The sequence below is a fragment of the Leptodactylus fuscus genome, chromosome 3 (assembly GCF_031893055.1).
Source record: "Leptodactylus fuscus isolate aLepFus1 chromosome 3, aLepFus1.hap2, whole genome shotgun sequence".
NCBI lineage: Eukaryota > Metazoa > Chordata > Amphibia > Anura > Leptodactylidae > Leptodactylus > Leptodactylus fuscus.
In genome coordinates, this window is record NC_134267.1 from 234,282,064 (window position 1) to 234,426,242 (window position 144,179).

At 43.8% G+C, this 144,179-nt stretch overlaps 1 protein-coding gene across 1 annotated transcript; it reads left to right on the forward strand.

Annotated features, from left to right (window-relative positions):
- The first annotated feature begins 14,786 nt into the window (after positions 1-14,786).
- EPHX2 (epoxide hydrolase 2) lies at positions 14,787-85,759 on the forward strand. Its single transcript, XM_075269324.1, has 19 exons — positions 14,787-14,940; positions 30,568-30,652; positions 33,335-33,494; positions 33,593-33,783; positions 37,383-37,505; positions 37,658-37,732; positions 45,511-45,606; positions 48,383-48,461; positions 48,753-48,787; positions 53,287-53,313; positions 59,053-59,138; positions 59,694-59,805; positions 60,119-60,193; positions 63,844-63,889; positions 66,420-66,522; positions 66,820-66,889; positions 70,667-70,747; positions 71,333-71,391; positions 85,297-85,759. Exons 1-19 carry the CDS (start codon positions 14,837-14,839, stop codon positions 85,370-85,372), a joined length of 1,683 nt encoding a protein of 560 aa, XP_075125425.1. The 5' UTR covers positions 14,787-14,836; the 3' UTR covers positions 85,373-85,759.
- The last annotated feature ends 58,420 nt before the right edge of the window (positions 85,760-144,179 follow it).

A 144,179-nucleotide genomic window follows, 5' to 3' on the forward strand; every position in this document is an offset into this window, starting at 1 on the left:
GGGGGGGGTCCCAGAAAGTCCAGAATTTATAGGGTTGTCTAGGGTATTGTACCAGGCAAGAAAATTGATTGCTTACCATTGGTTGGACCCAAGCCCTCCTTCTCTAGTGGAATTGATATCCAGAGTCAAAAATACTATTAGGCTGGAGAGGGAAATATATATACAGTGAAAAGCCCAAGCTAAATTTCAAAAAATTTGGGGGGCATAGTTGGACACACCTGGTCTTCCCTCCCCATATCTGATTAAGGATAGATCTCTCATTTCTACTCTACCTGCTTCTTGATCCCTAGAGTGCTATTCTTTGCTATGAATCGAAGGATGTTTGGGAGTTTTAGTGGGGGGTCCCCCTATACATGTCGGGTAATGTCTCCATATTTACCTTGTATTGATGTTACGTTGATGTTGTTTTGCCGTTTGTTCGTTTTTATGTAAAGAAATATTGGTTAATAAAATGTATCTGATTCAAAATACCACTGGGGGTGTGAAAATTAAATCTGCTTCATTTTCCTCCACCATATCTGGCTGTGGTCTAGCCGCAATGCAGGTCATCAACATTCTGTTACGACTTTGCATTGCTGATTGGGCCCCCGATGAATAGGCCTACTCACCATGGAGTCTTGAGCCTCGGAATCCACAAGATCAAGAAGGACGCTGATTTTTACAGCATCCAGTTGCGATCTCTGCCTCCCATTCAAAACAATAGGAGGAAAATTTGGGGCAGAATGTTCTCCTGAAGAAGATTGGCTGTCTTTCTTTGCAGACTTGACTTAGTTCAGACACACTTAGAGGTTTACCCGCATGTACTTGTGCTGTTTTGACCAAGTGTAAAGTTCACAAAATCTTCCCAGACAATGTTTTTCGAGATTCATTTTTCCTTCGGGTTCTAGTATGAATGGAAGTAATACAAGAATACATCAACCATATAAACGTTGTGGCCTCCGACGCACTTACATTCACAGCCATCTAAATTCCTTCTATTCCAAGGCTACGGCTGGCAGTACATATAGATAGCTGTCGGATGAGCGCTTGTCTCTTCTAATCTCTACGTTTCGCCCCCATACACACGTTGCTTACATGGGATGTCCTGAAAGGCGCTGCCAGACTCCTTTGGTGATGACTTATCTCCCTTAATAACAAAGGATCAGGCATGCCGAAATCCAACAGTCTAACCCTTATCTAAAGCCTCCATACACTTTAGATGGTCATCCAAACCGAGTGGCATGTTCTGGTGACATTATTCTGGGTTCACATCTGCCTTGGACATTCAGAAAACGGAAATGAAATAAGTCCCACGAGTCTGACTTTTTTGTCCGGTGATTTCGGTTAAAAATAATGGACATCCAACGGACCCCATAATAGTCATTGGGGTCCCTCAGGCTCCATTTATGACCATTATTTTTGCTGTCCAGTTTTCTTTTGGTCTTCCAATGGACTGGAAGAAGAAAACCCAACGCAGATCTGAATTTAGCCTTATGTATGTAGATAGTGTGAGAAGGTGACAGACAGAATGCTGGAATTATGGTATATTCCCCAGATTTCTGACATATGTGTAGTCCAGGGCGGGTCTGGAGTAGGCCTCAACCGAGGTGTGAGATGAACTTGCTGCTTATAGAGAAGCTGGCACTGCTCACCCAGGCTTTGGTCGACCAGAGGACGGCAGGAGAGTATACTGGTGCAAGAGAGATCTAGAGGCTACAGACCGCTTCTTGAGCTGCTGTACAGCAAAATCAAATCTAGATCACTGAACCAATCACACAGATGGACAAGAAGATCTAGTTTCAAGACACGGCCTCCTCATATAGTGGCCAAAAAACAATCCTTTATTGAAAGGTTAAACCAAGAACACAGTGAGCACATAACCATCTCACAGTGTATGGAGTCTGCTGAGATGGTATTGTGCTCTTTGTGGATGATTCATGTGACTGGTAGTAAGCCAAACACACAGCTAGTACTTATTTGTTTAGCTCGGATGAGCAGGATTTTGTTTCACACTGTTTTGGCCTGAGGTTAAGGCTCAGTTTGTTCCTGACGTGAAGGTTTGTTTATTTTGCTGTTTGCTGTTTTTGTGGCCCAATCTCTGACTGGTTGGGTCCGCGCCCTTGTTGCTACTCAACTACTTTCCCCATAACAGATATGATTCAGATTCAACCACATTTGGATACACTGGAGCAAATTTACTATTGAAAATGCACCAGAATTCTGCCAAAGTTTGTACCAAAAAACTGGCCTACCTGCCTTATACCGCATTGTTTTAACACTTTTTGTTTCTTGCTTGACAAGAGGAAACACAGCCCCACATCGGTAGCACACTTGGTCGTGTGCATGGGGCATAACAGACAGTATTAGTAAATCCACCCCATTGTCTTTATGTAGAACTCAGTTAACTCTCTATATTATAAAAATGAATTTGTGTCTGTCTGTCTGTTCTTTATGCGCGACCAAACGACTGGACCGATCTTCACCAAATTTGGCATACGGATACCTCAGGTGTCCGGGAAGGTTTAAGATGAGGCCTCAACTTGCTCGGACGTACCGTTCCGGAGATACAGTATTCCCAAAACAATGATCCCCCTTAGTAAATACAAACCTGCAAGTCTTTCACTCATATTCCAACTGCCATACACAGGGTGACTGCATATGCACAATCCAACACTGATATCCAAGCTGAGATACACGCATCAGAGGATTAGATACGTAGGTCGGCACACAGTATCACACTCCAGAGGATTAGATCCACGCATCTGCACACAGTTCCACACGCCAGAGTATTAGATACGTGCATCTGCACACAGTACCACACATTTGAGGATTAGATACGCGTGTCTGCACACAGTTCCACATGCCGGAGGATTAAATATGCGCAGCTGCTCACATTACCACACGCCAAATGATTAGATATGGCGTCTGCACACAGTACCACACGCCTGAGGATTAGATACGCGTGTCTGCACACAATATCACACGCTGGAGGATTAGATATGTGCATCTGCACACAAAACCACACGCTGGAGGATTAGATATGCACCACTGCACACAGTACCACATGCCAGAGGATCAGATACGCGCGTTTGCACACAGCACCACACATTAGAGTTTTACTCCAGGTTTCCATAGCAACCCAGCCATTTTTCTTCACTGCTGTATGTCAGCTTTAAAGGGGCAGAGTGCTGTGGATGACACTGTTACACAAGGTCACATACACACAGCTTTACTCTAGGTATCCATATCCATAGGTTTTTCACCGATATCTAAAATGAGATACACATGATCACATGACACTTATGGGGACACACACACACAAACAAAATACACCAGTGCAAAACTGGACAATTCTTATGGAGCCACTACACAAACAAGAAATTGAAATATACCCGTGCGAAGCCGGGTCCTCCTGCTAGTACTTTTATATAGTACAGTATACGGCTTTCAGGTTTGGAGAGGTAAGCAGGCGCACTATTTTGCAGTAATAATAAGCAGCTGTCCGACCCCTCACCACTCCGCACTACCACTAATAATAAAAACAAGAGCATAATATGAAACCTGTGTGTACAAGGAGCAGATGTGAAGAGTATTGACCGCTTACAGCTAACCTCCTGTTTACTCGCTCCTACCATCGGCTCATGATTGCGGCTTTCATCTTTCTAGAGAAAACAAACCACTTGAAGGTAATTCAGAGCAGAGACTGGTGGGTGACTCACGGAGCGCAGCGGCCATCAGTCTCTTCCATAGTGCACCTACAATGATGTAAATAAAGTGCAATAATGAAACCATCAACACTAGGAACGTGTTTAACCCCTTCACAACCCATGATCAGACACTTTGCAGCGATTCTGAGCAAATTGTGGTTTAACAGCCCCAACTCTCATATGTTGGGCTACCATAAATAGTGTTTTGTGTTTTCTTTCAATATTTTTAGGACTTTTTTTTATGAAATATGTCTGGTGTCACTACTGAGTACATGCTGCACACTGGGCGCGATGTCAACTAGAACGGTGTGTCATTTCGTTACAGAAATAATGCAAGAATATATTTCTTCCTCTGCGTATTTCGCAGCGGTTTCTTGCTACACATCCACAATCTATGATCTTAATCTCAAGGAGATTTCTACATTGACAGACAAGACAGGCCATCAATATATGATCAGTAGGGTTCGACACTCAGGATTCCAAGGATCAGCTGTTTGAAGAGACCAGGACGTTCAGGTGAACAATGCAGAATCTTCACCGAAACCAAGAACAGCGCCATACATTGTATAGTGGCTGTACTTGGTATTGCAGCTCAGCCTCAGTCACTTGAATGAGAACGAAGCGCTATCGTTCTTGTGATCGAAATGGGACTGAGCTGCTACCTTGTGATGGAAGAGCACACTGTTTTCTGCAGAGAGAAAACGTCACATTGCTCATGACCACTGCTGCCTATCCAAACAGCTGATCCGCGAGGATTTTGGGTATCGGACCCCACTGATTGGATGTTGATGACCTACCCTAAGGATAAAGCTAACTGTCGGCAAGCCATCCCCTGTCCAGTTTCCCCGGCATTTAGGACAGAAACCCCTGGGCAGACAGTGGAGGTGGTGTGAACGCCCCCTAAGGGTACGTTTACCCAGAGGAATTATTTTTTGTTAATTTACAAAAAATATTTTTTAAATAATATTTAAAAAAACTATTAACACTTCTCTTTCCAAAAAGATTCTTACTGTGCAGACTATTTCCCCCCATGTCTGCCTAAAACTTTTGCACAGCCCTATCAGTGTAATCTGACCAGTCACAGTTTGTCTCGCTCTTGTACTTTGGAACTGGGATTACAAATTGCTGAGTTGCTGCCCATGAATGTCACTGACAGCACTGGGTGAAAGGTGGTTGTCAGGGCTGCCGGAGACGATTTTACCCTGTGATCCACATATCAGCTTACAATGTTCCCTTGATCACTAAAATGAGCAGAAAAGTGCACTATATTCACACTCTGCTGACTTGGTGCAGTTTTGTGCACATAGCTTTATCACTGGAAAAACCTGTCCTGTCCATTCATATTTCTGCTTCCCCTCACGTTACACCTTTCATCCCACCCCACCGCTGCTTGTGCTCCGTCTGTCCTCCTCCTCCCGGGATATTCTGCCGCCCAGATTGCGCTTTTGCAGTTTAAATCTCGTGAATGTGCAGTTCCACTCCGTTCAGAGCGGTTCGGCACATGTCCAAGCGCCATTTTGGTGTAGTTTGTTGCTCAGTATACTCAGTTCTCCAGCAAACTACACCAAAATGGCCGAGGCTTTAGGCTGAGTAAGCACCTGTTTGACACAGGGAACAAAATCAAACCGTGAGGATCACTGGCACACAGCCGCTCTTTACGTTACGTAGCAAAGCGTCATACTACATCTGAGCGTGCCGCCATGTTCTCATCTATAACTATATTCCCATTGAGGTGACCATCACCTGACCCAGCCCTTCCCATAAGGGCTTGTATCGGACTCCAAACACTGTCCAGTTTATGGGTTTACATAATGTATGCACCATTGGATGACACGCACTAAGCTCAGCTAACGTCAACAATCCCATGTTCGATCACTGCTCCAAACAAGAGGGCATGAACCTCCATTCTGATCAGTGAGATCCCAGTGTTCAAACCCCCACCATTCAGACATTTATTAACCCTTTTGAGGCTAAGGCCCCACGGGACGACCCGCAGTAACACATCGCGGTTGTTCCCGCAGCGCTTTAAACTAAAAAGTTCACAGAGTTTTCCTCCGCAGACTTTCTGTTACTATTATATCTATGGGGAAGCCGACGGCGTTTCCGTATCCATAATTGACATGCTGTGATTTCCCAAACCGCGACAGTTTTGGAAATCGCAGCGTGTTGACACTGTGGTTTTTATCACAGGGTGAGCATGGGATTTGCATGAATCCCATCCACTTTGCAGTTACTGTATAATGCTGCGATTTTACCGCTGCGGGGAAATTGCAACGTTTCTGGCCCGTGGGGCGCAAGCCTAAAAGGCAGTCCAGGGTTATGAGTATTGGATATTTAGTGAAGACAAGTTCATCCAAAGTCTCTGCAGACCCCAGAATATAATAGGTAGTGGTCCATCATGTTTTGGGCCTCCTTGCAGTGTCGGCACTCTCTCTTGGTTTTCTCGGTGAAGTCAGGCCACCACTGAGATCTGTGATTGGGTCACAGTAGTCGCATCAGTCATCTCGACACTCTGCGAACCCGAAACTGAACAAATCTTCGAAGTTTTTCCCATCGCTAATGTATAGCGGTGACATTCACTTCAAAATGAGGACTTTGGTGCCTTCTGCTAATGGCTCCATCCGTTGTATACCGCCTGACCAACTCGATCCGTTGCATACCGCCTGACCAGCTCCATCCGTTGTATACCGCCTGACCACCTCCATCCGTTGTATACCGCCTGACCAGCGCCATCCGTTGTATACCGCCTGACCAGCTCTATCCGTTGTATACCGCCTGACCAGCTCCATCCGTTGTATACCGCCTGACCAGCTCCATCCGTTGTATACCGCCTGACCAGCTCCATCCGTTGTATACCGCCTGACCAGCTCCATGTGTTGGGTCATCGGTGTGGGGTCTTAGTTTCAAATCCATATTTCCTAATGGACAAGGCTTGCCTTCATGAAACAACCCTTTAGTTGTGGATTTTGACGTCTGGGATCATGAATTTAGGGGTCTGATTCAATTTAGGATTCTGACGTCTAAACTCAGCAGTATGGAGTCTGAGGAAATGTGTGGGGGGTGTTGTCGTCCAGATGGCAGATTCCCCGAAATATGAAATGGTATTATCATCAGGTGTATCTACCCTGACCATCACGTCTGTTCTATAGATGCGGCGCCCTATTTTACAAAAGTTCAGTCCTGAATTGGTCAGAAACTAATGAAATGCCTGATATTTCTCTACTCGAAAGGCAATAAAGTCAATGGCATTTGTGTAATAAAGGACAGTAAATGCTATGTGGTCAAGGGCTGGTGAGAACATGGCCCGGCATACGACAACCTGAACGCTGCCCCCATACATCAGCCTATCACGTATGTAAGGGAGTAATGAGATGCGGTATGTATGTCCGCTGCCTCCAGTGATAAGACCAGCATTATACTCTGCTGTGGACTCGCCGCTCACGACTCTGGTTTACGGATTATTTCTCATTACACTTCATTTATATTCATCCCCACAACGCAGACCGAATAAGAAGTATGAAATATATCATGCAGAATGATAACGGTAAAATACCTACAATCCAGAACGGATGGGATCTGACAGGTGGCTGAGTATACAATATTCTGGACTATCAGACAGTATAAAATGCGCAACGGTAACGTGGCTTTTGGTTATGTATGCACAAGGTATTCCGAGATATTCATGATCCATCCTTTGATATAGGGTTTGAATATGAGAACAGCGAGGGTCTGACCCCCCTATCCATCAACTGAGGCCATGTGATGTCCATTAAAAACACATCTGTCACACGGCAGATTTTCAACTGTCATGTGAATATAACCTCAGAGTTGGGTTGAGCCGATCTTGAGATTTCAGGATTGATTTTAAAATCTGATTTCCGATCATTTTCCAGCCGATCCCGATCGTGAAATTTGTTTGATCGCCGATCGGAATCCGATCCGATGCCTAGTCAATGCTTCTCTATGGGAAAAGTCACTTTTAGGGTTGAGCTGATCTTGAGCTTTCAAAATCCGATTTCCAATCATTTTCCAGCCGATCCTGAAATTTGCTCGATCAGGATTCGATCTTTTCCGATCGCTCAACCCTACCTCTGTGATGTTCCTGCTCTGGTGGACCCTGTGTGTTACTGGTTACATGTACAGCGCCCGTAGGCTACTGTCCTCTTAGATTTTGGGAGATTTCAGAACCTCCGATTCACCATACTGTAAGGCTTGACATACAACTATTCCAAAATATCCAGGAGACGCCCGAAGGGGCTGAAAAATTTGCTGGTGTCCTGGCCACCCACCTGGACACCACTGCAAATGTCATTCAATGGAAACCATCGTCTAGATGTTGTCTGTGGGGACCAGAGGGGACAAAATTTGTGTCTGTTCCTCACTAAATTTGGGGTAAATCCCCACATTACATAAGTTTCACACTGCAAAGACTGAAATCTGCAGATCTGACGCGCTAAAGATATTGGTCATTGTGTGAGGAAGACGTCATCTCATTCATTCTGCAGGAAAATGTATTCCAGCACTTGAGGTATACAGAATCTATAGTATCTATAGTATGGTATATACAGAATATATATTTCTTGTATACGGTATCTATAGTATGGTATATACAGTATATATATTTCTTGTATACGGTATCTATAGTATGGTATATACAGTATATATATATATGTAGTTCTTGTATACAGTATGTATAGTATGGTATATATATATATATATATATATATATATATATATATGTAGTTCTTGTATACAGTATCTATAGTATGGTATATATAGTATGGTATATACAGTATATATATATATAGTTCTTGTATACAGTATCTATAGTATGGTATATATATATATTTCTTGTATACGGTATCTATAGTATGGTATATACAGTATATATATATATATATATATATATATATATGTAGTTCTTGTATACAGTATGTATAGTATGGTGTATATATATATATATATATATATATATATATATATATATATATATATATGTAGTTCTTGTATACAGTATCTATAGTATGGTATATATAGTATGGTATATACAGTATATATATATATATATATATATATATATATATATATATATATATACAGTCCTATGAAAAAGTTTGGGCACCCCTATTAATCTTAATCATTTTTAGTTCTAAATATTTTGGTGTTTGCAACAGCCATTTCAGTTTGATATATCTAATATCTGATGGACACAGTAATATTTCAGGACTGAAATGAGGTTTATTGTACTAACAGAAAATGTGCAATATGCATTAAACCAAAATTTGACCGGTGCAAAAGTATGGGCACCTCAACAGAAAAGTGACATTAATATTTAGTAGATCCTCCTTTTGCAAAGATAACAGCCTCTAGTCGCTTCCTGTAGCTTTTAATCAGTTCCTGGATCCTGGATGAAGGTATTTTGGACCATTTCTTTCTACAAAACAATTCAAGTTCAGTTAAGTTAGATGGTCGCCGAACATGGACAGCCCGCTCTCAAATGATCTGAAAACAAAGATTGTTCAACATAGTTGTTCAGGGGAAGGATACAAAACGTTGTCTCAGAGATTTAACCTGTCAGTTTCCACTGTGAGGAACATAGTAAGGAAATGGAAGACCACAGGGACAGTTCTTGTTAAGCCCAGAAGTGGCAGGCCAAGAAAAATATCAGAAAGGCAGAGAAGAAGAATGGTGAGAACAGTCAAGGACAATCCACAGACCACCTCCAAAGAGCTGCAGCATCATCTTGCTGCAGATGGTGTCACTGTGCATCAGTCAGCAATACAGCGCACTTTGCACAAGGAGAAGCTGTATGGGAGAGTGATGAGAAAGAAGCCGTTTCTGCACGCACGCCACAAATAGAGTTGCCTGAGGTATGAAAAAGCACATTTGGACAAGTCAGCTTCATTTTGGAAACAAAAATTGAGTTGTTTGGTTATAAAAAAAGGCGTTATGCATGGCGTCCAAAAAGAAACAGCATTCCAAGAAAAAAACATGCTACCCACTGTAAAATTTGGTGGAGGTTCCATCATGCTTTGGGGCTGTGTGGCCAATGCCGGCATCGGGAATCTTGTTAAAGTTGAGGGTCGCATGGATTCCACTCAGTATCAGCAGATTCTTGAGAATAATGTTCAAGAATCAGTGACGAAGTTGAAGTTACGCCGGGGATGGATATTTCAGCAAGACGATGATCCAAAACACCGCTCCAAATCAACTCAGGCATTCATGCAGAGGAACAATTACAATGTTCTGGAATGGCCATCCCAGTCCCCAGACCTGAATATCATTGAACATCTGTGGGATGATTTGAAGCGGGCTGTCCATGCTCGGCGACCATCTAACTTAACTGATCTTGAATTGTTTGTCCAAAATACCTTTATCCAGGATCCAGGAACTGATTAAAATCTACAGGAAGCGACTAGAGGCTGTTATCTTTGCAAAAGGAGGATCTACTAAATATTAATGTCACTTTTCTGTTGAGGTGCCCATACTTTTGCACCGGTCAAATTTTGGTTTAATGCATATTGCACATTTTCTGTTAGTACAATAAACCTCATTTCAATCCTGAAATATTACTGTGTCCATCAGTTATTAGATATATCAAACTGAAATGGCTGCTGCAAACACCAAAATATTTAGAACTAAAAATGATTAAGATTAATAGGGGTGCCCAAACTTTTTCATAGGACTGTATATATATATATATATATATATATATATATATAGTTCTTGTATACAGTATCTATAGTATGGTATATATATATAGTTCTTGTATACAGTATCTATAGAATGGTATATATAGTATGGTATATACAGTATATATATATATATATATATATATATATATATATATAATTCTTGTATACAGTATCTATAGTGTGGTATATACATATATATTATGATATATATGTGTAGCTCTTGTATATAGTATCTATAGTATGGTATATATAGAATATATATTTCTTGCATACAGTATCTATAGTATGGTATATATATATGAATAGTTCTTGTATACAGTATGTATAGTATGGTATATATATAGTTCTTGTATACCGTATCTATACTATGGTATATATATAGTTCTTGTATACAGTATCTATAGTATGGTATATATATAGTTCTTGTATACAGTATGTATAGTATGGTGTATATATAGTTCTTGTATACAGTATCTATAGTAAGGTATATATATATATATATATATATATATATATATATATATAGTTCTTGTATACAGTATAGTATGGTATATATAGTTCTTGTATACAGTATAGTATGGTATATATAGTTCTTGTATACAGTATAGTATGGTGTATATATAGTTCTTGTATACAGTATAGTATGGTATATATATAGTTCTTGTATACAGTATAGTATGGTATATATAGTTCTTGTATACAGTATAGTATGGTATATATAGTTCTTGTATACAGTATAGTATGGTATATATATAGTTCTTGTATACAGTATAGTATGATATATATAGTTCTTGTATACAGTATAGTATGGTATATATAGTTCTTGTATAGAGTATAGTATGGTATATATAGTTCTTGTATACAGTATAGTATGGTATATATATAGTTCTTGTATACAGTATGTATAGTATGGCGTATATATAGTTCTTGTATACAGTATAGTATGGTATATATAGTTCTTGTATACAGTATAGTATGGTGTATATATAGTTCTTGTATACAGTATAGTATGGTATATATATAGTTCTTGCATACAGTATAGCATGGTGTATATATAGTTATTGTATACAGTATAGTATGGTGTATATATAGTTCTTGTATACAGTATAGTATGGTATATATATAGTTCTTGCATACAGTATAGTATGGTATATATATAGTTCTTGTATACAGTATAGTATGGTGTATATATAGTTCTTGTATACAGTATAGTATGGTATATATATAGTTCTTGCATACAGTATGTATAGTATGGTATATATATAGTTCTTGCATACAGTATAGTATGGTATATATAGTTCTTGTATACAGTATAGTATGGTATATATATAGTTCTTGCATACAGTATAGTATGGTGTATATATAGTTCTTGTATACAGTATAGTATGGTATATATATAGTTCTTGCATACAGTATGTATAGTATGGTGTATATATAGTTCTTGTATACAGTATAGTATGGTGTATATATAGTTCTTGTATACTGTATAGTATGGTGTATATATAGTTCTTGTATACAGTATAGTATGGTATATATAGTTCTTGTATACAGTATAGTATGGTATATATATAGTTCTTGTATACAGTATAGTATGGTATATATATAGTTCTTGTATACAGTATAGTATGGTATATATAGTTCTTGTATACAGTATAGTATGGTATATATATATAGTTCTTGTATACAGTATAGTATGGTATATATATAGTTCTTGTATACAGTATAGTATGGTATATATATAGTTCTTGTATACAGTATAGTATGGTATATATAGTTCTTGTATACAGTATAGTATGGTGTATATATAGTTCTTGTATACAGTATAGTATGGTATATATATAGTTCTTGTATACAGTATAGTATGGTATATATATATAGTTCTTGTATACAGTATAGTATGGTATATATAGTTCTTGTATACAGTATAGTATGGTATATATAGTTCTTGTATACAGTATAGTATGGTGTATATATAGTTCTTGTATACAGTATAGTATGGTATATATATAGTTCTTGCATACAGTAAGTATAGTATGGTGTATATATAGTTCTTGTATACAGTATAGTATGGTATATATAGTTCTTGTATACAGTATAGTATGGTATATATATAGTTCTTGTATACAGTATAGTATGGTATATATATAGTTCTTGTATACAGTATAGTATGGTATATATATAGTTCTTGTATACAGTATAGTATGGTATATATAGTTCTTGTATACAGTATGTATAGTATGGTGTATATATAGTTCTTGTATACAGTATAGTATGGTATATATAGTTCTTGTACACAGTATAGTATGGTATATATATAGTTCTTGCATACAGTATAGTATGGTGTATATATAGTTCTTGTATACAGTATAGTATGGTATATATAGTTCTTGTATACAGTATAGTATGGTATATATAGTTCTTGTATACAGTATAGTATGGTATATATAGTTCTTGTATACAGTATAGTATGGTATATATATAGTTCTTGCATACAGTATGTATAGTATGGTATATATAGTTCTTGTATACAGTATAGTATGGTATATATAGTTCTTGTATACAGTATAGTATGGTATATATAGTTCTTGTATACAGTATAGTATGGTATATATAGTTCTTGTATACAGTATAGTATGGTATATATAGTTCTTGTATACAGTATAGTATGGTATATATAGTTCTTGTATACAGTATAGTATGGTGTATATATAGTTCTTGTATACAGTATAGTATGGTATATATATAGTTCTTGTATACAGTATAGTATGGTGTATATATAGTTCTTGTATACAGTATAGTATGGTGTATATATAGTTCTTGTATACAGTATAGTATGGTATATATATAGTTCTTGTATACAGTATAGTATGGTGTATATATAGTTCTTGTATACAGTATAGTATGGTATATATATAGTTCTTGTATACAGTATAGTATGGTATATATAGTTCTTGTATACAGTATAGTATGGTATATATATAGTTCTTGTATACAGTATAGTATGGTATATATATAGTTCTTGTATACAGTATAGTATGGTATATATATAGTTCTTGTATACAGTATAGTATGGTATATATATAGTTCTTGTATACAGTATAGTATGGTGTATATATAGTTCTTGTATACAGTATAGTATGGTATATATATAGTTCTTGCATACAGTATGTATAGTATGGTGTATATATAGTTCTTGTATACAGTATAGTATGGTGTATATATAGTTCTTGTATACAGTATAGTATGGTATATATATAGTTCTTGTATACAGTATAGTATGGTATATATATAGTTCTTGTATACAGTATAGTATGGTATATATATAGTTCTTGTATACAGTATAGTATGGTATATATATAGTTCTTGTATACAGTATAGTATGGTGTATATATAGTTCTTGTATACAGTATAGTATGGTATATATATAGTTCTTGCATATAGTATGTATAGTATGGTGTATATATAGTTCTTGTATACAGTATAGTATGGTGTATATATAGTTCTTGTATACAGTATAGTATGGTATATATATAGTTCTTGCATACAGTATGTATAGTATGGTGTATATATAGTTCTTGTATACAGTATAGTATGGTGTATATATAGTTCTTGTATACAGTATAGTATGGTATATATATAGTTCTTGTATACAGTATAGTATGGTATATATATAGTTCTTGTATACAGTATAGTATGGTATATATATAGTTCTTGTATACAGTATAGTATGGTGTATATATAGTTCTTGTATACAGTATAGTATGGTATATATATAGTTCTTGCATATAGTATGTATAGTATGGTGTATATATAGTTCTTGTATACAGTATAGTATGGTGTATATATAGTTCTTGTATACAGTATAGTATGGTATATATATAGTTCTTGCATACAGTATGTATAGTATGGTGTATATATAGTTCTTGTATACAGTATAGTATGGTGTATATATAGTTCTTGTATACAGTATAGTATGGTATATATATAGTTCTTGTATACAGTATAGTATGGTATATATATAGTTCTTGTATACAGTATAGTATGGTATATATATAGTTCTTGTATACAGTATAGTATGGTATATATATAGTTCTTGTATACAGTATAGTATGGTGTATATATAGTTCTTGTATACAGTATAGTATGGTATATATATAGTTCTTGCATATAGTATGTATAGTATGGTGTATATATAGTTCTTGTATACAGTATAGTATGGTGTATATATAGTTCTTGTATACAGTATAGTATGGTATATATATAGTTCTTGTATACAGTATGTATAGTATGGCACATATATATATAGCTCCTGTCAGCACACTGTGTAGGTCGGAGCCTGTGACTGTATGTAGACATATTACCCCTCCCCCATACGGGGCCGCGCCTCACCGGGGTAGAAGTGAGGGCAAATCACTGACAGCCCACAGTGCAGAGCCCCGGGCACAGGACACAGACATGGCCGCCAAGCGCTTCGTGCTCTTCGATCTGGGGGGAGTGCTGCTCACCCCCGGGCCGCAGGCGGCCTTCAGGAGGCTGGAGGAGAAGCTCGGCCTGCCCGGGTGAGTGACGGGGGCACCGGGGTCCGCGCCTGGCATACGGGGTCACGTGGTACAGCGCTGTCTGATAGGGGGCGACGTAACAGGGTGGTCATGTGACAAGTATAGGCGGGAAGGCTGTGGTGTCTGGTCATGTGACCACACTGACTGAGGGGTTAGGATTGGAAAGTGTGAGGGGCTGTGACTATGTGTAGTGTATGAGGGGAGGGGGATATATGACAGGCTGTGTATAGTATATGAGGGGAGGGGGGAGATGTGACAGGCTGTGTATAGTGTATGAGGGGAGGGGGAGATGTGACAGGCTGTGTATAGTGTATGAGGGGAGGGGGAGATGTGACAGGCTGTGTATAGTGTATGAGGGGAGGGGGAGATGGGACAGACAGTGTATAGTATATGAGGGGAGGGGGAGATGTGACAGGCGGTGTATAGTGTATGAGGGGAGGGGGAGATGTGACAGGCTGTGTATAGTGTATGAGGGGAGGGGGAGATGGGACAGACAGTGTATAGTATATGAGGGGAGGGGGAGATGTGACAGGCGGTGTATAGTATATGAGGGGAGGGGGAGATGTGACAGGCTGTGTATAGTGTATGAGGGGAGGGGGAGATGGGACAGACAGTGTATAGTATATGAGGGGAGGGGGAGATGTGACAGGCGGTGTATAGTATATGAGGGGAGGGGGAGATGTGACAGGCGGTGTATAGTATATGAGGGGAGGGGGAGATGTGACAGGCGGTGTATAGTATATGAGGGGAGGGGGGTTGTGACAGGCTGTGTATAGTGTATGAGGGGAGGGGGAGATGTGACAGGCGGTGTATAGTATATGAGGGGAGGGGGGTTGTGACAGGCTGTGTATAGTGTATGAGGGGAGGGGGAGATGTGACAGGCGGTGTATAGTATATGAGGGGAGGGGGAGATGTGACAGGCTGTGTATAGTGTATGAGGGGAGGGGGAGATGGGACAGACAGTGTATAGTATATGAGGGGAGGGGGAGATGTGACAGGCGGTGTGTAGTATATGAGGGGAGGGGGAGATGTGACAGGCGGTGTATAGTATATGAGGGGAGGGGGAGATGTGACAGGCTGTGTATAGTGTATGAGGGGAGGGGGAGATGGGACAGACAGTGTATAGTATATGAGGGGAGGGGGAGATGTGACAGGCGGTGTATAGTATATGAGGGGAGGGGGAGATGTGACAGGCGGTGTATAGTATATGAGGGGAGGGGGAGATGTGACAGGCGGTGTATAGTATATGAGGGGAGGGGGGTTGTGACAGGCTGTGTATAGTGTATGAGGGGAGGGGGGAGATGTGACAGGCGGTGTATAGTATATGAGGGGAGGGGGGTTGTGACAGGCTGTGTATAGTGTATGAGGGGAGGGGGAGATGTGACAGGCGGTGTATAGTATATGAGGGGAGGGGGGATGTGACAGGCGGTGTGTAGTATATGAGGGGAGGGGGGATGTGACAGGCGGTGTGTAGTATATGAGGGGAGGGGGAGATGTGACAGGCTGTGTATAGTGTATGAGGGGAGGGGGAGATGGGACAGACAGTGTATAGTATATGAGGGGAGGGGGAGATGTGACAGGCGGTGTATAGTATATGAGGGGAGGGGGAGATGTGACAGGCGGTGTATAGTATATGAGGGGAGGGGGGTTGTGACAGGCTGTGTATAGTGTATGAGGGGAGGGGGAGATGTGACAGGCGGTGTATAGTATATGAGGGGAGGGGGGTTGTGACAGGCTGTGTATAGTGTATGAGGGGAGGGGGAGATGTGACAGGCGGTGTATAGTGTATGAGGGGAGGGGGAGATGTGACAGGCGGTGTATAGTGTATGAGGGGAGGGGGAGATGTGACAGGCGGTGTATAGTATATGAGGGGAGGGGGGATGTGACAGGCGGTGTGTAGTATATGAGGGGAGGGGGAGATGTGACAGGCGGTGTATAGTGTATGAGGGGATGGGGAGATGTGACAGGCTGTGTATAGTATATGAGGGGAGGGGGAGATGTGACAGGCTGTGTATAGTATATGAGGGGAGGGGGGATGTGACAGTCGGTGTATAGTATATGAGGGGAGGGGGGATGTGACAGTCGGTGTATAGTATATGAGGGGAGGGGGGATGTGACAGGCGGTGTATAGTATATGAGGGGAGGGGGGATGTGACAGGCGGTGTATAGTATATGAGGGGAGGGGGGATGTGACAGGCGGTGTGTAGTATATGAGGGGAGGGGGAGATGTGACAGGCTGTGTATAGTATATGAGGGGAGGGGGGATGTGACAGGCGGTGTGTAGTATATGAGGGGAGGGGGGATGTGACAGGCTGTGTATAGTGTATGAGGGGAGGGGAGTTGTGACAGGCGGTGTATAGTATATGAGGGGAGGGGGGATGTGACAGGCGGTGTATATGGGGAGGGGGAGATGTGACAGTCGGTGTATAGTATATGAGGGGAGGGGGAGATGTGACAGGCGGTGTATAGTGTATGAGGGGAGGGGGAGATGTGACAGGCTGTGTATAGTATATGAGGGGAGGGGGGATGTGACAGGCGGTGTATAGTGTATGAGGGGAGGGGGAGATGTGACAGGCGGTGTATAGTATGTGAGGGGAGGGGGAGATGTGACAGGCGGTGTATAGTGTATGAGGGGAGGGGGGAGTTGTGACAGGCTGTGTATAGTATATGAGGGGAGGGGGGATGTGACAGGCGGTGTGTAGTATATGAGGGGAGGGGGAGATGTGACAGGCGGTGTATAGTGTATGAGGGGATGGGGAGATGTGACAGGTTGTGTATAGTATATGAGGGGAGGGGGAGATGTGACAGGCTGTGTATAGTATATGAGGGGAGGGGGGATGTGACAGTCGGTGTATAGTATATGAGGGGAGGGGGAGATGTGACAGGCGGTGTGTAGTATATGAGGGGAGGGGGGATGTGACAGGCGGTGTATAGTATATGAGGGGAGGGGGGATGTGACAGGCGGTGTATAGTATATGAGGGGAGGGGGGATGTGACAGGCGGTGTATAGTATATGAGGGGAGGGGGGATGTGACAGGCGGTGTGTAGTATATGAGGGGAGGGGGAGATGTGACAGGCGGTGTATAGTGTATGAGGGGATGGGGAGATGTGACAGGCTGTGTATAGTATATGAGAGGAGGGGGGATGTGACAGGCTGTGTATAGTGTATGAGGGGAGGGGAGGTGTGACAGGCGGTGTATAGTATATGAGGGGAGGGGGAGATGTGACAGGCGGTGTATAGTGTATGAGGGGAGGGGGAGATGTGACAGGCTGTGTATAGTATATGAGGGGAGGGGGGATGTGACAGGCGGTGTGTAGTATATGAGGGGAGGGGGGATGTGACAGGCTGTGTATAGTGTATGAGGGGAGGGGAGTTGTGACAGGCGGTGTATAGTATATGAGGGGAGGGGGGATGTGACAGGCGGTGTATAGTGTATATGGGGAGGGGGAGATGTGACAGTCGTTGTATAGTATATGAGGGGAGGGGGAGATGTGACAAGCGGTGTATAGTGTATGAGGGGAGGGGGAGATGTGACAGGCTGTGTATAGTATATGAGGGGAGGGGGGATGTGACAGGCGGTGTATATGGGGAGGGGGAGATGTGACAGTCGGTGTATAGTATATGAGGGGAGGGGGAGATGTGACAGGCGGTGTATAGTGTATGAGGGGAGGGGGAGATGTGACAGGCTGTGTATAGTATATGAGGGGAGGGGGGATGTGACAGGCGGTGTATAGTGTATGAGGGGAGGGGGAGATGTGACAGGCGGTGTATAGTATGTGAGGGGAGGGGGAGATGTGACAGGCGGTGTATAGTGTATGAGGGGAGGGGGAGTTGTGACAGGCTGTGTATAGTATATGAGGGGAGGGGGGATGTGACAGGCGGTGTGTAGTATATGAGGGGAGGGGGAGATGTGACAGGCGGTGTATAGTGTATGAGGGGATGGGGAGATGTGACAGGTTGTGTATAGTATATGAGGGGAGGGGGAGATGTGACAGGCTGTGTATAGTATATGAGGGGAGGGGGGATGTGACAGTCGGTGTATAGTATATGAGGGGAGGGGGGATGTGACAGGCGGTGTATAGTATATGAGGGGAGGGGGGATGTGACAGGCGGTGTATAGTATATGAGGGGAGGGGGGATGTGACAGGCGGTGTATAGTATATGAGGGGAGGGGGGATGTGACAGGCGGTGTGTAGTATATGAGGGGAGGGGGAGATGTGACAGGCGGTGTATAGTGTATGAGGGGATGGGGAGATGTGACAGGCTGTGTATAGTATATGAGGGGAGGGGGGATGTGACAGGCTGTGTATAGTGTATGAGGGGAGGGGAGGTGTGACAGGCGGTGTATAGTATATGAGGGGAGGGGGAGATGTGACAGGCGGTGTATAGTGTATGAGGGGAGGGGGAGATGTGACAGGCTGTGTATAGTATATGAGGGGAGGGGGGATGTGACAGGCGGTGTGTAGTATATGAGGGGAGGGGGGATGTGACAGGCTGTGTATAGTGTATGAGGGGAGGGGAGTTGTGACAGGCGGTGTATAGTGTATATGGGGAGGGGGAGATGTGACAGTCGTTGTATAGTATATGAGGGGAGGGGGAGATGTGACAAGCGGTGTATAGTGTATGAGGGGAGGGGGGATGTGACAGGCGGTGTATAGTGTATATGGGGAGGGGGAGATGTGACAGTCGTTGTATAGTATATGAGGGGAGGGGGAGATGTGACAAGCGGTGTATAGTGTATGAGGGGAGGGGGAGATGTGACAGGCTGTGTATAGTATATGAGGGGAGGGGGGATGTGACAGGCGGTGTATAGTATATGAGGGGAGGGGGAGATGTGACAGTCGGTGTATAGTATATGAGGGGAGGGGGAGATGTGACAGGCGGTGTATAGTGTATGAGGGGAGGGGGAGATGTGACAGTCGGTGTATAGTATATGAGGGGAGGGGGAGATGTGACAGTCGGTGTATAGTATATGAGGGGAGGGGGGGATGTGACAGGCGGTGTATAGTATATGAGGGGAGGGGGAATGTGACAGGCGGTGTATAGTATATGAGGGGAGGGGGAGATGTGACAGGCGGTGTATAGTGTATGAGGGGAGGGGGAGATGTGACAGTCGGTATATAGTATATGAGGGGAGGGGGAGATGTGACAGTCGGTGTATAGTATATGAGGGGAGGGGGGGATGTGACAGGCGGTGTATAGTATATGAGGTGAGGGGGGATGTGACAGGCGGTGTATAGTATATGAGGGGAGGGGGAGATGTGACAGGCTGTGTATAGTGTATGAGGGGAGGGGGGATGTGACAGGCAGTGTATAGTGTATATGGGGAGGGGGGGGTTGACAGGCAGTGTATAGTGTATATGGGGAGGGGGGGGTTGACAGGCAGTGTATAGTATATGAGGGGAGGGGGGATGTGACAGGCTGTGTATAGTGTATGAGGGGAGGGGGGATGTGACAGGCAGTGTATAGTATATGAGGGGAGGGGGAGATGTGACAGGCGGTGTATAGTATATGAGGGGAGGGGGGAGATGTGACAGGCGGTGTATAGTGTATGAGGGGAGGGGGAGATGTGACAGGCTGTGTATAGTATATGAGGGGAGGGGGGATGTGACAGGCGGTGTATAGTATATGAGAGGAGGGGGGATGTGACAGGCTGTGTATAGTGTATGAGGGGAGGGGGGATGTGACAGGCAGTGTATAGTATATGAGGGGAGGGGGGATGTGACAGACAGTATATAGTATATGAGGGGAGGGGGAGATGTGACAGGCGGTGTATAGTATATGAGGGGAGGGGGTATGTGACAGGCTGTGTATAGTGTATGAGGGGAGGGGGGATGTAACGGGCAGTGTATAATATATGAGGGGAGGGGGGATGTGACAGGCAGTGTATAGTGTATATGGGGAGGGGGGGATGTGACAGGCAGTGTATAGTATATGAGGGGAGGGGGGATGTGACACACTATACACAGCCTATGAGGGGAGGGGGGATGTGACAGGCAGTGTATAGTATATGAGGGGAGGGGGAGATATGACAGGCAGTGTATAGTATATGAGGGGAGGGGGGAGATGTGACAGGTGGTGTATAGCATATGAGGGGAGGGGGAGATGTGACAGGCGGTGTATAGTATATGAGGGAAGGGGGAGATGTGACAGGCGGTGTATAGTATATGAGGGGAGGAAGAGATGTGACAGGTGGTGTATAGTATATAAGGGGAGGGGGAGATGTGACAGGCAGTATAGTATATGAGGGGAGGGGGAGATATGACAGGCGGTGTATAGTATATGAGGGGAGGGGGGATGTGACAGGCTGTGTATAGTGTATGAGGGGAGGGGGGATGTGACAGGCAGTGTATAGTATATGAGGGGAGGGGGGATGTGACAGGCTGTGTATAGTGTATGAGGGGAGGGGGATGTGACAGGCAGTGTATAGTATATGAGGGGAGGGGGAGATGTGACAGGCGGTGTATAGTATATGAGGGGAGGGGGAGATGTGACAGGCGGTGTATAGTATATGAGGGGAGGAAGAGATGTGACAGGTGGTGTATAGTATATAAGGGGAGGGGGAGATGTGACAGGTGGTGTATAGTATATGAGGGGAGGGGGAGATATGACAGGCGGTGTATAGTATATGAGGGGAGGGGGGGATGTGACAGGCTGTGTATAGTATATGAGGGGAGGGGGGGATGTGACAGACAGTGTATAGTATATGAGGGGAGGGGGGGATGTGACAGGCTGTGTATAGTATATGAGGGGAGGGGGAGATGTGACAGGCTGTGTATAGTATATGAGGGGAGATGTGACAGGCAGTGTATAGTATATATGGGGAGGGGGAGATGTGACAGGCAGTGTATAGTATATGAGGGGAGGGGGAGATGTGACAGGCAGTGTATAGTATATGAGGGGAGATGTGACAGGCAGTGTATAGTATATATGGGGAGGGGGAGATGTGACAGGCAGTGTATAGTGTATATGGGGAGGGGGGGATGTGACAGGCAGTGTATAGTATATGAGGGGAGGGGGAGATGTGACAGGCAGTGTATAGTATATATGGGGAGGGGGGGATGTGACAGGCAGTATATAGTATATATGGGGAGGGGGGGATGTGACAGGCAGTATATAGTATATAAGGGGAGGGGGAGATGTGACAGACAGTGTATAGTATATGAGGGAAGGGGGAGATGTGACAGGCAGTATAGTATATAAGGGGAGGGGGAGATGTGACAGGCAGTGTATAGTATATGAGGGGAGGGGGAAATGTAACAGGCAGTGTATAGTATATATGGGGAGGGGGAGATGTGACAGGCAGTGTATAGTATATGAGGGGAGGGGGGATGTGACAGGCAGTGTATAGTATATGAGGGGAGGGGGAGATGTGACAGGCAGTGTATAGTATATATGGGGAGGGGGGGATGTGACAGGCAGTATATAGTATATATGGGGAGGGGGGATGTGACAGGCAGTATATAGTATATAAGGGGAGGGGGAGATGTGACAGGCTGTATATAGTATATGAGGGAAGGGGGAGATGTGACAGGCGATATATAGTATATGAGGGGAGGGGGGGATGTGACAGACAGTATATAGTATATGAGGGGAGGGGGGATGTGACAGGCAGTGTATAGTATATGAGGAGAGGGGGAGATGTGACAGGCAGTATATAGTATATGAGGGGAGGGGGGATGTGACAGGCAGTGTATAGTATATAAGGGGAGGAAGAGATGTGACAGGCGGTGTATAGTATATGAGGGGAGGGGGAGATGCATACCTCCCAACCGTCCCGATTTCCGCGGGACATTCACGATTCCGGTGACATGTCCCGCGGTCCCGGTTGAAGGGAGGTATGTCCTGATTTCAACTCAGATCTGCGTCCTCTGGACACATACGCGGCTGAAGCAAGGAGCTGTCACAGGTCAGCTCCTCGCTTCACCGCTGCCGCCCGCTACTGGCTTGTAGACGCGATGTGATGACGTCACATCAAGTCTACAACTGTGCACCAGTGAGAGAGAGAGAGGCGCGCAGAGTGCAGCGGGGGAACGAGGAGAAGGTAAGTGTAATGTGGAGGGGGAACGTGAAACTGGGGGCAGATGAAGGAGAGGACGGCATGACACTGGGGCAGAGATGTGGGGACATGAATCTGGGGGCAGAGATGGAGAGGACATGAATCTGGGGGCAGAGATGGGGGGACATGAATCTGGGGGCAGAGATGGAGGGACATGAATCTGGGGGCAGAGATGGAGAGGACATGATTCTGGGAGCAGAGATGGGGGAACATGAATCTGGGGGCAGAGATGGGGGGGACATGAATCTGGGGACAGAGATGTGGAGACATGAATCTGGGGGCAGAGATGGGGGACATGAATCTGGGGGCCGAGATGGAGAGGACATGATTCTGGGGGCAGAGATGGAGGGGACATGAATCTGGGGGCAGAGATGGAGGGGACATGAATCATCTGGGGGCAGAGATGGGGGGACATGAATCTGGGGGAAGAGATGGAGGGGACATGAATCTGGGGGCAGAGATGGAGGGGACATGAATCTGGGGGCAGAGATGGAGGAGACATGAATCTGGGGGCAGAGATGGGGGGACATGAATCTGGGGGCAGAGATGGAGGGGACATGAATCTGGGGGCAGAGATGGAGGGGACATGAATCTGGGGGCAGAGATGGAGGTGGGACATGAAACTGGGGGCAGATGAAGGGTGTATATGAAACTGGGGGAGAGATAAAGGGGGACATATAATTTACGGGTGACTGTAGGAGGATTATACCGTGTGGGGGGCACATGAAAAATTAAAGAGAATGGGCGGAGTCAACACAAAAGTGGGCGGGGCTAAATTTGCAGCACGCCGCACATTTTGTCCCTCTTTCAGTTCTTCGACAGTTGGGAGGTATGGAGATGTGACAGGCAGTATATAGTATATGAGGGGAGGGGGGATATGACAGGCGGGGTATAGTATATGAGGGGAGATGTGACAGGCGGTGTATAGTATATGAGGGGAGGGGGAGATGTGACAGGCAGTATATAGTATATGAGGGGAGGGGGGATGTGACAGGCGGGGTATAGTATATGAGGGGAGGGGGAGATGTGACAGGCAGTATATAGTATATGAGGGGAGGGGGGATGTGACAGGCGGGGTATAGTATATGAGGGGAGATGTGACAGGCGGTGTATAGTATATGAGGGGAGGGGGAGATGTGACAGGCAGTATATAGTATATGAGGGGAGGGGGGATGTGACAGGCGGTGTATAGTATATGAGGGGAGGGGGAGATGTGACAGGCAGTGTATAGTGTATGAGGGGAGGGGGGATGTGACAGGCAGTATATAGTATATGAGGGGAGGGGGGATGTGACAGGCGGTGTATAGTATATATGGGGAGGGGGAGATGTGACAGGCTGTGTATAGTATATATGGGGAGGGGGAGATGTGACAGGCAGTGTATAGTATTAGCTGTGGATATTCCATAAATGTCCTCTAGATGTGGCTCCCACTTCTCGTACCCCCTCAGCTTATCTCATACACAGGGTCCGCGATGTCTGTCCAAAGGCCACTGGAAATGGGAAGGCGTCTCCACAGCTCCTTATTGTTTTCTATGGACATTCCATAGGACTTATGTGGATTTGCCATAATTCTCTGAAACAGAAAAGCCCCTCTCATGATCTGAGTGTAATGGTCGAGGGAACGATAAAATACAAATAAGGCCGTGTTCATATTAGCACCGTGACTTTATTCTTAAATGGAGTCTGTCATTGCAACTGCTTTCCGTGCCAGGTTCACTAAAGGAATATTATAGTGTGGTGGGGCCATATCTTCTCCTGCAGTAAACTAAGCAGGTGCACCTTGGGGGAGCGGGAAAGACATCTGCATTAGGTCTGATAAAAAGGAGATCACTTCAGAATCAAAAGGATCTCACTATGGCCCATAATAAGTGGACAGTGTTCCCTCTCTGGGAGCTGCATATCACAGAGCTCATTTGTATATTGATATCTTGGCAGTGATGCACATACATAACCTATATACAATGCCTTGTGAAATTATTCGGCCCCCTTGAACTTTTCAACCTTTTGCCACATTTCAGGCTTCAAACGTAAAGATATCAAATTTATTTTTTTGGGGGAAGAATGAACAACAAGTGGGACACAATGGTGAAGTGGAACGAAATTTATTGGATATTTTAAACTTTTTAAAAAGATAAAAAACTGAAAAGTGGGGCTTGCAAAATTATTCGGCCCCTTTACTTTGCAGCAAACTCACTCTGTTCAGTTCAGATCTCTGAATGATCCAATGTTGTCCTAAATGACTGATGATGATAAATAGAATCCACCGGTGTAACCAAGTCTCCGTATAAATGCACCTGCTCTGTGATAGGCTCAGCGTTCTGTTTAAAGCGCAGAGAGCATCATGAAGACCAAGGAACACATCAAGCAGGTCCCAGATACTGTTGTGGAGAAGTTTAAAGGGGTATTCCCATCACGCTTGTTCACCAACCTGCAGGCTGTGTGCTCTCTTCACTTCCTGGTTTTCTCGGCACATTGGTGGGCAGGGTTTCACTTGCTCTTCTATGTTTGCAGTCAGTAATGAGGGATTGGTTGTAAGTGAATTACAGTATGAAGCTGATGTTGCAGAGCTGGATTTGAGTTAGTTTGTAATACATACAGAGGTACCGGACTCTTTATCTCAGCCCTTATCAGCCAAATTCAATTAAACTGACTGATAAGTGGAGGAGCAGGAGATAAAACAGCTCAGAAATCCCGGAGCTCTCACCTCCTCCCTCCCCTATCTAAGGAGCTCCGTTGCTTGTCTGTGGCAGACATACACAGCTCAGAGCTGCTCCCAGCACTCAGCCCCTGAGCAGATAAGCTCAGGGGGGACTGAGCAGATAAACTCAGAACTGGCCCCATGGTCATGGAAACACATGTAAACAATGAAGTGAATAAATTAATATAGCAGCCAAATAAAGCAGTTTTGATAAAGCAATGTATTTAGAAAAAGTCTTATATCCACATATACTAGCAGTATAGATAGGATCCTTGTGATGGGACAACCGCTTTAAAGCCGGATTTGGATACAAAAAGATTTCCCAAGATTTAAACATCCCAAGGAGCAGTGTGCAAGCAATCCTATTGAAATGGAAGGAGTATCAGACCACTGCAAATCTACCAAGACCCGGCCGTCCCTCTAAACAAGGAGAAGACTGATCAAAGATGCAGCCAAGAGGCCCAGGATCACTCTGGATGAACTGCAGGGATCTACAGCTGAGGTGGGAGACCTGTCCATAGGACAACAATCAGTCGTACACTGCACAAATCTGCCCTTTATGGAAGAGTGGCAAGAAGAAAGACATTTCTCAAAGATATCCATAAAAAGTCTGGTGTAAAGTTTTCCACAAGCCACCAGGGAGACACCAAACATGTGGAAGAAGGCGCTCTGGTCAGATGAAACCAAAATCCAACTTTTTGGCCACAATGCAAAACGATATATTTGGTGTAAAAGCATCACAGCTCATCCTCCTGAACACACCCTGATCCCCACTGTCCCACATGGTGGGGGCAGCATCATGGTTTGGGCTTTTCTTCAGCAGGGACAGGGAAGATGGTTAAAATTGATGGTAAGATGGATGGAGCCAAATACAGGACCATTCTGGAGGAAAACCTGTAGGAGTCTGCAAAAGACCTGAGACTGGGGCGGAGATTTATCTTCCAAGACAATGATCCAAAACATAAAGCAAAATCTACATTGGAATGGTTCACAAATAAACGTATCCAGGCGTTAGAATGGCCAAGTCACAGTCCAGACCTGAATCCAATCGAGAATCTGTGGAAAGAGCTGATGCTGCTGTTCACAAACGTCTCCATCCAACCTCACTGAGCTCCAGCTGTTCTGCAAGGAAGAATGGGCAAGAATTTCAGTCTCTCCATGTGCAAAACTGATAGAGACAAACGGCGAGCGACTTGTAGCTGTAATCGCAGAAAAAGGTGGCGCTACAAAGTATTAACATAAGGGGGCTGAATACTTTTGCAAGGCACTGTATCTGGGCTGACAGATTCCCCTTAACAGAGCCATGGCAGCCTTGACCTCTCGTCTACTGGATGAATCCTGAGCCATCCCATTGGCTTCCATCAAGTTACTTTTTTAATGGCAAGTACATGTTTGCAGTCTACGCTAATCTTATAGTCAAGAAGCAAAAGTAACACTGACAGAACGTAACCTAGTACCAATGTGAACAACGCCTGACTCTCCTTCTTTGCTGTGTTTACAGAGTGAAAGCCAATAGGCACTGAAATGGTTATGAATAATGTAAAAACATCACAAGATATCACCTGTGCAAATAAGGAAAAAATACACCGCTATCTTGTAAAGTCTAAAACAAACTCTCCTGAGATTCCTTATCAAACTGGTTTACACAAGGACTTCTATATATAGTATACAGCAAATTCTCAAGTGACTTGTATGGTCGGGCTCAGGGCATCTCTGGTTGCTCCAAATTACTGAGGGTCATCAAAACCAGCATGTCACCCCAGCCCTGCAGTTAGATAGGTTACTGGCACCAGAACCAGCATATCGCCCCAGCCCTGCAGATAAATAGGTTAGTGTCACCAGAACCAGCATATCACCCCAGCCCTGCAGATAAATAGGTTAGTGTCACCAGATCCAAAAATATCACCCCAGCCCTGCAGATAGATAGGTTACTGTCACCAGAACCAGTATATCACCCCAGCCCTGCAGATAGGTTAGTGTCACCAGAACCAGCATATCACCCCAGCCCTGCAGATAGATAGGTTACTGTCACCAGTACCAGTATATCACCCCAGCCCTGCAGATAGATAGGTTATTGTCACCAGACCCAGCATATCACTCCAGCCCTGCAGATAGATAGGTTACTGTCACCAGAAACCAGTATATCACCCCAGCCCTGCAGATAGATAGGTTATAGTCACCAGAACCAGCATATCACCCCAGCCCTGCAGATAAATAGGTTAGTGTCACCAGACCCAAAAATATCACCCCAACCCTGCAGATAGATAGGTTACTGTCACCAGAACCAGTATATCACCCCAGCCCTGCAGATAGGTTAGTGTCACCAGAACCAGCATATCACCCCAGCCCTGCAGATAGATAGGTTACTGTCACCAGTACCAGTATATCACCCCAGCCCTGCAGATAGATAGGTTACTGTCACCAGACCCCAGCATATCACCCCAGCCCTGCAGATAGATAGGTTAGTGTCACCAGACCCAGAATATCACCCCAGCCCTGCAGATAGATAGGTTACTGTCACCAGAACCAGTATATCACCCCAGCCCTGCAGATAGATAGGTTAGTGTCACCAGACCCAGAATATCACCCCAGCCCTGCAGATAGATAGGTTACTGTCACCAGAACCAGCATATCACCCCAGCCCTGCAGATAGATAGGTTAGTGTCACCAGAACCAGTATATCACCCCAGCCCTGCAGATAGATAGGTTAGTGTCACCAGAACCAGCATATCACCCCAGCCCTGCAGATAGATAGGTTACTGTCACCAGACCCAGTATATCACCCCAGTCCTGCAGATAGATAGGTTACTGTCACCAGAAACCAGTATATCACCCCAGCCCTGCAGATAGATAGGTTATAGTCACCAGAACCAGCATATCACCCCAGCCCTGCGGATAGATAGGTTAGTGTCACCAGAACCAGGATATCACCCCAGCCATGCAGATAGATAGGTTAGTGTCACCAGAACCAGCATATCACCCCAGTCCTGCAGATAGATAGGTTACTGTCACCAGAACCAGTATATCACCCCAGCCCTGCAGATAGGTTAGTGTCACCAGACCCAAAAATATCACCCCAACCCTGCAGATAGATAGGTTACTGTCACCAGAACCAGTATATCACCCCAGCCCTGCAGATAGGTTAGTGTCACCAGAACCAGCATATCACCCCAGCCCTGCAGATAGATAGGTTACTGTCACCAGTACCAGTATATCACCCCAGCCCTGCAGATAGATAGGTTACTGTCACCAGACCCCAGCATATCACCCCAGCCCTGCAGATAGATAGGTTAGTGTCACCAGACCCAGAATATCACCCCAGCCCTGCAGATAGATAGGTTACTGTCACCAGAACCAGTATATCACCCCAGCCCTGCAGATAGATAGGTTAGTGTCACCAGACCCAGAATATCACCCCAGCCATGCAGATAGATAGGTTACTGTCACCAGAACCAGCATATCACCCCAGCCCTGCAGATAGATAGGTTAGTGTCACCAGAACCAGTATATCACCCCAGCCCTGCAGATAGATAGGTTAGTGTCACCAGAACCAGCATATCACCCCAGCCCTGCAGATAGATAGGTTACTGTCACCAGACCCAGTATATCACCCCAGTCCTGCAGATAGATAGGTTACTGTCACCAGAAACCAGTATATCACCCCAGCCCTGCAGATAGATAGGTTATAGTCACCAGAACCAGCATATCACCCCAGCCCTGCGGATAGATAGGTTAGTGTCACCAGAACCAGGATATCACCCCAGCCCTGCAGATAGATAGGTTAGTGTCACCAGAACCAGCATATCACCCCAGTCCTGCAGATAGATAGGTTACTGTCACCAGAGACCAGTATATCACCCCAGCCCTGCAGATAGATAGGTTAGTGTCACCAGAACCAGCATATCACCCCAGTCCTGCAGATAGATAGGTTACTGTCACCAGAGACCAGTATATCACCCCAGCCCTGCAGATAGATAGGTTATAGTCACCAGAACCAGCATATCACCTTAGCCCTGCAGATAGATAGGTTAGTGTCACCAGAACCAGCATATCACCCCAGCCCTGCGGATAGATAGGTTAGTGTCACCAGAACCAGCATATCACCCCAGCCCTGCAGATAGATAGGTTAGTGTCACCAGAACCAGCATATCACCCCAGCCATGCAGATAGATAGGTTAGTGTCACCAGAACCAGTATATCACCCCAGCCCTGCAGATAGATAGGTTAGTGTCACCAGAACCAGTATATCACCCCAGCCCTGCAGATAGATAGGTTAGTGTCACCAGAACCAGCATATCACCCCAGCCCTGCAGATAGATAGGTTACTGTCACCAGACCCAGTATATCACCCCAGTCCTGCAGATAGATAGGTTACTGTCACCAGAAAACGCTTTTTCCTGATCCCTTTGAAGCTGTCTACCATGCTGTGTGCCACATTTATCAAGTGTCTTAGACGGTTTTCTGTCTTGACCGAAAAGGGGGAGTGACCTCCTAGGAAATGGGTGTGACCTCATGGGAAAGGGGCGTGACTTACAATAAATGTAGCGCTACCTTTTAAGACAACTAATAGGAAAGGTACAGTCAGACTAGATACTCTAAGAATACAACAGATTTCTCAAACAGCCTCAGACACTGTGATAAATCTGGTGCAGACACTGTGATAAATCTGGTGCAGACACTGTGATAAATCTGGTGCAGACACTGATAAATCTGGTGCAGACACTGTGATAAATCTGGTGCAGACACTGATAAATCTGGTGCAGACACTGTGATAAATCTGGTGTAGTTTAGCACTGACTAGTCTACATTTGCATTGCCTAGCTTTTAGACTGTATTAGTAAATCTGGGTCACTGTCTTTCACTTACAGGGGATTCCTTCTGAATGTGTTTGTGAAGAGTGGACCAGATGGAGCGTTTGCCCGGGCTGAGAGAGGACAGATACCATTCTCTCAGGTAAGGTGGTGGCCCTGGTGTTCTGGAAACCTAGCGTATAATATGTATGAGCTGTATAAACGACCCGATGTGTACTGATGATGGATTTGGCACACACAGTACACTTTTGGCAGTGCCATTGGCAAAGCCTGGCACCATCAGTCAAGGCCAGGGGAAATCATGGGGCAGGGTTTAGTAGTGAAAACCAGAGTGCTTGTTAATATTGGGACCATGGAGGATCAGTAGTTAGCACTGTGGTCCTGGGTTCGAATCCAGCCAAGAATAACCTATACGAGAAGTTTGTATGTTCTCCCTGTATCTGCGTAGGTTTCCTCCGGGTACTCCGATTTCCTCCCCCTCTCTAAAGTCATACTGATAGGGATTGTAGATTGTGGGACAGTGACGGACAATGTCAGTAATATATATACTTATACATCCTCCTATATAAACCAAAGCAAAAAGCCCCCAATCAGAGCGATTGCAAAGCCGCCCATACACATTACCAGCAATGTCAACGGGCGCCCCGCGGCGAACTATTGACATGGGACTCCCCCACCCCCCGGCCGACACCGAAGACCACGACCGACCAACACCTCCCATCTACATTCCTGCACGCATTATTATGCTTCATGGTGGCCCCTGCACACAGTATTATGTCCCATAGTGGCCCCTGCACACAGTATTATGTCCCATAGTGGCCCCTGCACACAGTATTATGCCCCACAGTGACTCCTGCAAACAGTATTATGCCCCATAGTGGCCCCTGCACACAGTATTATGTCCCATAGTGGCCCCTGCACACAGTATTATGTCCCATAGTGGCCCCTGCACACAGTATTATGCCCCATAGTGGCCCCTGCACACAGTATTATACCCCATAGTGGCCCCTGCACACAGTAATATGCCCCATAGTGGCCCCTACACACAGTATTATGTCCCATAGTGGCCCCTGCACACAGTATTATCCCCCATAGTGGCCCCTGCACACAGTATTATACCCCATAGTGGCTCCTGCACACAGTATTATCCCCCATAGTGGCCCCTGCACACAGTATTATGTCCCATAGTGTCCCCTGCACACAGTATTATGCCCCATAGTGGCCCCTGCACACAGTATTATGTCCCATAGTGGCCCCTGCCCACAGTATAATGTCCCATAGTGGCCCCTGCACACAGTATTATGCCCCATAGTGGCCCCTCCACACAGTATTATCCCCCATAGTGGCCCCTGTACACAGTATTATGTCCCATAGTGGCCCCTGCACACAGTATTATGCCCCATAGTGGCCCCTGCACACAGTATTATGCCCCATAGTGGCCCCTGCACACAGTATTATGTCCCATAGTGGCCCCTGCCCACAGTATAATGTCCCATAGTGGCCCCTGCCCACAGTATTATCCCCCATAGTGGCCCCTGCACACAGTATTATGTCCCATAGTGGTCCCTGCACACAGTATTATCCCCCATAGTGACCCCTGCACACAGTATTATGTCCCATAGTGGCCCCTGCACACAGTATTATGCCCCATAGTGGCCCCTGCACACAGTATTATGTCCCATAGTGGCCCCTGCACACAGTATTATGCCCCATAGTGGCCCCTGCACACAGTATTATGTCCAATAGTGGCCCCTGCTCACAGTATTATGTCCCATAGTGGCCCCTGCACACAGTATTATGTCCAATAGTGGCCCCTGCACACAGTATTATGCCCCATAGTGGCCCCTGCACACAGTATTATGCCCCATGGTGGACACCCATAAACAATTATTATACTCTGCAATCTTTTCAGACCCAGAATATAATAATCGGAGACCCAGAGGAGGATACATAAAAAACATAAAAATCACTGTTACTTATCTCTCCCTGCCTCTGCAGCACTCCCCGCAGACAGCGGCCATCTTCAATGACTTCCAGGACATCACGTGACCCGGGGGCCTGCGTCGCGATGCACAAGCACACAGGCCCCAGTCACGTGATGTCAGGGACTTCACTGAAGTAGACCTGAAGCCTGTCTGGAGCTTAGAGAGGTAAGTAACAGTATTTTTTATGTTCTCTTACCTCTCCCGGACCTCCGATCAGTATTATTATACTCAGGGGTCTATTAATAATATTTGTGGGTCCCGCGGTGTTACTTACCGATCCCAGCCCCTGCCAGGATCAGTAAGTAAATGGGGCCCATTACCGTCTGGAGTAACTGCAGCCGGCAATGGCCTATTAACAAAAAATAAACGCAGTGGTAGCGGCTGTCGCCGGGCCCCCTAATGTCAATGGGCCCTGTGGCAGCCTCTACCACTGCTACCCTGGTAGTTACACCTCTGGTGTGACATAATATGTCATCTTACTGAAGTCCAATCCACAGTCAGCTCGTGATCAATAGATAGTGACCATTGTAGACAAACCCAAAAATGTCACCTTACACATCATAGCAGAAGTTACTTGCAATGTACTTGAGCTTATTGTTGCAGCATTTCCTTAGGAGACTTATCTCTTACAGTCTTTCTAGTGTTAACAAGGCTCCCACCTATTGCGATACAGGACATAAGGTGTTAAGTAACTTTACAAATGTCAATGTCAAGCAGATCAAGAAGGAAAAAAATACCAACATCTGCTTTAAAATGTTCAAATTGTGTCGATATTGGACCCGCTAAGTTTAAGATTCTTGCTGCTATGTGTGACTTACTAAAGGTTCGGGCTCTGATAGTTTGTTACAGAAATGAACAAGGAATGTAAAGCGAGTGCTGAAGAATCCGGGGTCACCCTCCCCGAGATGTTCACTCTGGAGTCGGCCTTCCATAGCTTGTTTGAGGATGGAGAAGTCAACAAGCCAATCCTGAAAGCTGCGACAACTCTCAGAAACCATGGTAAGGTTAAGTCCATGGTCATGTGATGTACTTAAGAGGTAGCATGGAGAGAATAATCTAATATGTCCATTACTTGCATTGAATTCCCCTTCTTACAGGGTTCAAGACCTGCGTGCTAACCAACAACTGGGTGGATGACAGCCCGTTCCGACACCGCAACGCCGAGGTGTTCACTTTCTTGAAACAACATTTTGACTTGGTCATTGAATCCTGCCGCATTGGAATGAGGAAACCAGAGACCAGGATATATGAGTATGCCCTGAAGATGTTGAAAGCCGAACCTCAAGAGGTGAGATCTTAGAATATTATGCAGGAGGTTATAGGAAAGAGAAAAGTTGTAACTGCTTCTGGTTTGGTTATTATTTGTTATGCATATTTGTATAGCGCCATCATATTCTGCAACACATTTTAAGTATTCTAACATTGTTATGAGGTTTGTATATTCAAGGTTGTGATCCTGAATTACATCCTGTATTATACTCCAGAGCTGTGCTCACTATTCTGCTGGTACAGTCACTGTGTACATACATTACATTACTTATCCTGTACTGATCCTGAGTTACATCCTGGATTATACTCCAGAGCTGCACTCACTATTCTGCTGGTACAGTCACTGTGTACATACATTACATTACTTATCCTGTACTGATCCTGAGTTACATCCTGGATTATACTCCAGAGCTGCACTCACTATTCTGCTGGTACAGTCACTGTGTACATACATTACATTACTTATCCTGTATTATACCTCAGAGCTGCGCTCACTATTCTGCTGGTACAGTCACTATGTACATACATTACATTACTTATCCTGTATTATACTCCAGAGCTGCGCTCACTATTCTGCTGGTACAGTCACTGTGTACATACATTACATTACTTATCCTGTATTATACTCCAGAGCTGCGCTCACTATTCTGCTGGTACAGTCACTGTGTACATACATTACATTACTTATCCTGTATTATACTCCAGAGCTGCGCTCACTATTCTGCTGGTACAGTCACTGTGTACATACATTACATTACTTATCCTGTACTGATCCTGAGTTACATCCTGTATTATACTCCAGAGCTGCACTCACTATTCTGCTGGTACAGTCACTGTGTACATACATTACATTACTTATCCTGTATTATACCCCAGAGCTGTGCTCACTATTCTGCTGGTGCAGTCACTGTGTACATACATTACATTATTTATCCTGTATTATACTCCAGAGCTGCACTCACTATTCTGCTGGTGCAGTCACTGTGTACATACATTACATTACTTATCCTGTATTATACTCCAGAGCTGCGCTCACTATTCTGCTGGTGCAGTCACTGTGTACATACATTACATTACTTATCCTGTATTATACTCCAGAGCTGCACTCACTATTCTGCTGGTGCAGTCACTGTGTACATACATTACATTACTTATCTTGTTCTTGTCCTTCAGTTTGGAGTCTGACATGTAACTATTAGGGGGCGTTCACACTACCGTCGGTGTCCGACATGTAGTGTCCGCTCCTAGTGTCCGCTCAAAATCTGTCACGGACACTAGGAGCGGACACTAGATGTGTCCGTGACACCTGTCATTCACTTGAATGGGCATCGGGTGCGTTCTTTTGCACTCCGTGCCCGTCCTTCCCTGTCCGTAAGAGAAGATGTCCGACTTCTCAAGCGGACAGAAAAACCCTGCATGCAGAGTTCCTCTGTCCGCTTGAGAAGTCGGACATCTTCTCTTGCGGACAGGGAAGGACGGGCACGGAGTGCAAAAGAACGCACCCGATGCCCATTCAAGTGAATGACAGGTGTCACAGACACATCTAGTGTCCGCTCCTAGTGTCCGTGACAGATTTTGAGCATGACGGTAGTGTGAGCTAAGGTAGTGAGTCCCTAAGAGATGAGCGAACAGTAAAATATTCGATGTTCGTTATTTGTTTCGAATAGCCACTCAATATTTGATGATTCGAACGAATATCAAACCCCATTATAGTCTATGGGGAAAAATACTTTGTTTCAGGGGATCCCACCATTCGACTTAGGAGAGTCACCAAGTCCACTATCACACCCCAGGAAGTGATGCCGACACCCTGGAATGCAACATAGACAGCAGGGGGAGCATGTCTGGGGGCATCTAACAAGTCCAAGTCAATGTATTATGTCGGGATCCCTGTCAGCTTGCGATATGGACGAGCTGACTTTTTCCCATAGGAATGCATTGACCAGCGTTGATTGGCTATATGCCATACAGAGTACGGCATGCGACCAATCAACGCTGGGTCAGCCGGAGGCTCGTCTGTGAGGAGGCGGAGTCTAACATCGGACCAGAATGGAGACTGCTGTGGACCGCTCTTAGACTCCGCCTCCACCGGCAGAACCAGCGTTGATTGGCCGAATGCTATAGCATTCGGTCAATCAACGCTGGTCAATGCATTCCTATGCCGAGATGTAGCAGTGCTGACACTGCTACACCGGAGATTTAGCAGAGCTGAGTGTGCGCTGAACCCTGCTGCACACTCAGCTTTGCTGCATCGGACTGCTACATCAGACACTGCTACATTGGCCAGCACTGCTACATCGGGCCGTGCACTCAGCTGGGCTACTCCGGAGATGCAACCAAGCAGAGCGCACGCCCAGCACTGCTACATCGTAGATGAAGCAGAGCTGGCCGTGCGCTCAGCTTGGCTACTCTGGAGTAGCCGAGCACAACCAACGGCCAGCTCTGCTGCATCTCCGGAGTAGCCCAGCTGAGCGCACGGCCCGATGTAGCAGTGTCCGATATAGCAGTCCGATGCAGCAGAGCTAAGTGTGCAGCAGGGTTCAGCTGAACCTGCTGCACACTCAGCTTTGCTGCATCTGATGTAGTAGTGCTGAGTGTTCATTGAACCATGCTGCACACTCAGCTTTGCTGCATCTCTGTGTGTGCTGAGCTCTGCCGCTTCTCCATGTAGCAGTGCTGTGTGAACACTGCTACGTCTGAGATCGGACCACAATGGAAACTGCTGTGGATGGATCTTAGACTCCACCTCCTCCAGCAGAACCAGCGTTGATTGGCTGAATGCTGTAGTCTATATGGCATTCGGCCATACAACGCTGGTCAGTGCATTCCTATGGGAAAAAGTCAGCTCCCGCATATCACAAGCTGACAGGGATCCCGACCAGATAGAGCCCCAAAGAGCTTAGTGAGTGACATTCCCCCCTAAATAAAGGTAACCCCTAGCTAACCCTGCCTGTACATCTGTCCCTGTCTCACAGTCACAAACTTCACAGTCTCATATTAATTGAATGTTAAACTTACCATTCGTCTAAAGTGGAGGTCACCTGATTTCGGCCACAAATTCCTTTTTCCGATTTTTTTTTTTTTTTCGATGCCTCCGTTGTCGTAGTTCCTGTCCCACCTCCCCTGCGCAGTTATTGGTGCAAAAAAAGCACCAGGGAAGGTGTGAGGGGATACAAATTTTTACTGCGATTGCGGCCTTGTATTTGATTGGAATCGAATACCTTGAACGACTTGATATTTGATCGAATCTGTATTCAATCGAACAGTGTTCGATCAACTCTCACTGTTTATGTAAGAATTGGATGTGGATTTGTTCCACACACTTTGGCCTTACCTGTATACAGGATGTCACTACCTGTTATTCATCTTCTTGCCCATGTATTGCTTTTCCTTATTGATCTCTTCCTTTCTCCTACATGTCACACATACACAGTAATGTCACCGTCTGCCCCCTTACAGGCTGTATCTGCCCATAGCGGTCATGGTGATGGTCCCTGCACTGCTGACGTTGCTGATCCCAGCTCTTCCTTCCTCTCTTCTCACCACTTTATAACCTTCCATCCCTTCCCCTGGATTCTCTCATTACACTGACGTCTTACAGCACATTTTCTATTACAGACCATTTTCCTGGATGACATCGGTGCCAACCTGAAATCTGCTCGTGATTTGGGAATATCTACAGTGTTGGTCCGAGATACAGAAAAAGCTTTGAAGGAGCTGCAAGACTTGTCCGGAGTGAAGGTATCTTGTCTGATCATCCAGAATCTAGAAAAGAAGGGCTTTAGTTTTTTCTGCTGCCTGGACTGGGTGACAATTTGGGGAATAAAAAGGACAAAAAAACAAAACAAAAACAGAACAGAACAAAAATGAATGTTCAGCTTGTGTTATTACAGCTCCTAGACAATGAAGACATCCGGCCACCTGCAGCAGACCCTGACACCGTCCCTCATGGATACGTTACCATAAAGGTATGATATATGGCTATATAATGGGTGCAATAATATATAAGGACTCTAGAACTCACCTCCCGAGTCACTCCTTGGGAGCAAATCCAAAATGTTCCATCTTGTCATTACAGAGGTTTTCCTATAAATACTCTCCTTCACCTATGCACAAAACCAGGGATAAATGTCTTATCATTGAGGGCCTGACCGCTATGACCCCGCTGATGAGACCTGAGGCATATCTGTCAATGGAATAGTAGTACAATACAGTGGCGGAACTAGAAATGGCGGGTCCCCGTGATGAAATCTTGACATGTAACCCCCCCCATTCCCAACATCGAAGACACTGACCCCCCCCCGCATTCTATTACGCCCCACAGTGGCCCCTGCACATATTACTACGCCCCATAGCGGCCCCTGCACATACTATTACGCCCCATAGTGGCCCCTGCACATACTATTACGCCCCATAGCGGCCCCTGCACATACTATTACGCCCCATAGCGGCCCCTGCACATACTATTACGCCCCATAGCGGCCCCTGCACATACTATTACGCCCCATAGCGGCCCCTGCACATACTATTACGCCCCTTAGTGGCCCCTGCACACAGTATTATACCCCATAGTGGACCCTGCACACAGTATTATCCCCCATAGTGGCCCCTGCACATACTATTACGCCCCATAGTGGCCCCTGCACATACTATAACAGCCCTTAGTGGCCCCTGTACATACTATTGCGCCCCATAGTGGCCCCTGCACATACTATTACAGCCCTTAGTAGCCCCTGTACATACTATTGCGCCCCATAGTGGCCCCTGCACATACTATTATGCTCCATAGCAGCCCCTGAACATACTATTATGCCCCATAGTGGCCCCTGCACATACTATTATGCTCCATAGCAGCCCCTGAACATACTATTACAGCCCTTAGTAGCCCCTGTACATACTATTGCGCCCCATAGTGGCCCCTGCACATACTATTATGCCCCTTAGCGGCCCCTGCACATACTATTACGCTCCATAGCGACCCCTGCACATACTATTACGCCCCATAGCGACCCCTGCACATACTATTACGCCCCATAGCGACCCCTGCACATACTATTACGCCCCATAGCGGCCCCTGCACATACTATTATGCCCCTTAGTGGCCCCTGCACATACTATTACACCCCATAGGGGCCCTTACACACAGTATTTTGCCCCATACATTATACTGTGTGAGAACCAACATAAAACTCAGTCACTTACCTATCCCCGACTCCGCTGCACTCCTCGGTGGTGTCGGCCACCTTCAATGACGTCCGGGATGTCACATGACCTGGGATGCAGGTCCCGATCATGTGACGTCATGGACGTCACACAACTAGGATGAAACCTGCCCGGAGCGGTAAGTGACACTATTTTTTTATGTTCTCTTACCTCTCCTGGGCCTCCGATCATTATACTCGGGGATCTGAAAAGACCCCCGAGTATAATAATGATGTTTGTGGGGCCCGTGGTGTCACTTACCGATCTCTGCCCCTGCCAGGATCGTTAAGTAAATAAGACCCGTTACCAGCTAGAGTAACTCCAGTCAGTAATGGCCTATTAAGAAAAGAAAAAAACACAGCGGTAGCGGCTGTCGCCGGGGCCCTAATGTCCCAGGCCATGTGGCAGCTTCTACCCCTGCTATCCCGGTAGTTACGCCCCTGGTACAATATATGTGACCATTCTTTTGTATGGGACAGTTTATCCCATAAGTCTCCTGTGTTACTGGAGCAGGGGTCACTTATACACACTACAGTTAAATTCACACAGGAAACTTGGGGGCCCCATTCTCAAGATCATTAGGAGACCCAATGGTGTGACCACTGACCTGTCGTTTTATAGGAAAACTCCATTATTGTGCATTATTTGGCATCGTGCACATGGGGCACGGGACCGCGTCTTCTGGTCCTGATTCTGATGTGGGAAGAATCGGACCAAAATGCGCCTGTCGTGGCTTCCGACAGTCGCGGTTTCCCGCTCCGGAGTAGGCCCAAATAAATGGGCCTAGTCCGGAGGGTGCTGTCATGAGTCGGACGCTGGGGGCGCCTTCTTTTTTCCGTGTAGGCCCGGAACATACCATTCATGGAAAAAAGGAAGCTAGTGGTCTGCATGGACCTCTATTGTGAGGGGGCGGATTCGGCGTCAGAATCTGCCCCCTCTTGCCCCGTGTGAACGAGCCCTAACTCAACAACGCATCACCTAGAGTTATGATGCTATGGCGTTATTTATGAAACGTAAGCTCCATCTCTCAAGGTAAAAGGAAGACACTATTATGGGAATCCTATATGATATGACACTCACCCGGTGTGAACCCGCTGTGTTACCCAACCAGTTTGATATTGAGACACTCCTAAGGGCGTTGTCCCAGTATATTGTAATTTTTACCCTTTAATCACTATAAGAGGATCTTGACTTCAGCGTGGGGAGACCATGAGGTCGCTACCTGGTGGCCAAGGGCCAAGAGATATGACCAGGGGTCAGGCAGAGAACGGTATAGGCCAAGGTTTGGTATAGCGGTCAGGAACAGGCCAGGGTCAGGACCAAGAGGACAGGACCGTTTATAACTCAGTAGTAGAAATGAGCAAACTGGTTCGGAATGAGCCCCATTCCTCACAAATTTTGTCAAAGATACAACCCTGTAACTTCTGGGGTTCATCTCTCACAAATCGCTTGCTGAATTTTATTTTAACCGTGGCGACAATGGACACGCTTACGGAAAAAAAAAAAAAAAAGAGCATCCGTCACTGCCTCCCAATGGCAAGCAGGTTAGGGCAAGTCTGTAGGGAGGGTTTTAAGGCGGCCGTCCATGTACACAGCTGGACTCTTCTCTCCAGAGTAACAGCTGTAGGAGACACTGGAGATTCAGATGTGTCCCCCTTTATATTAGCCAGTCTTGGATCAGGGACTCTAATTTCTCATGAAACCAATTCAGTTCAACATTACAACACGGGATCAGAACCCTCGACCTGGTGAAATACTGTGTGTTTTTTTTTTTCTTCAATTTTTTATAAAGCTGGCCATCTCATGCCACAACTCGGGATATTTGTATCTAAATCATTGTATCATCTCCCTAGTGTGTAACTAAAGTAGGCGATATTTGGTCTCGATGTGGGAGCTGCGGGCAAAGTCTCTATGTAGCCCCTACCCTAAAGCCTCACAGGCCCAGGGCAAAAGCTCAGCTTGGGCTTCCCCGTGCAGCCACTCACAACTATCCCTACTTGACTATATTCTGCTGACCAATTGCCATTAATATATCCTTTCTGACAGTGGAAGGCTGTGGGTGATAAATCTTGTCTCCTATCTATCTATCTATCTATCTATCTATCTATCTATCTATCTATCATCTATCTCCTATCTATCTATCTATTTCCTATCTATCTATCTATCTATCTATCTATCTATCTATCTATCTATCTATCTATCTCCTATCTATCTATCTATCTATCTATCTATCTATCATCTATCTCCTATCTATCTATCTATCTATCTATCTATCTATCTATCTATCTATTTCCTATCTATCTATCTATCTCCTATCTATCTATCTATCTATCTATCTATCTATCTATCTATCTATCTCTCTATCTCCTATCTATCTATCTATTTCCTATCTATCTATCTATCTATCTATCTATCTATCTATCTATCTCCTATCTATCTATCTATCTATCTATCTATCTATCTATCTATCTATCTATCTCCTATCTATCTATCTATCATCTATCTATCTATCTATCTATCTATCTATCTATCTATCATCTATCTCCTATCTATCTATTTCCTATCTATCTATCTATCTATCTATCTATCTATCTATCTATCTCCTATCTATCTATCATCTATCTATCTATCTATCTATCTATCTATCTATCTATTATCTATCTATCTATATATCTATCTATCTATCATCTATCTATCTATCTATCTATCTATCTATCTATCTATCTCCTATCTATCTATCTATCTATCTATCTATCTATCTATCTATCTATCTCCTATCTATCTATCTATCTATCATCTATCTATCTATCTATCTATCTATCTATCTATTATCTATCTATCTATATATCTATCTATCTATCTATCATCTATCTATCTATCTATCTATCTATCTATCTATCTATCTCCTATCTATCTATCTATCTATCTATCTCCTATCTATCTATCTATCTATCTATCTATCTATCTATCTATCTATCTATCTCCTCTATCTATCTCATCTATCTATCTATCTATCTATCTATCTATCTATCTATCTATCTATCATCTCCACACCAGATATAACCTTGTACCGTACTCTATACAGATATCCTCTGCAGACCTTGCAGCCGGCGTATTCATACTTGTCCTTCACCTACACAGTCAGCCGTGTCCTGTGTCTGCCTCTTATTCCCGGTGTCATATCTGGCAGCGACGGCTATAATGCGGCACAATCTGTTTCCTGGATATTCTATTAATGAGGAGATATTATTAGTGTTATCAGAGGAGCGGAGCAGATTCCCAGCGGCAGCTCTTGTGTTCATCTCGTTGTGAGGTGACAGGCGGCATCTCTCACCATAGACCGCACGTATGGATTATGTCACAGCTCATTCTAGAAGTTAAAGGAAATGTTACTCTGATGATTCAGTTCTTGGGGATGATAAGAAGGAGCCGTTCTGTACTGTCTAATGTGAGACCACCACTATTGGCGTAACTAGGAATGGCGGGACCCCGTGGCGAACTTTTGACATCCCTTCCCCCCCGACCAAGTATTATGCAGTATTATGTCTTCAATGACGTTCGGACATCACATGATCCGGGACGCAGGCCCCAGTCATGTGACATCAGGGACGTCTCACAACTAGGCCCGAAGCCTGTCTGGAGCCCGGAGAGGTAAGTAACACTGTTTTATATGTTTCCTTACTTCTCTCGTACCTCCGATCATTATGCTGGGGGTCTGAAAAGACCCTCAAGTATAATAATAGTGTTTGTGTGGCCCGCGGCATCACTTACCGATCCCGACCCCTGCCAGGAACGGTAAGTAAATAGGGCCCGTTACCGGCTGCAGACGGTAACGGCCTATTAAGAAAAGAAAAAAACACAGCGGTAGCGGCTGTCGCGGGTCTCTAATGTCCCGGGCCCTGTGGCAGCCGCTACCCCGGTAGTTACTCCTCTACTTAATACAGCTCTGGTGGAGAAGAAGAATATTCGTATGTGACTGGAGCACTGTGTATGATCTATATCTATATATTTGTACATAGTATTTCCGGTCAGGCGGTATCTTTATACGAGGTGCTATTTATTTTTCGTGCGCAGTCTGCACCTCTATGGCTCCTCTATCACAATGCTTATTACTTCAGGATTGTTAGCGCAGCGTGACTTGTACCGAGAAGATAAGAGGAGACTCTTGTGTAGAACATCTTGTACCGGGGTAGCCGGCGTCTGCCATCCGCTACAGATAAATCCCCGTCACCGGTGCTGACACTGGCAGGAGCCTCGTACAGGGATCGCGCTACCGGTCTGCAATAGCCGAGAAGGATTGATAAGGTTTCCTGTTACATTTGTGACCAGACTGCATTAACCCATCGATTATCTCCTATTATTATTTACTGTAGAGCGCCTGCAGAGGCATTTTGTCGCAGCAATCCCGCGGCGGAAAATGAATAGGAATTTCTTATCGTTTTCTGCCGTGTGAACGTACCCTTAGGCCTCAAGAAGGCATGTGACATTATTATCAATGGGGTCTGAGGGGGTCCGATGATTTAGTGTTTCGCCTCTCCCTTGTTCAGAACCTCCGACGGACCGAAACAATGGAGATGCAACACTAGTGTATACCCAGTATCCCATAGTTGTATGACCAACGTCTTCCATATCACTGGTTAGTAACGTTCCTGTAATGCGGCCTATACAATGATATAACGGTCAGGTCATTCGCTTTGTTCTTCTTTTGATTCCCAGAACTTCCCTTTATCGTTATCGCTCATTTGTTGACTGTAAAAGATTATTCTTAGACTTTCTGTGAAGTGTGGACATTGCTGACCCTCGTGGGTTTCGGAGCTGTGTGACCTCTGACCCTATGTGTAATGCGCAGTATATTGGGGTTATATAGCCGTCTGTCCCTGTGATAAGTAATATACGGCCGCTTCAGATCACTGGTCAGAGCCGGAGAGAGAAGAGACCATTATCCTCTGGTCAGTGAGCAGCACATTGATCGGAAGCAGCTCATGGAAAGACCGGATAATTCTGTGCGTCCGAGGTCAGGGGAGCAATGACGTCGAAATAATACTGCGAGACAGTGTCCGTCATAAATCCCAGATATCTCGCTTTCTGCAACTGCCTAAAACACATCTAATCTATCTATCTATCTATCTATCTATCTATCTATCTATCTATCTATCTATCTATCTATCTATCTATCTATCTATCTCCTATCTATCTATCTATCTATCTATCTCATATCATCTATCTATCTATCTATCTATCTATCTATCTATCTATCTATCTATCTATCTATCTATCTATCTCATATCATCTATCTATCTCCTATCTATCTATCTATCTATCTATCTATCTATCTATCTATCTATCTATCTCCTATCTATCTATCTATCTATCTATCTATCTATCTATCTATCTATCTCCTTTCTATCTATCTATCTATCTATCTATCTATCTATCTATCTCCTATCTATCTATCTATCTATCTATCTATCTATCTCCTATCTATCTATCTATCTATCTATCTATCTATCTATCTATCTATCTATCTATCTATCTTACTATGTCCTATCTATCTATCTATCTATCTTACTATGTTCTATCTATCTATCTATCTATCTATCTATCTATCTCCTATCTATCTATCTATCTATCTATCTATCTATCTATCTATCTATCTCCTATCTATCTATCTATCTATCTATCTATCTCCTATCTATCTATCTATCTATCTATCTATCTATCTATCTATCTATCTATCTATCTCCTATCTATCTATCTATCTATCTATCTATCTCCTATCTATCTATTTATCTCCTATCTATCTATCTATCTATCTATCTATCTATCTATCTATCTATCTATCTCCTATCTATCTCCTATCTATCTATCTATCTATCTATCTATCTATCTATCTATCTATCTATCTATCTCCTATCTATCTATCTCCTATCTATCTATCTCCTATCTATCTATCTATCTATCTATCTATCTATCTATCTATCTATCTATCTATCTATCTATCTATCATGGTCACTCCTATTCTGCACACTGTACCTTCTTGCAGATCTGTCTTGTCCACACCAGTAGACTCTTCAGGATCACCCCCTCCCCCACTGCTTCACTAATATAACCCCTTACAATCTATGTATTAGTTCCTGTCGGATACAATGAGGTGAATTTACCAAACCGTTCCCCCTAATTTTCTGGCCAAAAGTGACACATTTTTGCTCAGGGCTGTTTGTACCCCTGTCTCCATTTCTGTCCTGCGCCCTCTTCTTATTTCTGGCTCACCTGCCATCAGACTTACAGTGTATGCCGGACGTAATATATTCCCTACAGTGTATCACTCCTTGGTGAGGTTTGGCTGAAGCCATGAAAAAGGATTGATCGATTCCTAAAATTGTTTCAACTTTCTTGACACCTCCGAGGCATCGTGGCATGAAGTGTGAAATGAAGGCGATATTTCTTTCATTCATTTAGCATCCATGAGCGCCCCCGGCAGAACTGACTCCACCACAATAAATAGCCACATGTCAGAGGTAACTCTTATATTTCCTTCTTCCAGCCCGGCGTGAAGCTGCATTATGTAGAGATGGGAAACGGGCCGGTCATCCTCCTGTGTCACGGCTTTCCAGAGAGCTGGTATTCATGGCGGTATCAGGTAAGCAACACTGGGCTCTACAGCTTATGTGTAAAGTTCCACAAGCCATGACATGTCTTAAAGGAATCCTATCATTAAAACTCAATTTTTTGTCCCTAACATGTAGGAATAGCCTTAAGAAAGGTTATTCTTCTCCTACCTTTAGATGTCTTCTCTGCGCCACCGTTCGGTAGAAATCCCAGTTTTCGTCGGTATGCAAATGAGTTCTCTTGCAGCACTGGGGGCGGTCTCTAGCACTCACACAGCTCTGGGGGTGTCCCCAATGCTGCGAGAGTACTCTCCAGCGCCGCCTTCATCTTCTTCAGGAACAGCCTCTCTGCGCATCTTCCAGCGCTGGCTTCAAACTTCTAGGCCTCGGGCAGCCAACTGCGCATGCCTGCCGGCCACAAGAAAACGACCGATTACAATACTACAGTCCTATGAAAAAGTTTGGGCACCCCTATTAATCTTAATCATTTTTAGTTCTAAATATTTTGGTGTTTGCAGCAGCCATTTCAGTTTGATATATCTAATATCTGATGGACACAGTAATATTTCAGGATTGAAATGAGGTTTATTGTACTAACAGAAAATGTGCAATATGCATTAAACCAAAATTTGACCGGTGCAAAAGTCTGGGCACCTCAACAGAAAAGTGACATTAATATTTAGTAGATCCTCCTTTTGCAAAGATAACAGCCTCTAGTCGCTTCCTGTAGCTTTTAATCAGTTCCTGGATCCTGGATGAAGGTATTTTGGACCATTTCTTTCTACAAAACAATTCAAGTTCAGTTAAGTTTGATGGTCGCCGAACATGGACAGCCCGCTCTCAAATGATCTGAAAACAAAGATTGTTCAACATAGTTGTTCAGGGGAAGGATACAAAACGTTGTCTCAGAGATTTAACCTGTCAGTTTCCACTGTGAGGAACATAGTAAGGAAATGGAAGACCACAGGGACAGTTCTTGTTAAGCCCAGAAGTGGCAGGCCAAGAAAAATATCAGAAAGGCAGAGAAGAAGAATGGTGAGAACAGTCAAGGACAATCCACAGACACCTCCAAAGAGCTGCAGCATCATCTTGCTGCAGATGGTGTCACTGTGCATCGGTCAACTATACAGCGCACTTTGCACAAGGAGAAGCTGTATGGGAGAGTGATGAGAAAGAAGCCGTTTCTGCACGTACGCCACAAATAGAGTTGCCTGAGGTATGAAAAAGCACATTTGGACAAGTCAGCTTCATTTTGGAAACAAAAATTGAGTTGTTTGGTTATAAAAAAAGGCATTATGCATGGCTTCCAAAAAGAAACAGCATTCCAAGAAAAACACATGCTACCCACTGTAAAATTTGGTGGAGGTTCCATCATGCTTTGGGGCTGTGTGGCCAATGCCGGCATCGGGAATCTTGTTAAAGTTGAGGATCGCATGGATTCCACTCAGTATCAGCAGATTCTTGAGAATAATGTTCAAGAATCAGTGACGAAGTTGAAGTTACGCCGGGGATGGATATTTCAGCAAGACAATGATCCAAAACACCGCTCCAAATCAACTCAGGCATTCATGCAGAGGAACAATTACAATGTTCTGGAATGGCCATCCCAGTCCCCAGACCTGAATATCATTGAACATCTGTGGGATGATTTGAAGCGGGCTGTCCATGCTCGGCGACCATCTAACTTAACTGAACTTGAATTGTTTGTCCAAAATACCTTTATCCAGGATCCAGGAACTGATTAAAAGCTACAGGAAGCGACTAGAGGCTGTTATCTTTGCAAAAGGAGGATCTACTAAATATTAATGTCACTTTTCTGTTGAGGTGCCCATACTTTTGCACCGGTCAAATTTTGGTTTAATGCATATTGCACATTTTCTGTTAGTACAATAAACCTCATTTCAATCCTGAAATATTACTGTGTCCATCAGATATTAGATATATCAAACTGAAATGGCTGCTGCAAACACCAAAATATTTAGAACTAAAAATGATTAAGATTAATAGGGGAGCCCAAACTTTTTCATAGGACTGTATGTAAGTGGCCATTTTCTTGTGGCCTCGGGCATGCGCTGTCGGCTTTGCCTTAGGCCCGAGGCCTAGAAGTTTGAAGCTCTCCAGTGACGCCTCTATCTTCTTCTGGAACCGCGTCTCCTTCCGGTGCTGGGGTCAAACTTCTATGCATCCGTAGTTGGCTCTACCATTGGGCCTCGGGCAGAGCCGACTGCACATCGGTGCGGCCATTCTCCTGTGGCCGCTTATCCCAGCTTACTGTGTAAGCGACCACAAGAAAATAGCCGCTTACACCAGGCGGGCATGCGCAATCGGCTCTGCCCGAGGCCCGACGCTGGAGAGTTTTCTCGCAGCATTGGGGATACCCCCAGTGCTGTTTGAGCACTGAGGACCGCCCCCAGTGCTGCGAGAGAACTCATTTGCATACCGACGAAAACCGGGATATCTACGGAACAGCGGCGCCGAGAAGACATCTAAAGGTAGGAGAATAGCCTTTAAAGAAATCCTTTTAAAGTGACATTACCAATGTTGCCCGGACAATTTTTTGCAAAATTCTAAAGATATTTTTTTTTACTAACCAGCTCCAGGGGTTATCCAGGGAACGGATAAAGATTAAAAATTTAAATTATTAATGCCTACGGAGTTTCTTTTGTAACAAACCTTGGCTGGTTCCAACTCTAAGTCACGTGGTCAACTAGACTGGAAGCCTTCCATATTCCCCCGATAACCCCTATGTATTATCTGACAATGTTACACAAACCGCTATAATGTGTCTTGTTTCCTTTTTACTTGTAGTTGCCGGCCTTGGCTGCTGCTGGCTACAAGGTGATAGCCCTGGACATGAAGGGTTATGGGGATTCCTCCTCTCCGCCTGGTATGTATACAATCCAAACATTCCTACAAGATGGAAACTTTCCCTTTTAAGGAGTAAAAAGTTATTTATTTTTATTAAACTCATTTTATTGGAAATTGTACAACATATTACGGAGTAAAATATTGTATCTCATTGGGACATCGAGGTGAAGGAATCAAGTATCTTCATGCAAATAATATTTATGTTGTAAAAAGTAATAGCCATAGGACTTCACCATGTATTGTTAATAATGAATATAGTCACAGCTCTTACAATTATATAATACAATAATGTCTGTAAATTTTATTCCAGAGATAGAAGAATATTCCCAACAAGCCCTCTGCCAGGTAGGACAACTCAAATAACCAGAGGCAAATGGTGTCAATGTGACCGCAGAACACCATAGCCTACACTTAGTGCGGACGATTCATCCAGCTCGTTGTGTTTTGTAAGATACTAAAAATAATCCTTATTTCGTACAATAGTCCTGCCATCATTTATATTAAATAATGGAGTACACATAAAGCTGCAGGAGTCGTCACCGGCCAGAAATATTATAACCCCATTTCACTGCAAGGGATTATAGAGATTCACTTGAGAGAATTAATAGAAGGAGTCAATAGACCTCAAGGGAGCAACTATTTATTCTTTATAGTTCTTATAGCACTTTTAGAATGTACCGTAGGAGAGAAAAATCGCTCCCATCTGCAATCACAATGGTTTCCACATTATATTCTCTTATAGTTTTCAATGCTTTTTCTCCTTAGTGAGATTAGAGCAGAAGCTGCCTAGGAAAACAACTACTCCTATGTACAAGAATATAACTACTATAATACAGCCCTATATGTATAAGAATATAACTACTATAATACTGCTCCTATGTACAAGAATATAACTACTATAATACAGCCCTATATGTATAAGAATATAACTACTATAATACTGCTCCTATGTACAAGAATATAACTACTATAATACAGCCCTATATGTATAAGAATATAACTACTATAATACTGCTCCTATGTACAAGAATATAACTACTATAATACTACTCCTATGTACAAGAATATAACTACTATAATACAGCCCTATATGTATAAGAATATAACTACTATAATACTGCTCCTATGTACAAGAATATAACTACTATAATACTACTGCTATGTACACGAATATAACTACTGTAATACTACTCCTATGTACAAGAATATAACTACTATAATACTACTCCTATGTACAAGAATATAACTACTATAATACTGCTCCTATGTACAAGAATATAACTACTATAATACTACTCCTATGTACAAGAATATAACTACTATAATACTACTCCTATGTACAAGAATATAACTACTATAATACTACCTCCTATGTACAAGAATATAACTACTATAATACTACCTCCTATGTACAAGAATATAACTGCTATAATACTACCTCCTATGTACAAGAATATAACTACTATAATACTACCTCCTATGTACAAGAATATAACTACTATAATACTACCTCCTATGTACAAGAATATAACTACTATAATACTACCTCCTATGTACAAGAATATAACTGCTATAATACTACCTCCTATGTACAAGAATATAACTACTATAATACTACCTCCTATGTACAAGAATATAACTGCTATAATACTGCTCCTATGTACAAGAATATAACTACTATAATACTACTCCTATGTACAAGAATATAACTGCTATAATACTACCTCCTATGTACAAGAATATAACTACTATAATGCTGCTCCTATGTATAAGAATATAACTACTATAATACTGCCCTATGTACAAGAATATAACTACTATAATACTACCCCCTATGTATAAGAATATAACTACTATAATACTGCCCCTATGTACAAAAATATAACTACTATAATACTACTCCTATGTACAAGAATATAACTACTATAATACTACTCCTATGTACAAGAATATAAATACTATAACACTGCTCCTATGTACAAGAATATAACTACTATAATACTGCTCCTATGTACAAGAATATAACTACTATAATACTACTCCTATATACAAGAATATAACTACTATAATACTACCTCCTATGTACAAGAATATAACTACTATAATACTACTCCTATGTACAAGAATATAACTACTATAATACTACCTCCTATGTACAAGAATATAACTACTATAATACTACTCCTATGTACAAGAATATAACTACTATAATACTACTCCTATGTACAAGAATATAACTACTATAATACTACCTCCTATGTACAAGAATATAACTACTATAATACTGCTCCCATGTACAAGAATATAACTACTATAATACTGCCCCCTATGTACAAGAATATAACTACTATAATACTGCTCCTTTGTACAAGAATATAACTACTATAATACTACCTCCTAAGTACAAGAATATAACTACTATAATACTGCTCCTATGTACAAGAATATAACTACTATAATACTGCTCCTATGTACAAGAATATAACTACTATAATACTGCTCCTATGTACAAGAATATAACTACTATAATACTGCTCCTATGTACAAGAATATAACTACTATAATACTGCCCCCTATGTACAAGAATATAACTACTATAATACTGCCCCCTATGTACAAGAATATAACTACTATAATACTGCTCCTATGTACAAGAATATAATTACTATAATACTGCACCTATGTACAAGAATATGTCTACTATAATACTGCCCCCTATGTACAAGAATATAACTACTATAATACTGCTCCTATGTACAAGAATATAATTACTATAATACTGCACCTATGTACAAGAATATAACTACTATAATACTGCCCCCTATGTACAAGAATATAACTACTATAATACTACTCCTATGTACAAGAATATAACTACTATAATACTACCTCCTATGTACAAGAATATAACTACTATAATGCTACCTCCTATGTACAAGAATATAACTACTATAATACTGCTCCTATGTACAAGAATATAACTACTATAATACTGCTCCTATGTACAAGAATATAACTACTATAATACTACCTCCTATGTACAAGAATATAACTACTATAATACTACCTCCTATGTACAAGAATATAACTACTATAATACTGCCCCTATGTACAAGAGTATAACTACTATAATACTACCTCCTATGTACAAGAATATAACTACTATAATACTACCTCCTATGTACAAGAATATAACTACTATACTACTGCCCCCTATGTACAAGAATATAACTACTATAATACTGCCCCCTATGTACAAGAATATAACTACTATAATACTACTCCTATGTACAAGAATATAACTACTATAATACTACCTCCTATGTACAAGAATATAACTACTATAATACTGCCTCCTATGTATAAGAATATAACTACTATAATACTACTCCTATGTACAAGAATATAACTACTATAATACTGCTCCTATGTACAAGAATATAACTACTATAATACTGCTCCTATGTACAAGAATATAACTACTATAATACTGCTCCTATGTACAAGAATATAACTACTATAATACTGCCCCCTATGTACAAGAATATAACTACTATAATACTGCCCCCTATGTACAAGAATATAACTACTATAATACTGCTCCTATGTACAAGAATATAATTACTATAATACTGCACCTATGTACAAGAATATATCTACTATAATACTGCCCCCTATGTACAAGAATATAACTACTATAATACTGCTCCTATGTACAAGAATATAATTACTATAATACTGCACCTATGTACAAGAATATAACTACTATAATACTGCCCCCTATGTACAAGAATATAACTACTATAATACTACTCCTATGTACAAGAATATAACTACTATAATACTACCTCCTATGTACAAGAATATAACTACTATAATGCTACCTCCTATGTACAAGAATATAACTACTATAATACTGCTCCTATGTACAAGAATATAACTACTATAATACTGCTCCTATGTACAAGAATATAACTACTATAATACTACCTCCTATGTACAAGAATATAACTACTATAATACTACCTCCTATGTACAAGAATATAACTACTATAATACTACTCCTATGTACAAGAATATAACTACTATAAAACTACCTCCTATGTACAAGAATATAACTACTATAATACTACCTCCTATGTACAAGAATATAACTACTATAATACTGCTCCTATGTACAAGAATATAACTACTATAATACTGCTCCTATGTACAAGAATATAACTACTATAATACTGCTCCTATGTACAAGAATATATAACTACTATAATACTACTCCTATGTACAAGAATATAACTACTATAATACTGCCCCTATGTACAAGAGTATAACTACTATAATACTACCTCCTATGTACAAAAATATAACTACTATAATACTACCTCCTATGTACAAGAATATAACTACTATACTACTGCCCCCTATGTACAAGAATATAACTACTATAATACTGCCCCCTATGTACAAGAATATAACTACTATAATACTACTCCTATGTACAAGAATATAACTACTATAATACTACCTCCTATGTACAAGAATATAACTACTATAATACTGCCTCCTATGTATAAGAATATAACTACTATAATACTACTCCTATGTACAAGAATATAACTACTATAATACTGCTCCTATGTACAAGAATATAACTACTATAATACTACCTCCTATGTACAAGAATATAACTACTATAATACGCAGAATAGAGATTATGGCACATATATGACACACATTGACCTTGCACCAAATGTCCCCCACAATACCATCTCTATGGGGATTATAATACCGCCATATATCCGGTATCCTCTCGCTCAGTCTTTCCTCCTCTCTGTGTCTTGCAGGACTTGGTTACGTTCCTGGATAAGTTGGTGAGTGATTTGTTATTGACGTTTCCCTTTATTCTTGTCGGTAGAAGAACTCTTTTATTGAGTGTAAGCGTCTTGATCTCCTCTTGTATCTCTCGCCTCCGTCTTCTCCGCACATTTTATACCTTTGCTTTATTGCTGTTGGTGTTTTATTACCTCTCTGTCTTTTTACTGTATATTGTAGCAGTGACCTTGTCCCTCCGCATGTCCATATATCAATCACTTTAGCGGGACGTCCGGGACCACAGACAGCTATAGAGCAGTAGATGGGCGCAGGTATTAGTATAGTGGGTGCTCGGTGTAGGGGGTTTGTCAGGGGTCTGCACTTTGGTCTCAGTGAGTTCAAAATCTTTTCCAGGGTCTAATCTGGGACAGTAAATTTGTAGATTTAGGGGTTTGATCTAATTTAATTTATTGCATAAAATTTGTAAAACCTTAGGCGACCTCTACTATTAGTGTTGGATCCTTCACCTGACCAGAGCCCCTCACAAGACAACCTTTAGGAAGTGATCTGAGCCCCCCTCCCATAAACAGTGTATACTACATCTCCTGCACGCTGTGCTCTGCTGAATGGGTTAATGGCAGGCCTATAGTGGCAGCGATGCCGCAGTCTGTGATGATCTGCAGAGGGGTTTGCAATGTTCTCAGGGCTCACGGAGGCTTCGCTGCTCTGTACAGATTTATTTTTCATCACTTCTATCATATGAAGCGGTAAATCCTTCCGTGTACTGCGCAAGAGACAGACGTCTGCCCCGTAAGACAGCGAGGATGTAGTGTGAGCTTACAAGACTGGCAGGACAGAACCGCAGGAGGTGGCGGCACATGACCAGGGCTCTCACATCTACGTTTTAGGATTCTGGGTGTCCTGGATGCTGCGCCACTTTGCCTTCTCCGTATAGACATGGGGTGAATGTAGAAAGTGTCCCCAATTCTGGTGCAGCCCCAGTGTAAACAATGAGTTCGGCTCTGCTACATCTGTGTGTAGTACAGTCCTATGAAAAAGTTTGGGCACCCCTATTAATCTTAATCATTTTTAGTTCTAAATATTTTGGTGTTTATAACAGCCATTTCAGTTTGATATATCTAATAACTGATGGACACAGTAATATTTCAGGATTGAAATGAGGTTTATTGTACTAACAGAAAATGCGCAATATGCATTAAACCAAAATTTGACCGGTGCAAAAGTATGGGCACCTCAACAGAAAAGTGACATTAATATTTAGTACATCCTCCTTTTGCAAAGATAACAGCCTCTAGTCGCTTCCTGTAGCTTTTAATCAGTTCCTGGATCCTGGATGAAGGTATTTTGGACAAACATTTCAAGTTCAGTTAAGTTAGATGGTCGCCGAGCATGGACAGCCCGCTTCAAATCATCTGTCACGGGATGGTTAGAGTCCGGCAATAGGCAATGTGTAATATATATTTCATGTGGAATGTATTCTCTAACCTGTTGTAAACATCAGTGTGTAGTTGGCTGATTGGGGTCTAGTGTGTTAGCACATTGTATGCAAATACCTCTAACTAGTGAGGACCAGTGAGGACAATGGGTGGAGATAATCTGATCAGTGTCTCCAAGAAGATGTTGGATGGTGCATTGTCCATAGTAGACAGGGAGTCTGCTCTCCTTGGTATAGGTGAGGGGGGAAGGATCTGTGACTCAGCCCTTCCCACCCACAGATATAGGTGTAACAGTTTTAGTATATAGTTGTAGTTGGAGTTAGTATGTGTTAGCCGGCCTGTGCACAGCTCTGCAGAGAGCCAGGATATAGTTACAGGACCAAGGAACCAAAGTTATCATTGGATTGTGACTTCTGTGGACTTATTGTTATTACGGTTGATGTGACCGCTGCCGGCTACTAACTTTGTGGATTACAATAAATTGCTGTTGTCTCCCGACCTCTTGCGTCCGTGTTGATTCAAAAGACCATCCGGAGGAAGACGTATACCTTTGCTCCGTGACAACTGGTTGGCAGCGGTGGGATCAACAGCGGACAGCGAGATGGACTACAGCAGCTCAGCGATTAATGGAGCCACAACCTCAGAATACAGGAACTGGACTATGGCAAGTCTACAAGTAAGGGCCCGGGAACTAAACCTGAGTTACCAGGGAAGAACGAAAGATCAACTGATCGAGGCACTGGAGGAGATGACCCTGCAAAGCGACCATGAGGAGGGCTGCCCCCAGGAGACTGGAGAGATACAGGAGTGGCAGGTACAGACCCAAAAGAGCAGATGGGTTGTTTTGTATGAGGAGGAATTGGCAGTGCTGGGGCTAGAAGCAACTGCAGAGCAAAGGAGTAGAGCGTTACAGAGGGCTCAGGAAACGGAGAAGGAGGAACAGAGAATGGCGCATGAAAAGGAAAGAATGGCGCATGAAATGCGAATGGCTGAGATAACTACGCGGAATTATAATCAAACGTCGACCCCCAGCCCAACAGTGAGAGAACCACCATATGTCTCCCATAAACACTTCAAGACCTTTGATGAAGCGGCTGGGGATGTTGATGGATATTTTCAGGACTTCGAACACCAGTGCCGCCTGATGGAAGTCCCAGAGAAGGATTGGGTCCGGTATCTGGTGGGGCATCTACGAGATGGGGCTGCGGAAGCTCTCAGAGCCATGGACCCTAGTGATCAGCGGGACTATGAGGCCATTAAAAGAGCGGTGCAGAAGTATTATGCAGTCACTCCAGAGTCCTACCGAGTTCAGTTCCGCTCTTTGTCTTACAATGGGGGAAGCTCCTTCCACATGTTCGCCCACAAGTTGAAGCAAGCATACAAGCGCTGGCTAGAAGGAGAGGAGGCTGTCACAGTCGATAAGATCCTCCAAGTCATACTTAAGGAACAGTTCTTTTCCCAGTGCCCCGCTGAGATCCGTGAGTGGGTGCTGGAACGGAACCCAGCCACAGTGGAGCAAGCTGCTTCCCTTGCAGATGAGTGCCTGACCATCAAGCCGCAGTGGAAGAGGTTGTTTGCAGAGGAGCGGAAAACTACCACAGTCCGCCAGACACCCTTCAGCCAGCCACCCACCTTTCGTGCCCGGCCTCAGGATTACAATTTCCCCTCTACCCTTGCCCCAGCCCATCGGCCTCCAGCTATGAACAACCCTGTCCCTAGACAACGACCTACTGGAAGAATGCTAGAGCGCAGATGTTTTGGTTGCGGGCGGCCTGGACATTTGCAAGCTAGTTGCCCTGTTAACATGGGGGCACGGGCCACCGTGGCATCTCGGCCTATTCACTACCTGGGAACCACCCCTAGGACAGAAAGTTTGGCCCCATGTCCAGATGACTCCATGAATGACCCATCTGTTCCACCTCCAGGGGTCTATGGGATTCAGCCTTCCGCCACACATCCCGCAAACCTTCAGAGGAAGCACTTGCAGGAGGTCCTACTGGATGGCCGAACAGTTGTTGGATTCCGGGACTCGGGAGCTTTCCTAACGGTAGCGGACCCCCGAGTTGTGCGACCCGAGGCCCTAGAGGAGGGCCCTGGCATTTCTATCAAGTTGGCAGGGGGTACTCAAAGACGTATTCCTAAAGCTACCGTGGAACTCGACTATGGTTATGGACCAAAACGATGCACAATTGGTGTGATGAGCGGGCTGCCGGCCGATGTTCTGTTAGGCAACGATGTTGGAAATCTACAGTGCCACTTTGTGGGAGCAGTGACCCGAAGCCAAGCTCAGGGAGAAGCCAACATGGATCGACCGGATTTTCTGCCAGATGCCAGCCCTTCAAACCTACAACTTTACCATTCAGTACCGCCGAGGGAACCAACACCAGAACGCAGATGGGTTATCCCGGCAGGAGGACATATGAGCTATAGAGACTGATGTGCATTCCCCAATTTACCTGTGTAGGCCAATTGTGTCATGCACATGTTTTGAGAGGGGGAGGGGTTGTCACGGGATGGTTAGAGTCCGGCAATAGGCAATGTGTAATATATATTTCATGTGGAATGTATTCTCTAACCTGTTGTAAACATCAGTGTGTAGTTGGCTGATTGGGGTCTAGTGTGTTAGCACATTGTATGCAAATACCTCTAACTAGTGAGGACCAGTGAGGACAATGGGTGGAGATAATCTGATCAGTGTCTCCAAGAAGATGTTGGATGGTGCATTGTCCATAGTAGACAGGGAGTCTGCTCTCCTTGGTATAGGTGAGGGGGGAAGGATCTGTGACTCAGCCCTTCCCACCCACAGATATAGGTGTAACAGTTTTAGTATATAGTTGTAGTTGGAGTTAGTATGTGTTAGCCGGCCTGTGCACAGCTCTGCAGAGAGCCAGGATATAGTTACAGGACCAAGGAACCAAAGTTATCATTGGATTGTGACTTCTGTGGACTTATTGTTATTACGGTTGATGTGACCGCCGCCGGCTACTAACTTTGTGGATTACAATAAATTGCTGTTGTCTCCCGACCTCTTGCGTCCGTGTTGATTCAAAAGACCATCCGGAGGAAGACGTATACCTTTGCTCCGTGACATCATCCCACAGATGTTCAATGATATTCAGGTCTGGGGACTGGGATGGCCATTCCAGAGCATTGTCATTGTTCCTCTGCATGAATGCCTGAGGATTTGGAGCGGTGTTTTGGATCATTGTCTTGCTGAAATATCCATCCCCGGCGTAACTTCAACTTCGTCACTGATTCTTGAACATTATTCTCAAGAATCTGCTGATACTGAGTGGAATCCATGCGACCCTCAACTTTAACAAGATTCCCGATGCCGGCATTGGCCACACAGCCCCAAAGCATGATGGAACCTCCACCAAATTTTACAGTGGGTAGCATGTGTTTTTCTTGGAATGCTGTTTCTTTTTGGACGCCATGCATAACGCCTTTTTTTATAACCAAACAACTCAATTTTTGTTTCCAAAATGAAGCTGCCTTGTCCAAATGTGCTTTTGCATACCTCAGGCAACTCTATTTGTGGCGTACGTGCAGAAACGGCTTCTTTCTCATCACTCTCCCATACAGCTTCTCCTTGTGCAAAGTGCGCTGTATTGCTGACTGATGCACAGTGACACCATCTGCAGCAAGATGATGCTGCAGCTCTTTGGAGGTGTCTGTGGATTGTCCTTGACTGTTCTCACCATTCTTCTTCTCTGCCTTTCTGATATTTTTCTTGGCCTGCCACTTCTGGGCTTAACAAGAACTGTCCCTGTGGTCTTCCATTTCCTTACTATGTTCCTCACAGTGGAAACTGACAGGTTAAATCTCTGAGACAACTTTTTGTATCCTTCCCCTGAACAACTATGTTGAACAATCTTTGTTTTCAGATCATTTGAGAGTTGTTTTGAGTAGCCCATGATGCCACTCTTCAGAGGAGATTCAAATAGGAGATCAACTTGCAATTGGCCACCTTAAATACCTTTTCTCATGATTGGATACATCTGGCTATGAAGTTCAAAGCTCACTGAGGTTACAAAACCAATTTTGTGCTTCAGTAAGTCAGTAAAAAGTAGTTAGGAGTATTCAAATCAATAAAATGATAAGGGTGCCCATACTTTTGCACCGGTCAAATTTTGGTTTAATGCATATTACGCATTTTCTGTTAGTACAATAAACCTCATTTCAATCCTGAAATATTACTGTGTCCATCAGTTATTAGATATATCAAACTGAAATGGCTGTTGCAAACACCAAAATATTTAGAACAAAAAATGATTAAGATTAATAGGGGTGCCCAAACTTTTTCATAGGACTGTATTTAAGATGTGTTGTTTTCTCCAGGGAATCTCCCAGGTTACACTCGTGGGACACGACTGGGGCGGTGCTTTGGTTTGGAATATGGCGCTTTTCTATCCGGAAAGAGTCAGGTGAGTAGGTACGGCTATGTGTGAACGTCAGGGACGGAAGCTGAGAATTAAAGAGTAGTGCCACAGCAGCGCAGAGTATTTATGGGAAGGTAGCTGTCCTACTAAGACACGCTGTGTAAGGCTAGGACCGAGAGTCGTAGGGTCTTGCAGCTTTAGTCACAGAAAGCTTTAGTGTGACAATTGCTGCACCCTCGGGTCACCGCGACCTTTGACACAGGGTGACACCACGACCTTTGACACAGGGTGACACCACGACCTCTAACACAGGGTGACATGGTGACCTTTCCCACATGATCCTGCGCTCCAGCATCACAGAGTATTTCAGAAGGAGTGTGATGATGATACAAACATAATGGAGAGCAAAGGGTCTGCCAGCAGCACAGAGTATTTTACAACATGATCGTGCTGTTAAGCGTTACATAGTCAAGTCACAGGGTCCGCCAGCAGCACAGAGTATTTCAGAAGGGCCATGGGTTATATTGAGAGTGACATAGTCAAAGGAGCAGGGCCCAGCAGCGCAGAGTATTTCAGTAAAAGTCACGTTTCGTTTCTCAGAGCCGTCGCCTCCCTCAATACTCCATTCTTCCCCGCTGATCCAGAAGTCAAAGCCAGCGATAGAGTAAAAGGGAATCCAATCTTTGATTACCAGATTTATTTCCAAGAGCCGGTGAGTAGATTCCTCCTCAATACAGAAGACATGGGCACTCCAACCATTAAGATCCAACCACTGCAGAACTACAAATATCAGCACGGCCCATTGCACTTCTGTATCTCTATGGAAAAGGATTCACCCTGATCTGTACTGGAAGAGATTTAGCCATTTTTTTGGATTGTGAATTTTTGTTTGTGTCTATTTTTGTATAGTTGTCTTTATCCGTCTTGTAATGACCAAAGCAGGAGGCGACAGATGAATGAATACCGGACAACATCTGTTTCATCCCACATCCGATCGCACTAATAATTGTCTTTCCATCTCCTAGGGTGTCGCTGAAGCGGAACTGGAGAAAAATTTTGAAAGATCATTCAAAATATTTTTCCGCGGTCCAGGCGAAAAGGTAATTGTCCTCTATAAAGGAAGACTCTACTTGTCTGCAAGTTTATTGCATTTATCAAAGTCTATACACCCTATTAAGTATATTATATACAGTATATAGTCATGGATGTAAGTGTTGGCATGTTTTGGACACACACATAATCAACCTACTTATACTGATCCTGAGTTACATCCTGTATTATACTCCAGAGCTGCGCTCACTATTCTGCTGGTGCAGTCACTGTGTACATACATTACATTACTTATCCTGTATTATACTCCAGAGCTGCGCTCACTATTCTGCTGGTACAGTCACTGTGTACATACATTACATTACTTATCCTGTACTGATCCTGAGTTACATCCTGTATTATACTCCAGAGCTGCGCTCACTATTCTGCTGGTGCAGTCACTGTGTACATACATTACATCACTTATCCTGTATTATACTCCAGAGCTGCGCTCACTATTCTGCTGGTGCAGTCACTCTGTACATACATTACATTACTTATCCTGTATTATACTCCAGAGCTGCGCTCACTATTCTGCTGGTGCAGTCACTGTGTACATACACTGTTGGCCAAAAGTATTGCCCCCCCCTGCAATTCTGTCAGATAATGATTACAAGCACAAACTCTTTGGTAATATCTTCATTTATTTTGCTTGCAATGAAAAAACACAAAAGAGAATGAAAAAAAGTCACATCATTGATCATTTTACACAAAACTCCAGAACTGGTGCGGACTGAAGTATTGGCGCCCTCAGCCTAATACTTGGTAGCACAACCTTTAGACACAATAACTGCGCACAACCGCTTCCGCTAACCAGCAATGAGTTTCTTACAAGGCTCTGCTGGAATCTTAGACCCTTCTTCTTTGGCAAACTGCTCGCGGTCCCCCCTGAGATGTGAAGGGGGCCTTCTCCAAACTGCCACCAAGAGATCTCTCCCCCTCCCCCACAGGTGTTCTATGGGATTCAGGGCTGGACTCATTGCTGCCACTTTACAAGTCTCCAGGGCTTTCTCTCACCACCATTTTCTAGTGCTGACCTGAAGTGTGTTTTGGGTCATTGTCCTGCTGGAAGACCCCTGACCTCTGAGGGAGACCCAGCTTTCTCACACTGGGCCCTACATGATGCTGCACAATGTGTTGGTCGTCTTCAGACTTCATAATGCCATGCACACGGTCAAGCAGTCCAGTGCCAGAGGCAGCAAAGCAACCCCAAACCATCAGGGAGCTCCGCCATGTCTGACTGTAGGGGGCGTCTTCTTTTCTTTGAAATCCTCTTTTTTTCCCTGTAATCTCTATGTTGAGGCCTTTTCCTACTTTTGTCTCTTCTGACCAGAGAACATTCTTCCAGAACGGTTTTGGCTTTCTCAGGTACGTTTTGGCAAACTCCAGCCTGGCTTATGTCTCTGGGTAAGAAGTGGGGTCTTCCTGGGTCTCCTACCATACAGTCCCTTCTCATTCAGACGCTGACGCTGGATAGTACGGGGTGACACTGTTGTACCCTCGGACTGCAGGGCAGCTTGGACTTGTTTGGTTCTTTTTCCGCCATCCGCACAATCTTGCGCTGAAATCTCTCGTCAATGTTTCTTCTCCGTCCACATCTAGGGAGGTTAGCCACAGGGCCATGGGCTTTACACTTCTTGATGACACTGCGCACGGTAGACACAGGAACATTCAGGTCTTTGGAGATGGACTTGTAGCCTTGAGATTGCTCATGCTTCCTCACAATTTTGCTTCTCAAGTCCTCAGACAGTTCTTTGGTCTTCTTTCTTTTCTCCATGCTCAATGTGGTCACACAAGGACACAGGACAGAGGTGGAGTCAACGTTAATCCATTTCACCTGGCTGCAAGTGTGATTTAGTTATTGCCACCACCTGTTAGGTGCCTCAGGTAAGTAACAGGTGCTGTTAATTACACAAATTAGAGAAGCATCACATGATTTTTCAAACAGTGCCAATACTTTTGTCCACCCCCATTTTTATGTTTGGTGTGGAATTATATCCAATTTGGCTTTTTGACAATTCTTTTTGTGTTTTTCCATTGAAGACAAATTAAATGAAGATAATACCAAAGAATGTGTGATTGCAATCATTTTCTGGAAGAATCTGAGTATTATCTGACAGAATTGCAGGGGTGCCAATACTTTTGGCCAACACTGTACATTACATTAAACGTGAATATATTGATGCACTGTGCTGATAATCCTTCCTCCCCTTGTATAACATGACTCAGTACTGATATAACCCCGGACCTATGTGTGAAATGTTCAGTGTGAAACTCTCAGACGTCTCCAGATATTCTGATTTCCATGCTGGAAAATAGCAGTGACACCAGATCTGACCCCATTAATAGTGTATGTGTTACACAATCTGCGGGAAGTGATACTCTGTGTCATTGTAGCGGCTAATAATACAGCAGACATCACACATATATACAGTAGATGGATAGATAGATAGATAGATAGATAGATAGATAGATAGACCTCATACCTATGCTTATGTATCCCTACAGTATGGGGGTCTCCTTATGTCTTATATGGCATGTGGGGGGTTCAGTACAATACAGGGGCTGCTCCATGTCCACAGCAATGATTGACAGCTGCTGGAAGTGATCTTTTGGCGGAGGCGGCGGCCGCACCACATAACCTCCCCGTCACCTCCGATTCCCGGCGCTAAGCTCTGATATCTGAGGTGTTGGTGACAATTACGAGCAGGAGTTAGACAGATTAGTACTAACCAGAGCGGGACTAAACTCTTCCCGTCTCCTCCGTCCATAATTGATGGGTTTCTAAATTAGTTAGAGATGCAGCTTACCGCAGGACTGTGGTGTCCTCTTCTGTCTAGTGGGTGGAAAGGTTATTCCTGTCCCTTCCTGGGAAAGCTGGGTGTTTGTTTTAATCTAATTCTACTGAAGGACATTTTACAGATACTTTGTTAAAAGGGTTTTCCAGCCCCAGGTCATTCTTCTTACTGGTGATCTATCCACAGTATCTGATCGGTGTGAGTCCGACACGCGATCAGCTGATCTGGCTGCCTCGGGGTGCAGGATGGGGCCGGAAGCCGATATGCTATAATTTGGATAATAGCAGCATTGCTGCCTCACCCCACCGCTATACAGTGGACAGAGTTGACAGTCTTGGACCTATTACTTGAATAGGAGCAAAGCTACCTTTAGGCCCCCGGGTAGTCGGACCTTCATAGATCAGACACTTGATCACCAGTATAAAAACCTTCCCCCGGGGCCAAGTATTCCTTTAACTTTCTCAGGTTTGGATAAGGACAATTGATCATGATACAAATTTGCAACATGCAGGCCAAACCCTTGACAGGCTGCAATGCACAACTCAGCCACCAGGCGGCAGCACATAGATACATATAGGATACACATCTCCTCGCAGAGTATCAAATAACCAAGCACATAATCTTCTGACACAAGTCTTGGGATATATTGAGCTAAGAGGAACAGTACTTCAAAAATGTGAAGGTGCTGGGAGGTATGTTGGGATACTTGGATGGTAAAGGGGTGTTCCCATGCGTGCTGTGGATTTGGGGTGTCTACGAATTTTATTGTCAACTATACCAGGAGTGAGAAAGTCACAGAGGGCAGACACACTATAGGTGGGTTATCCCTAAATATTATTTATCTCACTGTTTTTTTGTCCTAGGACAAGCTTCCGCCTTCCATCAGTTCCGGAGGAGTATGTGAGAGAGGTAACTATCATGTGATTATGAGGGCGGCCATCTTTCTTTTATCAGCAGTTCAGATATTTGCTTTACAGCAGCCCTATGGACCATGGGGACCTGTAGTCTGGAGATGACCCTTTGCTGAGGTCATTGGGTTGGAGGTTACCTATTGTGACCGGTGGATCCTGTGTTATGTGATGTTAATGTGGTGACTGCTGAGAAGTGATCTCCACAGAACAGGAAGGATCTTCTTATTTTACTTAAAACTGTGTCAATCATTTTAGGATGATGCGATATTTTATACAACGTTTTCATCCTGGATGTGTTCTACCATTAAAGGAAACGAGGTAGGGTGACATGGGACACTAGACCACCCTTTTGGACTTTAAGGATCCAACCATGGTCATCATGTGGCACATTGGTGAACCTATAGGTGGTGTCCATAGATTGACAGTGGATAGTCTAATATCTGCGACCAGCCTAACGTGGGTGTCCGAAGGGTAAAAAGCTCCGAATGGCGTCCAGGTTTCTACTTTCTGGTCCTTGTAGACACAGATTGACTGAGCAATCACTTCCTGTGTGTCCAGATATGACCAGAAACCATTGTGGACGGGAAGCATCATAATTATAAGCCATTCTGACCCCTTTTTATTGGTCAGACAATCTATTGAATGGGGTTTTCTGGTCCTAAGTTGTCCACAAGAGAGGTTATCAATGATCCGTGAGGGTCTGACACCCGGACCACACACAGATCATCTGATCTAACCTCCGCTAGGTGCCGTAAGCTGCTAGTGGACAGGAAGGGGGTGTATACAAGTAATAGCTCTATACATAGTGATTGCACCACCACCCCTAGTACTTGTATAGCAGCGTTACTACACACCCCTCCCATCCATAAGCAGCCTTCTGGCACCCAGAGGCCGCTAGCACATCTGATCTGCGCAGGATTTGGTGTCGGACACCCACAGATCACATTCTGATGACCAACCTTGCGGATAGGTCATGAGTATGAAAAAACGATTTGAGTTTGGAAATTTTTTCTCGATCACATGTAGGAATCGCCTTAAGAAAGGCTCTTCTTCTCCTACCTTTAGATGTCTTCTCCGCACCGCCGTTCGGTAGAAATCCCAGTTTTCGCCAGTATACAAATGAGTTCTCTCATAGCACTGGGGGCGGTCCCAGGCGCTCAAATAGCACTGGGGAGTACCCAATGCTGTGACAGGACTCTCCATCTTCTTCAGGAACGGCCTCTCTTCACGCGTCTTCTTCCGACGCTGGGGATCAAACTTCTAGACCTCAAGCAGAGCCGACTTTGCATGCCCACAAGCCACAAGAAAATGGCTGCTTACTTACTGTGTATGCGCAGTCAGCTATCTGGGGCCTAGAAGTTTGACCCCAGCGCTGGAAGAAGACGCGAAGAGAGGCCGTTCCTGAAGAAGATGGAGGCGGCGCTGGAGAGTTCTCTTGTAGCATTAGGGACGCCCCCAGTGCTGTTTGAATGATGGGGCCCGCCCCCAGTGCTGCGAGAGAACTCCTTTACATACCAAAGAAAACCCGAATTTCTACTGAACGGTGGCGCGGAGAAGACATCTAAAGGTAGGAGAAGACTAGCCTTTCTTAAGGCTAGTCCTACATGTGATTGACAAAATTTTTTTTCTAATGGTAGAATCCCTTTAAGCCCAAAATCAGAAGTTAACCATACTAAGAGCCTATGGATATTGTCCCTAAATTTGATCTCAGTATAACCATCGAGCCCAATCCATGGCTGCATCTCAATAGATTCCCCCGTGCCGGGGTAAAATCCCATTTGTCTGCTGGCCTCTAAATAAAGTGTGGTGCAGGACTGTTCCTTCTTTCTACTAGAAGGGGGTGACACCACCGCAGTGCGAGCCTTGCCACATGCCAAAAATTCCCCACCGCCGTTCATGGCCATCAACTGATCCATTTTTTTGCATACATTCTTCTCCCCCACACAGACACAATGTGTTAACAGTCAGGACTCGTTGAGCAGACTAGATGGACTAATCCCTCATCTCTACCATTGATATTCTGAGTGTTTAGCAGAGAAGGTGTCCTATCCATTCTGGGGTCAAGACCTTTAAGGACCTTCAGACGTCTTAAACCAAAATCACCGAGCAGCAGGGGATCATTGAGTGAATGGCTTCCATTTAGTGTCATGACGTATAGAATGAGGGTAGCGGAGTGTGGAGGGAGATCCTTTTATTATGAGGAGAACATTATGACCCCCACGTCCACGCTATAATCATAAGGCTCCAATCCTCCGTGGTTCTCCGTACGTTTGTCTAGATTCTAGTATTCACCATCGCAAGACATTTCCAGTCTCTATAAGAGATTCAGTCCAGTTATGGTGTCACATGACCAAAGCCGCCATGTTACCCTAACCCAAGTGTGATGATCTGGGCGGGTATATGTCAGCAAAGAGTCAGAGGTTCCCCTGTTACCCACCAACCAGACCCGGGTATAACGTGGCCCTATGGATCTCCTACACTATATATATATTGTACATTGACCTCTTATCATCTGCTATTCCTTACAGGAGGTCTGTTTGTCGGGCTCCCAGAAGAAATCCCTCGCAGCAAAATACTTAGTGAGTCTGAGCTGCAGTATTACGTCTCGCAGTTTAAGAAGAGTGGATTCAGGTAGGATGGCGGATATATCTACTGTATTATACTGCTGCTGTAGTAATACAGAAAGGTATCATATACTAAAGAAGAGTACGCTGCAGGATATGACATCCGAGGTTAACAGACCAGGTCAGGTCATAGAGAAAGGTGAAAAGAGCAGTATAACACCGCAAACCACCAAGCACCATGTGACTGCTAAGACCAATTTACAAGATGAGGCCTCCAGCCTTTGCAATGAGGTTTCACACTGAGAATGTTCTAGTCATGTGATATATATGTGGTGTGAACTGACTCAGCTATTTTGTACTACAGAGGTCCTTTAAACTGGTACAGGAACATGGACCGGACCTGGGAGTGGGCAGTCAAAGGTCACAACTGGAAGGTGAGGTTATATACTGGTATTACATGTATACGGTTAGGGATACATAAACGTTTTCCTTGACTTTGCATAGATTTGTGTAAATACACTGCATTACTTATCCTGTACTGATCCTGAGTGACATCCTGTATTAGGGCTCATTCACACAGAGTAAACGCGCCGCGCAATGTTAACACGGCGTAATCGCGAACCGTAAAAAAACGCGGCGTACACGCGCCACATTGCGCGGCGCATTTACTCAGTGTGAACGAGCCCTTATACTCCAGAGCTGCGCTCACTATTCTGTTGGTGCAGTCACTGTGTACATACATTACATTACTTATCCTGTACTGATCCTGAGTTACATCCTGTATTATACTCCAGAGCTGTGCTCACTATTCTGCTGGTACAGTCACTGTGTACATACATTACATTACTTATCCTGTATTATACTCCAGAGCTGCGCTCACTATTCTGCTGGAGCAGTCACTGTGTACATACATTACATTACTTATCCTGTATTATACTCCAGAGCTGCGCTCACTATTCTGCTGGTACAGTCACTGTGTACATACATTACATTACTTATCCTGTACTGATCCTGAGTTACATCCTGTATTATACTCCAGAGCTGCACTCACTATTCTGCTGGTACAGTCACTGTGTACATACATTACATTACTTATCCTGTATTATACTCCAGAGCTGCGCTCACTATTCTGCTGGTGCAGTCACTGTGTACATACATTACATTACTTATCCTGTATTATACTCCAGAGCTGCGCTCACTATTCTGCTGGTGCAGTCACTGTGTACATACATTACATTACTTATCCTGTATTATACTCCAGAGCTGCGCTCACTATTCTGCTGGTGCAGTCACTGTGTACATACATTACATTACTTATCCTGTATTATACTCCAGAGCTGCGCTCACTATTCTGCTGGTGCAGTCACTGTGTACATACATTACATTACTTATCCTGTACTGATCCTGAGTTACATCCTGTATTATACTCCAGAGCTGCGCTCACTATTCTGCTGGTATAGTCACTGTGTACATACATTACATTACTTATCCTGTACTGATCCTGAGTTACATCCTCTATTATACTCCAGAGCTGTGCTCACTATTCTGCTGGTGCAGTCACTGTGTACATACATTACTTATCCTGTACTGATCCTGAGTTACATCCTGTATTATACTCCAGAGCTGCGCTCACTATTCTGCTAGTACAGTCACTGTGTACATACATTATATTACTTATCCTGTACTGATCCTGAGTTACATCCTGTATTATACTCCAGAGCTGCGCTCACTATTCTATGTAATCTTCTGCCTGTATACTTACTGTACGATATCACACCATGTACTGCGTGCCATCCCTATTGCTGTATCTTCATTTGGACATCTGTGTATTTCTCAAGCACGTACAGTAGTGTACTGTAACATAGACATATGGCTGTACATTAAGTATAAAAAAAATTAATAAAGTAAGAAAAGTGTAAAAAAAAAATGGGAATGTAAGAAAAAATATTTAAAAAGTGTTAAAAACCTAAAGAAATGTGTAAAGAATATTAACTATAAAATATATTATTTAAATAGTTTTAAAAAACAGTACAAGTATAAGACATACATAGATTAAAAAAGAAAGAGAAAAAATTTAAAATAATTTTATTGTTTCCAAAAATCAGTTACAATAGAGTGTAAAACCTAGATATGACAATATTCTATACCTGCATGTTATGGAGTCTATATCACTACGGCCACTACACAGTATACAGAGCGGCATCGGGGTGTTCTCTATGTATGTTCTGGTGCCCGTCAGTTGGGCACAGCTGATCGGTGGGGGTTCCGGGTGTCAGACTGCTGAGATTTTCTGATACGCCTCTTTTCTGACATGAGTGTGCGCCATCCACACCCCTTATACGTGCCCTTATACATTACTGACATTGACCAGCACTCCGAGGAACCTGGAAGTTCCCCCTTATTTCAGGATCCTCCTTAAGATTCCGGCAAGTATGTCTGATACCGATATCCTATCCCTAAATATGTCCCTACAACAGCCTATAATAGGTTTAGAAGAGAGTTCGATGGTGGTACACTCCCTTTAAGGGGTTAAAGGACTGCATTTGTCATTCTGCCATCGTATCCTCTGGAACGGGATGCGGCAAATATTAAGGAGCTGAGATCAGCGAGGAGTTAAATCTGGGCGCTCGGCGGGCTGCTGGACGCGGCGCACGCACAGATGTGAGGTGACACACGATGGGAGGATTGGCTTGGCAGCTCATCTCTGATTATTAATTGAAGCCTCGCATATCATTAAAGGAGCGGGATATTGTCCAGACCCGCGGTATGATCACCTCAAATACCGCACTATGTAAATAGATTAATACCGTACACAATGGCGCTCTCCGGCAGACACCTGCTGCTTGCTCCATCTCATAACAGGATAATAGGAAGGGTTTTATAAGGAGGATTTATCCTGATTTTGACAGCGCATAGTAAATCCGGACGCCCCGTGTCCCTCGTATAGTAAATCTCCTGATTTATAGGCTGCAGATGGTAAAAGTCTAAATTCCCCAGCAGTGTATCACGATAATAAAAAAGCTATGAAGATGTCTCTTAGTTAGATACGTCGACCAAGATGGCCGCCATGACCAAAGTCATCTTGGCGGTGACTGGTGGATTGTCCGTAAACAAAGATGGGAAAGTCTGGGCTTTATATTAATAATGGAGGCTAAACTGGTAAAAGGGTTTCCATAGACTTAAAGGGATCCTATCATTAAAACACTTTTTTTTTTCTGGTTACCACGTAGGAATAGCCTTAAGAAAGTCTATTCTTCTCCTACCTTTAGATGTCTTCTTGCCGTTCGGTATATAATTCAGTTTTTTCGGTATGCAAATGAGTTCTCTCGCAGCACTGGGGGCGGTCCCCAGTGCTCAAACAGCACTAGGGCCGTCCCCAATGCTGTGACAGAACTTCCATCTTCTTCAGGAACGGGGTCTTCTTCAAGTCTTCTTCCGGGGGTTGGCTTCAAACTTCTAGGGCTTAGGACAAAGCCAACTGCGCATGCCCGCCGGCCACATGAAAATGGCCGCTTACACAGTATTGTAAGCGGCCATTTTCTTGTGGCCACCAGGCATGCACAGTTGGCTGCCCAAGGCCTAGAAGTTTAAAGCCAACTCATGGAAGAAGACCCGTTCCTGAAGAAGATGGAGGCGGCGCTGGAGAGTTCTGTCACAGCATTAGGGACGCCCCCAGTGCTGTTTGAGTGCTGAATACCGCCCCCAGTGCTGCGAGAGAACTCATTTGCATACCAACGAAAACCGGGATTTATTCTGAACGGCAGTCCGGAGAAGACATCTAAAGGTAGGAGAAGAATAGACTTTCTTAAGGCTATTCCTATGCGTTAGTCAGAAAAAAAGGGGTATCCAATGATAGGATCCCTTTAATGGGGTTTTCCAAGATGCTGTATCCCATGGATAGGTCATCCTGGAAAACCCCATTAAAGGGATCCTAATCACTATGCGTCTCATACCAGGAACTTCACCGTTCTGCTCTTTAAAGAGGCTGCGGTGTTCCCAAAAACTCTGTCTCTTCCATGTACCGATGACATCATCATCAGTCACATAGTACAGCAGCTCAGTCCCATTCAAGTGAACGAGGCTGAGCTGCAATACCAAGCACAGCCACTATTCTGGAGATAGATGTGGGCACATATGACACATCCTGTTATATCTGTATGACCTGACTGCTCCTTTAAGGAGATACCCATTTTCTTTCCTTGTATTTTCAGATACAAGTTCCAGCGTTGATGGTGACTGCTGAGAAGGATCCAGTGTTACTTCCAGTGATGACCACTGGCATGGAGAAGAGGGTAAGGGCAGTGAAGGTGTAATATCGGAGATTTTTGTGATCACTGTTTAGAAAATGAGTCTAGATAAAGTGTAATGATAGTAACTGCTGTAATCTGAAGTTATGTGCTCTCCTCTGAGGCACGTGGTCAGACTCAATGCAAAATGTCTTAGTCTTGATCTGACTCCCATACACCGTCCTGTTCATCAAGGAAACACTGTGTGCATCAGAGGAGCAGAGGAGGTCAGTGCTCCGGGTGAGCACATAACTTAGCAGTAAACCTGCAAATAAGGTATTCACTTATTCCACTACACACAGGCTCGTTTTATATCAATAAGGGCTTCTTTAATTTGGCCAAAAAAATAAACCCTGATGGTATCAATGGTTTGTACTCACTCGCACCCCAACACCCATTCACCAAATTGGGGTGTCTCGGCTAAACATATTCATTATAACTAACGTCACAGAACTGGAGAAGCTTACACTGGTTTGTAACTGGTATAAAGATTCAATCGGGAGAAAAGGTTGGAACGTACCAAATACCAGTCATAATAAATCCGCCCCATTGTTTGTTATAAAAGTGACATGTTGTAAAATTTATTTACAGATTCCAAATCTAACCAGAGGTCATGTGGAAAACTGTGGACACTGGACTCAGATGGAGAAGTACGTGACATCATCTAATAGTAACCGTAATAGAGACAGAAAGCTTACAGCTAATACAATGTCTGAATGAGGCCGTGTTATCATAGTAGTATTCTTGTACATAGGAGTAGTATTATAGTAGTTATATTCTTGTACATAGGAGTAGTATTATAGTAGTTATATTCTTGTACATAGGAGTAGTATTATAGTAGTTATATTCCTGTACATAGGAGTAGTATTATAGTAGTTATATTCTTGTACATCGGAGTAGTATTATAGTAGTTATATTCTTGTACATAGGAGCAGTATTATAGTAGTTATATTCTTGTACATAGGAGTAGTATTATAGTAGTTATATTCTTGTACATAGGAGGTAGTATTATAGTAGTTATATTCCTGTACATAGGAGTAGTATTATAGTAGTTATATTCTTGTACATAGGAGCAGTATTATAGTAGTTATATTCTTGTACATCGGAGTAGTATTATAGTAGTTATATTCTTGTACATAGGAGCAGTATTATAGTAGTTATATTCTTGTACATAGGGGGCAGTATTATAGTAGTTATATTCTTGTACATAGGAGTAGTATTATAGTAGTTATATTCTTGTACATAGGAGTAGTATTATAGTAGTTATATTCTTGTACATAGGAGGTAGTATTATAGTAGTTATATTCTTGTACATATGAGCAGTATTATAGTAGTTATATTCTTGTACATAGGGGGCAGTATTATAGTAGTTATATTCTTGTACATAGGAGTAGTATTATAGTAGTTATATTCTTGTACATATGAGCAGTATTATAGTAGTTATATTCTTGTACATAGGAGTAGTATTATAGTAGTTATATTCTTGTACATAGGAGGTAGTATTATAGTAGTTATATTCTTGTACATAGGAGGCAGTATTATAGTAGTTATATTCTCGTACATATGGGGCAGTATTATAGTAGTTATATTCTTGAACATAGGAGTAGTATTATAGTAGTTATATTCTTGTACATAGGAGCAGTATTATAGTAGTTATATTCCTGTACATAGGAGTAGTATTATAGTAGTTATATTCTTGTACATAGGAGTAGTATTATAGTAGTTATATTCTTGTACATAGGAGTAGTATTATAGTAGTTATATTCTTGTACATAGGAGCAGTATTATAGTCGTTATATTCTTGTATATAGCAGCAGTATTATAGTAGTTATATTCTTGTACATAGGAGCAGTATTATAGTAGTTATATTCTTGTACATAGGAGCAGTATTATAGTAGTTATATTCTTGTACATAGGAGCAGTATTATAGTAGTTATATTCTTGTACATAGGAGGTAGTATTATAGTAGTTATAGTCTTGTACATAGGAGTAGTATTATAGTAGTTATATTCTTGTACATAGGAGCAGTATTATAGTAGTTATATTCTTGTACATAGGAGTAGTATTATAGTAGTTATATCCCTGTACATAGGAGCAGTATTATAGTAGTTATAGTCTTGTACATAGGGGGCAGTATTATAGTAGTTATATTCTTGTACATAGGAGGTAGTATTATAGTAGTTATATTCTTGTACATAGGAGGTAGTATTATAGTAGTTATAGTCTTGTACATAGGAGTAGTATTATAGTAGTTATATTCTTGTACATAGGAGCAGTATTATAGTAGTTATATTCTTGTACATAGGAGGTAGTATTCTAGTAGTTATATTCTTGTGCTTATGGAGCGGTATTATAGTAGTTATATTCTTGTGCATACTGGGCAGTATTATAGTAGTTATATTCTTGTACATAACAGTAGTAGTATAGTAGTTATATCCCTGTACATAGGAGCAGTATTATAGTAGTTATATTCTTGTACATAGGAGGTAGTATAATAGTAGTTATATTCTTGTACATAACAGTAGTATTATAGTAGTTATATCCCTGTACATAGGAGCAGTATTATAGTAGTTATATTCTTGTACATAGGAGCAGTATTATAATAGTTATATTCTTGTACATAGGAGGTAGTATTATAGTAGTTATATTCTTGTATATAGGAGGTAGTATTATAGTAGTTATATTCTTGTACATAACAGTAGTATTATAGTATTTATATCCCTGTACATAGGAGCAGTATTATAGTAGTTATATTCTTGTACATAGGAGCAGTATTATAGTAGTTATATTCTTGTACATAGGAGGTAGTATTATAGTAGTTATATTCTTGTACATAGGAGCAGTATTATAGTAGTTATATTCTTGTACATCGGAGTAGTATTATAGTAGTTATATTCTTGTACATAGGAGCAGTATTATAGTAGTTATATTCTTATACATAGGAGGTAGTATTCTCGTAGTTATATTCTTGTACTTAGGGGGAGGTATTATAGTAGTTATATTCTTGTGCATACTGGGCAGTATTATAGTAGTTATATTCTTGTACATAACAGTAGTATTATAGTAGTTATATTCTTGTACATAGGAGCAGTATTATAGTAGTTATATTCTTGTACCTAGGAGTAGTATTATAGTAGTTATATTCTTGTACATAGGAGTAGTATTACAGTAGTTATATTCTTGTACGTACTGGGTAGTATTATAGTAGTTATATTCTTGTACATAGGAGTAGTATTATAGTAGTTATATTCTTGTACATAGGAGCAGTATTATAGTAGTTATATTCTTGTACATAGGAGCAGTATTATAGTAGTTATATTCTTGTACATAGGAGTAGTATTATAGTAGTTATATTCTTGTACATAGGAGCAGTATTATAGTAGTTATATTCTTGTACATAGGAGCAGTATTATAGTAGTTATATTCTTGTACATAGGAGCAGTATTATAGTAGTTATATTCTTGTACATAGGAGCAGTATTATAGTAGTTATATTCTTGTACATAGGAGCAGTATTATAGTAGTTATATTCTTGTACATAGGAGTAGTATTATAGTAGTTATATTCTTGTACATAGGAGCAGTATTATAGTAGTTATATTCTTGTACATAGGAGCAGTATTATAGTAGTTATATTCTTGTACATAGGAGCAGTATTATAGTAGTTATATTCTTGTACATAGGAGGTAGTATTATAGTAATTATATTCTTGTACATAGGAGGTAGTATTATAGTAGTTATATTCTTGTACATAGGAGTAGTATTATAGTAGTTATATTCTTGTACATAGGAGCAGTATTATAGTAGTTATATTCTTGTACATAGGAGGTAGTATTATAGTAGTTATATTCTTGTACTGTACATAGGAGCAGTATTATAGTAGTTATAGTCTTGTACATAGGAGCAGTATTATAGTAGTTATATTCTTGTACATAGGAGTAGTATTATAGTAGTTATATTCTTGTACATAGGAGCAGTATTATAGTAGTTATATTCTTGTACATAGGAGTAGTATTATAGTAGTTATATTCTTGTACATAGGAGCAGTATTATAGTAGTTATATTCTTATACATAGGAGTAGTATTATAGTAGTTATAGTCTTGTACATAGGAGCAGTATTATAGTAGTTATATTCTTGTACATAGGAGCAGTATTATAGTAGTTATATTCTTGTACATAGGAGTAGTATTATAGTAGTTATATTCTTGTACATAGGAGTAGTATTATAGTAGTTATATTCTTGTACATAGGAGCAGTATTATAGTAGTTATATTCTTGTACATAGGAGTAGTATTATAGTAGTTATATTCTTGTACATAGGAGCAGTATTATAGTAGTTATATTCTTGTACATAGGAGTAGTATTACCGTAGTTATATTCTTGTACATACTGGGTAGTATTATAGTAGTTATATTCTTGTACATAGGAGGTAGTATTATATTATAGTAGTTATATTCTTGTACGTACTGGGCAGTATTATAGTAGTTATTAACTATGTAGTAAAGTTTTTGTACCTCATTTATGGATGAATGAACTGTGGATAAAGCTCCTGAACTGTATTTGATTTAGGAACATGTAGGGCGATATTTATGTTAATGTACATAATGAGTGGGTTGCCCTTTAATTGTTATATTCTGCCGCAGTGTAGCGATAAGGCCGACTGGCTCTAATTCAGAGACATACTGTTTCCCAGCACTGGTGACATTTTCACAGGATTAGTTTTGGTCTAGAGAAGATGGTATCTTGACAAGTTTGATGGCTGATAAGAAAAATTTTCATTAATCCCCAGTCCCGGCTGCTGTCACCCATCTCTGAGCCCTTGTGACATTGCACTGTGGCATTCACTTAACCTACTGTCTCAGGTTACATTACCGACTTGTCATGTTATCTGCTGGCAGATTGCTTTTTCTCTGAAAATGATCGCAGTCCTTAGATTTTGGGGGTAAGACTTCCACAGTGCGATATGATCCCAGATGAAACACGTGTATAAAAGAGAATAAAACCTACCAAGCACTAGAATCTATCTTTATAAAGATGTTGTATAAATCCTGCACTATTAATGCAGCTGAAAAGAATTATATAAACAAGAATAAAATAACGAAGTGAGCCAATTGCAGATTTCTAAGGGGGTCTGTCTAGTGTTACCAAGACTGGGTTACCCTTATATGAAAAATGTTGTCTGGACATGATATGCCCCCCATATATAATGAGTGTTGGACCTTCTTGCAGACCCGTGCAGTTTATATTCCCAGTACGTGGTCTCTGCAGCTGCCATTTAGGTAGCTCTGTATCCAGAAACTGAATGAAACATCTGTCTTTCCCTTCTCCCAGCAGGAAGTCTCAGCACATGCTGTATCACATCAGCTACATCCTATCCTTCCTATCCTACTAATATTATCCTATCCTATCCTACTAATATCCTACCCTATCCTATCCTATCCTACTAATATTATAAATATGTGTTTGTTCCTCAATCACGCAAAAACCGCTGAGCGAATTTGGATTAAATTTGGCACATAGATAGTTTGTAACCTCCAATAACACATAGGTAAATTACACAGCTTCACGACTGTTATGAATTTATGTTCACATACTATATTACACTGCTCTTGCAGCAGCTTATTTTAGGTTTCAAGTCTGTTATCTCTGTGTGTAAACATACAGCTAACCCTCAGTTTATTCTGTACATGCATTTGCATATTATCTGATCTGCTCCAGGCAGTGCTGACAAAAACGTATTTAATCCAAATTGACAGTTTGCTACTCTTAAACAACTAATTTGTCGCAAAATTCTAAAATAACGACTTTTATAAAGGTCCCAGCGATGCTGGAACAATCACGGGCACAGCGCAAGGAACGAGTTTAGCAGCAGTCCAGCTTCACAGCTGCTGAAACGTCAGAGCAGGCGGATTATCAATGCCAACAATACGCTCATTATATGGCTTCCCAGCGAACTGCTGAGATGCCGGAACAATCACAGGCACAGTGCCAGGAATGAGTTCAGCGGCAGACCAGCTTGACAGTTAACGAAACGCCGGAGCAGGCGGATCATCAACGCCAACAACATGCTCATTATATGGCGTCCCAGCGAGTTGCTGAGATGCTGGAACAATCAGAGCCCTGTGTGTACTAACATCTATCATAGTCTGTCGTAACTGTTTTCAGCAATTTGCTTCTTTGGGCTCGTCCAGATGGGCTAGGCTTCAATCCCGACACACGTCGATGAGCCTTGGTCACCCATGATATTTCCAAGGCAATACCAGTCAAGGAAGACTATGCCGTTTCGGAGATGGTTTGACCCATTCATTGCCATTTACAGTCTCGTCCTTGTCAAAATCATTCACATCCTTACTTTCGCCCATTTTCCTGCTTCCAAGACACCAACTTCAAAAATTGACCGTTCACTTAGTGCCTACAGATATGTTGGCACAGAGGGATTTGGAGCTGATGTTGAGGTGGATTCTGGTTGTCCTCTTCGCAGATTATGCCGATAGTGCAACCATGGAATTGGCGGCACGAGGCTACTGCTGATTTGCCACAACGTCTTTTGGGATATTCAGAGAGTAAATCCTGAAGCTCAGCATTAGTTTTCTGCCGCGGGATGCATAGGCCTGCAATTTGGGGGAATCTGAACCAAAAGTCTACCTCAAATCCTCACCTCTTAGCAGGCACCACGATTACCAGGTAATCAGCGTCATTCACTTCACCGGCTTTAAAGGGATTCTACCATTAAAATCAAATTTTTTTTCTCGTTGACACGTAGGAATAGCCTTAAGAAAGGCTATTCTTCTCCTACCTTTAGATGTCTTCTCTGCACCTCTGTTCGGTAGAAATCCTGGTTTCCGTCTGTATGCAAATGAATCTCTCGCAGCACTGGGGGCGGGCCTCAGCGCTCAAAACAGCTCTGGGGGCATCCCCGATGGTGCGAGACGAATCTCCATCAACACCTCCATCTTCTTCAGGAACGGTCTCTTCGTGCGCGTCTTCTGCCAGATCTGGCTGTCAAACTTCTAGGCCTTGGGGAGAGCCCACAGGCCACAAGAAAATGGCCGCTTACACAGTAAGCATAGCTCTGCCCTAAGCCCGAGGCCTAGAAGCTTGACCGCCAGTTCTGGAAGAAGACGTGTGAAGAAGATGGAGGCGGCACTGGAGATTTCTCTCGCACCATTGGCGACGCCCCCAGTGCTGTTGGAGTCCCGAATACCGCCCCTAGTGCTGTTTGAGTGCTGAATACTGCCCCCAGTGCTGCAAGTGAACTCATTTGCATACCGATGAAAACTGGAATTTCTGCCGAAGGCGGCGCGGAGAAGACATTTAAAGGTAGGAGTAGAAAAGCCTTTCTTAAGGCTATTCCTACGTGTTAGGGACAAAAAATTGAGTTTTAATGATGGATCCCTTTAATGTTTTGGCATCTAGAACTCAGCGCAACACTAAAAGCAGATATCAACGACATTCCTACCCGTCGTGTATACATATAATCCAGGATTGCAGGAACTGTCTCCTCCGATAGAGTAACATGTTCCTGTTTATTGGAGAGATGAAAGTTAGTAACGACGCCGTATATAATTACGGTCTCGCCGCCGCCGGCGCCTCGTAAGCATGTAGAAATAATGAGGCCATTACACCTGATCTAACCGCTGCTTTATTGGGTGACATAAAACATGTTCATTTACATCATCTTCTACACGGAGACGTATGGTAGCGGCGGAGAAGCACATGCATATTCCTTTATTGTAGGGACACGTAATCCGCTCATCTCTCAGCGGGAGTGCTCGCAGGCTTCGGCTTCACACCCACAGACTGTAGTTAATATATTGTAATGTGAAGGAACAAGTCAGCGCACGACACTCATAGGATCATGTTCTATTTACACGGGGCTGCAAAACAACAAGGCAGGTTAGAAGTAGCATTGGATGTAGCGTCAGGAGCCCAGATATTGATATTGGCAAAGATCTATGAGTAATCCTGTGATCTCTACCGTAGTAAAGGCGGCCATATACATTTAGGTTTTAAAGTACACCTTTGGAAGTATTCTGCCTTGGCTGACTGTCCTTAGGGAGTACCGTCACTCAGACTCTGCTCCAGCCTTGTGGTGTTCCTAAAAACTGTGCCGCCATTGTGTGGAATAAGTTGCTGTAAGTTATTGCACTGTCTTCCAAGTTCACCATCACGGACACTCCAACCACCATCAAGCTCAAGCAGACTTACTAAAAGGAAGTGCCCCATGGGAAACCATGACCACCATTTTCCACACCGTAGGCCCCCTCTTTATTGCATCGGGCCTTGAGGAATGCTAAAGGTTACTGCCACTGCGATCCCAGCTACACAGTCCAGTCCCATTAATGTGACCACCTGTCAAAATCCAGAATTTGACAGAGCGGACCGCTGCGAGACGTGCAGGAAGAGAGGGGATGTTGTGATGATGATCACTGGGATGTTGAGCCATGCCGACTCCAGTGCCGTGGCCAGCTGCGCTAGATTACGTGGTTGAGCATCCATGGCGCGAACAACCTGATCGAGGTGGTCCCACAGATTCTCAATAGGGTTCAAGTCCGGGGAATTTGCTGGCTAAGGGAGTGCGGTAAACTCATCCTGGTGCTCCTCGAACCACGCACGTACACTGCGAGCTTTATGACACGTCGCATTGTCCTGCTGGTAGATGCCATCATCCTGAGGAAAAACAATTAGCATGTAGGGGTGAACATGGTCCGCAAGGATAGATGCATACTTGTGCTGATCCATCGTGCCTTCCTCCATGATGAGTGCACCCAGATGGCTGATGACACGCGCCTTCTGCCATTGGTTATTTAACGTTGACGTCACAAGTAGGCGGTGGTCACATTAATGTGTCTGGACTGTGTATATTCATTAGTTTGGATTAAGTCATAGACTATCACTTCTTTCCTTTTACTCTCGGGGTTGATGGGGAAAACAAATCGATACCCCAATGTTGCAAACTTGAGCCATCCAGTATTAGATGTGATACATAAGCCCTGAAGAGACCTGTCTAGCTGGCCTGTGACTCCAAAATAAGAAGGTGTAAATACCAAGGACCATGCCGGTGAGGTCACATGATTATGTCCCATCACTAAGTCACCATATGGCGGCACAGTTATTGCAAACACAGCACAGAAAAAAAGGAGCTGCTAGCCTTTAAGTTACAGTTTTCCCATTACTGATCTAGTTACAGGTAGGGTTGAGGGATCGGGAACGATCGGATCCCGATCGGCGATCAAGCAAATTTCACGATCGGGATCGGCTGGAAAATGATCGAACATCGGATTTTGAAATCTCAAGATCGGCTCAACCCACTGTATATATAATATACAATTAGAGTTGAGCAATCAGGATCGGGAACAATCGGATCCCGATCGGCGATCGAGCAAATTTCACGATCGGGATCGGCTGGAAAATGATCGGAAATCTGATTTTAAAATCGATCCTGAAATCTCAAGATCGGCTCAATTCTAGTTATCAGTAAATATTGCTCTGAATCTTGAGTCTATGTAAGACTTCTTACAGACCTCAATCTTGCTAGATCCTGTATACCTGATGTGTGTGTATACAGCCTGTTTGGAATACATAGCCACAGTGTCGTACCGTCACCTGCCCGTCACTTGTGCTGACAGTGAGTCCTGTCGCTTTACCTTGGCCTATTGCTGAACTGCTTGTGACTTATACATGATCTGGTCCTCGGCACACACCTGATCCCGGGCTGTGCGGAGGGAGGGGGCGCTCTAGAGCTGATTGACCTTCGCCTTAAGTCATCCATGCAGGATCAATTACTTTGTGTTTGCTGAGAATTGAGGGCATGGAGTAAGGAGCATGTCGGTAATAAAGCCCCGCTCCACAACGGTACCATCATGATCAGTAATCTCCAATCATATCCAGAGGCCAAAAGTTCTCTCCGTTATAGTAGACCGTGGTCTTGTCCACTGGATATCGATAAATGGACAGAATGGTGGAGATTTATAGAGAAAAGGTGTTTATTGCACCAATTGTAATACAAAACACCCTGGACTAAAATTCACCGAATTTACAAAGCAGTGCTGGTCTGTAAATGACTCCTCATCTGGTTGTTCTTGTCCATTATCTATTCATTACCATGATGTGTATATTGGCGGCCTTCCATTCATCGGCAGAAGCGTTGGTTAACTCTTTAATGACACATACTGGATTCACACGAGTGTTGCATTTCTGTTGCTTCGGGCAGAGCTCCCAAACAATGGAGAGGGGACCGCTAAAACAGTGGCTAAACACGGAGCCCCGCGGACCCCATTGACTATAATGGGGTACGTTGGGACAGAGGACATTTTCCTCTATCAATAAGCATAATTTCGGCATTAATGCTCAGTGACTTTGTCATATTCTCTTCGCTTCGCCTAAAAGGGATCCTATCATTGGATACCCTTTTTTTCTGACTAACACGTAGGAATAGCCTTAAGAAAGCCTATTCTTCTCCTACCTTTAGAGGTCTTCTCTGCGCCACCGTTCCATAGAAATCCGGGTTTTCTTCAGTATGCAAATGAGTTCTCTCGCAGCACTGGGGGCGTCCCCAATGCTGTGAGTGAACTCTCCAGTGACGCCTCTATCTTCTTCTGGAATGGCCTCTCCCTGTGTATTCTTCCGGTGCTGGGGTCAAACTTCTACACATCCACAGTCGGATCTGCCATCGGGCCTAGGGCAGAGCCGACTGCTTACTGTGTAAGCGACCACAAGAAAATAGCTGCTTACACCAGGTGGCCATGTGCAATTGGCTCTGCCCAAGGCCCGACGGCAGAGCCGACTGCGCATGCATAGTTTGAACCCAGCTCCGGAAGAAGATGCGGAGAGAGGCTGGAAGAAGATGAAGGCTTCGCTGGAGAGTTCTCTTGCAGCATTGGGGACACCCCCAGTCATGTTTGAGCGCTGAGGACCACCCCCAATGCTGCAAGAGAACTCATTTGCATACCGAAGAAAACCGGGATTTCTACTGAATGGCGGCGCTAAAAAGACATCTAAAGGTAGGAGAAGAAGAGCCTTTCTTAAGGCTATTCCTATGTGTTAGTGACAAAAAAATATCATTTTAATGATAGAATCCCTTTGAAATGGTAAGGGTCCGACCTCAGATCAGCTTCCCAGATAGACCATCAATTTGTTGAAGGTGGATAACCCAGGCAGTGACGGGACATAATATTTTTCTCACCGCTCCTCATGCTGTTTTCCTTTGGGCAGTTTAAGACTTGGTACAATCCTATTAATCATACATGGAATAGTTTCCAGACCTTGGTCCCGTTCCTGACCTTGTCCTTGCCGAGCCCTCTTGCTTAGTTTGTCTGACACTTGTGATACTTCCTGGATTCAACCTCTGACCTTAAACCTGTCTCGTCCTTTATAGATATTTTCTACGCTCCGCCCAGTCCTGACTTTTGGCTAGTCCTAAACTATTCTCCTGCATCATCCCTTGATCTGAAGCCTCCTGCGTACTTTCATAGTCCTGACCCTGGCTCATTGTTCGATCACACCATTGTGTCTACAGCACTATTGTCACCCGTCCTAGAAAATTTTGGGGACCATTAAGTTAAGAGATGAAAACCAGAGGATCCCCTAGTCTCTGCACCCATATCTAGCTTGCGGAAGAAAGGAGAATACAATGCCAGGCTGGTGCCAGTACTTACAGCTGTCAATACGATGTACAATCCAGTGCAAACAGAACATGTTCCACATCAAAACTCATCCCTGTCCTTGTCTCCACGACTAGCACCGCCACACGATCATACACGCGCCATCTGGCTCACAAAGGACAAACTGCAGAGACAGATAGCCGAGGTCTGGCACAGGCAATATTTGTCATCTGAATTGTGCCCATGTCAGATGCTACTTTTCAGTCGTCTACCTGACCAGCTGTAAAAGTTATTAGCAACAGGCCACGTAGTTATATAATCCTCTTAAGGTGGACCAATTCTAATTTTTTTAATGTGAGGTTCTAAATTCTGCATAGATTTGTTTCATTATATTAGTCCTGACTCTGTCCAGGTCACCTGCTTCCCGCCATAGAGCTGCTGCAAGAGCAGTGTAATATGGTATGTGAATATAAATTCATAACAGTTGTGAAGCCATGTCATTTAATGAGGAAGAAACATCCAAACTTTCACATTTATAATATTAGTAGGATAGGATCCACAGGATATCCTCAGTTAAATCTCTGGCATCTAGATTCAAGAACCCGTAGATATGACGCCCCTAAAATAAATGAAACCTGACATTCTTCTCCTAGTTCTGTGTACAGTCTGCTACTCTGTATAAAGTGACATGAATACATTGTAATTATACAGGAGAGATACAGCCAGAGAGAAATGTGACCTGTATGAGATGTAGAAATAACAGTCTGCAGCACAAATTCTACTAATATTACAGGAGGCTGCAAACAAACATTAGAGGGAAAAATCAGAAGCACAAATTACAGGTTACTGCATCATAACTGACATCTGAATCTCTATGCAGACAGCGTTTATTCAGTATTGATCGTGGCAGATACATTTACTTAGTACCTGATTGTGTATATTGCTGATTTATGTTATGTCTGAGTAGAAACCAGACAGCTCAAGGAACACTGGGAAAGTGTGGGCACATGAAGGGCAAATACAAAAAGTATCCTCTGTAGTCAAGAATGTAACCACTATAATACTGCCCCCTATGTACAAGAATTTAACTACTATAATACTGCTCCTATGTACAAGAATATAACTACTATAATACTACCTCCTATGTACAAGAATATAACAACTATAATACTACTTCTATGTACAAGAATATAACTACTATAATACTACTCCTATGTACCAGAATATAACTACTATAATACTGCTCCTATGTACAAGAATATAACTACTATAATACTGCTCCTATGTACAAGAATATAACTACTATAATACTACTCCTATGTACAAGAATATAACTACTATAATACTGCTCCTATGTACAAGAATATAACTACTATAATACTACTCCTATGTACAAGAATATAACTACTATAATACTGCTCCTATGTACAAGAATATAACTACTATAATACTACCTCCTATGTACAAGAATATAACTACTATAATACTACTCCTATGTACAAGAATATAACTACTATAATACTACTCCTATGTACAAGAATATAACTACTATAATACTACCTCCTATGTACAAGAATATAACTACTATAATACTACCTCCTATGTACAAGAATATAACTACTATAATACTACCTCCTATGTACAAGAATATAACTACTATAATACTACTCCTATGTACAAGAATATAACTACTATAATACTACTCCTATGTACAAGAGTATAACTACTATAATACTACTCCTATGTACAAGAATATAACTACTATAATACTACTATGTACAAGAATATAACTACTATAATACTGCTCCTATGTACAAGAATATAACTACTATAATACTGCTGCTCCTATGTACAAGAATATAACTACTATAATACTACCTCCTATGTACAAGAATATAACTACTATAATACTACTACTATGTACAAGAATATAACTACTATAATACTACTCCTATGTACAAGAATATAACTACTATAATACTACTCCTATGTACAAGAATATAACTACTATAATACTACTCCTATGTACAAGAATATAACTACTATAATACTACCTCCTATGTACAAGAATATAACTACTATAATACTGCTCCTATGTACAAGAATATAACTACTATAATACTGCTCCTATGTACAAGAATATAACTACTATAATACTACCTCCTATGTACAAGAATATAACTACTATAATACTGCTCCTATGTACAAGAATATAACTACTATAATACTGCTCCTATGTACAAGAATATAACTACTATAATACTGCTCCTATGTACAAGAATATAACTACTATAATACTACCTCCTATGTACAATAATATAACTACTATAATACTGCTCCTATGTACAAGAATATAACTACTATAATACTACCTCCTATGTACAAGAATATAACTACTATAATACTACTTCTATGTACAAGAATATAACTACTATAATACTACCTCCTATGTACAAGAATATAACTACTATAATACTGCTCCTATGTACAAGAATATAACTACTATAATACTACTCCTATGTACAAGAATATAACTACTATAATACTGCTCCTATGTACAAGAATATAACTACTATAATACTACCTCCTATGTACAAGAATATAACTACTATAATACTACTTCTATGTACAAGAATATAACTACTATAATACTACCTCCTATGTACAAGAATATAACTACTATAATACTACTCCTATGTACAAGAATATAACTACTATAATACTACTATGTACAAGAATATAACTACTATAATACTGCGCTATGTACAAGAATATAACTACTATAATACTTCCCTGTACGTACATGAAGATACAGTAACACGTATAATTCTTCTCCATACGGACAGGCTTATGAAGATAATATGTATATAGTAATGTAACAATCCCATCAGACAATACTTTGCTTTTCCTCTCTGGATATAAATTGTTATTTCCCGCTCTGTCTCTCTCGCAGACCGGCGGCCGTGAATGAAATCCTCATTAAATGGCTGGGAGAAGTTCACACCGCGCCCGTCCCTTCCAAGCTCTGACTTTCCTTACTTCACACCAGCCGAATTCTCAATCTCGATTGTCCGCAGGAAACGTTCCTAATTCCTTCCTGACACAATCCAGCGCCCGCTAATTGTCTGCTGGTCATGCGTCTAATACAGAAAGGCATTGTCATTAAGAGGCGAGCCCGGCACGGATAATGAATGTTCTTAGCAATCCCATTTAATGATTAACCCCGAACCCTTTCATGGAAACTGCAAATTGTGAATAATAACATGTTTTATACAATTAAATAGAAATGGCAAAGAAAGCGCGGCCTTAATGGAGTGTAATATCGCCCGTGTAACACCGCGGAGAGGATGACCAGGGGACGGCCGGCATGTGTCACTACTCCAGGTAATAACACAGGCGCATAATAACTGGAATTAAAGGGCTGCTCTACATTGTACATAATGAACAAAATGTTGTTTAAGTAGTTTTCTGGGGTCACCTTATTGATTGCCTAGCTTTACGCTAGGATCATGGAGATCCACTTTGAGTACCCTCACGGATCAGCTGTTTAAAGGGGTTATGGAACTTGTGTTCTTGGTATGTCGTCTTGCACACCATCTACGTGTAGGGTTTTCTAGTTTAGAGAATGAGGGTATCGTACGCTACGCTGCTACAACTAAGTCTCACTTGTCAGTTCCCCCGAAACATCTGGGAGGCTCCTCCAAGACGAAATGACCTCCCAACGACCTAGAACAGTTGCCAAATATCCTGGAGTCGACCATCTGTTATATTATGTCATGTAATCGAGGCATTTTATATTCTTGTCACAAAGGGAGGGGGTATGGCATGCATCAAAAAGGGTGAGGGGTCTATGGCCATAAGAGAGTGTACCAGGGCTCCCGGTACAAGTTGGCAAGTATTAGCTATATAGATGGTGTGAAGGCAGACAGACTGATGTCACCAATGGATAGGCAACAGTGCTCAGTCAGAAGTCGCTCCTTCATTTAGCTGATCAGCAAGGGCGCCGGGAGTGTTAGCATCTCCTACACAGTCCAGAATAACCCCCTTTGGCAGAGCGGACCGCTGCGAGACGTTCAGGAAGAGAGGGGATGTTGTGATGATGTCACTGGGATGTTGAGCCATGCCGACTCCAGTGCCGTGTCCAGCTGCGCTAGGTTACGCGGTTCAGCATCCATGGCGCGAACAACCCGATCAAGGTGATCCCACAGATTCTCCATTGGGTTTAAGTCCGGGGAATTTGCTGGCCAAGGGAGTACAGTAAACTCATCCTGGTGCTCCTCGTACCACGCACGTACACTGCGAGCTTTATGACACGTCGCATTGTCCTGCTGGTAGATGCCATCATCCTGAGAAAAAACATTTCACATGTAGGGGTGAACATGGTCCGCAAGGATAGATGCATACTTGTGTTGATCCATCGTGCCTTCCACAATGATGAGTGCACCCAGATGGCTGATGACACGTGCCTTCTGTGATTGGATATTTAACGTTGACGTCAAAAGTAGGCGCTGGTCACATTCATAGGACTGGACCGTGTAAAAGGTGCAACTCCACTGATTCCAACATAGTCCGAATTTTCTCTCTAGTCCCCACCGTTCCTGAGTAAGTAGTGCAGTTAGTTTTGGTCACTGATTTCATGTCCTCACAGATGTGCGGTGCGCCCTGGTGCTGGAGATATCAGTGCCGTTAGTTTTGGTACGATATCTCTCCACTGTCAGCAAAGCGAGCATCTACTGGGCTGTGAGGAACAACCTCCCGTCCCCTTTATGGAAGAGTACTGTCAAGGGGGCGTTCCTCCTTCTGACGGTGGAGAGATATTGCTATCGTTAGCTTCTTCAATACACGGGTGAATACTGGAAAAGAGTTCCCGTGCAATGACCGTCATCTTTTAGGATAGGAAAGGTTCCTCTTTAAGCTCTTCAATGTCAAGTGGGCGGTGTCAGGCAGGAGGTGGGGCTCAGAGCTCCAATCAGAGACAGCCAGTGTCAGAGCTCAGAATCACAACCATTGTCTGCTCCTGCTTGACAGTACAGGCAACAAAACCAACTGCATTGATTGCTCAGGAATGGTGGGGGCTAGAGAAAAAAATCCAACTATGCCAGGATCAATGCTAAGAGTTGCTAAGGAGGAAGTCTTCACCAACTCCACCATCTCAAGGAAACTTTAAGTGAGGAATTTCCTATCCCAGTGTGGCGGTCAAGAATTAGTCTACAGAGTACAAAGTCTGTGTCTTAGGTAGCTCAGAAGCCCCCACCCATAGGCAACAATGTAGCTCTGTACATTTGAGGAATCTTGGCGCCGTCCTCCATCCCGAAAATCTCCAAATGGAAAGTAGTTCCACGACTCAGCAACATAATGAAAGTGACATTTGCTGCACGGACACATTGCAGAACAGGAGTCCTCACATTTACAAGACATGTCGAAATTCAGCAAACACTTTAGGATCGTAGCGCGCGGAGCGAAACCTATAGAAAGCTCAGGCACAAAATGGCATCAGCCTGTCCTGAGCGGGAACTTACGTCAGTCAGAAGCTTAGGACTCACTTTGTGGAATATTTACAGCTGAGGTGCGTTGCCTATTGGTGGCTCAGGTGCTCTTAGTAGTCAGGGAGGAGGCGTATGCAGCTGCAGCTTCTCTTCATCTCTCTGACAGACGTGACGTGAAATATCTTTAAGTTTAGAAAAATTTGCAGTCATTGGTCCAGAGACTGACCGGCAATGATAACGCCTAAGATTGCGCTTGCAACAGTATATTGTCCATTCGTGGCATTTAGGGCTGTGGACGTAGCAAGAAAAATGACTCTCTGTTGGCTAATTTACCCAAAATTAACCCAAAATATGGTTCAAAAACTCAAAAAGGGTTAAATCCTTTCTAATTATGAAATTGTTGTCTCCGTTCCGTTCAAGCGTTGGCCATAACGTTTTGGAGGGCTTAGTCAATTTAGCAATTCTCCAGATGCTTCCAGTTTATCGACTAGACTATACATGTGATCAATACCAGGATATGAATTCCAGCCAGGGGCTCCTTAGTTCCTGATAGAGCGACGCATCAGACCGATGGCGTGTGACTAGCGGAGATCAGGCCCACCGAAGTGAGAAAAAACCCCCGCGGTCTTATTAACTGGTGCTCAGACTTGAACGGTCCTCCCGGGTCCATGTCTCATCCTCCTGTCCTTGAAAAATCAGAATATATCTAAGTCAAGTTTCCTGGAACTTTTTGGTTCTCTAAAAAATAAAAAGTGAATATGGGAAAATCACATGACCAAAAAAAATACCGCAGTTGTCTGTATGGAATAAAACGCTCTATGTGTGGATATAAGGATGATATAGGGGAGTGATCATAATAGAACAGCCAAAGGAGAAGATTATTTGGAAACACTCTACAATTGGGCAGAGGCGCTAGGCCTCTAGCTATAGGGGGTGCAATGGTAGTAATCGCTACTGGACTCTGAAGCCAGCCCAAAGGCCTGGAACATAAGAAGACACCGGTATTATAGATAACACATGGTAAGAGGGGGCCCGATTGCAGATTTTGCTTTGAGGCCCGGGATTTCAAGTTACGCCTCTGCAGTTATCCACATACTTTTGGCAATATAGCGGACATGGAAGGCTGACATTTGGGTTCAGTTACTACTAAAATTGGAACTTGGAGTCCAGTTGTACCTCCTAATTTTATCTTATTTGATCGAAGGCCTCAAACAGTGCCAACATAAACACGCAGTGCACGAAAAAAGTGGTAGTGCCACTAAAAAAAACGTGCCCAGGATGCTGTCTGTCAAAAACTTACCCTTCCCTCCCCAAAAGGGAAGAGGGGGGGTGGGGTTCCCGACTAACTCTTCCCCACAAGGCCCAAAAGGCGCCGAGCGGAGTCGAGTATCAGTGGGCTAACAGCCGAAGCCGAAAGCCCTCAAACTGCCCTGTTCCCCTTGGGCTGCCACCACCTAGGGTACTACGGACTGACCTTCGTCCAATTTCTCCTTGGGCTGCCACCACCTAGGATACTCCTGGACTCAGACCAAAGGACCTGCGTCCTCCCCAGTCGACCCAGGGAGGATCACCAAGAGACAGGAAAGAAGCCCATTACAGACTTCACCTCCAGACGACCGTCGGGAACTTCATGATGTCTCCACTAGAGGCCAGAACAGGGTTCATCCCATTTTAATATCCATGTTTTGGAATGGTATGTCGAACAAGCTTATATAGGTGTGGGAGTCAAGGAGGTCTGACATTCGGCTTCAGTTACCACGCAAGGGGAACTTGTTATGGAGTCCAATTTCACTTTTTAATCCTTTGAGGAACTACATGGAGTCTCCACTAGAGGCTTACTGAAGAATAAGCTTTATGCTATATTGTAATTTTTTTAAATATATTAAAAGTTGAAAAAAATTTCAATACATACAGTAATGTTCTACAAAATAACTATAAAGTAAATTGTGACCTGCATTCTCTACTACAGTGATGGCGAACCTTTAAGAGACCGAGTGCCTAAACTGCAACCCAAAACCCACTAATTTATCACAAAGTGCCGATTACAGACCTGCAAAACGTGGTCTAACGAATGGGGCTTTATAGAGCTTTCTGCTCTACTGTGACCCCCACACAGTCCAAACTGCTTTGCAGTGACCCCCACATAGTACAATCTGCTCCACGGTGGCTCCCACACAGTACAATTTGCTCCACAGTGGCCCGCACACAGTATAATCTGCTGCACAGTGGTCCCCACACAGTACAATTTGTTCCATGGTGGCCCCATACAGTATAATCTGTTCCACGGATGGGTGCCCAAAGAGAGGGCTCTGAATGCCACCTCTGGAACCCGTGCCATATTGTGTTCATTTATAATCTGCTTGGTATATTGACGACGTCTTTTCTGCATCTATCACAGCCACATTCTCCTGTTCTCCAATTAGAGCTCATTGTGCCGGGTATGAGACCTGTCACTCGTTAATACAGATAAATCAGGATAACAACGTGCTGGAGTCAATCAATATGGAGCACCATAAAATATAGACGCTTCATTGGTCATATATTACAAAGGAACCTCTCCGTAACCATACCTACCAGTCAATATCCAGGATGGATTGTAGCAGTGTAGAACTGCTGTTGGGCTGATGTATCTGATGATATTAAATTGCAATTCAGCTAACACTGACTGCGTACTTACTAACCAATCTCAGCCAAAAACAAGCCTGCCCAGTCCATGACCTTGTGAGTTTGGGAATTGCAATGAGTATAATACAGGTACACACTTAAAATGGTGCAACTGGTGATGTTACAGTTGCACTTTTCCTGAAGTAGACTCAGTAGTAGGGTTGAGCGAACGGGATCGGAAATGTTTGGATTCCGATCGGCAATCGAGTAAATTTCACTATCGTGATCGGAATTCCGATCCCGATCTTTTCTGGCAGGATCGAGGTCAGAGGTTATTTCCCACAATGCATGACTACTGGCCAATCATTGTGGGAAAAGCTATAGTATCAGATGAGTGAGCACGCACCCATAGGAATGAATGGAAGTGGCCGCGTCCATTCATTTCTTTGGGCGCGTACTACTCTTGTTTCCTCCCTGCTGTGCTGTATACTCGGCTCTGCTACATCTCAGATGTAGCAGAGCTGAGTATACGGTAAAACAGAGACAAAGCAGAAGAGTGACAGGCTGCGGTAAATCACTCTGTGCCGCTCAACTTACCTGCACAGATCGCTGCCACTTTCCGTTGTTCTTGCTCCTCTTCTTTCTCCTCATGCCTTCAGAGTGCCCTGCGCGCCCCTGCCTCCCTAGACTAGTGTTAGAGATGCTTGGGAGAAGGCAGGGCTTGTGGCTTAGGAAAGTATGGGCGGGTACTGGAGGGGAGACGTGAGTGATGCACTCACATCTCCCCGCCCACACTCTCCTAAGTCACAACAAGCCCCGCCTATTCCCATCATCTCTAACACTAGCCTAGGGAGGCGGGGGCGTGCACGGCGTTCTGAAGGCATGTGAATGAGAGAGGACCGGACCGAGAAGAACAGGAAACGGCAGCAGATCTGTGCAGGTAAGCGGACACCAGGGGGGCTAAGTAGCCGGGAGATTTTTTTTTAATCACTACACAGCGTGGACTCCAAAAATTGAAGCGTTCAATTTTTGGAGTCCATGCTGTATAGTGAATAGGATCGTTTTTAAAATCCAATCTTCGATTATTAAAAAAAATCCCATTGACTTGCATTAGGATCAGAATTGGGATCGAGATCGGATGGAAAATGATCGGAAATCGGATTTTAAAAACGATCCTGAAATCTCAAGATCGGCTCAACCCTACTCAGTAGGCCTCAGTCTGATTTGCATTGTGTAAACGAATGTGTGGAGTCTAAAGAATTAGCTGTTATTTCTTCTTTAATCCCTATATCGAGATCTAGACTTCACTACCGGTCTAAGTCTAAGAATAGTCTAAGACTAAGAAACGTAGTTGTAGTCAGACAAACCAAGAACGATCAACAGTTAATCAGAATTGTTAGCAAATGATCAAAAGAGAGCAAAGTCTGGAGTCGTAACCAAGAATAACTACGAGAGCCAAACATGGATTAAGAAGTAGGCCAGAATTAAAGCCTTGGTCAATCAACAGGAAGACCGTCAAGAAAAGTGCACAGGGCAATAAGAAGGCCTGCAAGATAAATATCCATATCACCAGCAGGCGTCCAGTGGAAGGAGGCCGTCAGGGCCGCGTCATCTTCACCGATAAGTAGTAAAGATGTCCAAAAACAAGGAGATGGATGGTGCTGGTTACCCAACTAAGATGAGTTTGTGAGAAATTCTTCGCAAAGACACGGCGCTGGAGTCTTGACTGGTAACATTAGGTAATAGTAATCCATTTTTGGTTTCATGGTCCATAATAGTTCATTTTCTAGAATGGTCTGACCACGCTGTGCCGCAAACCTGTGTGCTGCAGAATCATAATTGATCAAGTACATGGTCTGGTTGCCATAGTGGAAATGGAAGGACATTTTGTATGACAATAGGACTAGCCTTGAAATATTTGTTGCACAACAATATGAAGATGGGCCACAGACTCAAGTTTCCACCAAGAATGGACAAAAAATGTCAAGTAGGTTGGATGGGAAAGGAAAAGGCTTACCTACTTTGCCATAGCCGACTGTGGTAGGTATGATGTTAGGTTGGTAGAGGCTTTGGCAAATTGGCCAGAAATACCTATTTGGGTACGTCCTAAGGACCAACGGTGTAATTACTTTGGTACTAGACATGGTTGTTGCTATGAGGCTCAGAAGTCAAGGGGCCCTGGAGTGTTCACACGGAGTCGACTCTTGGTGGGAGATTATGCAAACTTCAAGGGTCCTGGGATCTAAGGAGGTTTGACCAAGGGAAGTTACAAATCAAAATCCAATCAAATAGGCTTTATTGGCACATCCGAATAGATATTTGGCATTGCCAAAGCTAGTAAAGTTGGGGGGGGATTTGGAGTCGGGGGGAGACTTGGGGGTTGGGGGGAGAGTGGTGGGTATGGGGAGGTGGGGTATAACAGTCCGTGGATTCTCATCTTCCTCTTAGTTGGTGACAGCTGTATGGGGGGGGGGGATTTGGGGTATAACAGTCCATGGAGTCTCATCTTCCTCTTCGTTGGTGACCGCTATATGGGGAGGTGGGGGTGGGGTGGGGCGGGTGTATTGGGATAAATATAACAGTCCATGGAGTCTCATCTTCCTCTTGTTTGGTGACAGCTGGACACGTATTGGGCAGCGATCTCCACAGTGGCCTCTTCTTCTCCCAGTAGGATGTAGAGTTTCCTCTTCTCGTCTGCAGATATGAAGTCTGGGATGTGGGCAGAGAGTCTTTGGTAGTAGACGGCCCTCACAGCTGAGTATTTGGTGCAGTGTAGCAGGAAGTGGGTCTCGTCTTCTAGGACCCCCTGGTCACAGTGCTGGCACAGTCTGTTCTCCAGGTTGTGGGCGCTCAGTCTGTACCGGCTCAGGGTCTGTCTGTGTTTGGGGTGGTGTATTCTCTCCAGGTAGGTGGCCATGGTGTAGTCCCTTTGCAGTGACTGGTACACGGTGAGTTTCTTGGAGTTATTTATTGCGCTTCTCCATTCCTCGATGTACCGCTCTTTGTCTCTCTCAATGGCTCCTTTTGTTTGAGCCTTGTTCAGGGCATGTTGGGGGTTTTGGCTTGGCATGTGGCTGATGCTTGGTTGGGGGGTATCGGGTTTGCTCAGGGCTCTGTGGCTCAGCCAGGCTTGGTGGTGGTAAGAGCCGGGGCTGCTGCCCTGTATGTGAGTCCAGAGACACACCATATGACATTTGGAGAGGCGTAAGCTCAGCTTGTGCACAGCCAGCAACAATGGAGGACATGTTATGTGACCAGTGAGCTAAGCCTGAGGCCCGCTGGATTTCTGTGAGACGGCGAGAGGACAGGGGGTGGGATTGTAGAAGTACCGACAGTAGAAACAGTGGAGGCGTTCTTGGAAACAGAAGAGCTCAGGCAATGAGAAATGCCACGGGTGACCACACTGGAGAATCAAGTTGTCATCTTCGCTGTTATGCTTCACGTGTCGGAGAGGATGACGCACCATGCACTGGACGCGCGGCTGAAGACCAGAATCTTGTTAATGAGCTGTTTGCCTATTTTAACAATTTTTAATCTGTTCCATCACATTAAAGTTCTCATCCTTGTGTCCAACCCGACACACGCTGCACACCACCTCTGCAACACGGCCAAAAAATAAGCTGCTGACCTCTTTTGCGTTATCGTGGACCAAGTACAATAGAGAACGACTAAGTTCTTTGTTAGCAGATAACTATTTGGTAAGCTCTTTGCTATCGTTGCTTGTCACATTTCGCTTCCTCTTTCCATTGGCTATAATTTAACTGTAAAACTCGAGAACATTTTTGCATCTTTGCTAGTTCAGCAAATTTTTAACTTCAGAACGTGTACAGACCGAGGCTGCTTCCATTTTTTAATAATATTAATAGAGATGAGCGAGTAGTGTTCGATCGAGTAGGTGTTTGATCTAATACTACGGTATTCGAGATACTCGTTCTCGATCGAACACTACTAGCTGTTCGAAATTTAAGGTTAGATGCAGAACCAGCGTTGATTGGCAGAATGCTATACATTCTGCCAATCAACGCTGGTTCTTCTCTTACCTTTAGAAGTCTTCTCCGTGCAGCTTCCCCGCGGCGTCTTCTGGCTGGAATTCACTCTCCCTAGGCATCCGGCGAGGGCAGAGCCGACTGCGCATGCGCAGGCATGCCCTCGCATGCGCCGTTGGCTCTGCCTAGACCCTGATGTCTGGCAGAGTGAATTCCAGCCAGAAGAAGACGCAGGGACGCTGCACGGAGAAGACTTATCGGAGAATCCAGCCCGACCGTCACTCGTGGACTTGGTAAGTATAATTTTAGAGAATTTTGCCTACCCCTGAAACGAGCATTTCCCCCCATAGACTATAATGGGGTTCGAAATCCATTCGAACAGTGTGCGGCTGTTCGAATCGGATTTCGAACCTCGGACATTTTAGTGTTCACTCATCTCTAAATATTAACCCTTTCTGCCTATTATTGTGTACTGCTACGTGGCCACATAGTCGACCCCGCAACATCCTGAGTATACTCCTGAGTACCTGAGTATACTGGCATCTTTCTGAAGGAACTTACTCCACAATTTGGTTACAATAACTCTTCTCAGGAATCAGCCCAGATGGGCTAACCTTCACTACTAGGGTTGAGCCGATCTTGAGATTTCAAGATCGATTTCAAAATCCGGTTTCCGATCATTTTCCAGTCGATCGTGACATTTGCTCGATTGCTGATCGGGATCCGATCTTTCCCGATTGCTCAACCCTAGTCAATACTTCTCTATGGGAAAAGTCACTTTTAGGGTTGAGCCGATCTTGAGATTTCAAAATCCGATTTCCGATCATTTTCCTGCCGATTGCAATCGTGAAATTTGCTCGATCGCCGATCGGGATCTGATCTTTTCCGAACCTGATCGCTCAACCCTATTGAGCAACCACAACTTTGGTGTTCGATCACCTGGTCTATTTCTTTGGACCATACCTGGTAAGTATGAACAACGCCTTACCAGGAACACCCACCGAGACCTGTATTTTTAGAGGTGCTCTGATTCAGTCATCAGTCAGAGTCGCTCCCAATACATCAACTTCAAGAAATGCCCATTCACTTGATTTCCCTCTAAAGGATCGAAAAAGCTGCAATGACATCAATGTCCTTACCATGGTGGTGATTTGTGTGGCTTGTTGTAGCTTCAGACGGGTTAGTGCCTTGACTGACTTCGCTGTTTCTCTCATGGTCACGAAGCAGATTGTGTAGCCTTTAGGATCCCGCTGCCGCTGATGACATTTTTGATGTCTGTTTGTCATCGATGTAGCAAGAACTGTTGTCCGCATCCTTTCCGACTTCTTCCAGTTACTTCTTTGCCCTGTTTCCTTCTCAACAAGGATCAAAGAAGATTTTTTGGTATCCATCAATCTCAATGTGATTGCGAGAAGAGCAGCTGTGCCACAAGTCCTTGTCATCACTGTCAAGTGTCTGTTCTCTGTCTTGCATCATTGTGAAGACGTTGTAGAGGATACGAGGCTCAGTCTTGTCTTCGGAACAAGTCAAATGTTGGAAAGAGAACTTTCTAGTTCATTATAGTCAATGATAGCTTTCTTATGTAACCACAGTATATGCATTGAAGTGTAACATGGGAGCGGTACAGAACTGTGCAAGGGTTTTATGTGCAGAATGTTGCAAAGACAGAAGGGTTAATAGTTGAATTAACAAAATGCAAAGTGGATGAAGAAACGAAAAATCTAAATTCCATCGATATTTGGGGTGACCTTTGCCCTTTGGAGGAGGAGTCCAGGAAGTGATGATATGACCCCCACAGATATAGCCCTGATCTCAACATCATCCAACCTGTCTGGGATGACAATTAGAAACAGACGGATTGGAGCAAGCGACATCCACAGATCTGTGCTTAGTCCTCCAAGATGGTGGGAACAACCCCCTGCCAAAAACTGTCTGCAAGTACCAAGAAGAATTGTATGTCTATCATTCCCTTAGGTAAGACTTCACTAGAGATCTCCTCCAAGATGCCTAGATCCAAATCTTATATGATAGGATTAGATACACAGCTCAGCAGACAGTATCACACAGGATAGGATTAGATACACAGCTCAGTATAAAGTATCACACAGGATAGGATTAGATACACAGCTCAGTATACAGTATCACACAGGATAGGATTAGATACACAGCTCAGTATATAGTATCACAAGGATAGGATTAGATACACAGCTCAGTATACAGTATCACACAGGATAGGATTAGATACACAGCTCAGTATACAGTATCACACAGGATAGGATTAGATACACAGCTCAGCAGTCAGTATCACACAGGATAGGATTAGATACACAGCTCAGTATACAGTATCACACAGGATAGGATTAGATACACAGCTCAGTATACAGTATCACACAGGATAGGATTAGATACACAGCTCAGTATAAAGTATCACACAGGATAGGATTAGATACACAGCTCAGTATATAGTATCACACAGGATAGGATTAGATACAGCAGCTCAGTATACAGTATCACACAGGATAGGATTAGATACACAGCTCAGTATACAGTATCACACAGGATAGGATTAGATACACAGCTCAGTATACAGTATCACACAGGATAGGATTAGATACAGCAGCTCAGTATACAGTATCACACAGGATAGGCTTAGATACACAGCTCAGCAGACAGTATCACACAGGATAGGATTAGATACACAGCTCAGTATACAGTATCACACAGGATAGGATTAGATACACAGCTCAGTATACAGTATCACACAGGATAGGATTAGATACACAGCTCAGTATACAGTATCACACAGGATAGGATTAGATACACAGCTCAGTATAAAGTATCACACAGGATAGGATTAGATACACAGCTCAGTATATAGTATCACACAGGATAGGATTAGATACACAGCTCAATATACAGTATCACACAGGATAGGATTAGATACACAGCTCAGTATACAGTATCACACAGGATAGGATTAGATACACAGCTCAGTATACAGTATCACACAGGATAGGATTAGATACACAGCTCAGCAGTCAGTATCACACAGGATAGGATTAGATACACAGCTCAGTATACAGTATCACACAGGATAGGATTAGATACAGCAGCTCAGTATACAGTATCACACAGGATAGGCTTAGATACACAGCTCAGCAGACAGTATCACACAGGATAGGATTAGATACACAGCTCAGTATACAGTATCACACAGGATAGGATTAGATACACAGCTCAGTATACAGTATCACACAGGATAGGATTAGATACACAGCTCAGTATACAGTATCACACAGGATAGGATTAGATACACAGCTCAGTATAAAGTATCACACAGGATAGGATTAGATACACAGCTCAGTATATAGTATCACACAGGATAGGATTAGATACACAGCTCAATATACAGTATCACACAGGATAGGATTAGATACACAGCTCAGTATACAGTATCACACAGGATAGGATTAGATACACAGCTCAGTATACAGTATCACACAGGATAGGATTAGATACACAGCTCAGCAGTCAGTATCACACAGGATAGGATTAGATACACAGCTCAGTATACAGTATCACACAGGATAGGATTAGATACACAGCTCAGTATACAGTATCACACAGGATAGGATTAGATACAGCAGCTCAGTATACAGTATCACACAGGATAGGCTTAGATACACAGCTCAGCAGACAGTATCACACAGGATAGGATTAGATACACAGCTCAGTATACAGTATCACACAGGATAGGATTAGATACACAGCTCAGTATACAGTATCACACAGGATAGGATTAGATACACAGCTCAGTATACAGTATCACACAGGATAGGATTAGATACACAGCTCAGTATAAAGTATCACACAGGATAGGATTAGATACACAGCTCAGTATATAGTATCACACAGGATAGGATTAGATACACAGCTCAATATACAGTATCACACAGGATAGGATTAGATACACAGCTCAGTATACATGACTAGGCATGGCAGATTACCGGGGGGGGGGGGGGGACACCCCCCCCTCCCAATCCCCTTAATGCAGGCCACTAGTTACTGCCTTATACTCCCCACTGAAATTCTACTACCCACCCCAACACTACCTTTTTCCCCCAACCCCTTGACCTGTGATCGATCAATACCACCCCCGCAGCCCCCCACCCCAATAAACACACCACAACTCAGGGATGGATATAATCGGCCACAGCAGCCGTGTTTATTAACAAACTACACAAACAAATAAATAACATTTTCAAGTAAACAACCAATGGGTAAGAGTCCTTGGAGTTACGAAGATTAAACAACATGAATGACCTGGCGCTACCATGAGCATATAAAACTGTAGCTATGTATATATATAAGTATATATATATATACTTACCGCCAGCCGCTACCACCGGCTCAGCGGCACCAAGAGTAAAGATGACACGTACTTCACGCACCAGCTCACAGGGCTAAGACCCTGTAACCGTTCACCGAGCGCCAGGCCATCCAACAACTGACCATAACACTGACTATATAAGGTGGAGCCTAATACTGACTCCACCCTTTGTTAGGAATTTACCCCCCAAACTCCCCAGGACTCCACCCGCCAAAGCGAACACGCCTTAAACACCTTAAGCGTGAGAGACCCGCCACACTTCCAGGGCCCTCTCAATTCCTTCCTGGATACCCAACGCCCAAATATCAATTCCCACCGCGTTCAGGTGAACCCCATCCCGCAACCAAAATTCGCCCTCCCCTGACTCAAGCTCAGTATGCCGCACACAAATCCCCCCATTCCTAGACACAAACGCGGAAACCGCCCGATTTACTTTTATGCGGGCCTTGTTAAGGCGGTCAACAGACCGCGCCGCCCGCCATACTTTCCTAGGGACTATGTCAGACCAGACAACAACAAGACCCGGGAACAAAGTCCACAATCGCAGCAAATCGTATTTGATATCCCTAATGAGGTCTCTAAAGGGGCGAATCCCCATATCATTACCGCCGACGTGGAACACGATGATATCAGGGGACCGGTCCAACCTGGCATACCGGTGGATCTCAGGCAACACTCTCTTCCACAACATACCACGTAAACCGATCCATCTCACCACAGCGACATCCCTGGAGAAGCCCAACTGACGCCCATTCGGTCTCACATCCGCCCTCTCAGCACCCCAAAACACGAACGAATGTCCAAAGATCCACACCAGCCGACCCGAAACACCTGTGAGGAAATAAACAGAAAAAACAAAAAAAGGGGGGGGGGGAGGGTGTTGTAACCGTAAGGGGGGGGGGGGGGGGAAGGGAGGCATAAGCAGACAAACATTACACCTGAACCAAGTGTGGGCGTACATACGACCTATAACGATCTGACCGCCATCTGCCGATACGCTGAACCATCTCCGGGCTCAAACCCCAGCCAACCGCCTCCGTAGCCGCGCCTATGCGGAAGGAGTGCGGGGCGTATTGTGAACTATCAATCCCCAACAAATCCAGGCACCCCCTAAACACTGCAGTAAACTGATATCGCGACACAAAAGAACCATCTAAATGACGAAACAAAGGGCCGTAGACACCGTCGGGTAAGACGGCAGAGAACGCCCGCCAACACCGAATAGGACACATATCCGAACCACAGACCGACCCTAGATGCACCAGCCTACCCACCCCCAACTGGTCCGTCTTAGACCGACGGAGGTTGACTACCAATTGCCCATCAACCAACTCGACATCCCCACAACACAACCCGCCTGGCTTACTGCAAGACGGAGAGACAATTTCGCCTACCCGAAAGGCACCAAAAAACGCTAAGGAAAACGCAAAGCGAAACAGCACGCTCTCATAGGAAGAACTACAATATTCCACCAGCTGAACCCCAATACGCCCCAACAACGAAAAGGTAACAGGGCGCCTAGTATCAATGCTAACCTTGCCTCTACGAAAACCCTTCAAAACCCGACGCACGAGAAAATGTTTGGTCACATCCCCATAACCCCTAACTTTCAAACCAAACGAAATAGCAGCTACAAAGCCATTAACCTTAGCTACCGACCACCCCTCCGCCTCCCACTGACTCAAAAGTAACAACAACACCCCGACCCTATCCAAATCACCACGAACCGGCCCAAGCTCCCTCGAGCGTTGCTCCCATATCCCCCATGCTGACGAATACTTAGCCCAAGTGCTCGGGGCCAACGATGCACGGATCAATCGCCCTGCTTCTCGGAGACCAGCTCCCACAAGTCCGGAGGACACGGGATCCCCTCCGGCTCCGACCCAGGCGCCAAAGTTCGGAACCTCTCCCACTGGAAACGAGATAAAGCATCGGCAATGTCATTCTGAACACCCGGTACATGCACCGCCACAACCCACGCATTCAAGCATAAGCAGCGAAGCACCAATCGCTGTAGCAGCCTAATAACAGGAGGGGAGGAACCAGAGGTGTTGTTAATGGCCGACACCACTGACATGTTATCGCAATGGAACCTAACCTTCCTATCCTGAAACGCAGCGTCCCAGATAGACACCGCGACGACAATGGGGAAAAGTTCCAACAATGTCAAGTTCCTAGTCAGACCTAACTCCCGCCAAGCTCGCGGCCAAGGGGCGGCACACCACTGCCCCCCGTAAAAAGCCCCGAAACCTTGTCCACCCGCAGCATCTGTAAAAAGCTCACAGTCAAAAACATCCACCACGGGGGACTGCATCAAGGAACGACCATTATACTGATCCAAAAACGAATCCCACACCAACAAGTCATCCCGCTGTGCCCTACCCAATCTAACAAAATGGCGAGGATTAGACACCCCTTTAGTCGCGGCCGCCAGCCGGCGGCTAAAGACCCTGCCCATAGGCATGATGCGGCAGGCAAAATTTAATTTGCCCAACAATGACTGCAGATCGCGAAGCATAAGTTTGCGATGACGACACGCCTGTCGTACAACCTGCCTCAGGTCCGCAAGCTTATCGGCAGGCAACCTAAACTCCATCGCCACAGTGTCTAACTCAATACCCAGGAAGCTCAAACTAGTGCGAGGGCCTTCCGTCTTGTCCGGGGCCAAAGGCACCCCGAACTTATCCGCAACCCACTTCGTGGTAGCCAGCAAAGCCGCACACGCATCGGTGCTTGCCGGGCCAACACACAAGAAGTCATCGAGGTAATGAATCACGGATTCAATCCCCGACACCTCCTTAATCACAAACTCCAAAAAAGTGCTAAAGGCCTCAAAGTACGCGCAGGAGATTGAGCAACCCATGGGGAGGCACCTATCAACATAAAACCCGCCCTCCCAAAAACAGCCCAACAAACGAACGCTCTCAGGGTGCACAGGCAAGAGCCGGAACGCTGCCTCCACGTCAGTTTTGGCCAACAGCGCCCCGGGTCCACACCGCCGAACCCAATGAACAGCCACATCAAAGGACGTGTACACCACCGAACAAAGTTCGGGAGCAATCCCATCATTGACCGACGCCCCTTTGGGATAAGACAGATGGTGTATCAGCCGAAACTGGTTCGGCTCCTTCTTAGGCACCACACCCAACGGCGACACGATCAAGTCGTCCATAGGGGGGCAATCAAAAGGGCCCGACATCCTACCTAGCGCAACCTCTTTTTGTAACTTTTTGGACACAACCTCCCTATGTTCCAGTGCCGACCGAAGATTTTTAGTGGAAAAAGGGACCACATGGGGAGGGGGGGGGATACGAAAACCATCCCTAAAACCCTCTAACAAAAAACGCGCCCTATCACCATCAGGATGCCTACTTAGATACGGAAGCATTGCTTCCAGTCTCACTGGAGTCAGCCCCTTGCCCACCGCCGGACAAGGCTTTACCCTTCTGCTTGCGCAGGCAACGGGAAGCCCCGTGAGACGACCCTCCGCAGAGAGAACAGGAATGCTTGAACTTACAGGTAAGTCCGAACTTACACCGCCCTTCATTAAATTGCCAGCATAACCCGAATTTCTGCTGAGGCTGGTCCCCAGATCCCGACGCACCAAAACTGTTTCCACTGTGGCCGGTTCCACCGGCCGACCCTGGAAAGGAGTGACCAAACTTGGACTGCCCCATCACCCGCAACCACAAACCAATGTCTTTTTGGTCCCATCTAATGCTAGGCCGAACTGCTTTCCGCTGGCGGAACTGCTCGTCGTAACGGAGCCAAGCCTGCCCGCCATACACTCTATAGGCCTCACTAATGGAATCCACGTAGCAAAAAAGGGCAGAACAGTTGTCAGGCGCCTTCTCGCCGACAACACTGGCCAGGATATAAAATGCCTGGACCCAATTGCTAAAAGTCTGAGGAATCAGGCGCCACCGACGCTTCTCTTCCTCCTCCTTTTTGCTGTCCTCTTTTTTGCTCTTATCCAAATTAAATTTCGCTAAAGGAAGCAAAGAAAAGATTTCGACGTATTCGTCCTTCCAAATCCTTTCCCTAACTTCCTTTTTAAGGTGTGCACCCAAAGGCCCTTCAAAACACACATACACCTCACCGTGAGCCCTATCGTCTAACCGCACCGAATCTACCTTCTCCTTCTCCGTTTGCACTGACACGGTAACCCCCTGCTGACTCGCTACAGCCCCAGCCACCGCTACTGGCCCTAACTCACCGGAGGGGACCCATGCCATCACCGGGGAACCCACAACACCCGTCCCTGGGGAACCCGAAACACCCACCACGGAGGAACCGCAGACACCCACCCCCGGGGAACCGGAAACACTCTGTTCGCAACGCGCCAATAAATCCCTGACACTCCCCAAAAGCTCCCTAATCTCACTACTACCAGAACCACCCGTGAGTAAACCGGAACCCTCACCACTAACCCCTTGGGACATAAGAATGGGGGGAAACGGACATGACAAAGAAGGGTACTCACCAGACTGCGCAGGTGCTGTGTGCCCACCAGTCGCTGCTCCGGCATCCTGATGACCCGAATCACTGAAGAGGAGAAGGCTTGCTTCTGAAGAAGGCTGGGAATCCTCACGCCGGCAGCTGCAGCATGAACGACACGACTGGGACTGTAGATTTGCACCTGCGTGATGCCCCACCGGAACCGAATGCACTTCTGACCTGAGCTGCACAGATGTGGTGGCCGGGCCGGCACTCTGCCGACCACCGCCGAAGTTGCTGATCGCCTGCCACCCGGCATCTTGGGAAGACGATCCAGGAAGCACAGGTCCACCTCCCGCCGGAACATCACAGGAAGGGACCGCAGAGGAAAGTTGTGAAGACGTCTGCAGACTGGGGGCGGGCGTCATGACAACAGGGCCTGTGTCAGTGACTCTCGCCTCCGTGCAGGCCAAGAGGCTAGACGGATTCCTCCCAGGCCTGGACCTGCGCCCCTGTGCATTGGAGCGAGGAGCCCGGCCTGGAGGGGCCCTGGAGGGACTCCTGCGCCTCCTAGCCTGCGGTGACCTGGAGTCCGGGCTCAATCTAGCCGGCGGGCGGGTCCTACGCGCCGGCCTCCCCAACGGCTCAGCAGGAGGGGGAGGAGGAGGTGCTGAAGGGGGGTGATCGGCCGCAGGCCGCAATATGCCGGCAACCTGCTCCTGAAGCCAGGCCTCACCTCTGACGTCGGCAGCAGCGCTGAGCTGCTCCAAGATGCGGGCTATGGAGGCCATGGCTGTGTCTGACGCGGTCCAGGCAGGAGCTGACGGAGGTGGGGGCAGACAACCTGTCTCCTTGCCGCGCGGCCCACGAGTGAGAACATCCCGGGACGCGCGGCCTAATCAAAACTGGCTCCGCTAAGCCCCGCCCCCCGCCGCTTCGCGCCAAACGCTGCCATTGGCTCCCCCCCCCCCTGCTGCCCGCCCCTGTCATGTTCCCTCCGCAGGACGAGCCTGCTACGCTCGTTCTGTATCACACAGGATAGGATTAGATACACAGCTCAGTATACAGTATCACACAGGATAGGATTAGATACACAGCTCAGCAGTCAGTATCACACAGGATAGCATTAGATACACAGCTCAGTATAGAGTATCACACAGGATAGGATTAGATACACAGCCTGGTATACAGTATCATACAGGATAGGATTAGATACACAGCTCAGCAGACAGTATCACACAGGATAGGATTAGATACACAGCTCAGCAGACTGTATCGCACAGGATAGGATTAGATACACAGCTCAGCAGTCAGTATCACACAGGATAGGATTAGATACACGGCTCAGTATACAGTATCACACAGGATAGGATTAGATACATGGCTCAGTATACAGTATCACACAGGATAGGATTAGATACACAGCTCAGTATACAGTATCACACAGGATAGGATTAGATACACAGCTCAGTATACAGTATCACACAGGATAGGATTAGATACACAGCTCAGTATACAGTATCACACAGGATTGGATTAGATACACAGCTTAGTATACAGTATCACACAGGATAGGATTAGATACACAGCTCAGTATACAGTATCACACAGGATAGGATTAGATACACAGCTCAGTATACAGTATCACACAGGATAGGATTAGATACATAGCTCAGCAGACAGTATCACACAGGATTGGATTAGATACACAGCTCAGCAGACAGTATCACACAGGATAGGATTAGATACACAGCTTAGTATACAGTATCACACAGGATAGGATTAGATACACAGCTCAGCAGACAGTATCACACAGGATAGGATTAGATACACAGCTCAGTATACAGTATCACACCGGATAGGATTAGATACACAGCTTAGTATACAGTATCACACAGGATAGGATTAGATACACAGCTCAGTATACAGTATCACACAGGATAGGATTAGATACACAGCTCAGTATACAGTATCACACAGGATAGGATTAGATACACAGCTCAGTATACAGTATCACACAGGATAGAATTAGATACACAGCTCAGTATACTGTATCACACAGGATAGGATTAGATACACAGCTCAGTATACAGTATCACACAGGATAGGATTAGATACACAGCTCAGTATACAGTATCACACAGGATAGGATTAGATACACAGCTCAGTATACAGTATCACACAGGATAGGATTAGATACACAGCTCAGTATACAGTATCACACAGGATAGGATTAGATACACAGCTCAGTATACAGTATCACACAGGATAGGATTAGATACACAGCTCAGCAGACAGTATCACACAGGATAGGATTAGATACACAGCTCAGCAGACAGTATCACACAGGATAGGATTAGATACACAGCTCAGTATACAGTATCACACAGGATAGGATTAGATACACAGCTCAGTATACAGTATCACACAGGATAGGATTAGATACACAGCTCAGTATACAGTATCACACAGGATAGGATTAGATACACAGCTCAGCAGACAGTATCACACAGGATAGGATTAGATACACAGCTCAGCAGACAGTATCACACAGGATAGGATTAGATACACAGCTCAGTATACAGTATCACACAGGATAGGATTAGATACACAGCTCAGTATACAGTATCACACAGAATAGGATTAGATACACAGCTCATTATACAGTATCACACAGGATAGGATTAGATACACAGCTCAGCAGACAGTATCACACAGGATAAGATTAGATACACAGCTCAGCAGTCAGTATCACACAGGATAAGATTAGATACACAGCTCAGTATACAGTATCACACAGGAGGGGATTAGATACACAGCTCAGTATACAGTATCACACAGGATTGGATTAGATACACAGCTCAGCAGACAGTATCACACAGGATAGGATTAGATACACAGCTTAGTATACAGTATCACACAGGATAGGATTAGATACACAGCTCAGCAGACAGTATCACACAGGATAGGATTAGATACACAGCTCAGTATACAGTATCACACAGGATAGGATTAGATACACAGCTTAGTATACAGTATCACACAGGATAGGATTAGATACACAGCTCAGTATACAGTATCACACAGGATAGGATTAGATACACAGCTCAGTATACAGTATCACACAGGATAGGATTAGATACACAGCTCAGTATACTGTATCACACAGGATAGGATTAGATACACAGCTCAGTATACAGTATCACACAGGATAGGATTAGATACACAGCTCAGTATACAGTATCACACAGGATAGGATTAGATACACAGCTCAGTATACAGTATCACACAGCATAGGATTAGATACACAGCTCAGTATACAGTATCACACAGGATAGGATTAGATACACAGCTCAGTATACAGTATCACACAGGATAGGATTAGATACACAGCTCAGTAGACAGTATCACACAGGATAGGATTAGATACAAAGCTCAGTATACAGTATCACACAGGATAGGATTAGATACACAGCTCAGTATACAGTATCACACAGGATAGGATTAGATACACAGCTCAGTATACAGTATCACACAGGATAGGATTAGATACAAAGCTCAGTATACAGTATCACACATGGTAGGATTAGATACACAGCTCAGTGGAAGGAATCACACACAGGAGGATTAGATACACAGCTAAGCGTGCACTATCATACACAATTGGTTTACATGATAGGATTAGATATAGCAACTCCGCAGATACTTTCACACATTATAGCATTAGATACAGCCCCTAATGAGACAGTATCATGCGTTATAGGATTAGATATAGCAGCTCTGCAGACCCTATCACAAATTATAAGATTAGATACAGCGGCTCATCAGACTGTGTATCACATGATAGACTTACACAAAGTTCGACAGGCACTATCACACATGATAGGATTAGATACAGCAGCTCCTAAGGTAGCATTACACATGATAGGCTTAGATACACAACCCAGTATCTCATATGATATTATTAAATATAATCTCACTATAAAGTATCTCAGAGCCTGGAGTGATTATTTCATTACAGGAGCTGTTATAAGTGATGTGGTATATACAGTATCTGCTGTGCCAGGTTATTTCCCTGCATATTGCTGGCGCACTTCTATCTGAGCGTCATCTGTCGTCCGTATCTCCCCGGACCTGCCCCAGTCAGCTCAGATGTGGTGTCAGCGCTGGACGGAGAACACTGCAGAGCACAAACTTCTCTCTTCAAAGATTCTCCTCTTACACCTTCCAGCCAAATATGACTGACAATGTATCCGGGCTTCTCTCCAAAAACAGCTATGAATATTTTAACACTGAGCAAATGTAGTTGTCTTCTAACAGCGACGTAAGAAGCGGCGCAGCTTCCAACCAGCTGCGGTTCACCGGTGAGGACGATGCGGCTACTCCGATAACTGACCCGTAACCAACACAAGAAAAGCCTGTAGTGATGCAAAAGCTCAAATCCCCTGTGGGAAGCTTTCCGAAACCATCACATTTACTGTTAGTGCGCCATGTTATCAGAAAGGGGAGGAGGGGGGGTAAAAACTAAAGAGGAGCCTGTGATCCCGGCAGGGAGAGGAGCTCGCTACACATCAGTCATATTCTAAAAGGAGAGGAGCTCGCAGAATAGGAAAAAATCAATTGTAGTTGGAACAGTCTTATAGGTAGAGAAAGGTCAGTTCTATGGAAATCCTTAGACTTGTGCAAATCTAGCAGAAGAATATTATAGCATATATATACAGTCCTATGAAAAAGTTTGGGCACCCCTATTAATCTTAATCATTTTTAGTTCTAAATATATCTAATAACTGATGGACACAGTAATATTTCAGGATTGAAATGAGGTTTATTGTACTAACAGAAAATGTGCAATATGCATTAAACCAAAATTTGACCGGACCGGTGCAAAAGTATGGGCACCTCAACAGAAAAGTGACATTAATATTTAGTAGATCCTCCTTTTGCAAAGATAACAGCCTCTAGTCGCTTCCTGTAGCTTTTAATCAGTTCCTGGATCCTGGATGAAGGTATTTTGGACAAACAATTCAAGTTCAGTTAAGTTAGATGGTCGCCGAGCATGGACAGCCCGCTTCAAATCATCCCACAGATGTTCAATGATATTCAGGTCTGGGGACTGGGATGGCCATTCCAGAACATTGTAATTGTTCCTCTGCATGAATGCCTGAGTCGATTGGAGCAGTGTTTTGGATCATTGTCTTGCTGAAATATCCATCCCCGGCGTAACTTCAACTTCGTCACTGATTCTTGAACATTATTCTCAAGAATCTGCTGATACTGAGTGGAATCCATGCGACCCTCAACTTTAACAAGATTCCCGGTGCCGGCATTGGCCACACAGCCCCAAAGCATGATGGAACCTCCACCAAATTTTACAGTGGGTAGCAAGTGTTTTTCTTGGAATGCTGTTTCTTTTTGGACGCCATGCATAATGCCTTTTTTTTATAACCAAACAACTCAATTTTTGTTTCCAAAATGAAGCTGCCTTGTCCAAATGTGCTTTTTCATACCTCAGGCAACTCTATTTGTGGCGTACGTGCAGAAACGGCTTCTTTCTCATCACTCTCCCATACAGTTTCTCCTTCTGCAAAGTGCGCTGTATTGCTGACCGATGCACAGTGACACCATCTGCAGCAAGATGATGCTGCAGCTCTTTGGAGGTGGTCTGTGGATTGTCCTTGACTGTTCTCACCATTCTTCTTCTCTGCCTTTCTGATATTTTTCTTGGCCTGCCACTTCTGGGCTTAACAAGAACTGTCCCTGTGGTCTTCCATTTCCTTACTATGTTCCTCACAGTGGAAACTGACAGGTTAAATCTCTGAGACAGCTTTTTGTATCCTTCCCCTGAACAACTATGTTGAACAATCTTTGTTTTCAGATCATTTGAGAGTTGTTTTGAGTAGCCCATGATGCCACTCTTCAGAGGAGATTCAAATAGGAGATCAACTTGCAATTGGCCACCTTAAATACCTTTTCTTATGATTGGATAGATCTGGCTATGAAGTTCAAAGCTCACTGAGGTTACAAAACCAATTTTGTGCTTCAGTAAGTCAGTAAAAAGTAGTTAGGAGTATTCAAATCAATAAAATGATAAGGGTGCCCATACTTTTGCACCGGTCAAATTTTGGTTTAATGCATATTGCACATTTTCTGTTAGTACAATAAACCTCATTTCAATCCTGAAATATTACTGTGTCCATCAGTTATTAGATATATCAAACTGAAATGGCTGTTGCAAACACCAAAATATTTAGAACAAAAAATGATTAAGATTAATAGGGGTGCCCAAACTTTTTCATAGGACTGTATATATATATATATATATATATATATATATATATATATATATATATATAGTGGAGAAATTAGCTCGATGGCAGTAGGAGTGCAGACCTAACCAGTCAAAGACAGGGACACAAAATATGCAGGAAATAGGTTCATTAAGAAAAAAAATAGGTAAATAAAATACAGCCTTAACTTCAGGCAAAACAATAGGAAACAAAATCCTGCTTGTCTGAGCAACAAACTAAACAGTAATATACTAACTATACGTGTGGCTTACAACCAGCAACATGAACAAACCAATAAGCACGACACAGTCTCGCCTGACCCACAGTAACAGGACAGACCCAGACGCCTCCTCTCACTCCCTGGATCTGCCTTAAAGTGTAGAGTCTTCAACCCTTTATGGGCAGTAATGAGCCAAGGACTCACATATGGGGTTGAGGCCTAGCCAAGACCCGCACTGAACCACACATAGGTCAGAAATCTGGGGCTGATTTAGCGGGACTCCAGCACTCTGCCTGTCACCTCACAATGTATGTACTACATATATATATATATATATATATATATATATTCATTCTTGTACATAGGAGTAGTATTATAGTATATTATAGTAGTTATATTCTTGTACGTAGGAGTAGTATTATAGTAGTTATATTCTTGTACATAGGAGTAGTATTATAGTAGTTATATTCTTGTACATAGGAGGTAGTATTATAGTAGTTATATTCTTGTACATAGGAGTAGTATCATAGTAGTTATATTCTTGTACATAGGAGTAGTATTATAGTAGCTATATTCTTGTACATAGGAGCAGTATTATAGTAGTTATATTCTTGTACATAGGGGGCAGTATTATAGTAGTTATATTCTTGTACATAGGAGTAGTATTATAGTAGCTATATTCTTGTACATAGGAGCAGTATTATAGTAGTTATATTCTTGTACATAGGGGGCAGTATTATAGTAGTTATATTCTTGTACATAGGAGTAGTATTATAGTAGTTATATTCTTGTACATAGGAGTAGTATTATAGTAGTTATATTCTTGTACATAGGAGCAGTATTATAGTAGCTATATTCTTGTACATAGGAGCAGTATTATAGTAGTTATATTCTTGTACATAGGGGGCAGTATTATAGTAGTTATATTCTTGTACATAGGAGGTAGTATTATAGTAGTTATATTCCTGTACATAGGAGGTAGTATTATAGTAGTTATATTCTTGTACATAGGAGTAGTATTATAGTAGTTATATTCTTGTACATAGGAGCAGTATTATAGTAGTTATATTCTTGTACATAGGAGTAGTATTATAGTAGGTATATTCTTGTACATAGGAGGTAGTATTATAGTAGTTATATTCTTGTACATAGGAGGTAGTATTATAGTAGTTATATTCTTGTACATAGGAGTAGTATTATAGTAGTTATATTCTTGTACATAGGAGTAGTATTATAGTAGTTATATTCTTGTACATAGGAGTAGTATTATAGTAGTTATATTCTTGTACATAGGAGGCAGTATTATAGTAGTTATATTCTTGTACATAGGAGTAGTATTATAGTAGTTATATTCTTGTACATAGGAGGCAGTATTATAGTAGTTATATTCTTGTACATAGGAGCAGTATTATAGTAGTTATATTCTTGTACATAGGAGTAGTATTATAGTAGTTATATTCTTGTACATAGGAGGTAGTATTATGGTAGTTATATTCTTGTACATAGGAGTAGTATTATAGTAGTTATATTCTTGTACATAGGAGGCAGTATTATAGTAGTTATATTCTTGTACATAGTAGTAGTATTATAGTAGTTATATTCTTGTACATAGGTGGCAGTATTATGGTAGTTATATTCTTGTACATAGGAGTAGTATTATAGTAGTTATATTCTTGTACATAGGAGGTAGTATTATAGTAGTTATATTCTTGTACATAGGAGCGGTATTATAGTAGTTATATTCTTGTACATAGGAGCAGTATTATAGTAGTTATATTCTTGTACATAGGAGCAGTATTATAGTAGTTATATTCTTGTACATAGGAGTAGTATTATAGTAGTTATATTCTTGTACATAGGAGCAGTATTATAGTAGTTATATTCTTGTATATAGGAGGTAGTATTATAGTAGTTATATTCTTGTACATAGGAGTAGTATTATAGTAGTTATATTCTTGTACATAGGAGCAGTATTATAGTAGTTATATTCTTGTACATAGGAGCAGTATTATAGTAGTTATATTCTTGTACATAGGAGCAGTATTATAGTAGTTATATTCTTGTACATAGGAGCAGTATTATAGTAGTTATATTCTTGTACGTAGGGGCAGTATTATTATAATATTCTGTATGTGACCAGTGTTACAGTACTTGGCCATGAGGGTGGGGGCAGTATTAGAGTTGTTATACTGCAGACAATTTATTCACAATACATCTGACTATAGCGGGTCCTGTTGATGGCACCTTGGTGATCAGTTATTACTTCTTTGTGTAGAGAGCCGTTTCTATGAGGTTCTGCGCTGGAGATTGATTGAGAGACCCCGGTGTTACTTCTATATGACTCAATAGGGTGTACATCAGTGTATATAGGACAGGCATATTAATACAAGATTCCATCAAACCTAATAGGTTTCAGATCTGATCTACGAGACCTCTGAGTTCCCGCTGATGAATTGCGTCTCTGTGACATGTATTGATTTTCAGTTTGTACTTGACAGATGAAATCATCTATTTATCACAGTGACAGGTGACGCTGAGCCGCGGCTTGGCCTGGTATGGCTGCGATACGAGGGATCCGTCACATACTAATTGTCAGCTGAAGTTCTCGGCTTCACTAGAAGGTCTGAAGGATTGTTTTTTTAGTATGAGAATATGACATTTAGGGGCAGAATATTTCGGAATGTGATCTATACCTGGGTATTCTTAGTTATTCTCTGCGGTGTGACACATTAACCCTTTGACTGCCAGGAGTGTTATTAGGGCAAACTCTGAAGAGTCAGACCTGTCAGCCCAAGGGTCCAATAAATCTGTCACAAACCGAAATTGAAATGATTACAACAATTGCAAATTCACTTTTTTCACCAATTTTCAACAAATTTAAATTTTGTAAAAAATACCAAAAATATAAATCTAATATACAAAATATATAAATCAGTAGGTACAAAATCTACATATTCCATAGAGGTCCACATCTACAAAAACGGGTTGCGGCAAGAAAACAGGATCGTGTCTGTCTAGTCCACAGATCACCAACCCTTGGCACCTCAGGCATATGTCCCCGCAGCCTCATCGCTCTCCCACAGACTGCTCCCCTATCTACCCTTTCACTGCATAGGCATACCTCCCAACTTTTGAAGAACAGAAAGAGATATAAAATGTGCGTGACCAATTTAGCTCCGCCCACTTTATGTTGACTCCTCCCATTATAATTCATTTTTCATGTGCCCCCACACAGTATAATCCTATTACAGTCACCCGTAAATGATATGTCCCCCTCCATTTCTCCCCCAGTTTCATATACCCCTTTCATCTGCCCCAGTTTCATGTACCCCAACATCTCTGCCCCCAGTTTCATGTCCCCCCATCTCTGCTCCAGTTTCATGTCACCCCTCATCTTCCTCCAGTTTCATGTCCCCCATCTCTGCTCCAGTTTCATGTCACCCCTCATCTTCCCCCAGTTTCATGTCACCCTTCCATCTGCCCCCAGTTTATTGTCTCCCCCCTCCAATTCTGCCCACAGTTTCATGCCCCCCTCAAATTCTTTGCACAGTTTCATGTCCCCATCATTGCCCCCAGTTTCTTATAATCACATCTCTGTCCCCAGATTCATGCCCCCCATCTCTGCACAGTTTCATGCCATCCCCCCCTTCATCTGCCCCCAGTTTCATGGGCCCCCTTCATTATGTTCCACCTCAATGTTTAACACCAAAAACCACTGATACTCAATTTCCAACGCTCCCCCGCCGCTCTCTCCGCAGTCTCACTCAGAGTTGTAGGTGCGATGTGACGTCATCACATCGCGCTTACACATCCACTAGCCGGAGTGCAGCGGTAAAGCAGGAGCTAAGCTGTGACAGCTCCTTCTGTAATCGGCTATGTATTCAACTCATCAATGTCCTCCGGACACTGATGAGTTAAATCCGGGTCATACCTCCCGCCGACCAGGACTGCAGGACAGGACACTGAATCTATGAGTGTCCCGCAGAATCTGGGACACTTGGGAGGTATGCATATAGACAGACAGCCTCTTATGTGCCCTTTCTTATAGACTTATTAGGCCCCCCGCTTACAGATTGCTCCCCTCTCAATTCTTTCTTCTGAACATCTTTGTTTGGTCAAGGGACATGTAACGTAGAAGCACCTGAATCTCTTCCAAAGTGTCAAAACTGTCTATAAACTTCACAACTACTGAATTCAAAGATGTTTTTGAAGAAATTTGACAAAATCTCTAACCATTGCTACATTGGACATCTCCTAAAATCTCCTATCCTCTTGTCCAGGGAATCAGCCAAAAAGTAACTCGAATTTCTCCTTTAATGACAATCCATTCTCCATGTGTTGCCTTCTTATAATGGAATTTTTCCTGACGTGGTGTCGCCATCGTTCTGCGGGAGTTTTTGGTAATTTAATATTCCGTGTTGTGCCGCCTGGGGTTCTCGAAGACTAATCTATTTACTGAGGAATTTACTGTACATTACGCGCCCGCCATAATCCTCCGTCAGCTGCAATTAAAGAGCAGGGTTTATGAATTTTGCATGGATTCGGACTTTCACTTATGAAAATGCCTCTAAATCACTTTAGAAGACTGATGGGAAAAAACATGCCGATTTGTCCAATTTTGTTCTATTTAATTCCTGAAAATTAGTTTTAGTTGGTTGTGCGACCCTTCGATAAAACTTAGGAGAAGTGACACATACTGGAGTGAGTTACTTTCATCCAATTATAGATACTTTTTTGACACCCTTCATGATTTTCCAACCTGCTAAGAAGTCCTCACCATCACATTCCCATTACAAGGATCGGTGGATACTCTTGTGAAGATCAAGACCTCTCTATGGTTCACGGCACTCAACCGTCTCCTGCGTATATCCATGGAAAAGTAAGGTTAAAACCGGAGGAGAAGTGGGAAGGTTGCTATCGGACTACAAAGACCAAGTGAATGGCACCCATTGAATTGGGACCATCTCAACTCCGTGGCATTAAGGGGATATTGTCACTCCTTGAGGAGAGACCACCCTATAGGTGTGTGGAGACTTATTAAGCCTTTAGCACTCCACTTCGCAAGGGACCATGGGAAGAATATGCAAATCTGTCTTCCATGATGTAATTAGGAAGTCAGCTGCTGCCTCAGTGTTGCAAACCAATAGAGGGCGCTCACTGGAATGCACAAGCCTGTCTTCCCTGATGTAATTAGGAAGACAGAATCTCAGTGAGAAAACCCAATAAAGGTTTGCTCCCTTTAGCATCATGCTCGACCTTCCAAGAGGACTTTGTTTTGCAATGACGCTGGGATTATCACCAGGTATAGTCTCTGAACCGAGGACGGCCGTTTCAAAGTACTTGCATCTCGTCAGCCCGATGTAGAGAAGACTATAACCTGGTAGAGGTGAGAGGCTTAGACAGGGTTGAGGGGATATTGTCACTCCCATGGTCCCTTGCAAAGTGGAGTGCTAAAGGCTTAATAAGTCTCCACACACCTATATGGTGGTCTCTCCCCAAGGAGTGACAATATCCCCTTAACCCTGTCTAAGCCTCTCACCTCTACCAGGTTAGTCTTCTCTACATCGGGCTGACGAGATGCAAGCACATCGAAACGGCCATCCTCGGTTGAGAGACTATACCTGGTGATAATCCCAGCGTCATTGCAAAACAAAGGTCTCTTGGAAGGTCGAGCATGATGTTAAAGGGAGCAAACCTTTATTGGGTTATTTCACTGAAATTCTGTTTTCCTAATTACGTCAGGGAAGACAGGCTTGCACATTCCAGTGAGCGCCCTCTATTGGTTTGCAACACTGAGGCAGCAGCTGACTTCCTAATTACATCATGGAAGACAGATTTGCATATTCTTCCCACAACTCAGTAATGGCAGTAATGGAAAGCAACTTCTCACCAAGGCGTAGGACAAGCTGGAATGATGTGCATATTAGCCTCCAGAAAAGGAGAACTCGGGAGGAGGAACACAAAAATATTCTTGGACAGACCAATGGAGCACAGAGAAAGGGGAGTCAATAGGAACTTTAGATGCCATTTCTGAGCTTTGGACCAGACAATCCTCAATATGGCTGCCACCAGGCATATACGCAAGGGGTGGCTTCATGGTTGAATCTGCCCTTTTGCTGACTTTGGTTGGCCCCGTTCTCTTGGACAATGATGACTAGAGATGAGCAAGTACTATTCGAATAGCACGCTCCCATAGGAATGAATGGACTCAGCCGGGGCCGGCGTCTGGCCACTTAACCCCCTGCCGGCCGCTCCCATTCATTCCTACTATACAAAACTGCCGTTTCGAATAGTACTCGCTCATCTCTAAGGATGACCATTGATATCATGCTCACTACTGATGGTTGAATGTCCAAGCCCAAGCAGTCAATAGTGAGCATAAGTTTGTAGACCTTGCTCCTTGTTCTAGACGGCATCCGATAAACCGACGAAGATCTGATATAAGACTGAAACGTTCTTGTTTCTCGATGTAAAATAAACGTATTGGAGTGCTTTCACACAAACTATAAAGAAAGTGCCAGAGGTGACCATGACATCATCCAGGAGGCCAGAAGATGCCAGAAGAAGACCACGAGTCCTGGATGACGGGAGAGGTGAAGGAATATGAGTGTAACTGTTTATTATATTACTGCACCCTCCCTGGGTCTCTACTTTGGGGTCTGAAGAGTATAATAGGTACACTTCAGGTTCCCGGGTGACGCGCCCCCAAACTTTTGGAAAAGTTTGGAATTTGGATGGAATCCAGATTCCAAAGTAACGTGTTTCAGATCAACTAAGCAAATATTTCCAAGGCATGCCTTTCTTTAAATGGAATTGAAACACCAATTTTGTACCCATTTGGGACATTGGAGAAAATAACAAAATTGGTCCTCAGCTACTGTCCATGTTGATGGGAATCCATTTATCATGTTCCAAGGTGCCATCAGCGAAAATAAATGCAGGATCATTTTAAGGGTCTAAATCTGTGGGGACAGAGAGGAAAGATTGTTCTTCTAGCTGTGAAATCTAATATGGGACGCTGAGCTGATGCGATGGTGCTGTAGATCTTTCTATCATGATTAGATAAAGTGCTCCGGAGCTGCACTCCGCTCACAATTCACTTAGTCAAAGATATTGTAGAGTTGTGGGAATTATCCTGCACAAAACAGAGAACAAATGATAGAAGATGTAATGGTAACACAGACGGAGAACATTCAGCAGATGTCATTTATAGAAGATAATGCGGTTTAATATGGAAGGAAGACATTTACCTTATATTAGATGGTGTGTCTCATGTAGGGGAGGAGATGATTTTAAAGGGAGTGTGTCACCAGACCCAACATATCACCCCAGCCCTGCAGATAGATAGGTTACTGTCACCAGACCAGCATATCACACCAGCCCTGCAGATAGATAGGTTACTGTCACCAGAACCAGCATATCCCCCCAGGTCTGCAGATAGATAGGTTACTGTCACCAGAACCAGCATATCCCCCCAGTCCTGCAGATAGATAGGTTACTGTCACCAGAACCAGCATATCCCCCCAGTCCTGCAGATAGATAGGTTACTGTCACCAGACCCAGCATATCACCCCAGTCCTGCAGATAGATAGGTTACTGTCACCAGACCCAGCATATCACCCCAGCCCTGCAGATAGATAGGTTACTGTCACCAGAACCAGCATATTACCCCAGGTCTGCAGATAGATAGGTTAGTGTCACCAGAACCAGCATATCACCCCAGCCCTGCAGATAGATAGGTTACTGTCACCAGACCCAGCATATCACCCCAGCCCTGCAGATAGATAGGTTACTGTCACCAGACCCAGCATATCACCTCAGCCCTGCAGATAGATAGGTTAGTGTCACCAGAACCGGCATAACACCCCAGTCCTGCAGATAGATAGGTTAGTGTCATCAGAACCAGTATATCACCCCAGCCCTGCAGATAGATAGGTTAGTGTCACCAGAGCCAGCATATCACCCCAGCCCTGCAGATAGATAGGTTACTGTCACCAGACCCAGCATATCACCTCAGCCCTGCAGATAGATAGGTTAGTGTCACCAGAACCGGCATATCACCCCAGTCCTGCAGATAGATAGGTTACTGTCACTAGAACCAGCATATCACCCCAGCCCTGCAGATAGATAGGTTACTGTCACCAGAACCAGCATATCACCCCAGCCCTGCAGATAGATAGGTTACTGTCACCAGAACCAGCATATCACCCCAGCCCTGCAGATAGATAGGTTACTGTCACCAGACCCAGCATATCACCCCAGCCCTGCAGATAGATAGGTTAGTGTCAACAGACCCAGCATATCACCCCAGTCCTGCAGATAGATAGGTTAGTGTCACAAGACCCAGCATATCACCCCAGCCCAGCAGATAGATAGGTTACTGTCACCAGAGACCAGTATATCACCCCAGCCCTGCAGATAGATAGGTTACTGTCACCAGAACCAGCATATCACCCCAGCCCGGCAGATAGATAGGTTAGTGTCACCAGAATCAAACAGTGTTTTCTCCTTGTGAATTACTTCCTTTGTTGCTGAGGTATTGCTGGTTTTGTTAACATGCAAATAAGTTCTTTGGAGAACAAGACACTGCCATTGGGAGAAGCGGCCACACTCTTGGTGCTCCAAAGAGCTCATTGGCATATTGACAAAACTGGTGATATCTGGAGACACTCATTCATAAGGGGAAATAAGGGGAACCCATTTTATCTAATGGGTTGATATACTGGGTTGTGGTGACAGACTCCATAGACTCCATTAAGATAGGACTAAGATAAGATCTCTAGTTTTCAGATGTCATTTAGATTCAAGGGTGTTGCATTGGACCCCAGAGAACAGGGTGTGAATACGTTGTGTGGATCACTAAAGGGGTACTATTAAGGGACAGTAGCCGTGCTACAATTCAGAAATCAGTAGATTTTTCTTACAATACCACACCTGACCACATGGAGTGCTGCAGAAAAATAGAATACTTATGATCAATGCTCTAAATCGCCACCTAGAGGTTGAAGTCTTTATCACAGGGTGGTTTCGTATAAGAGCATAGACCACACAAAAAGAAACACAGAACTGCAGAATTTCCTGGGTAATGTTAATTTGGTAGTGTTATGGATTATAATAGATGGGGAGGTTATTATAAACGGTGCGTAAAGCAACAGGACAATACTGGGAATAGCTGAGATAAACGAGTGTGGTGAAGTGTCTCTCATTAGCTGCGCTTTGTCTCAGATCTGTTCCAGCTGTTCCACAGGGATGCCAAGTTTCCACCAAGGTCTATTATTCCATTTGCTGCCGGCTGATTATTTCATTCACTGTACGCAACGTATTCTGTTTGTGCATTTTGATCCCTTGAAAGATTATCAATATTATTAGAGGTTCTCAGTAGACGCAGCTTGCAGGCTTCTGACGTGCGGCGCGCGATCTCAAAATAAGTAATTGTTCGGTGCCCAGAGCTGAAATCACACAGATTTTCTGTACCAGGGAAACTCACATTTGTTTAAGACAATACAGTATTAACAATGGAAATAAAGGAAGGGGGTTCGTGTGGAATGCTGAGCTCCAAGGGAACGAGAGGCATACATTACCAAAACTACGGAAAACAGCTGTGACGATGGAAGTCACTGCGAGGGCGCGGCGCAAAATAAATAAGAAGCAATGAAGTGGTTGCAATAAAAACAGCAGGGCGCACAAATACTGTAATAAACATTATAAGACCCAACAGCGATGCTTAAAAGTTTGTGAATCCTTCAGAATATTCAGTATTTCTATATCAATGTGACCCAGTCCATTGGAAGACTATCAGGTGGTGACCAGGAGACCTGTCTTCAAAGGAGATTTCTGAGGACCTCAGAAGAAGAGTTGGTTATTGATGCTCATCAAGCTGGAAAATGTCCCAAAACCATCTCTAAAGTGTTTGGACTCCAACAATCTACAGTCAGACAGACTGGGTATATGTGAAGGAAAGTCAAGACCATTATTACCGTCTCTATGAGTGGTCAACAAAGATCACACTAGAGCAGACCTGGGCATTGTACGGACCACGGGCCACATCCGGCCCTCTAACTGTCTCTAACCGGCCCATATAGATTGTAGGATAAAAGCAGATCCCGAATGGCAAGTCGGCCAAAGGACCTTTGATGACGTCATCAAAGGTCCTTTGGCTCACTAGGATGTGATAAGACTGGTTAGTGGGCAGAGCCACATGGGACAGTGTGGTTGGTGTTACACAGAAAGAGCAAGCAGCCGGGAATGGAGACTGATGGAAGATAAGGAGGAGAGAAGAGACAGCATGTGGGAGCAAGAGGTGGAAGATGTAGGGAGCAGTTAAACTGAAGGCAGATGGAGGAGGGGGGGGGGGGCATAAAATTGGGGTCAACTGGAGGAGGATATTAAACTATGGGGGTAGCTGGAGAGGAACATATCTGCCTCTAGTTGCCCCCAGTTTAATGCCCCCCTCTGCTAGTTTAAACTGGGGCACGAGGAGAAGGACTTAATATTGTGGGACATTGGTAGGGGAACATTATAATGTGGGGGTACATAATGTTAGGTTGACTGTACGTGGATTATACTTTGTGGGGGCACATGGAAAAATGGACGTAGAAGTTGGTGGAGCTAAATCTACCACAGCGCGCATAGCCCTCTAAAACCGTTTCAATTTCTCAAAATGAATTGTCCACCCCTGCACTAGAGCAATGTGTATAATAGTCTGTGAAATGGCAAAGGATTGCAAGGTAAATTCTAAGCAACTAAAGTTCTTTCTTATTGTTTCAATTCTCAATATGAGTTTTTCCACTTGCGCTCACAATTCCCCTCACCGCAGCACAGCCCCCTGCTATCGCCTTAAGGTCGCCAGGCCATCACGAGAAGCTTTGGCTGGCTCTGCAGTTAGTCTGAACCAGAGAGCTGCCTCATTCTCCAATCATCAGCTGAGGAGGGATATTTAAAGTGCGCTCACAACTGCCCATGTGCCTGCTATTAGTTATAGTTAGGTTCCTAAAACTCCTGCAAGCCAATGTGTAAGACTAGACAGCCACTTACCTTTAGATGCACAAGAGGGTCACACCAGATACTGTAAGTAGAGGTTCACATACTTTTACCACTTACAAATATGTCATATTGCATCAGTTATTTCTAAACAAAAGACCATTATCTAATATTAGACTTTTCTTTTTTGGTTCTCTTTATCTACTTTTAGAATTCGTACAAAAATGTGATGCAGTTTCAGGTCAAATTTATCCAAAAATATTCAAAAATTCTGAACGTTTCAGAGACTTTCAAGCACAACTGTATGTATCCAGACCCTCTGTCTTTGGAGGCCATGCAGAAAGGTGAACATGAAGAATATAAGAAAACCCTCACTTCTCTTATAGACCAACATAAGGAGATTCCGGTGCTCTTCGAATTCTGGAGGACAAGGTAGATGTGGCCAGTAGAGCAGGAAAGTGAGAGAACGCTGGCTACATAGAAAACAATGTAACTGGAGGTGTATACGGAGTTCTATGTGAGACACAGATGGTTGCCTTTAGGTGTAATCCTGTAGACATGATGGTGTAATCCAAAGGGAGCAAATGGAGACTTGACTGTAACCCACCAAGGGAAACTTCAGATTTAGACTTGTAATCCAGAAAATGTAAGGCCGTTTTAACTATTTGTAATCCATGAACAGCAATGTTTTAATGTTATTGGAATTTGGACCTGATAAAGGGGTTAGTCCTCCCAAATTAGAGACGAGCAAAAGCTCATGAGATTCATTTCACAAATATTCTTGAGGTTCGTCCTCCTTTTTTATTCCAGACACTCTTCAGACCTCCCTTGGGATCCTCTTTTGGCCTCCTGGGTGATGTCACCTCTGGAGTTACAAATTATATGCCAACACTTTTGTACAAGCATCAACCCTTAGAGTTACACTCAAGTGGGCAGTGTTCCGGCACCTCGGGTTCCTGATACATTTCGGGTTGAAACAAGTTCGAATGGAACCGGGCGTGAAATGATTATACTATGAGGTCTATTCAGACCCCATAATCCATGGTCTTCCCAGAGGACACGAGATGTAATTTCTTCCTCCATTACATCCCATTATATTGAGCATAGAATCCGGTAATGAAAAACTATATAAGTAAGTGGATGAGTAATCTCTACTAGGGTTGAGCGATTGGGATCGGAAAAGATCGGATTTCGATCGGCGATCTAGTAAATTTCACGATCGAGATCGGAATTCCGACCCAATCTTTTCCAGCGGGATCGAGATCGGAGGTTATCTCAAGATCGGCTCAACCCTAAAAGTGACTTTTCCCATAGAGAAGCATTGACTAGGGTTGAAGATCGGGTTCGGAAAGGATCGGATTCTGATCGGCGATCAAGCAAATTTCACGATCGCAATCAGGATCGAGATCGGCTGGAAAATGATCGGAAATCGGATTTTAAAAATCGATCTTGAAATCTCAAGATCGGCTCAACCCTAATCTCTACTCTTTGATACAACACACCATTGAGTACATTATGGGCAGAACAGAGGTCTCCAGCAACTCCATTTTCTCTGCAAAGTCACCACTCTACTGATCCTGGAACAGTCTGATTTTTTTCTCTAACCCCCTCCATTCCTGAGCAATCAATACTATAACTTTTAGAATCCAATATGCAAATTAGACTCTTTACGGTCAGTGGCTATGACTATTCTGGAGATTGCTTTCTCGGTCTTCCGTATCTCCTTGTAAGATGTTAAACCTGGTCCACTTTGTACCCCGTCTAGCCATCATCCAACATATCGTAGCTTAGAAAATGGACTCTATTGGTTATAGAAAATCCTGCAAACTTTCCAGGGTATTGAAGCAGAATGACAGATGAAAGTTTAATGTATGTACATATGTCTTTAGTCGCCTATTCAGACTCATTATAAAGCTGTATGGGGCACAATCCTTGCCGCTCAGCCTGACATCACCGATTTCACAAGATTTGTTCTCCAAAGTAAATTAGATTGAGGGACATTAATATTTAATAGGAGCCGATCCTGCTGTCGGTGTTCATTAGGCGTGGCTCTGCGCTTCCTTGTAAATGAATAGAGACAGGAGAAGCCTCCAAGACACCATCGGGTGATATTTCATAGGGTCAGATTATAACCTAGGAGATAGCGTAAAAAAAAACAAAACGAAAACTTCTAGTCATTTCTTATAAGGGACTCTGACGTGGGCCAATTTTGACGGGTAGACAAGTGGGTCAGAGCATCTCCAATATGGTAGGTCTCTATACGTAATGGATAGTATCCACCAAAAGTGGTCCAATGAAGGACAATCAGTGAGTTGGCCCCTGTATCATGAGAGGCCAAGGCTCAGGGTTGCATATGGGAAGCAAAGGTTAGCCCATTTGGTCCTAACCCACAGAAGAGCTTACTGTCCATGGTGCTACGTAGCTGATCCCTGTCCACCACTAATAAGCTTACATTGGGAATGTGAACTGGACCATGGCGCAATGAAAGAAAGTGACCTGGTCTGATGAGTCACCTAGACGGTGGGGTGTTATCTGGGGGTAAGATGGTACTAGGATGTATTATGTGAAGAAGGAGTCAGCTGAGACAGTGTTACACTCTGGGCAAAGTTAGACTAGGAACTACGTAGATGTTGCTGTAATATGTACCCATACCTAGACTTCGTATGGACCCATGGCAGCAGTGCAACCTAACGGTAGTGTCCTCTACAGTTCCCATAGTATAATAATCACCCAAGGGAGAGGTGCAAAAAATAAAAAAAACAATAATACTCACCTACCTTTTTGAACCCGGTGTTCTTTCACTGGCATCCTTGGCTCTTCCCTGTGACGTCAGTGGCCCCGGGTCACCACAGAGGTGTGTGATTGGACCCAGCAGTCATGTGGGATGCCTCAACATCATGGTGCCTCCATAAAAGTGTCATGATGTCTACATGCCCCTTGTGAGACCTAATCATAAGCCTTAGCAAGACTATGTGTTACCCAAGGTGGCCAGGAGGCCAGAGGACATCTGAAAGAAGTCAGAAGACATCTGGGAATGAACATTGGGTGCTGCAATTTCGGTCTGAAATGATAACAGAGAGCAAACATCATGTGAAACGAAACTCCTCGTGAGGTTCATCCGTCTCTAGTGGCTCGTCGTCGGATATATTGGAAAACCAAGTCTCACCCATGGAGTCTTGACACCATCTTGCGATGGCCAAAACAGGTTAGAAACATGAGCGAATGCTACTCCACATTGTGCATAGCTGATAGATGTATGTGGCCACCAAATAAGCACCGTTTCCATTCTACAGGTCTCTAACATCAAGGTCCTCCTAAAATATGACTCCATAGTATAATTGCATCCCCTACGTCAGGTCATCGAAAAAATTCACAAAGTCAACTGCAACTTTCTCAACGCTGGCTTGGACATCGGCAATGACTCATGGTTTTCTTGCCGTCTATACACTACATTATTACAGAGCGAGTCCGAGTGTTAGTCCGAGCATCCATTTTTGGCACCACTACATTCAGTACTAAAGTGCCTCCTAATAGGCCCAATCCGGCGATTGTCACGGTCGCTTTCCTTGCGGAATGAATGCCAGCCCTGATCGCCTCCGTCACGCAGGCAGAAGCTTCCAACCAATTTGCATGAGCTTTATACACACACAATCCTATTTGCTGAGTATCGAGAAGCCCCAGAAATTGCTGCAGAATGATATTCATCCTTTTATAACCTGGAAATAAATAGAAGAGGTAAATTCGCCCCGGCAAATTGTTAATAAATTGACCTTTGGTAACCTCGCGCTAAATACTCTTCTGGAATAGCGGATAGAAAATGAAGTGTTGCAGATGGTTACGGGCTCGGCTTCCATAAATCTAGGAGGTCAGAGCCCAAGGTTAACCCTGTAAATCCTTTAATAACAATCTTAACTGCTACCGCTGTCGACGCCGGGTAATTATGCCGCCACGTTCTCAAAGGAATGGAGACCCTTTCATCAATTAGCGGGAGATCTGACGCCGCCGCCTGGATAGAGATGGTTTTTTTATCTCCTTTTTCTCCGTTGGTGATTTGACTAATTACACTCGGGTGGATTCTCTCGACGCTACCATAAAGGCTTTAGGGATATCAATGGGAAAGAGGAAGCAAAATATAGCTGTCAGAAAGGTCTACTGCTACCGTATCGGTATACAACAACCGCAACATTGTGTATTCTACATGTGACACGATGGACTATTTCGTTTTGGAAAATATTTGGTGACGTAAACCAAGAAGACTCATCTGGGGGCCTTTACGCAAGATGTGATGGCTGTATCTGCAACATGCTGGGGCCAACAGTATGGTGAGGCGGAAGATGGCGACTGGTCTGCTCGTGGTGGTGTCTGTTTTCTTCTACCAAACGTCCCAAGGTCTAGGGGGTGGTGAACGGGAGAGAGAACTAGGATAGAGGTTAGTGGCTATGGATCCTCCAGAGACTGGTGGTGGCTCTTGGCCAGTGGATGGTGGACCATGTGGGTTGGCACTATATAAAAGAAGATATATAACTTACTAGCCTTTGCCCATGACTTCGTCTGCGTGTTGTTGTTGTTGTCGATGATCCACTTATGTTTAGCCAATTGCTCCTGTCGATGTTCCGCCTGCTCCGGCGTTTCGGTTCTGCTACATCTCTGCATATGCACAGCATGCCCAGCTCTATCTACATCTCTGCATATGGACAGCATACCCAGCTCTGCTACATCTCTGCATATGGACAGCATACCCAGCTGTGCTACATCTCTGCATATGGACAGCATACCCAGCTCTGCTACATCTCTGCATATGGACAGCATACCCAGCTGTGCTACATGTCTGCATATGGACAGCATACCCAGCTCTATCTACATCTCTGCATATGCACAGCATGCCCAGCTCTATCTACATCTCTGCATATGGACAGCATACCCAGCTCTGCTACATCTCTGCATATGGACAGCATACCCATCTGTGCTACATCTCTGCATATGGACAGCATACCCAGCTGTGCTACATCTCTGCATATGGACAGCATACCCAGCTCTATCTACATCTCTGCATATGCACAGCATGCCCAGCTCTATCTATCTCTCTGCATAAGGACAGCATACCCAGCTGTGCTACATCTCTGCATAAGCTCTGCTACATCTGGCAATTTGGATGAAAGTGGTTTTCTTATGTCAGTGTCTGAGCAGCTTGTGTGTTATAGACGGATGAAGGGATTTTGATGAAATTTGGCACAGTTCTCACCCCCCATCAGAGTCTGAACACCACATTTCCCCCCTCTGACTCACACAAAGTCTACACCCCATATACCCCTCATGCCCACACCCAGCCTGCATGTTCTCTTGTCTCCTCACCTTCCTGTAGACACCATCCTCAGCAGCTTCCACACTGTCCGGTTCAATACTATATAGCTCTGCCCACAAAATAACCTGTACCTCCGCCCACACAATAGCGTGAGCCTATCCTAGACGGCTCAAGGACCTTTGATGATGTCATCAAGGGTCCTTTAGTCTAGTATGAACATAAATTAATTCCTAGTGGTTGTGAAGCCATGTCATTTACCGAGATACAAAGGAGGCGATGTGTTAATCGGGGTGACAATCTATCTGTGTGACAAATTTCATTCAACTCCGTTTTCGTGTGATTGGGGAACAAACATCCCAACACACAAACGTTCACATTTATAATAGTAGGATACCGGCTGTACATATATAATAATATACAGTATATACGCAGGGTATACCGGCTGTACATATATAATAATATACAGTATATACGCAGGGTATACCGGCTGTACATATATAATACTATACAGTATATACCCAGTTTATACCGGCTGTACATATATAATTATATACAGTATATACCCAGGTTATACCGGCTGTACATATATAATTATATACAGGAGATACCCAGGTTATACCGGCTGTATATATATATAATAATATACAGTATATACCCAGGTTATACCAGCTGTACATATATAATTATATACAGTATATACCCAGGTTATACCGGCTGTACATATATAATTATATACAGTATATACCCAGGTTATACCGGCTATATATATATAATTATATACAGTATATACCCAGGTTATACCGGCTGTACATATATAATTATATACAGTATATACCCAGGTTATACCAGCTGTACATATATATTATATACAGGAGATACCTAGGTTATACCAGCTGTACATATAGAATTATATACAGTATATACCCAGGTTATACCGGCTGTACATATAGAATTATATACAGTATATACCCAGGTTATACCGGCTGTACATATATAATTATATACAGTATATACCCAGGTTATACCGGCTGTACATATATAATTATATACAGTATATACCCAGGTTATACTGGCTGTACATATATAATTATATACAGTATATACCCAGGTTATACCGGCTGTACATACATAATTATATACAGGAGATACCCAGGTTATACCGGCTGTACATATATAACTATATACAGGAGATACCCAGGTTATACCGGCTGTACACATATAATAATATACAGTATATACCCAGGTTATACTGGCTGTACATATATAATCATATACAGTATATACCCAGGTTATACCGGCTGTACATATATAATACTATACAGTATATACCCAGGTTATACCGGCTGTACACATATAATCATATACAGTATATACCCAGGTTATACCGGCTGTACATATATAATACTATACAGTATATACCCAGGTTATACCGGCACGGTCCGTATCACTTCCCGCCATAGTTACAATGACTAATTGAGAGAATATTAATATAAAGCGGATACAATAAATCTTTTACATTCAGATGATAAAAATGAATTAAAAACTTAGATGATGAATTTCTCTCTCGTTGCGGCAGGAAATAACAATAGCACATTCTTCATTGTCTCGCGTGAAGTCTCGGCCGCTCCGGTTACGTGTGAGATCCATTACTGACTCTTTACTGTCTATTTATACCGAGATCTTGGGAGAAACATAAAACAGCTCCGGCCATAAAACAAGGAGATTAATTTTGCTTTGTCGTCACACGAAGATTAAAGAACGATGTAAATCAAATAACATGGTGGGGAAATGTGACTTCAAAGACCTTCGCGTCACCGCCGGCGATTTACACCCTCCGTGGCAATCGATACAAGGAGGCGTAGAAGAGAAGAACAAAGGAGTCATACCGTGTGGACATGGCCCCGATTGTCGGCTCGGCTCCAGGTAGGGCTACTGTCAGCCAAAAATATTGCTCATACGTTTAATAATATTTCGGGGTTATGTTTGGTTCAGAGATGGGAAAAGGTTGTGAGAATATTTTCACGAATACTCACAAAGTTTCGGAACCAGAGTGTAATAATCGAAGACGAGGGAAGAAGTGAAATTTTTTTTAAAAAAACCCACTGAATCTGTGGCTCTGAATCCACATCATAATCCGTCCCCCTCACAATAGCGGTCTATGTAGACCGTTACATGCCGCTCATGGGAAATAGAAGTGAGCTGCCCTCTCTTCAGGCAGATTCTGCAGCTGATTCAGCTGCGGCGTACGCCTCGCGGCAGCACACTCTGGACTAGGTACATTCATTTGGGCTTACTCTGGACCGGAGTGCCGCGTCTGTCCGAAGTCGCGGCAGGTGTATTTTGGTCCTATTCTGATGTGGCGTCCTGCGTCAAAATCTCTGTCCCCAGATTCATGTCCCCTCCATCTCTACCCCCAGATTCATGTCCCCCCTCCATCTCTGTTCCCAGATTCATGTCCCCACATCTCTGCCCCCAGATTCATGTCCCCTCCATCTCTACCCCAGATTCATGTCCCCACATCTCTGCCCCCAGATTCATGTCCCCTCCATCTCTACCCCCAGATTCATGTCCTCTCCATCTCTGCCCCCAGATTCATGTCCCCACATCTCTGCCCCCAGTGTCCTGCCGTCCTCTCCATCTCTGCCCCCAGTGTCATGCCGTCCCCTCCATCTCTGCCCCCAGTGTCATGCCATCCTCTCCATCTCTGCCCCCAGTGTCATGCCGTCCTCTCCAACTCTGCCCCCAGTGTCATGCCGTCCTCTCCATCTCTGCCCCCAGTGTCATGCCGTCCTCTCCATCTCTGCCCCCAGTGTCATGCCGTCCTCTCCATCTCTGCCCCCAGTGTCATGCCGTCCTCTCCATCTCTGCCCCCAGTGTCATTCCGTCCTCTCCATCTCTGCCCCCAGTGTCATGCCGTCCTCTCCATCTCTGCCCCCAGTGTCATGCCGTCCTCTCCATCTCTGCTCCCAGTGTCATGCTGTCCTCTCCATCTCTGCCCCCAGTGTCATGCCGTCCCCTCCTTCATCTGCCCCCAGTGTCATGCCATCCCCTCCTTCATCTGCCCCCAGATTCATGTCCCCACATCTCTGCCCCCAGTGTCATGCCGTCCTCTCCATCTCTGCCCCCAGTGTCATGCCGTCCTCTCCATCTTTGCCCCCAGTGTCATGCCGTCCTCTCCATCTCTGTCCCCAGTGTCATGCCGTCCTCTCCATCTCCATCCACCTGTGTCAGCTCCTCGCTTCGCCGCTGCTGCCGGCTACTGGCTTGTAGACGTGATGTGTCACAGCCATGTGTCACGCGATGTGTCAAGCCAGGAGCCGGTGGCAGTGGCGAAGCGAGGAGCTGACACAGGTCAGCTCCTCGCTTCAGCCGCATATGTGTCAGCGAGAGAGACACGCAGCGGCAAAGCAAGGAGCTGACCTGTGTCAGCTCCTTCCTTCAGCAGCAGGTGTCAGCGAGAGAGGCGCGCAGCGGGGAAGCGAGGAGCTGACCTGTGTCAGCTCCTTGCTTCAGCCGCATATGTGTTCAACTCAGATCTGCGTCCTCTGGACGCAGATCTGAGTTGAAATCGGGACATACCTCCCTCCAACCGGGACCGCGGGACATGTCACCCAAATCCTGACTGTCCCGCGGAAATCGGGATGGTTGGGAGGTATGCTGAAACCCGTGGGGCACATTGACTTTGTGATGGTTTTGTCACCTTCCCTGGCCTCTGATGATTATGCTTTGAAGCCTGAAGAGCCCCCAAATGTGGGTGACTAGAAATTTTTGGAAAATTTTCATTGAACCTAGCTTGTTATGAACTCATCTCTAGTTATGTTTAATGGAGTTATCCAGACTTAGAATAGTCTATCAATATTAGATCGATAGGATCCAACAACTCAAGCTTCAAGGGACTGCAATACTTGGGCAAGACCTGAAGCCTTTTCGATGCTTATATCAATTTAGGAAGCTGTTGGTACCCAGAATGCTATACTTTTACTAGGGTCAGTGGATAATCGTACACATTAGGGAGAGTGTGTGCCTACATAGGCGTCCGGAGACTTACAAGTCATTCCTGCTCCACTAGGGATTCTGGGTAAAAAAATATGCAATAGACACTGTTCTCCTAATTACATCCTGGAGAATAGATTTGCATATTTTTTACCCATACTTCTACTAGTGGCAGTTCTAGGTATTACAACCCTCTGCCATACACTCTTATGGAACAAAGCTAAAATATCTAGTATAGTTCCTATGAAAAAATATGGCATGGTCTTCCGCTGGGATTTGAGATTCTAAAGTGTGACATGTTCAATCATTGCTCTATCCAAGATCCTCTTCACCATGGTCGTCTGCCCAAGGTCCAAAGGGAGTTCTGGATCTCTACTTGAGTAGGGTGAGAAATGCTGCCATTATTACGGGCTCCATAGTCCTCAGTTCTTTCTCTTATGCTCCCGTCCGACTGTTTCCATCCTGCAAAGTCCATCCTCAATGGCCATTGTATTAACAGGCAAGCTTGTGCGGAAGAATGGGGGAACCCGGGTCGCACGGTCTTGTGGGTATATATGGGCAGTGATAGATCGTAAGTAGGGTTGAGCCGATCTTGACTTTTCGGGATCGATTTTAAAATCCGATTTTCGATCATTTTTCATTCGAACCAGATCTTTGTCGTATGTCCGTCTCACAGCGGGGCGAGGTAGGACATAGTGTATATGAGTTCTTGGATATTAGAGAGCTTAGACGAAGGGACAATCCCAGACAGCAGTTGTTGTTAAGGTTTTACTTCTCTTCTCTTCACACAGTCTCCACAGCTATCACATACAGTACATGAGTCTTTCATAACAGATATCACTGTATACTGGCAGTTGTACTTATCACTGGGAAAGATGGATGTCTCAATCAGTTCTGGCCTTCAGCTGCTCAGCTAAACTCACTTCTGTTCTCACTGTTCTGTTCTACAGTCCCGAGTTTCTAGCTTTGCTTCAGGACCAACATGGTGTCTCTTCCCTTTTCCTATTTACTCCCCTGGATCACTGTCTCCCTCCCAGCACACCCTGCTGTGTCAGTGACCACTTCCTGTGTCTCTTGTTAGAGCTTTAACTCCACAGGTGCTGGATGATTTTACATCATGACTGCAGTCTGTCTCTACCTGTCACACTCTCCCCCGCTAATTTCATGTCGTCCCTGACATTGGCCCAAAAATATGGCCTACGTATGGTTAATTTGGACCCAATTGGAACTGTCCTTACTCAAAGGTCAACACCCCTTTTTCCTGATTGTAGGACGTCTCCCACATCCAGGATCCCAGTATCTAACTGGTGGATGTCTCCATTGTCCCTTCTACTGTCCTTAGTGAAGTGATGTGAGACAGTGTCCATAGTACTTCCCTCAACATTAACACATCAATGATAACCATAACCTGACTAAACATAACATTAACAATAACCTTTTTTTCATTCTTCAGCTGGAGCTCTTCCTCCGTCTTCAACCAGCTCTGAACAACTATCCTCAAAGTAGGTTGACTCTAATCACAATAACCAAACCAGTCTATTCATCACAGTTAAAGTCGTCAGTAAAGTAGATTGTTGGTAGATACCACTCTGGTCGGTTTACCTGATCCTTAGGTGTCCACACCTTTCTGAACTGGACAGTTCTTGGTACTTCTCTTGGTTCTCCTAGAGTGTCATACGTCAGGATCACCGGTTTTCTTATTTCTCTACTTGATGCTTTCCTGCTGGGTAGTTCTCTTGATGATTCAGTCCTAGCAGCTCCAATAGTCTCTGCTTCCATGTCGCTTGTTAGTTCATTCTCTGATGTGTTCGGAACTGCATCTGTAGGTCCTTGCTCTTCCATTGGACAACCTATTTCTGCATCCTCTAGGGGTTCCTCTGCTCTTACCTCTTCAACCATTTCTTCAGTAACTGGTGACGGATCATCTGAGACCATACAATTATTGGGTGCATTTCGAGGTACAAACTCAGGAGCCTCAGGACATAACTCACTTTGTTGAGGAATGTTGGTTCCGCGTCTGTTCGGTATACGGAATACAAGGGTTTGATTTTCCTCATCTGAACTCTCACTGTCATCACTTCCATCAATAACTTCCTTCCTAGGTCGTTGTCTGAGAGGTTTTGATCGACGTTTATCAACTTCCTGAATAGCTTGCTGTGGTGGTAGGTAATCACATGGTAGGAGTAGATTTCGGTGCAATATTCTTGTTTTATTACCTCCTATTTCTGTTCTTACTTCATAAACAGGGCTGTCATCAGCTTTTCTCCTCACAACCACATAAACCTTCTCTTCCCAATATGATCGAAGTTTTCCTGGACCCCCTTTCTCTCGTAGGTTTCTGACTAACACACGACTTCCCGGTGTCAATTCTGCTCCATGACATCTTCTGTCATAGTATTCTTTGCTCTTTTTCTGCTCTTCCGCATTCACTTTTGATGCTATGTTGTATGCTTCATTCATACGTTCCCTCCATACCCGGACATACTCGGGATACGTCTTGTATGTTTCTGAAACTGGGGTATCGAACATAATATCAATGGGTAGCCTTGGGGATCGACCAAACAAAAGGAAGAATGGCGAGTAACCTGTTGCTTCACTCTTGGTGCAGTTATAGGCATGTACCATTTTTGTTAAGGAATTCTTCCAATCTCTTTTCTCAGCAGTTGTCAGAGTCCTCAACATTGACAGTAATGTCCTATTGAAGCGTTCTACTTGTCCGTTTCCTTCTGGGTGATAGGGCGTAGTGTGCGATCTTTGGATTCTACAGTATTTCCCTAACTTGGCAAAGAGTTGGTTCTCAAACTCTCTTCCTTGGTCATGATGTAACTTGGTAGGAAATCCAAACTTCAGAGCAAAATCATTGAAGATCTTTTCTGCTGCTGTCCTGCCTGATTTATTAGTAGTGGCATACGCTTGAGCAAATCGAGTAAAATGGTCCATTACCACTAGGATGTATTCATATCCACCCTTGCACTGCTCCAGGTGTAGGAAGTCTATTGAAACCATTTCAAACGGGTAAGTAGTTTGGATGTGGCCCATGGGCGCTCTGGTCGCCTTGTTAGGATGTTTGTCTTTCAAACACCCACATTTTCTGGTCACAAAACTTTCGATATCTCTTTGCATATAGGGCCAGAAGAACCGTTCACGAATTAGGTTCACTGTTCTTTCTACTCCCAGGTGTCCCATCTCCTCATGGAGTTCTTTGAAAGCCAATCTGTGGTATACTCTGGGTAACACTAACTGTTGGTTCAGTCCTCTCTGACGGTATAAGATACCGTCTGAGCTGAAGTATAGCTTTGACCATTCTCTCAGTAAAGTAGTTACTTCTGGTGATTCTGACTCCCTCTCTCGTCTTCCTGGAACCCTGTTCTGGTCCATATACTGGAGGACTCTTCCAATTGTTTCATCTTCTTGTTGCGCTTTCCTGATAGATTCTTTTGACAGTTGTTGGAGGGACATGGAGGTATAATCTTGTTCCCTCACTTCCATAGCGCTTGCTACTGTCAATGGACACCACAGTGGTGTATATTCCTGCTTCTGAATTTCTATCGCCTGAGTGGTGCTCCTAATGGTTCCCAGGCAGATTTCCTCTGAGCAAGCTTGCATAAACTCTTCAGGCTCTAACGGCATCCTAGACAATCCATCTGCATCAGTATTGCATCTTCCTGGCCTGTACTTAATACTGAAGTTGAAGTCAGCCAGTTCTGCTACCCACCTCTGACCAGTCGCATTCAGTTTTGCTGTCGTGAGGACATAGGTCAAAGGATTATTATCAGTGTAGACCTCAAACTCTTGACTGTAATACAGATAATCCCTAAATCGTTCGCAGATAGCCCACTTCATTGCAAGGAACTCGAGTTTCCCAGAATGTAGATGATAGTTTTTCTCAGCGGCTGTCAATGTTCTGGAACCATAGCCAATGACTCTTAGCTTGCCATTCTGTCGTTGATACAGGGCAGCTCCAAGCCCCACCTGAGAAGCATCACAGTGAAGGACGAAAGGGTGGTTAAAATCTGGATATCCCATGATGGGCGGTTTCACAAGATAATTCACTAGTTCTTCTAGTACTTCCTGGTGTCCTGCAGTCCAATTGATTGGTTGCTGCGCAGAAACAGTGTTTCTTTCCTTTGGCTGTGATCCGCCTCTGGTCTTTTTCCTATTTACTGATGTGGGTGAGCTGATTGGCGCGCCCAAGAGGGTATATAGTGGAGCTGCAATCCGGGAAAAGTTCTTGATGTATGTTCTGTAGTAGGAGAGAAATCCCAAGATCTTCCTCAACTCCCCCACTGTAGATGGAGGCTTGTCTTTCAATGACATTACTGGAGCGATCTCTGCTGGGTCCATGGTATAACCATCTCCAGACACGATTTTTCCCAGAAATCGAACCTGTCTCTTGAAGAGTTCACACTTCTTTGGTGTCAACTTTACTCCATGTTGCTGGTAACGTTGGAGTACTGATCTCACATGTTCGACATGTTCAGCAAAGGTCTTGCTGTGTACCACCGTATCGTCTAAGTAAGGCTGGCAAATGTCATCTCTTAATCCTTCTAAACATGTTTCCATACTTCTCTGGAATTCTGCAGGAGCAGAACTAAGTCCAAACGGTATACGGATCCACTCATACAGTCCCCATGGTGTGATGAAGGCTGTTAAATGTCGGCTGGATTCTTCCACAAAACCTTGGTGATAGGCCTTCCCTTGGTCAAGAACAGAGAACCAGGTACTTCCTGATAAGTTATCCAGCATGTCTTGAATTTTAGGGATTGGGTGCCGGTCAGGGATTGACTTCCTATTCAGTTCCCTGTAGTCACAACAGAGTCTCAATGTACCATCTTTCTTCCTGACACATACGATCGGGGAGGAATAGGATGATTTAGACTTTTGGATCCATCCCCTGTTGATTAGATCCTGCAGGTATTCTTTCACTTCTTGGTGTAATGGTTTAGGTACAGACATATAACTTTTAGTTACTGGGGTAGTGTCTCTCAAATTGATCTTCAGGTTCAATGAGGGTATACAGCCTATGTCAGAGTCATCTTTAGAGAATGCATGGCATTCTTCCCTCAGCATCTGTTTCACTACCGGCAGTTCTTCAGCACTCAGCTGTTCCAGAGGTACTGGGGGATCCCACAGTTCTGGTGTAGTTTGTACGGGTCTTTCGACTGGACAACCATTGTTACTGGGTTGTACCACCGAATTCATGGAAGAGAACTGCGCTGGTCTCACATTGGCAGGATACACAGCCTTAATGGTTTCTAGATGGCCTAACACAGTCTTGGGGTTCAGCCTCACTTCATGCTTTGTCGTATTTCTCACTAACACAGCCACCCGAGCAAAACCACCAGTAGGTATAGTCAATATGGTCTCACCTTGGATAATGCCCTCAGGAAGATCTGAAGAGTCTTTCGGTACGAACAGTCTCTCTTGTGGTTTTCTTCCTGGTTCCATTCGTACACCACACTTCACTCTCACCGTTCTATTTGCAGGAATGATGGTTGGACGCGAGCCGAGTTTGACTTCCTTCAACCTCACTGTGTTCTGTGCTTCCTTTATCCTGCTGACCACCTTCTCCGCTTCCCTGCTAGATATGGTAAACGAGGTGGCTATAGCATCTATTAACGGTGTCAAGGAATTAGTTCGCTGAATGACCTCATTGATCACATTGTACCCAAGGATCGGTTCTTCAGCCACCTTTGGATCACTTGTGACTAGAAAGGGTACGAGTAACTCAATAGCGTTGTTCTTCTTAGCTTTCAGCTGAAACATCACTTCCACCCAACCTAGAAAAGGAATTTCAGTTTGGTTCACGGCTCGACCACAGAGTTCTACCGGACCCATGAGTTCTGCAACTGGATGAAGACAAGTTTGCGGCAAATGACTTCTTCTCCAATCTTCATTTATAATGCTGGCTTGAGCTCCTGTGTCCCACAATGCTTTCACTAGGAGTCCATTTAGCTTACATTGAATCAAGCACTTCTCACCAATTAGGCTAATGAGTCTGTCTTCACTACCTGAGAACTGTCCTTGGTTCTGGGGATGCCTGATCAGACTATCACACTGATCACCGAGTGGTTGATGCCCCTGTCCGCCTTGCTGTAACTGTTGAAGGCGATCACACACCTGGGGATAAGACTGATACAACTTCTGTATATCTGAAGCTGTTCTGGGGAGGGGTGGTGTTTGTGTTTGGGACTTCATCTGCTTAGAGGTTACCAGCCGCCCCGCACCAGCAACCTTTTGTCTTTTAAACTCTGGGATTGTGACTTTGGACATCCACTGGCATAATGCCCTTCTTCACCACACCCCCAACAATGGACACAGGCAGCACTTCTATTTGACACTCGACATGCTTCACAAGTAGGTCGTCTTCTGTTCTGAAAACCCCCTCCAGGTCTAACTGGTCTTGGCTCTGGTTTAGCGCGAATCAACTTTTTCACTTCCGCTAATTCAGCTCGGAGTTCCCCAAATGCTTTCTCCCAATTGGTGTCGGCTGTTTTCTCTGTCAAAGATGATTTGGTGTGCACCGCATGTGTAGGAGAATCTTCTCGCCTACCTTCCGGCTGATCACTAGACATATTCATTTTCAGCTGGCTCAGCTTGGTCATTTTAGTTATAGAGCCCTTCTTTAACTTTTGTTCACTCTCTGACTCTAAGCTAGCTGCCTCGTTCATCTTCTCAATTAAGATTTCATCTGGAATGTTAGGATCTTCCAGGTACTGCTTCATTTGCAACTTTATGTCTTTACTTATTAACCCGGTTCCTAAAGATCTCAAAAACTTCTTCTGTACTAGTCCTGCATCAAACCTTTCCTCTGCATCTACTTCGCTGGATGCAAACAACAGCTTGTCTTTGAGTTCTATGGCTCTGAACAAGAAACTTTGAGGAGATTCCTTGGTATCTTGAGAGATGTTGATGAGTCTATGGAACAGCTCTAAGGTGTTTTCTTCTTTGTAGTGCCCTTTTAAGATCATTTTCAGTTGTGGTAAGGTCAAGTGACTTTTCATTTCTAGCATGTTCCGCAAATTCAGTCCTGGGCTTATAGCTTTTACCACTGCCTCGATAATTTCTTCCGGCAGATAGCCTTTCTGCAATCCTGCCTCTATCTGGTGCATCAGGTTTGTGTAAGACAGTTTCTCTTTTTGTTCACGTTCTCCAATCTGTCCCAGGATCTTGAAATCTTTCCTGATGGTGATTTGTGATGCTAGAGAGGTCTGTTGTCTTGACTTCCCTAACCTGGGTGGGCTAAGAGTTCTACTGGGTTCTGCTGCTTGTTCAGGGGTTTTGGTCGATTCTTGCACAGCTCTCTTTAATGCTACCAATTGCTCTTTCAATTCCTGCAGCTCAGTCTGTGGGAGGGATTTCTCACTCTCAGTGTCTCGCACTGCCTCTTTACACCCTGGTCTCAAGCTGGTGATGAACTTCATTAAATCATTAAGGAATGTGCACAAGACATCCTCCTCCTCACTATCCCCTAGCTCATCCATCTGCTTGTTGATGGCTGTTAAGAGCTGTCTGTGGTTGCATGTCTTAGAGACCTGTTCTTCTGACACCTTCACATGTGCAGCTACAGCACCCAGTTCCTCATAAGTCAATTGAAGGAGCAACGTACTGATGCTGTTAAGCCGTATCTCAACATCCATAGCTGTCTGTTTGATACTGTGTCTTTAATTGTTGTGGCAGTCTTTACTCAGAATCCCACCGCTGGCAGTCTGATCTTGTCTCTAAATATCCCCGTACGGGCCACCAATGTCGTATGTCCGTCTCACAGCGGGGCGAGGTAGGACATAGTGTATATGAGTTCTTGGATATTAGAGAGCTTAGACGAAGGGACAATCCCAGACAGCAGTTGTTGTTAAGGTTTTACTTCTCTTCTCTTCACACAGTCTCCACAGCTATCACATACAGTACATGAGTCTTTCATAACAGATATCACTGTATACTGGCAGTTGTACTTATCACTGGGAAAGATGGATGTCTCAATCAGTTCTGGCCTTCAGCTGCTCAGCTAAACTCACTTCTGTTCTCACTGTTCTGTTCTACAGTCCCAAGTTTCTAGCTTTGCTTCAGGACCAACATGGTGTCTCTTCCCTTTTCCTATTTACTCCCCTGGATCACTGTCTCCCTCCCAGCACACCCTGCTGTGTCAGTGACCACTTCCTGTGTCTCTTGTTAGAGCTTTAACTCCACAGGTGCTGGATGATTTTACATCATGACTGCAGTCTGTCTCTACCTGTCACATCTTGATCCCAATTCCGATCCCAATGCAAGTCAACGGGATTTTTTTTATTTATCGGAGATCAGATTTTAAAAGAAATCCTATTCACTATACAGCATGGAATCTAACAACTGAACGCTTTAATTGTTAGAATCCACGCTGTGTAGTGAATCACTAAGTAGCCAGAGGATTTTTTTTTAATCCTCCGGCTACTTAGTCCCCCCTGGTGTCCACTTACCTGCAGAGATGGATGCTCCGGTGCCCGGTGTTCTCCTTCTTCTTCACCTCGCTGCCGCTCCACGCTGCTCTTCTCGCTTCGCTGCCCCCTGCCTCCCAGGTTAGGAGAGTGTGGGTGGGTTAGGACAGTGTGGGCGGGTACTGGGAGGGGAGACGTCATGTCTCCCCGCCCTGTACCCGCCCACACTCTCCTAAGCCACAAGCCCCGCCTTCCTAGCTCTTTAAGCACTAACCTGGGAGGTGGCGGCAGTGAGGCGAGAAGAGCAGCGTGGAGCGGCAGCGAGGCGAAGAAGAAGGAGAACACCGGGCACCGGAGCAGCCATCTCTGGAGTTAAGTAGCTACTAGAGATGTTACTTTAGTCTCCCATTAGAATGAATGGAGGCAGCCGGCATGCAGGGGGTTAAGGCTGTGTGCCGGCTGCTTCCATTCATTCCTATGGAACCGCAGCGGAGCCTTCACACTGAGTATAAACTATATACTCAGTGTGAAGGCTAAGCAAAGCATTGTGGGAAATAGTACCAATCTCAATCCCACCTAAAAAGATCGTGTTCGGAATTCCGATCGCTCAACCTTAATCGTAAGCCCTCATGGTCAGTGTCTTCTCTCCCTCTGTATCAGACCGTCACTCATGTACAGCACCCTAGAAGTAATAGCCCTGTTGTCCATAGGGTCCCGTTGTAAATATGAAGTCCATGTAATGAGTAACATAGTCTACTATACCAACCTATACAGTAGGAAAGTATATGTTGATAGACATCACTGGAGACTCCAAAGAATGCTATGGAAATATATGGATATGTTTGTCATATATGGGAAGTGACCTGAAATAATAAAGCATGGTATAGGGAACCATCCAGCTCTATATACTATGCAGATATCAACTGGGAGTCGTACCCCCACTGATCTCATATCGTGATGTTTCCAAAGGATTCAGGGACAACCATGACTGATAGAAGCATTGGATAATCAATACAATACAGAGACAATTCCCCAGTGGAGCTCTCATTGACATTGACGAATATATAACACACCCAAATAGAAATGTCGGATTGCTTAAAAGTGGGCGTGTCTATGATATGTAAATGATTAGGGGTGTGGTCTGAGTAGATACTGGGTCTTGGCAGAAGAGGGCATAAAAGTGCTTGCCCTGATACTCTATAAACAAGAGGCTGCTTTTGGGTAGTGTAGCTCTTGGTCAGAGATCGTTGACTGCTGTACAATGCACTCAAAGACAGTTTAACCAGTTGACGGACTTTCAGAGGAGGCACATCATTGTACCGATAGAAGCAGGATGGTCGTATTATCGAATTACCGCCATCAAGGTCATTTTAACCTAGTTGTTCGGAGGTATTGGGGCAGCGGTTACATGAGGGCACCGACATGGTGAAGAGGATGGCCCAGACAGATCTCCAGTAGAGAGGATGTTTTGATCCTCCAACAAGCACAAGCAGCTCCAAAAGTTTCCTTGTTATCTTAAGCCGGGTTCACTCAGAGTTTTTTGGTCAGGATTTTGACGCGGTTTGTTCCGGCTCGCGGAAAAAGGAAGTGACCTACCCTTTCTTGAGGAGGATTCCCCCGCATTGTCCATGGTGCGACACCTCCCTCCCAACTAGGCTCATTCATTTGGGCTTAATCCGGAGTGGAAAGCCACGACTGGATGCCAGTGTACTGTATGCACTGCACCGTCATCCAGTCGCGGCTGTTTTTTGGATTCTGAGGCAGCCTCCGTGTCAAAATCCGGTCCAAAAAACCCTGTGTGAACCTGGCTTTAGACATCTCATCTTATATGCAGGCTAGAGGTGCCAACAGGGTCCTAGAGCCTCCACCCAATTGTACAAGTTCTCCAATAACCGTAACATTGCATCATCTCCATAGATCACCGAGAAATTTTTGTTTTCTTGCCTAGACGTGCAACTGACAGATTTATGAGGTTACAAAACACTAGTTTAGAGCGTTAGAACCGCTGGCGCTCTCGCTCCTCCGCCTTTACACGCGGGGTGCATTAGCAGAAACAAATATTACATAGAGAAATAACAAGAGACATCTGCACTTCGTATTCTGAACTATTTGCCTGCACGGTCTTATATCACGAAACATCCCGTATGCCGTGCCGTGACATCTGCAATGTGTAAGAAACAAGGTGAGAATTGTTGTTTAGGGTCACTTTGCCTTATTGCAAAAAACAAGAGACTAAAATTATTGAAAAGTCAAAAGGGTAGCAATAAAAACTGAAGCTTGCTCTGCAAAAAAAAAGCCCCTGCACAGTTCCATCAATGATAATCCTAATCAGTTACGGATCAGGATATTTTGTACCCCACAAGGAAACTTAGCAATTTAGTACAAGTGATAAAGCAACAAAATCCCTATAAACAGTGAGAGTGAAGACCACATTTGTCAGACTATGGCACCTTCAAGGAATATTTTTGCAAAGTTTTGGATTTTTTTTAAAGCAGTCAAAAGAAATCGATATACATTTGGTATCGCCAGAATCGTACCAACCCATAGAGTACAGGGGACATATCATTTTGCTGCACAGTGTATGTCGTAAAAACAAGGCTCGTAAGAAAGTTGCAGTTTTTCTCCAATTCCACCCCGTTCTGATGTTTTTTCGAGCTTCCCGGTACATTATACAGAGTATTATATTGTAACGTTATGGAAGACAGGGAGTGGGGTTGAGCCGATCTTGAGATTTCAGGATCGATTTTAAAATCCGATTTCCGATCATTTTCCAGCTGATCCCGATAGTGAAATTTGCTCGATCACCAATCGGGATCCGATCTTTCCCGATCCCGATCGCTCAACCCTGATGGGGACACAACAATGAAATTTGCTCAATTTGTCAGAGAGCAAGATTGAGTGATGGTAGATAGATAAACCACTTGTAGTTGCAAACACACCATGTGCCGGGACGGTGGGGGCAACTTATTAAGTCCGAAGCTTTTGCCTTGATTCCGACTGCCCACAGTGGCCTGGGAGTCAGGAAAGTGATATAATGGACCATCTTTGGTACATATCATCCATGTGCCAAAGATCAGGCCAATCTACATCAATTTTCTGGCATAGATGAGTAAATTCCCACCAGTATGTATAACACGTTGCCAGAGAACAAAGGATCATTGTGACATCAAGGATATTGTGACGTAACATGTCCTACCCTTCTCTCTCCTGACACGTTATTTGGGGAAGTCAGAACATCGCCAAAGCAAGTTGATGGAAGCCTAGACTCACTAAAATCATCAATGTTGCCCAATATCTAATATTTACGTCCCTCGGTTGCCTATTGGGGTTAAACCACTCAGACTGCAGGAGAGCATATGGCAAGCAAATATAGAATATTGCCCCGACTAGGGGTCGTCCTCCTCATGTACTAGTGGTGTCACTCTCGGGCTATGACCTCAGTTCCTAAGCAAATTCCCGCCATGTTTTTCCTGCTTTCTAGACATTTGCAAAGTGAATCCGATGACTGAGAAGATAGAGTTTGTGATATGTGACAAATGTGTGACATGTCAAGAGTCGAAACTCCTGGAGAATCCTCTCTGTTCCCTACCAGATATTAATAGGTCTATATAGCTATAACCATACAAACCTGCAGTAGGGAACACAATCCCCGTAGACTATCATCAGAAAGCAGCTTAGACGTAACAACTATGCGGGCGGAATACATATAACGCCATTACCCGGCCCGGTTTTACAGGCGATATAAATATCTCAACACAATCTTCTGTTTGACATCACAGAGCAGAGGTCATTTTATTATGTACACAATGTGACACTTTGATTTTCTGGGGTCATTGCTGAAATACAATTACCATATTCCCTTAGGGGGATCCTAGTCTGTAACTAGTGTGCAGGTCTAGAATGGAGGGAGTTCATCTGTCGTAGGTTCACTAACAAGGTGTAAACAATCTGGAGACGGGCGCGATGAAGAGCGAAGGGTAATAATACCCAAATATCAAACCGATGAAAAAAATACATCTCGAGATCACAAGGCGACTTGTCTTTAGACAAATTTAAATTAACTAGAAGAGACGCAACAGTATTTATGCTTAAAATTTTGTAGCAGAAAATGTGTCCAAAATTTGGATGATTCGGCTCGCGGTGAAAGGTGGAGATCAAGGGAGGTCAGGGTCGGGATGTCTCCATCTTACTATAACTAGAGATGAGCGAACAGTAAAATGTTCGAGGTTCAATATTCGTTTCGAGTAGCCCCTCAATATTCGACTACTCGAATCGAATATCGAACCCTATTATAGTCTATGGGGGGAAAATGCTCGTTTCAGGGGTAGGCAACGTTCAATCAAATTATACTTACCAAGTCCACGAGTGAGGGTCGGGCTGGATCCTCCGAGAAGTCTTCTCCATGCAGCTTCCCCGCGGCGTCTTCCGGCTCTGAATTCACTCTGCCAGGCATCGGGCCTGGGCAGAGCTGACTGCGCATGTCCGCACTACAAGCGGACATGCGCAGTCGGCTCTGCCCAGGCCCGATACCTGGCAGAGTGAATTCAGAGCCGGAAGACGCCGCGGGGAAGCTGCACGGAGAAGACTTCTAAAGGTAGGAGAAGAACCTACCTTGATTGGCCGACTGTATAGCATTCGGCCAATCAATGCTGGTTCTGCATTGAACTTTTACATTCGAACAGTGAGTGGTACTCGATCAAGTACTACTCGCTCATCTCTACTCCAGACGCCTCAAGAAGGTCCAAAAAACTGGACATGACGACATCTACAATGTTGATCTTCAATGGTGTTCTGCTTTCACTGGAGGTCCTTCAGGACTTTCATACTTGGGGGTCCCCTAAGTGTAATAAGTGGAGACCAAAGGAAGGTGCGTAAACACAACAAACAGTCTTACGCACTCCTCCTGGGCTCCGCGGCATCTGCAGCAGCTCCCAATCCTCTTTGGGCCTCCTGAATGACATTTGCAGCCCAAAATTAGACTGTCTGATGAACTTCATGAATAATCACAGGGCGAATCTCTTGGGGTTTGCCCATCTCTAGGTGTCAATGAGAAATCCTTCCATAACAGGAATGGGATAGGATATTTTTGGAAAAAGTCTCACGTGATGTTTCAGAATTTGGTAGCCAATTTTAGAGAACTTTAGCTCCCTGCAGTGTCGAGTATGACCTTGATACTTTTATCAATAGCAATAAATCTGCAATTTACGTCGCCAACCTCAGGATGATTGAGAAATGCCTCTTATAGCGGAAGAAACGGAATTCTAAGTGTGGTGACGGCAAGCGAATCTCCAAGGTGGGAAAGGCAAGTTGGCTGCAAATCCTGCCCGTCCTGCCAAATCACTTCACAGGTTCTCTTGACAATCCTGGAAATAGCAACTTCTCCCGTAAGGAAGTGCAAAGGCAACGATGCAGAACTCAGCGGCTGACAATGAATGTTAAAAAAGACAAAGTCCCCCTGGCCCTGGTCTGCACCTCCGCAGAAGAAAGGACTCATTTAACGGTTCATTTTGGTTCTTCTAAGTTTCATCCTAATTAGTTATGTCTTGGCTTTGTGTTACTTTTTAGATGTAGCAGAGATGAGCGAACCGGTTTGGACTTGACACAACTTTTTCAAAAGTTTCAGACACAACCGAAAACTTTTGTGGTTTGCCATCCACAAAATACTCTGGGGCTTCTTCACTCCACATAGTATAATAAATGGAGGACCAAGGGAGGTGCTACGACATCGGGAACAGCTAGA

Excerpts from the sequence above, each read along its gene's own strand:
- EPHX2 (XM_075269324.1), top strand. The coding sequence starts at position 14,837 with ATGGCCGCCAAGCGCTTCGTGCTCTTCGATCTGGGGGGAGTGCTGCTC. Across the intron at positions 30,653-33,334 it reads GACAGATACCATTCTCTCAG|TTTGTTACAGAAATGAACAA; the intron begins GTAAGGTGGTGG and ends GGGCTCTGATAG. Across the intron at positions 33,784-37,382 it reads TGAAAGCCGAACCTCAAGAG|ACCATTTTCCTGGATGACAT; the intron begins GTGAGATCTTAG and ends TTTCTATTACAG.